General features: G+C 40.4%; 2 protein-coding genes across 2 annotated transcripts; one reads left to right on the forward strand and one right to left on the reverse strand.

The window, feature by feature from the left end:
- The first annotated feature begins 42962 nt into the window (after positions 1 to 42962).
- Positions 42963 to 110545, forward strand: PTER (phosphotriesterase related). Its single transcript, XM_068561988.1, has 5 exons — positions 42963 to 43104; positions 80550 to 81021; positions 82509 to 82774; positions 102157 to 102297; positions 109266 to 110545. The coding sequence occupies exons 2-5, from the start codon at positions 80590 to 80592 to the stop codon at positions 109474 to 109476; spliced, it is 1050 nt and encodes a 349-aa protein (XP_068418089.1). The 5' UTR covers positions 42963 to 43104; positions 80550 to 80589; the 3' UTR covers positions 109477 to 110545.
- Positions 110546 to 111628: 1083 nt separating this feature from the next.
- On the reverse strand, positions 111629 to 119310 carry C1QL3 (complement C1q like 3). Its single transcript, XM_068538920.1, has 2 exons — positions 118723 to 119310; positions 111629 to 112900 (listed from the first exon to the last, which is right to left on the reverse strand). Exons 1-2 carry the CDS (start codon positions 119308 to 119310, stop codon positions 112721 to 112723), a joined length of 768 nt encoding a protein of 255 aa, XP_068395021.1. The 3' UTR covers positions 111629 to 112720.
- Positions 119311 to 136326: the final 17016 nt, after the last annotated feature.

A 136326-nucleotide genomic window follows, 5' to 3' on the forward strand; every position in this document is an offset into this window, starting at 1 on the left:
CATCAATGGAAATTAACAAGGAATTTAAACAGAGGTATAAACAGAGAAGAACTCATAACAATAGTTCATATCCTAAGAGGGCCAAGGAATGACTTGAAAGATTAATGGATTTAACTTTAAAAGCGATGAAATTTTCATAAAGTGGAGATTCTCATTAGGTATAAAACAAACTTAAATATGATTTAATGAATTATTAGAAGTGAAACTCCAGGGCTATCTAAAACTGCCCTTAGTCCAAAGAATCCTTTGCAAATAAATAGAAAAGTACATTGAAAGAAAAAAATCTTACTGAGGAGTAGAAGGGTCCAAGACCACAGTAAACTAATTTTACTAAATTGTTGATCCATTTTTTGATGTGTATATTACTTTCTGCAGTGTGACACAACCAGTGGTTTAACCCAGACCAAATGGTTGACCTTTACTTGAAAAGTAAATAATCATCTACAAAAGTTCTTGATTCAGAGATGACTCACTGGTGTCCACTGTCCACGAGCACTTCCTATATGGACGGACACCTGCTTCATGATTAATAACCTCTGCTATGGGCTCAGTTGACTTGGAGACTGAGCAAATGATTAATGAGTGAAGAATGTTTTTTCCTCTGCTACTTATAGTGTCTGCACCAAGAGAGAATGCTATGGCAACCAGAATGTAGAGAAGTGATGGAAGGATGTTGCCGAGTGATGACACAAGCATTTTGCAGGAAGTACTGAAGCTATGGTAAAATGAATGTGAAACAGAAATGAAGTCTTGGGAAGGAAAAAATAAATAGAGAATAAAGGAGAGGGAAAACTCAAGAAAGCTGGACCTTTAGGAGGAAGACTAAAACTTTACAGACATGAGACAAAATGAGAAAAATTTCTGGGTAACATGGAGTAAGTAATAGCAATAGAATCTACAACTCAAAGAGTTTTTAGGCCATCAACTAAAATTAGGTGATTTTTCAATCACATTCGAGCAGGTGTGATTCGTTAATCACAAATGTCTTAAACCATCACCATCACCTTCCAGAAGCATCTAGTAAATGTCAATCATGCATGACCAGGGAGGTCCTGTTTGGGTTTTTTTGCAAGAAAATTTCACATTCTTAGTTTTTACCTAGTATGTCACTTTGGTGCACATTAAGTGCACAATAGTTTGCTAGTTGTTGGGTTAGGCTGGCAAACAGGATCATGTATAAGAATACAGAATAGGAAAAATATTAGAAATGGTCCAAAATATGTCACTGAGTAGTTATTCAAATGAATGCATCTTGGCCACATGAATTTAGGCCATATATAATCAAGATGGCATCAAGCAGCCACTGAGTTTAAGGTGAAAGGGTGAGCTCAGTTCTCATCTCTGGGAGGCCTGAAGAGAGAAGGAGGATATTCAAGAACATTTCTAGCGACAAATGAAAGACACAGCTCAGTGTCTGGGGGAGGGGGACCAAGGAGGGAGGAGGGGCTCTAGGCAGAGCCTCAGCCAGCTTAAGTAGGTGTGTGAATGACTGACCCCCTATGTATGCCTGTGCCTGAGATAAGTGAAAGCCATGCATGGGCCGAGGTATAGAAAGATATCAGGGAAGATGGAGGTAAGACTGAGACGACTGCAAAAATGCACATTGAGGAGAAAGAATGCTTTGGCATGGTAGGTTAGAATAGTCTGGAATGTGGTGCTCTTCTTCCTTGCTGACAATCTTATTTTCTTTTGCATCAAAATCCCAGTGCGGGGGCAGGTCGGGGGTGGGGGGAAACATTTGAACATAAAAGTCAGCATGGTTAGAACTACGTAAGACTAGCCCAATCCACATGGCATTTGGAAAATCCGAACAGAAAAGAACAGCAACCAATGTTAACCAATGAGGGCATTTGGTTGAAGCCAAAAGAATTTAATATTAGTTTCACCCCCTCCTCTTATATGACCACTCAGGGCAAGTCACTGACAACTTTTCCTTCAGGGCCCCTATGTACAGCATAGGACAGCATGCACCTAACAGCAGAGAAATTAATCAACCAATCAAGCCTCTGAATCCACCTAAACTCTCATCAACAGCTTAAGTATCCTCCCTGATATCACTGTTTGAAGATTGTTGTAAGGGCTCACAGAGGGCCATGGCGCTCAAACCCACAGTGGTCTTTCTGGTATCAGAACACGGTTGATTAGGTAATGTCTGCAAAGATAAGGGCCAGATTCCTAAGGTCCAGACTGATCCTATGTATGGTTCATTCCCTACAGCAGAATCTCAGCCAGAACTGAAGGAGGGAGGGAATAGGCTCTCCAGCTGGGCTGATGTCCAGTAATTGGTCTCTAAGAAGCAACAATTACTTTTCAGGTGTCCTCTCAATGAAGCCTAAATACATGCTGCACTCTCAAAATTTCCCAACTATTCGTTATCTGCAAATCCATTACTTGCAAAGAGCTTCTAGCTTTTGGCCTAAAACACTGAGATTCACCTCCTTCCTGCTGAATATCTCAAAAGGCAGGAAAAGGACAATGGAGCAGAATGTGACTGACCCATCCGTCAGGCCACTTCTGTGACTATTTCTGCGGACCCTTTGTCCCCTCTCAGTCAGTATTAACTATACAGTCCAATTAAACCTAGCGCTGGTTGTCCACAGGGATTCCTTTCATACAGAAATGCAATTCGCTCCCAGATTCTCAGCATTACCTAATGGCCTGCATAGAAGCAGTTGGATGGTCTCTGGCCGGTTCCCGGGGGACAAATTGATCACCATGGCAATAATCAGAAGCTCTCACCCTAAAGAGGGGCAAGGTAATATCCACAGCGCCATGGAGGAAGCATATCTGATTATCTCAGAAGGGCTGCCTCCTTGGAGTAGGCTGCTACCGCCGATTAAACTGCACACACACACACACACACACACACGGCTAGTGCCAGAATGTGGAAGCAGGCATATGGTTGGAAACTGAGTGGGGGAAACACGCCAACTTCTGATGCAGCCCAGCTGCCTCTGCTCAGGTGGTCTGGGTCAGCTCTCTGTGAATAGGACCCTCTCAGCCCCAGTAAACAGCACTGACGGATACTTGCAGAAATACAACTGGACTGAATCCGGAAACCACTTCACCAGCAATACAGTACGAGGAGAAAAATTCAGGAAACGTGATCCCATGACAACGTTTGAGAAAGTAACGTGAGCCTGCACCAAAACCCTATGATAATTATAAACTGTTTGATTTTACAATTCTTTTGGAGCGCCTAAAACTATTAAAGGAGGAACTAGATCTAATTTCGATATTTTTTTCTGCTATATTGCTTTCAGCTAGATTTGCATCTTTTGTTGGAGACATCCTCTGAAAAGAATGTCATTAAAATACAGATAAGAGATGTGTAAAAGAAAATACATACTTGTATTGGGTAACCTCTATAGTTACAAATGCCCAGTGGGCCAAACAAGACCAAAAATCTAGTTTCCTACACTTGGGTGAAGTTGGCATGTTCGCACTGCACAAAGCTAGGGTGAAACTGATCCAGGGAGAAGTTAACGTATGCATTCTCATTACTACCTATTGTAAAGGCACATACATACTTTTCCTTATTACTCTGTGCATTCGAAGGCCTTCGAAGCATGCATTCACAACCCTTACTTTCCTTTAGTGTTGAGAACAATCTAGGGACAGTTCACTGTATATGATCAAGGGAGGGAAATATCTTCTAAGCCCTCGTGCAAAGTTCCCACCCTTGTAAGGTCACAGGCTGACATCTAGCCCCATATGACAGGAAAGATGTGGGCCAGTAGTCAGACTGCTTCTCAGGGGCGCTGCCTGCAGTCACTTCTGGGTAGAAAGATGGGCCCTTACAGGACTTTAATGAGCTTGCTGAAAATCGCACTGAACCCAAACACAGAATGACTTCACAATTAGAAGTTGGGATTGTCTAGTCTCTTACTTTTCTGTCACATTTTTGTACTGGGTGTTAATAGGTCCTTCAAACTCTTTCTAACTAACCCCTTAAATAGACTGCAATTAAAGAATTTCAATGATGCTATACCACATAGGATAAATCATATTTCAGATCTGTGAAAACTCATCTTTTCTTTTTCGAGAAACCACTATCTTGTGTTAAACTAATTTGTGTTAAAATAAATGTGGATTTGACATGGCATTTTGTACAAAGTTTCTTTAAACTGCTGCCATTTAAAGTAAATAGCAGTCTCTTCTTTGCTGTGATAGTAGTAAAGATTTAACTTATTAATCTCTGAGTCTCTTTCCTCAATCAGTGAAGAAGTTGAGATTTGTGTGTCTTATCCCATGGATTCGTGGTGACGATTATATACTTGGCATGTAATATTTTCTCAAAAAATAAGTTACCCATCTCTCCCATTTATGAACCATCTTTTTGTCATGACTTTATGTTATGGGACTTCCCTGGTGGTCCAGTGGTTAAGTCTCCGCACTTCCACTGCAGGGGGCATGGGTTCGATCCCTGGTCGGGGAACTAAGATCCCACATGCCATGCAGTGTGGCCAAAAAAAAAAAAAAAAAAAAAAGACCTTATGTTAAATATCCTTAAATAATAAAGTTCCACTTTCATTCTACTTGCTATTTCATGAAAACAAAATGCAAAAAAGAGTAGATTTTAAATCCTCAGACCCATAATTTAGTGAATCTTTGGGAAATTGATTAGAGGGAGTGAGGCAGAACATTCCCATCTGTAAACCTCATCACAGATATCTCTCTCTTCCACACCAACTAAATGTCCTTTCTCACTTCAAATGTCTTCATTCTTCTATTGTCCTCAAACCAGGGTGTGCAAAGACATCCTAAAACAAGATGTCACCAAAACCGAGAGAAGCTGAGAGCCACGGGTGCATTTCATTTGAAGAGGTCTGCCGTTACTTAGGGGAGTATAAACTTTGGAGTGAGGCAGAGCTGGGTTCAAATCCCAGTTCTACCATATTTGGCTGTTTGATCGCCGGCAAGGTGTCCAAACTTGCTAAGTCTCAGTTTTCTCAGTTGTGCTATGGGTGATATCCATCACCTCTAAGTGTTATCAAAGACCCAGGTGGATTTGCAGTGGAGCTAGTGAAGCTTAACTTCCAGGACTGCTCACTTGCATGAGTGTCTTCAAGGCCCTCTACCTAATACTGTATTTCTACTTTTTATTCCTTTTCTTAAACAGAGCTTCTCAATGTGTGTAAACATCAGGCGTCGCAAATCCTGGACCTACCCTTGCATGATGATTAAACAGGATAATAAACTTAAGGTATTGGTCCATAGTAACTGTCCAACAAATGGCATTATTTTCATCAGACTCACAGGCCAAATGATTAGACCTGGTATTAAGCTGATGCAGAGAAGGCTACCACCTAATGGTATTGCTTACGGATTACACAAAGTTTAACTCTAATAACCTAAAAGGGAAAAGAATTTGAAAAAGAACAGATATACGTATATGTATAACTGAATCACTTTGCTGTACATCTGAAACTAACACAGCACTGTTAATCAACTGGACTCCAATATAAAATAAAAATTAAAAAAAAAAGAATCAATAAATTTTAAGGAACATTCACTGATTCAAGAGTCATTTACCACACATTTACTGTGTACCAGGCTTTGGTACAATAAAAGCAAATAAAAAATAAAACTAAAAAAAAAAAGTTTAACTCATCCTAAAATATGCCACACCAAGCTTGGGGAGATGCTGGAACCAAGCTCTAGCGACACATTTGGATTCAACATTAATATTAAATGTGTAACCGTACTTGGGTACATTAGGAAGTAAGGCTTCAAGTTAATTCATCACAGGATAGGTCAACTTAAATGTTGAAGAAGCAAATGTAGAAGCCTCGAGCAAATGATGCCCAGGGTTCTAGGGGGAGGGCTCGTAATGCAGACTGTGGGGACCTGATGTTTTGGAGGCTCACTCATTTTGCAGCAAGCATGACTTCTTCATCAGGCTTCTGCCTTTTTGACAAGCTACCCCACCCAGGCGATTCTGAAGTCCAGTTAGTTTGACAACACTTGCTTACTGATTAAACATGAAATAAACAACTGATTAGAAATTTTTCAGGATTCCGTATATGTTCCTGCCTGGCTCAGAAGAAAACCAATTTTCTACCGACAGTATGGCCCTTCTCTTCCACAGCAAGAGGCGAGTGGTTTGTACATTTTCTCTCTTGATGGGTTTACCACAATTGCCGATAAAGAGCGTGCCATTCAGACACATATCACGATTGCAGCAGGATCAGGGATCTCTTTATATACTTGGGGATAAGACGGTTTAATGTTAGCTGAAATACAGATCTACTGCCCAGAGGAATAGAATCCTCCTGAAGATGGTGGATTAACAGCCACAGAAGCCTGAAACAAAGTTTCTAGTGGAAGGACAGAATGTTTGCTCTCTGGCTTTGTCCTGTTTCAACAACAGATGGAAACCTAAGAAGCATGCTTACAAATATGCAGGTAGTGCAAAATAAGGAAGGAATAAATGCCTGGAAAAGGATAATGATCAAGCTACAAAGCAATCCAAACAGGCTGGAATTAGAACCAAAAACAAATACGACCATGGAATTGATGCAAGCATGAGTGAAAAGAAAAGAAAACCAGGACTGTCTCAGGAGGGTATTATTGATACAAGTTTTGTTTGAGTCCACAGTAAAATGCTGTGAGTTTAATGCTGTTGCTGCTGCTCTTATATGTGCATATATTTCCACTTTTTGGAAGAAAATAGTTCTACTCTATTCTGTGCTGGTCAAACTATGTTTTTTGGAACAGATTCATAACACTTTAAGAGGAGAAATCCTCAAATTACCAGGCAGCCAAAAGGGGATTGCTCGGATGTGAGGAGTCTAGAAACTAATGTATACTCCATATGACAGCTTGAGGGGTAAAAAAGGCTTGTCTTTCTTCAAATAATGGATCGTCTGTAGACTTACTCTGTTACTGCTGGGCAAAATCACGGCTATGTGATGGCTGTACGAAGGCATGTTAAGTTAACTACAGGCATATACAATGAAACAGTTAAATATCTCCCCAAAATGCAATGGAGAATCCAGTATGGAAGTGAGCTCCCCGTTGTGAAGGTAATCAAGCACAGAGTAAACAGTGACCCAGCCAGAATTACTACAAAATGCTTTCTCTCACTTGATATTGTTCAGAGAGGAGAGTGGATAAATCCGAGATGCTTTCGGCTCCATAGAGAAGTTTCTATTATTTGCTTTATCTTAGCTAGCTCAGAGTTTGGGCTGCAAGTTGAAGCTGGAGAAGGAGCAGAAAAAAACAAAACCCAAAAAGGGCACATAGACATTCAGTAAATATGTCTGCAGCACATACCAAGTGCCATACCCTGTTCCCGGCAATGGGGATACAGAAGGAAAAAAAAATCCCAACCCCAATCCCTGCCCTCATAGAGCTTATATTCTATTACAAGACATTTATGAGAGGTGGTTTGGTGATTTCCCCCTGCTGTGAGAACACAGAATAAAGTAAAAAGGACGGTGGGGAGTGAAAGGGAAGCATGACTGTGCCAGAGGGCATTACTTGAATGAATACTTCTCAGTCTAAATAAATCCCAAGATTCCTTATCAATGAAATCTATCCCATATTAAGATTTCATTGGCTTCTCTGAAGCACCGCAGTCTATTCATTTAAAAGGGCACATTTGCTGCCCCTACTCCCCTTTTAAAGATCCCCAAATGACCATCTGACTCTATCAATATTGACTTCTTTAGAGGAGGTCACCACCTACCAGACGTTACATCCATTATGTCAAATGAGTTCCCCCTGACATATTGATTATTTCATTTTGCTTGTCTTTCGGCCAGAACCTCCTTTCTAATTAATGTATTCTTGGTTCCATCAGTGTGTACGTCTTTGATGTTCCCAAGACTATACTGTCTACCTGAATCACCAGCTGCCTAACTCCTGTAGCTGCTGTTTATCTCTGGCTTAGTGATCTTCTTGAACCTTGACTCTGTTTGCCTTGCTTTAGGAGAACTTTGAACACATTTGCAAATCCCAATTCCAAGACTGCTTCAGTTTACACGTGTATCTTCTAAGGTAGAGTCTCTCTTCATGACCCACAGGCATCGTTGGCAGTGAATGAATTTAGCTCTCAGAGTCTCACGTAACCAGGGTAAGCCTCTACTTTCTCTCTGCTTTTATCGCTGGTTTCTGCTCAATTCTGCTCACCTTCAGGAATACAGATGTTGGGCTCTGGAGGTCAACTGTGAGGATGTTTGAGTTAACCTCAGCGAACCACGATGCATTGATCTCCAGTCTCCTAGTGCACTCATATTTCTCTCCCTGGAATTAGATGCTCGGCTATCTGCCAGGGGACCTCTTCCCAGACAGTCTCTGATTTGAACTATCTGAGGGCTCCTCATCAAGCTGCTATGGGAGAGTAACAACCCACATAGCTCATGCTATGGGCTCCACTCCTGGGGAACAATGCTGCATCCTTGCCAACCAATCAAACCAATACCTCAATCATAGAAGATTAATGTCTCTTTGCTTATATCCTTGAAGGGGGAAAAATAGCTAATGTGATTCTCTCCTTCCTAAAGGCTTCTGTGCAGTAAGTGGCTGGGATTAAATTATATAATCACATCATCTATCTGTTCAAAAGCCTGTCACTCTTTTGCTGCATTTGCCAACTTGTCCCTTTAGCAGAGGGGCTCGATACTGAGAGCAGTGGAAAAGGGAGCATTATGATGCCGAGTAATATAATTCTAAATACCATCAAGGCCATAAAACGGGAAGTAAGTGATAAATAATTTACATTTATCAGAATGACTGAATCTTATTACAAGTTCAGCAATATGATATCCTCCCAGACAGCACAGACTGGATGGAGAAAGAGATCAGAATTTCAATAGTTGGCCAGGGTCGCACTGAATTCTAGTTTAAAGCCCTACGAACCTGGTGTGAACCTGATTGATCTTTTTTTCACTAGTCCCTAGAAAAGAGGGTGCTAGTCTTTTTTTTTTTTTTTTTTTTTAAATAAATTTATTTATTTTTGGCTGCTTTGGGTCTTCGTTGCTGCGTGCGGGCTTTCTCTAGTTGCGGCGAGTGGGGGCTACTCTTCGTTGTGGTGCGCAGGCTTCTCATTGCGGTGGCTTCTCTTGTTGCGGAGCACGGGCTCTAGGTGCACGGGCTACAGTAGTTGTGGCTCAAGGGCTTAGTTGCTCCGTGGTATGTGCGATCTTCCTGGACCAGGGTTCGAACCCGTGTTCCCTGCCTTGGCAGGCAGATTCGGGTGCTAGTCTTATAACAAGGAAGTAAGCAAGTCGAAAAAAGAAATCCAATTCAACAAGATGATTTGGGGGCTTCCCTGGTGGCACAGTGGTTAAGAATCCGCCTGCCAATGCAGGAGACACGGGTTCGAGCCCTGGTCTGGGAAGATCCCACATGCCGCGGAGCAACTAAGCCCGTGCGCCACAACTACTGAGCCCACGTGCCACAACTACTGAACCCCAATCGCCTAGAGCCCGTGCTCCGCAACAAGAGAAGCCACCACAACGAGAAGCCCGTGCACCGCAACGAAGAGGAGCCCCCGCTCGCCACAACTAGAGAAAAGCCCATGTGCAGCCAAAAATAAATAAAATTAAATTAAAAAAACAAAAACAAAAACAAGATGATTTGGAAAGATAAGAAACTATGGCAGTAAGTAAAAAGGCTAAGATGCCATAGTTGTTTCCATTCTTTTCTTCATTCCACGTTTACCTTTATTCTTAATTCATTTCTTCATTCATTCATTCACTTTCTTAAATGCCTAGAGTGTGTAAGATACTGTATTAAGAACTGTGGAAAAGGCAACAATGAAGAATAGATATGCTTCTCACCTTCAAGTAGTTTACACTCAAATACAACACACTGGAATAAACCTTGGGAAGCAGAACTCCACCTGTATAAAGCAGAAGTGAGCATATGTCTGAGCTAAACACTAATACATTATCTTTTTCTTCATCCTTCTATCTTGATGGTAACTGCCTAATACAGAGCTGCTCCCCCTTGAAAAGTTTTCTCCTGGGACCAGGTCCCTGGTTTGAAAAGCAAAAGTTCAAATCCACTTTCATTTCCTAAACAGGATACTCAGAGCAAAGTCATTTCTCAAATGATCAATTAAACTTTGTTTAACACATTTTTTCTGACAGAAAAAAACACTGATCAGGGAGGCCTATCTCTCTGAAAACACACTAATCTCTACACACACGACCGCAACTCAAGACTACCTTTTTTTTTGGTGGGATATATCTCATGTATGAGCACAGTTATTTTTAGTAAATACCTGATGGTGCGCTTGATTAAAAATACCAATCCCTGGAAGTATAAATTGGTGCAGCCACTATGGAGAACAGTATAGAGGTTCCTCAAAAAACTAAAAATAGAACTACCATGCGACCCAGCAATCCCACTACTGGGCATATACCCTGAGAAAACCAGAATTCAGAAAGAGTTGTGTACCACAATGTTCACTACAGTTCTATTTACAATAACCAGGACATGGAAGCAACCCAAGTGTCCATCGACAGACGAATGCATAAAGAAGATGTGGCACATATATACAATGGAATATTACTCAGCCATAAAAGGAAATGAAATTGAGTTATTGGTAGCGAGGTGGATAGACCTAGAGACTGTCATACAGAGTGAAGTAAGTCAGAAAGAGAAAAACAAATACCGTATGCTAACACATATATATGGAATCTAAAAAAAAGGTTCTGAAGAACCTAGGGGCAGGACAGGAATAAAGACGCAGAAATAGAGAACGGACTTGAGGACACCGGGAGGGGGAAGGGTAAGCTGGGATGAAGTGAGAGAGTGGCACGGACATATATACACTACCAAATGTAAAATAGATAGCTAGTGGGAAGCAGCCGCATAGCACAGGGAGATCAGCTTGGTGCTTTATGACCACCTAGGGGGCGGGATAGGGAGGGTGGGAGGGAGATGCAAGAGAGAAGACATATGGGGATATATGTATATGCATAGCTGATTCACTTTGTTATACAGCAGAAACTAACACACCAGTTTAAAGCAATTATACTCCAATAAACATGTTCAAAAAAAAAACCAAAACACCAATCCCTTTCCGCCTTTTCTGCTTGGAGTAACAGTAGCCATTCAGCTGTATGAATCTCCTCCTCACCTGGCATCTGGCTATCTTTTCTTTTAGGGAAGGCTCCCAGACTTTATTTTCTGGTCCAAAAGAGTTTATTAAATAAACTAACACTAACATCAGAATACATTTTTTTGCAACCCTTTTCCAAATCCCTGCTGCTGCAAGCTACACTTGAGAGACGACCAAGGTGGGAAAACCAAGGGACACAGCAGCAGCCTCTAGCTACCAAATTTCAGTGACAGTGAGCAGAGGTCCTGGGTTAGTCCCCTCTTCCAGTCACCACAGTGGCTTACGAATGTATTGTCTTCTCCTCCATACACATCCCAACCCGTTCTCTCCGTAGCCCTGCTTCAGCAGAACCTCCATGTTGAATTAGCGAGTGGATTAGCAAATTCTCAAAACTGCGCGAAATGCATCAAGCTCTTTTGTGCCTCTGAATCTGTTCCTGCGCTGCTCTCTCTGCCTGGCATGGCCTTTCCTTCCCCAGCCCTCTTGTGCCTCCAGAATACGAACCTATCCTTTAAATCCAGCTCCCCAGGATCCACTCTACAGCCTCTCCAACCGCAGAGGAATTAACTCTTCCCTCCTGTTGATTTTCGATTGTTGCTAAAGCAAATTACCATAAATGGAGTGACTTATGACAACCCAAACTTATTATCTTACCGTTCTGGAGGTCAGAAGTCCTAAAAATCAAGGTGTCAGCAGGACTGTATTCCTTCTGGAGGCCGTCGGGGAGAATTCGTTTCCTTGCTTTTTCCATCTTCTAGAGGCTGCCTGCACTTCCCGGCTCGTGGCCCCTCCCCCAAACGCTCTGATCTCTGCTTCCCTCACAGCTCCCTCCCTTCGCCAACTCTCAACACTCCTGATTCTTATTAGGACCTTTCTGATTACATGCGGCCCACCTGGATAATCCAGGTTGCTCTCCCCAGCTCAAGATCCTTAATTTTTTTTTTTTTTAATTGAAGTATAGTTGATTTATAATGTTGTGCCTGGGAGTGTGGCATTAGCAGATGCAAACTATTATGTATAGGATGGATAAACAACAAGGTCCTACTGTATAGCACAGGGAACTATATTCCATATTCTGTGATAAACCATAATGGAAAAGATCCTTAATTTAATCATATCTACAAAGACTCTTTTGCATGTAAGTAACGTATTCACATGTTCTGGGGATTAAGGACATAGATATTTTGGGGGGGCAGTTATTCTGCCTACAGCCCCTCCTTTTGAAGCCCCACTCTGCTCTTCCAAATGTCCACATTAGCTGCATTATATTCCAGTGCATTTTGTTTATAAAAGTCACCCTAACAGTCTTCCAGAAGGTACTTTGGGTCTTTAAGTTGTTTCTCCAGTGCCTAGAATTTTGCTTATTACTTAGCAGTCAATAAATCGAATTGAATGTTTGTGGAAAAGAAACTCAGGGGGGAAGAAAAAGTAAGGATAATTTAACTGTAAGGCTATTATTTGACAAAAAAATATAATAAACGAATTTTTGCATCAGCAAGGATGACAAAGCAAATGGTTGGAAAAACACAATCAATTCAGCATTCTGGCATAAGGTCTCATAGGTAATCACAGAACAACAAAACCGAACAGGTGTAGATCAGGGGCTGGCAAACTACAGCTCATGGCCACCCGTTTTGTAAATAAAGTTTTATTGGAACGCAGCTGTGTCCATTTGACACACTGGCTGGCATTGCTTTTGTGAGTCAATGGCAGCTGTTGAGCAGTTGCTACAGAGACTATATGCCCTACAAGCCTAAAATATTTAGTGTTTGGCCCTTTAAATAAAATGTTTGCTGACTTCTGATCTAGACAATGAGAGAGATTGAATTAGAATTTTGTTCCAGGCAGGTTGGAGTAAGCGTTTTGAAAGCCAGATTCACCTATTCAACTACCATGGCAGTTGAATGCCCAACTATTTAGCTAGGCTCTCTTACCGATTAGATTAGAAGGCTGACATACTAATCCAGTCATGAAATTATAAAGCTGGTCAGTTGATATATTTTGAATATGTTAATGATAGCCGAGATAAGACAGTAGTGTCTCCAATTTCTTACCCAGTGATCAAACTTCAAATTTCCTAACTCCATCCTTATAAATGTGGATCAAATTGTCTTACCAATGCTTCACAATGGCACCCTTAGAAAATTATTTCAACATTTAAGATGCATCGTTTCTACCTCCTACTTGCCTCTTTTGAATGCACGTATAGGCAATAGGCAGAAATAGCCATCCAATTCTCTTTGATAAAAATCAACCTGTTTGTAAGTGAAAACAGAATGAGGATGAGAAGAAAAGTCAGGAAGTTAAAAAAATTTTCTTTTTCTAAAATATTACCTTTTAACAAAGATGGCTTTGTAGTTTTAAACAAACAAGCAAACAAATAAGCAAGTCACTGTGGTATTTGCATGAAGTTAGAACTTTTCATATATTTGGTCTGAGAGAAAATATTTATTGGTCATTTTTGCCATATCACTTTGAATAATACACCTTTAATTAAAAAAAAATTAAGATTGAACATCAGTAACCACTATTATAAAACTACTAACATTTAACCTAGTTTCTCATTCTCAGGAATTGAAATTAAGAGCCTTGAGTCATAATTCCAGTTCTGCCATTAACTTTCCCTGTGAACTACAAGGCACATACATTTCCATGGCCTCAATTTCCCCATATGTAAAATCATTACAACAGTATATTCCTCACCTAATTCATGGCACTGCTGTTATGATAAAATGAGGTAATGTTGGTGAATTTGTACAAACTCTATACAAATGAAAGATATTATTATTATCTGATTATTGCCTTAACATCTTCCCAAATTGTCTCTGGTATTAAAAATGTTATGGTCATAAACATCTATAACAGTGCTCTGTAGTTGACAATGAAATATTTCTCCTTGTGAATTTCATAGTTTAGATTTTATTTTGATGTAATAAAACGAGCATAATTAACTTTTATTGTGTGCATTGTTTGTGGGAACGTTTTAACACGTTAAGTATAGCCATTTATCTCAGCATCACACAAGGATTACCATATTGAGAAGTGCTTTCTTTAAAAATGGGGTGATTTCATTTGGAGATTTGAGTTTGGTTTTATTGCGAGATTAATAAAATGTTGTTTAAAATGAAACTGTTTTCTTTCCAGTACTTCATATTTTTGCTTGGTTAAAGAAACAGCAGTAATATGATTATATGTCAGTAATTAAATATCTTTGCAGAACAGTATCTTAATAGCATATATTTAGAACACAGCTATACCAAAAACATTCAATTACATAGATACAGCTTTAATATTTAACAGCTTGTTTCTTAACTACCATCCTTCTGGTAAGCTGATGTTGACCATGTATAAAGGAAAGCAAGCAGCTTAGTGTCAAATTAAGGGAAGTGGAATATATTATAATGGTAGCTTTTATGTTTTGCTATTCTCACATTCAGCCAAGTATAATGTTTTTATTTAATACGTTTAACTATCGATTCATCTCTCTTATTTGTAGCAACAGGGGCCTTCAATTTTCTCTAAACACAATGAAGGTTTATCCAGGGACCAAAGTAGGAAAAAAAAAGTCATTTAACTTAAGCATCATGGGGAAACAAACATGTGTAAGAGAAAGAATAGGCATTTCCAATAAAATTCCCAGAAAACAACATGCTGAAACCACTGGAAAGGCATCTCAGGAAGTAGAGAAGAAAGCTACCTGATACTCTTCCTTAAAGATGGGAATAGCAAAGAAGCCAGGCTCCTGTTAGGAACCTCTGTGTTTCCCTTTTACCTAATGTTAAATGTGAATCTGTAAATAAATGGAACTGTCCCTAATTTATTAATGGTGTACTTTGTTTTAGAAAAGAACCTAGCGTTCTCCCTAACTTTTGACTTTGATTCCGGTTTCACGACTCCTTACTGTAAGTCAGGGCTCAGTTCTTTCTACTAAAAACTAAGGAACTAGGCATGGACTCTAATAGATAGAGTGATCTTCAACAATCCCAGAGGGTAGGGACGTGGCTCAGACTATTTCCAGGTCCCCATAGCGATAATGACCAGGATGGTTCGGGGGGCAAGATGTCCATCAAACACTGACTCACGTCTCTGGTTGGGTAGAAGAAGCCAGTCTGCCAGTAGACACAACTGAGTCTGAAGTTAAACCACAGGGGTTAAAGTTTGGTGCCACCACTTACTCCCTGTGTGACCCGGGGCAAGTCGCTAACTGTCCAAATCGCAGTCTCTTAGCTGTGCAATGAGAGCTACTAATGGTACCTACTTCCTGGAAATGTCAGAATGTTTAAGCCAGGTATGCAATTAGTGCTCAGTAAATATTAGAAGAACAAAGGTGAAACAGTGCTAGAGAAAAATCAAGCAAAGGGCAAACAGTACGTGGAAAGAGAGTAGCTGTCTGGATTAGAGCAAGTCTTCGGTGGGGAAGGCAGGGAGAGGGGGATGTAGAGACAGGTGACTTTTACAGTAGTTGTAAGGAAGAGCAAATGAGGCACCTCACCAGCAGGCTCTGGCTCCTTCATGTCGACTACAGTTCCTGGGGTCACCCGGAAATCAGAAGGTTTTGACTTAAGTGCCTTGTACTTCCTCTTGACCTTTGAGCCTTAAACTATTGTGCACTGCTGCTGGCCTTTTGAACTTAATTACGATGGCAGTAACAATGGGCGTAAATCTGGAGCAGACCACACATCCTTTGCATGTGAACCACTGGACGCAGTCCTCATTACTCTGGTTATTAGTGAGCACTTGATAACTATCTGTTGAAGAGCCGATCTTCCTGATAGTTTTGATGCCCAAAGCTCAGCTTCTCTGTACACAGGTGCTGAACTGAATCTCAGGGACAGAGTTTTGGGTGAAGTAGAAAAGGATAGCTTTACTACTTTGCCAGGCAAAAGGGGGACACAGCGGCTCCTGCCTCGAAAAACTATATGCGTCCCAACTTGGGGAGGGTAGTGAGGAGTTTTATAGAAATGATTCAAAGAGGGCGTGATCAGCTCGTGGACATTTTTCTGACTGGTTGGCGGTGAGGTAAGTAGGAGTCGGCTTCATCAACCTTCAGGTTCCAACTGGTCTGGGGTCTACATGCTTGTGGGCAGCATATCATCGTTAACTTCTCCCACCTGGAGGGGGTTTCAGTCTCTGCAAAACAGCTCAAAGATGTTGTTGTGTGTATCCCTTGCTGGGGAACCAGGACCCTGCCCCAAGGCTGCACTATTTTTTCTCTTGACTGTTTCTCCCTGGTCTCGCATCCCCCCCCCTTCCTTAATTAACAACCGCGCTTCAATCTGCCCCTTTGGAACCCAGGGAAGGTCATGGAGGCTGAATGAAGGTTATTTCCTATAATCAAAGAAATGGGGGACACAGAAAGGCTTTGTGCCCAGGAGCCCCACAGGGGCCTGCTCGCTATCAGTCCTGTCGCTGTTCCGCACTGTTATCTGTAGAGCCTCAAGTACCTTGTACGGAGGTGGCGGTGGCCGGAGGGTTGGCTGGCATTCTTTCTAGCAAAAGTGAGGGCGCTGAGCTCCCCCCGACTCCGTGCGAGGTCTGCTTTGTGAAGGCAGCAGCTCGTCAGAGGGAAAACGGGCAGCGCCAACGAGAACTGCTTCTCTCTGTCCTGCTCTATTCTCCATGCAAGATCATAATCAATATCCTTTAGTGGTGAATGGCCTATCGATGGCTGAAACGGGGAGACAAAAATACTTTCTTTCTGATTCATCTCTCAAGTACTCCAGCGGAGGGGATTCTGATAAAGAACAGCAGTAAACATTGTCACTGCTCTCCTCCAGTCTGTCAGGAAGGGAATGAAAATGCTGCCATAGAAGCAATATTTCTATGAAATCCTCCCTGATTATTTCCACCAGGGTCTGCCCAGCTCCAAAGCCACACTATTTAAAAAGAAAGAAGAGAGGGCATTGCTATGAATAATGGGAACACGTAGAGGGAAAAGCACGGGAGGATAAGGCAGAGAGATAGCATTAAAATGCCTTTTCATATTCGACACAGAAGAAACCTTATCTTCCAACAATGACAAAAAGTCGGATGAATATGTAAGCTGCTAATACTTCGCTACATCTGAGATTCCATCTTGGAGTGAAAAGGAATGATTTCATTGTGGCGTTCTGAAAAGAAACGTACAGAGAATGAAGAGGAAGTGTCTCCACTTAAAGACTGGACAGTGTTGATGATATCACATTCTGAGAAGTTGTCTCCTGCCACTAGCTATAATAGCGTCTCAGATTTCTACAGGGTTTCACACAAATAGAAAAGGTGGGAGCGGATTGTAGCGGAAGCCCCCCCCCCCACTTTTTTTTTTTTTGGTGTTTTTTTTACCTCTGGTTTAAAAACAATGGAAAGAGTGAGGACGTTCTCTCTATCACAGACAAAGCCGAGGGCTGTTTTTAAGTTAGAAGTTACTTCAAAGTCATTAGAGTCAAAGGACTTTGAGGGAAGAGAGAGATCACTGAAGACTTTGCAACTATTGCATAACAGCGAATCAGCTATCAACCCAGCAGAAATGAACAAGCTGAAGAGCGCTTCATTCATTTTGAAATAACTGAAATCAAACTCACTGGAAATAATTAAGTGAAAACAGTTGGCTCCACAAAGAAAAACCAGGGTACTGAAATAGGACGGTGAAGCAATATCTTGCACACATACCTTCAAATCACCCCAGCCCAGGTTTCTCACTACTGACATTTGGGGCCTGACAATTCTTTGTTGTGGAGTCTGCCCTGTGCCCTGTGGGAGGTTTAGCTGCATCCCTGGCCTCTGCCCAGTAAATGCCAGTAGGAACGCCCTTCCCAGTGTCTCCGGACATTCGCCAGGGCAGGGGAGGGAGGCAAGGCAAGTCACTCCAGTAGAGAACCACAGCCTTAAACCCAGTCTTTTTTTTCATTGATCCGTAGTCTGCTGTCCACTCAGATACCCCGGAAGACTCATCTGACATCATCACCAACTTCTCACACATCACAGGCCTCACTTAAAAATGTGCTAACCTATCCTATCCTTAGCACACCACCCTTTATTTCCCTTTAGAGGGTCCTTGAGCAGACCACTTTGCTTTCTTAGGCACTGGGCTGACAACTCCACCAAACCGTTTTAAGGCCTCTAAAGGCACTTGTTGCAAAGTTGGTGAGTCCTGGGTTCAAATCCTGCCTCTGCCACTTGGAAGCTGTGAGAACTTCAGGCAAGTCATTTTCTTTTCTGAGGCTTGGCACTCTCCCCCTCTCTCTCTCCATATATATATGCATATATACTCAGAATAAAGTTATATTTACCCTATAGCAATGTTGCTGATTAAATGACATTGTATGCAAAGCCCCCATCGGTATCTGGATGTACTTATTTTATGATAGCTTACAAAGTTGGAAATACATTGCTTAAACATAAAGAAACAATTTGAGGGACTTCCCTGGTGGTCCAGTGGTTAAGACTCCGTGCTCCCAATGCAGGGGGCCGGGGTTCAATCCCTGGTCAGGGAACTAAGATCCCACATGCCGCAACTAAGAGCCCGCATGCCACAACTAAGAGCCCACATGCCGCAACTAAGACCCGGCGCAGCCAAACAAAAAAAAATAAAAGAAACAATGTGAGGGTAACAACAGGAGGCCAGTTGGAGCTGAAATAGTATTTGATCAATTAGCACAAGAATGAACATCAGCAGTCTTGGAAATGAATGAGTGGTCAGAATGATAGGCAGGAACTCAGGTGGGTAGAGGTCACGTGGGCATTTGCAAGCAGCTTAATGATTATGATGGTCAGGGCCAGGAAATATCAAATTATGGTGTACAAAGATGGAAATGAAAAGAGCTGGTGTTGAGAGAAAACACTACGTGTGCCTAAAATAGACACAAATGAACCAAGGGATAGATTGGTGATCAATACTTTCTTTTTTTTTTTGCTTCCTTGTGTTTCACTAGCCAACTATTTTCATCTCATTGATTTTCTAGCTAATTTGGAAGCTGTCACCTATTTGTAAAAGAATTCCCTATTTCCTTTAGATTTTTACCTGCTCAATGTTTCTCTGATTGATTCATCACGTCAAAATCAAAACATATTGTTAATGAAATATGACATTTCTATAGCACCTACTTTTCAAATACATGCAAAAAAAAAGTGCCTGAAAATGTCTTACTTGCCTATAAAGTCATTCTAGACTATATTTTTAAAGGGAAGGTAAGTTTTAAAAACCCAACTAGTTTAAAGAATTAGATTTCAAAAAATTAAAACAAAATGCATTACACTGTAAAACTCATTCGTAGAGTGGATTTATTTATGTCCTGAATAGTACACTAACAATAATTAGGTAAGTTTGAAGATAAATGCATTCACAATCTTCCCTTTAAATCCAATATTAGTATAAAATTTCATTGTTGCTTAATTAGAAGCTGAGCTGGTAGCCAATATATCATTTTATGTAACAATAGTCATGAGATAAATTATTGTATAGGATCAAAATAATAAAGCAGTAGCTGACAACTGCATTTTTCTATCAGATGCATTCCTAATAGCTCTATACAATCACTATTAGACCAAGCCCCAGCTAGAAGTGTCAGGAAAATTAAAGCAGACAGGCACCTCTTTAAGGCACTCGGTACAATTTAGTTTGACTTAATAGGGTCTGTTTCAGGGAGTCTGAATAGAAATATAAGCAGTTCCACCAAAATTTTCAGATCTTATTTGTGTTAGAATCGTCAGTTGCTTTTGACCATGTTGATCATGGGGTCCTTTAATTTGACTTGCACATAAGATTGGGTTCCTACCAGGTATGATCTTGTTTCTCTACACACTTTAATGTTTCTCCACTTTCATTTCAGTTTAAACAAATGCACATCTGGCAATAACCCACCAAATAACAAGGTTCCTCAAGTCATTATTCTGTGGACATCTTTTCAGGCATGTTTTTTCAGTTACTATGTATGTCTCTCTCTGTATCCATTTTTAGGTGTCATGTATGTTATCTCTGTTATATCCAGTTTTATCACTGTATTTTCAAACAACTGCAAAAGAAATCTTGTCTCTATAAAAATTACAAATGGAGACAACTTATTTTCCATCTTAATAGAAAAGAAATCCTATAAATTTTACTATCAAATGCTGCCTCTGTTTTATATGTTTAGAACAAAGATGAATTTCACTTTTATTGCATTGTCTATTCCATTTTTGAAAACAGTTTAGGGTGCATATCCCGACTGTGAAACTTTCCATAGCAACAAGATATAAGAAAGGATACGGCTTTCTTTTGCATTTTCTAGGCTAAATGCCTGTGAGCTACTTTGATTTTGGTCTTTGAAACGCATTCCTGCAAACATTCACAGATAGGACAAACCCCAAAATTTATTGTGTGTGCCTCTAAATCAACTGAGTCAATTATTTTTATTTTCAAACTATATTTTAATTATGACTAGTGTTAGGGACTGAATTTCAAGGAATTAAAATTATTTTACTAGGTACTCACATGAGATAAGAGACTATTTTCTTTGTATATAATCTGGGAGATAGAGAAATGAAACATGATTAAGGAAGCTCATCTCTCTCTCCCTCTCTCTCAATCTCTCTCTCAATCTCCCTCTCCATCCCCATGCGCGCACACGCGTGCGCACACGCGCGTGTGCGCGCGCACACACACACACACACACCCCTACATGACCCCCAGGATCTGAATCATGCTGGGATTTGGTGGGTGAAGGAGGGAGTGCGATAGAGTGTGTGTATGTCAGGGAACATAATGGCCATTGTTGATGGTGTTTAAATTTGGGGGAAAGTTCACAGTTCTAAAATCTCAGACCTCAGGACTTCCCTGGCAATCTAGTGGTTAAGACTTTGCCTTCCAATGCAGGGAGTGCAGGTTCGATCCCTGGTCAGGGAGCTAAGATCCCACATGCCTCGTGGCCAAAAAACCAAAACATAAAACAGAAGCAATATTGTAACAAATTCAATAAAGACTTTAAAAATGGTCCACATCAAAAAAAAGAAATCTTAAGAAAAAATAAATAAAATCTTAGACCTCACTGTTGTTTTGTTGTTTTCCCTCCCTCACTAGACATTTTATCGTCTATGAGCTGAGAAGCCTCGTCAACTGCAGTAAGGGTCTAATGACTTATTAAGCATTTTCTAAAGCCTGAAAAGTCACCCATCTACTAGCAGTAGACTCCTGGGTCCAACACTGCGGCCAAGAAATCCAGATTCAACATTCACACAACCTGGTGTTCTTTTGCAGAATAGTTCTCGCAAAGCAGTGCCTGGAAAATGATATTTTAAAAACGAGTAATTGCTTGATCAAGGAAATGGGGAAGAGTGAGCCCTAATTCTCAATATTTGTGAATAAAGGGAATTTGTGTTATTCAAATGTAAGGAGCTAATAATATCTCTAGAGGGTGATGCTTGAGAAATCTGGCACCAAAGTGCTCTGTTTGCAGAAATGCATAACTCACACAATCCACGTTTATACAGTTCTTGTTTAGCAAAGGTACCTGTTACATATTTGTTGATGTTTTCTTACCTTGTGTTGTTGATGCTGTTTTGTTTTTATATGAAGAACTCCCAAAGCACAAGGTTCTGTTTCATGTTTCTCGTGAAATATCTATTTACTTAAACATGAAAGTCTGTTAAGAAATAAAGAACATGGAAACACACACAATAGAGAAGAAAAATTTACTCTGAATCAAAATATGCATGTTCTCAACTTAGTTTTAATTGTTCGTATTAAAAACTGAATGGATAAACAAAAATTTAATTAACAATATGTGCATAAGGTACAGTGAATTACAATAACATTGACCACCACGTGCCCACCACCCAAGATAAGGAATAGAATGTTTTCGGCACCTTTGAGGGCCTCTATGCATCACTCCATGATGTCATACTGCTCCTCCCTAGAGGAAACCACTACCCTGAATTTTGGTTTATCCTTACCTTCCTTTGGCACATATGTTGATATTCTCAAACAGCGGGTGGTTTAGTCGCAAATGTTCTGAGTTGATATAAATGGAATCGCTGTCTGAATTCCTCTGCAACTTGATTTTTTCACTCAATATTATTTTCTGAAATGCATCCAACTTGATGTGTGCAGTGATATTTTATTCTTTTTCACTGATATATAGTACAGTTACATTATTTTAAAAACCACATGAGATGGAAAATTGGCCATAAAAAGAAAAATGCATCTTCAGTATTTGTTGTTTGAGAGAACTTCTAGCTTTCTTTCCATTTCAGCCTTTGACTCAACTTTATACTTCCCCTGGAGAAAAAGAATGATATATTATTTATTAGTGCACACAGAGAAGTTAGAGATTATTTTGCTCAATTCTCTCACTTTATGTATGAAGTACCTGAACCCTAAGTAGATGAAGGGACCCTTGCAAGATTACAGAACACTTAGGTCTTTGGGCATCTAACCTCAGCCTGTATTTCATACGTCCTCAAAAGAAAAAAGAACTTACCCTCTGCCATTCTCTTGTACCTTCTCTTTTCTTCAGGAATAATTCATCAAGATACTAAAAGAGAGGTTGTGTCTAGACTCATTTCAAAGTGACTATAGGTCCTGATTTTCAGAAAAAATACGATGATTTTTCTACACTTGGCTAATATTCACTGTGTGGGAACCGGTAGGAGGCAAAGCCTACTTGATACCATAGGAGCCCCAAATACCAAATATTCACTTTCACCACTTCCCTTGCAGCCTGGCATTGCTACATAGGTGTCCTTGATCTGTCAATACCTAAACTCTTGACTTTGAATTGGGAGCAAATGACTTAAATCCTTTGTTTTCAGTGGCAACAACATCTAATTTTCAGAAGTAATAATGGCAGACTAGAGCTACATATACACAAAGGTAAGAGAAACATGAGTTAATACTGCAAAAATTTCCTCAGCTGCCATGTACAACTACAGCAAGTTCCACATTAATTCATGGGTATCTTTAGGGCCACAAATTAGAACAAGAAGAGAAGCCGGAAAAAGGATGTTCAGCATTGCTAAGAAATGTTATTTCCCGATGCAACACTATATTGCCCTGATAGTATGTGAGAAGGCTTGGACATGTTAATTTCTCTCTTCTTGTACCTAAGGTCTTTGGTTGCCGGAATTGTCCCTGTGCTCTGAAGCAGTGTCTGTCTCTCATGTTGGCAGGGACGCCACCCACAAACATTCATCAGGAATAGCTGCCTTTTGTTTCAAGGATGTAGAGCAAGAGATGTGAAGTGCTTGCCCGGGGCCTGAACAGTGTTAGTGTCAAGAATGGATGCCAAGAAAAGACACTAACAGCGTTAGCATCAAGAATGGATAGAACGGATGTTAAGAAAAGATGCTCAACATCACTAATTATTAGAGAAATGAAAACCAAAACTACAATGAGGGGCTTCCCTGGCGTGCAGTGGTTAAGAATCTGCCTGCCAATGCAGGGGACATGGGTTTGAGCCCTGGTCCGGGAAGATCCCACATGCCGTGGAGTAACTAAGCCTGTGCGCCACAACTACTGAGCCTGCGCTCTAGAGCCTGTGAGCCACAACTACTGAGCCCATGTGCCACAACTACTGAAGCCTGCGTGCCTAGAGCCCATGCTCTGCAACAAGAGAAGCCACTGCTGTGAGAAGCCCGCGCACCACAACGATGTGTAGCCCCCACTCACAGCAACTAGAGAAAGCCCAAGCGCAGCAACGAAGACCCAACACAGCCAAAATTAAATAAATAAAATAAATAAATTTATTTTTTAAAAAACTACAATGAGGTACTACCTCACACCGATTAGAATGGCCTTCATCAAAAAATCTACAGACAATAAATGCTGGAGAGGGTGTGGAGAAAAGGGAACCCTCCTACACTGTTGGTGGGAATGTAAATTGGTGTAGCCACTATGGAAACCAGTATGGAGTTTCCTTAAAAAACTAAAAATAGAGCTACCATATGATCCATCAATCCCATTCCTGGGCATATACCTGGAAAAAATCATAATTCGAAAAGATACATGCACCCCAATGTTCATTGCAGCACTATTTACAACAGCCAGGACATGGAAGCAACCTAAATGCCCATTGACAGAGGAATGGATAAAGAAGATGTGGTACATGTATACAATGGAATATTACTCAGCCGTAAAAAAGAACAAAATAATGCCATTTGCAGCAACATGGCTGGACCTAGAGATTGTCATACTGAGTGAAGTCAGACAGATAAAGACAAATATCATACGATATCAGTTATATGTGGAATCTAAAAAAATGGTACAAATGAACTTATTTAAAAAGCAGAAATAGAGTCACAGATGTAGAAGAAAAAAACTTATGGTTACCAGGGTCGGGGGAAGGGAGGAGCGATAAATTGGGAGATTGGGATTGACATATACACACTACTATATATAAAATGGATAACTAATAAGGACCTACTGTATAGCACAGGGAACTCTACTCAGTACTATGTAATGACCTATATGGGAAAAGAATCTAAAAAAGAGTGGATATATGTGTATGTATAAATGATTCACTTTGCTGTACAGCAGAAACTAACACAACATTGTAAATCAACTATACTCCAATAAAAATTATTTTGAAAAAAGAAAAAAAAAGAACGATGTTTACAGTTATGGGTCCTCCACTGCCAGCCCTGAGCACCAGACCCCACATGTCAGGGATGCCTGGATGATCTTTAACGTGTGTGTGTGTGTGCACATGCGCACGTGTGTGTGTGTGTGTGTGTGTGTGTGTGTGTGTGTGCAGGAAGTGGGACCCTCTAAAGGGCAGGACCTGGTGCAGGGGTTGCTCTGGCTTGGATCATAGGCGGCACTATTCATGACAGTGTTGAGAGGATGGCAGCTGCTATATAAAAGGCTATTTGCCTAAGAAGCAGAGTGACCATGACATTCTTCCCAGACTGGTTCTGTGGTCCTGCTCATTGCTTAGTCTCCCTTTACTCCTTATTTATGGGCTTGTCTCCCACCTTCCTGACAATCCTTGTTGTTGGATATCCATTCATACACGTGGACACTTTACTACCTAAATCCACCAGGGTTTTGCACAGGTTCTGTAACATCTCAATATTCCATTGATACGACAGGCACTTTTGAATTTGCTAGATCACAAAATCCAAGTGACTGCAGGTTAGATCAGCTAGATCAGCTAGAAAGTTTCTCTTTCCTTTTCCTTCCAGGTAAATAGGTGTGGAGAAAGAAAATCTCCCTGGAATTTTTCTGTGTTTCCATAGCCTTTTAAGACTCTTCAGAGGATTTTGATATGTAGCCATTTGTCTAGTTAATTGCCCTGATTTGAAAGAGTACTATATTTTCTTATCTTCCCAGGTGGGCCAAATATAATAGTTACATCTCTTGAGTAGGTCCCTAGGCTAAGTCGAAGGTGTCTTGAAGACAGGAGTGCTAGCTCCCTAGATATTTGCATTTCAAAGAGGAATGGCCCCCAAGAGGCACATGAAAAGATGCTCAACATCATTAATTATTAGAGAAATGCAAATCAAAACTACAACGAGATATCATCTCACACTGGTCAGAATCGCCGTATTAAAAAGTCTGCAAATAAGTGCTGGAGAGGGAGTGGAGAAAGGGGAACCTTCCTACACTGTTGAAGGGAATTAAGGTTGGTGCAGCCACTGTGGAAAACAGTATGGAGGTTCCTCAAAAAACTAAAAATAGAATTACCATATGATCCAGCAATCCCACTCCTGGGCATATATCCAGACAAAGCTATAATTCAAAAAGATACACACACCCCTATGTTCATAGCAGCATTATTCACAATAGCCACAACATGAAAACAACCTAAATGTCCATCGACAGATGAATGGATAAAGAAGATGTGGTACATATATACAATGGATTACTACTCAGCCATAAAAAAGAACGAAATAATGCCATTTGTAGCAACATGATGCAACTACTAATTATCATACTAAGTAAGTCAGAAAGAGAAAGACAAATACCATATGACATCACTTATATGTGGAATCTAAAATATGACACAAATGAACCTATCTATGAAACAGAAACAGAATCATGGATATAGAGCACAGACTGGTGGTTGCCAAAGGGGAGGGGAGTGGAGGAGGGGTGGAGTGGGAGTTTGGGGTCAGCAGATGTAAGCATTTATATAGAGAATGGATAAACAACAAGGTCCTACTGTATAGCACAGAGAACTATATTCAATATCCTATGATAAACCATAATGGGAAAGAATATACAAAAAAATAATGTATACATGTGTATAACTGAGTCACTTTGCTGTACAGCAGTAATTAACACAACATTGTAAATCAACTATACTTCAATAAAAAAAAAAAAAAAGGAATGGCCCCTGGAACCTAGAGACTTCTCAAGGTCACAAAAGCAGGGACACCCAGGCTATCAGCCTTTGGAGAGATTTATTTCCATAGTGGGACGAGGGACCTGACACACATCACATCACCTCAGAGGTAAGACTGTTCCAAGAGGGATGGATGAACTTACTATTTACTATGAGGTATTTAATATGAAATCTCTCCCTGATCCAGAATACCAGCGTGCATATTCAGGATAAATTTAATAACAATGAATATTAACAACCATGAGATATAGGCAGGGTCGGTCAAGTGCGTTTTCAGACCCCTACATGAAAATAATAAGGAGTGGGGTTGGTGGTGAAGGGCAAGAGGAGTGGGAGTCGTGATTTATTTATTTTGGCCATGCCCTGCAGCTTGTGGGATCTTAGTTCCCCGACCAGGGATTGAACCCAGGTCCTCGGCAGTGAAAGTGCTGAGTCCTAAGCACTGGACTGCCAGGGAATTCCGCACATCATGATTTTTAATCAGGAACATTCTTGAACCTTATCCCAAATCAACTGAATCAGAATCTCTCGGTATGGGACCCTAAAATCTGCATTTCAGTCAATACCCACCCTCCTGCCCAGTGATTCCTTTGCCTCCAAAATGCAAAAGAGACTAGATTAAGAAAACGTTTATATGAAGACAATGGCTCTCAACCTGGGATCTAGGACACATGGAATTCCCTGGGTCCCTTTCTGCAAGTCCATGAGGTCAACACTTTTCTGATAAAAATACTCTGATGCTATTTGACTTTTTCTCTCTTATTCTCTTACAGGCCTACAGGGGAGCTTTTCAGAGACCACATGCTGTGTGATGACTTCGCTGCTCTGGCAGCTCACGGAAAGTGTATTAGGCACTCTTGTGTCCTAAAAAAATTCCCAGTTTTAATTTCTAATATGATAAATGTTGAGAGAGATAACCAACATAAATAAAGGCACTTTGGAATCCTCAGTAAGGTTTAAGAGTGTAAAGGAATCCAAGACAAATAGAGGTTTAACAACCAGACTTCTAAGCTGTGTAGGACCTAGAGGTTTATCCTATACAGAAGGCATTTGCACTCTGAGATTAGTTTAACCCACTGAGCCTTTAATTCGTAAATATACTGGGGAAACACTTTGTAGATTAGAACTGTTTAATGCCAGTGGGGTACAGGCATACTGCATTTTATTGCACTTCACAGATATTACATTTTTTACAAATTGAAAGTTTGTGGGAACCCTGAAAGTCTATCAGTGTCATTTTTCCAATAGCATTATTATTTTTTTAACATCTTTATTAGAGTATAATTGCTTTACAATGGTGTGTTAGTTTCTGCTTTATTACAAAGTGAATCAGCTATACATATACATATATCCCCATATCCCCTCCCTCTTGCGTCTCCCTCCCACCCTCCCTATCCCACCCCTCTAGGTGGTCACAAAGCACCGAGCTGATCTCCCTGTGCCATGCGGCTGCTTCCCACTAGCTATCTATTTTACATTTGCTAGTGTATATATGTCCATGCCACTCTTTCACTTTGTCCCAGCTTACCCTTCCCCCTCCCCGTGTCCTCAAGTCCATTCTCTATGTCTGTGTCTTTATTGCTGTCATGCCCCTAGGTTCATCAGAACCTTTTTTTTTTTAGATTCCATATATATGAGTTAGCATACAGTATTTGTTTTTCTCTTTCTGACTTACTTCATTCTGTATAACAGACTCTAGGTCCATCCACCTCACTACAAATAACTCAATTTCGTTTCTTTTTATGGCTGAGTAATATTCCATTGGGATTAATCTCCAAAATATACAAGCAGCTCATGCAGCTCAATATCAAAAAAACAAACAACCCAATCCAAAAATGGGCAGAAGACCTAAATAGACATTTCTCCAAAGAAGATATACAGATTGCCAACAAGCACATGAAAAGATGCTCAACATCATTAATCATTAGAGAAATGTAAATCAAAACTACAATGAGGTATCACCTCACACTGGTCAGAACAGTATTATTTTTTAACTGAGGTAAGTACATTGTTTTTTTTAGACATAATGCTATTGCATACTTAATAGACAACAGTATAGTGTAAACGTAACTTTTATATGCACTAGGAAACCAAGAAATTTGTGTGACCTGCTTATTGCAATATTGACTTTATTGTGACAGTCTGGAACCAAACCCACAATATCCCCAATGTCTGCCTGTGCTCTGTCACCCCTTCACTTTCTATCGTCGAACAAAAGGATGAAAAACTCCGTACTCCTTTTCTGAAAGGTCACTATTTGCCTGGATTAGACTGAATGTTCACCAAAACTCATTGTGGTCAGTTTCAATGTGTTTGGTAATTTTTAACAACAATCAACCACTAATAACTTCTGTTTAACTCCACGTTAAGCAGAAAACCTTTATAGTTCAATCCTTATTAGACCACCTTTCCAAAATGCAGCAATTTCTTTCCTTAGAAGGTAAACAAAATATTCTTTAGTTTGTTCTTATTAATCCAGGATCTCTCAGTGTTTTAGGACACGCGTCTAAGAACTCCAGTTCTTTTTTTTTTTTGGTCACACCGCAAGGCTTGTGGGATCTTAGTTCCCTGACCAGGGATTGAACCCACGCCCTGGCAGTGAAAGCATCTAACCACTGGACCTAACTGGACCATCAGGGAGTTCCCAGAGCTCCAATTCTTATGCTGGAACATGACTGTAGAAGGCATAGATGAGTTGGTGGTGTACCGGAATGGAGCCATGGTTTTGGTCGGCTACGTTTTTCTAAATAGAATAGCTTGCTCTCTTATAATTTTCCCCTAAAAGCAACTTGAATTAGAATAATACCAACTTGATCTACTTTGTATTTTTCTATTATAAAATACTTTCACATCATTATAATCCATAAAACTTACTATATGCTCAAAATATATTCCCGTCTACAGAGGGGTAAATCGAGAATCAGTGGAGTTCATTAAAGCTTTTAGTTAGCTGAGTCCGGTATATTTTTAAATTTAAATTTAGTTTTTAAAAACTACGTTTTAAAAATTAAGCTCTTTCTCTAATCTACTTTTATTTGTAACATTTGAAATTTCTGAGCAATATTTTAAAAAAATATCATGCTAAACGCTAAGGAAATACAAACAAATACACTCTTCCATTGATTTAGGACAGATACTAAGATTCTAATGTGTATCTTTTTCTCTAATTCTGTTTGTTTTTAACTCGTTTTGCTTTTGGTTTGCTTTTGAAGGACAATACCTTTCTCCCCAAATTCTCAAGTAATGTTCAAGAAAAGTACTATCTGACGGTGAATGTACCTTTCTTCAGTAAATTATTACAGGATTATTCTCTTTATAAGACAGTGCATGCTGCTTACTTTTCAAAAGATATTATACATCCTACAGTAGTTTAAACTGAAAAGCATTTATGCTTCTATTAATGTTTCTCTTTCCAACTCCTCTCCAAGTTAACTTACAGAAGAAAAAAATTACTGACACCATCTCAAGTGAGGTTCCGATTCACGAGGTAACACTAATCCCTTAGGTAAAGAGTTTGAGTGTTCTCCAAACAGATGGGGGAATAAACATGGATCCTAAGTGAACAATGCCTCTGTTACTACAGGAGAGATATGTGACTTCCTTCACACAGCCTCTCCATCTTAACACCAAATAATGAGAGAAACCGTTCCAAACAAAAGCAAGCCATTTCACCTACATGTAGACTTGGACAGTTAAGCTTTGAAATGGCAACTTGATTCCTAGACACTACCACATTCGCCCTATACACTACCATACTCACCGTATACACTACTACAGTCCCCTTACACTTGCCAATGTGTTGCAAGGAAAATATATTACATACCTCAGTTTTCTAGATTACAGCAATGATTGCTGCTCCTACAGAGTCTGAGCTGGTGAGAGTTCTATGCTCAAAGGAAGGATCCTTGATATCACAGATTCCTTTATCCACATGAACAGAAATGGTCAACGTTTGGCACGGGGAAACCAGATGAAGCCTTTCTTTGTGGCTATACATTCCACCCACTCCCATGTCTTGGATGTGCTGCTGCAGAGGGCTTTGAAAATCTGTGATGATGTAAAGGACATGTAAATGATTTGTCTGAATAGACTTAACACCAGAACTGGCCATCTATTAAAGTAAACTGGATAAGAAAACCCACTACTTATAGGCAGAGAAGACAGCAATTCACACAGTGAGATTTTAGAAGTACTGAAAGACTCTAATTCCAAAACACTTACCCAAGGTGCCACCATGGTATCTGAAATTTACACCATCAGAAAAATCACTACTGGGGCTTCCCTGGTGGTGCAGTGGTTGGTAATCTGCCTGCCAATGCAGGGGACACGGGTTCGAGCCCTGGTCTGGGAAGATCCCACATGCCGCGGAGCAACTAGGCCCGTGAGCCACAACTACTGAGCCTGCGCATCTGGAGCCTGTGCTCCACAACAAGAGAGGCCGCGACAATGAGAGCCCTGCGCACTGCGATGAAGAGTGGCCCCCACTTGCCGCAGCTAGAGAAAGCCCTCGCACAGAAACGAAGACCCAACACAGCCATAAAGAAAGAAAGAAAGAAAGAAAGAAAGAAAGAAAGAAAGAAAGAAAGAAAGAAAGAAAGAAAGAAAGAAAGAAAGAAAGAAAGAAAGAAAGAAAGAAAGAACGAACGAAAGAAAGAACGAACGAACGAAAGAAAGAAAGAAAGATCACTACTTTGGGTTAAGGAAGTGTATCTCTAAGTGTGCTCTCTACGGAGCATTAATAGGTGTTACAGTAAGAAAAAAATATACACACAGACTTATATGTTCATTAATATTCATAAATGTGGGTAAATCTCAGGTTTAAATAAATAGCTGTCTTTACTGTCTAACTTACCCATGCTTGGAGAAACCACAGAGTGTTCTGAATCTCCAATAATGGGACATAAATAAGTAGTATTTTCCAAACTTGATTGACCATGGGACACTTTTTTTTTTTACAGTGTATCCTATTAGACTGCTTTTTTGTCTCCGATTAGAAAATGCAACTTTCCCAGATGACCCCTAATAGCATGCAAATGTCCTAACTAGATGGACAACTTATGAAGCCATATCGTTCATGAATATTTGAGCCTGGATTTTTTTCTTCTATCAAAATAATTAGCTGCATAGAACAGAAACTTGCAGTGACAAGAGATTTACATCTTGGTGTGACTGAAAAAGAATGGGTGATACCTAGAGGGTGCTGGAAGCAGGGGAGGAGTACTGGTGGGCAGGTAAACTCAGGTGCAGAGCTACCCAGTAAGAATTACTCCAAATCCCAGAGACAGCAAAGAACGCATAATGTGGAGTTCAGAGAGCATGAGAGAGAATCACCAAACAGACTAAAATAGAAGTGAACAGGGAAAACAGTGGGCGGCATTAAAGGCAATTTCAGTTCATGGGAATCTTTTGCCTAAGACTACCCTTACCAGGAAAGAAACATTTCACGATTTCTTATTTCCAGAGGCAGCCAGCTATTAGAGCTCTCCCTGCCTGTAAGCCCTCCGAATGTAATCCTTTCTGCCTTCATCTATAAATGAGTATAATTACAGTGTGCAAAAGAGTGGAGACCTTCAGGAATACAAAGTTAATGCCTAACATTCAATACACTTTGACTTCTCCAAGGCTATGAAGTTTAACACCACCCATATTTGAACTCCCCCCTTCTACGGAAAATGGGTTAACTTACTATTTTAAAACCATTCCTCAAAACCACACAATTTTAGATTCTGTATTTAGAATTTTCTCTTATAACAAGAGTCGAAGATTCACCTCCTAGGGGAAGCACCTAACTTCATTCCCCGTGGGATATTAGTTTCTACTGTAAAGTGAAGTTCTGGTCAAGACTCTGAATTTATATGTGAGCACCATTCTAATTTTAAATTTCTCAAATATTTGAAAGGATGAGGGATTCGCTTGAGCCTAAAAGCAACTTTTCTACATTGCCTCTCATTATAACTGAACATAGTTCAAAAGGCAGTGGTGATGGAGGTTTCATTTAGGAAATGAGCATATCACGTTAGCATCATATTCAACAAACACATGATATCTGTTGGGACTGTTACTTTGAACTGGACCCTTTTCCTGCTGAAGGAAAACTGTGTTTTGCCATAGCAAGAGTTTATTATTTCTTCCACCTACCTAATGTCATGTTTTCCACCTTAACACTCACAGTCAATGAAATATTTTTATGTGAGCTTTCTACTGCCTGTCAAAAGGTGCCATCTGCCTGTTATATGATGTGCTAAGATATTTGTACCTTATCAACTGTTAATTATCATAACAGCCTGCAACTTTTTTTTTTTTTTTAATTCAGTGCAGTTCTGGGTGTCTCGGCTTAGGTTAAAAGTGCCAGCTGACAGAACTACTCTCCTTTTACACTTACTACAGGTTCTCTGGATGCTGACAGAAACATTTTTTTTATGCTGATAAGTCAGGCTGTCCTGTTATCTAAAAGAGGAAAGAAGGCAGGCAAAAAAGTTAGGGAAATGAACATTTCCATGACTTCACCCAGGCCAGAAGGAAAGTAATAGTCCCATCTCTGAGGGGTCTAAGTGATATCTTATTCCCACACGATTTATTTTAAAATATGGAATTTGCTTGATGTTAAAAAAAAAAGTATGTTGTTTTCTATTACTATAATAAATGATGTGACAAAACGTAGCTTGTCCTTTTATATAAGTCCCTGATTAATCTCAAATCCTGTCTTTTCCACTTTTATTCCTCTTTGCCTATCTCCCACTGATTAGAATAATCCAATAAGGTTGGTTTAGGACCACAAATCTCTGCAAAACCACAGGCACTGCTAGGGCTGGTGCACCTACAAGGTCACGTGTGATCAGTGAAGAGCCAGACTAGGGTTTCATGCAATTTGTGGGCAAGAAACAACTCCAGAACAAGGCAAAGGAGTTCTATGCAACCTTTGAGGAATTTTACGGCACAGAGGGATTTTTTGGTTCTCAAAAGCACTTGGCTGCTTTTACACAAAGCATGACATAAACAACTGTCTTAGGGCAGGCACACAGAAACCACCAACATCTCCATTCTGAAAGCTTTGCCAGTGGCATCACTGGAACATGGTTTCCAGAGCACACAATCGAAGGCACATAGAAATGTACCAACATGTTACAAAATAAGACAACCAACATTACTTTCAGGCCATTGATACCAAAATACTGCTCCAATCAAAATAAAGAAACAAGTTCATTAACATCATTGCCTTTTTTTTTTTTTTTTTTAACAAAAAGCAAAGCCAGAACTTGCCTCCAGGGTCTTCTCTTCCCCATTCCCACTCCATCCCTGACAAAGTCACAAACTTTCTCATATCTCATATCACCATTGGGTCCGAAACCCTGGTTACCAGGTTTCTTTCTGTTGAACGACCTAGGTTAGGATGGTCCGTTGGGAGAGCCCAAGCCGTATGAAGATGGAGCAACGACCCTCTGTGCTCTTCCCCGGGTGCCGTGGTATCAACTAGGTTCCAGTGTGACCTGCGGTGAATCAGAAGTCTCTCCTGGCGCCCCTCCAGCCTCAGGCTCTCCAGAGCTCCCCCTGCCCTAATTCTGGCAGGCGAGCCGATGAAGCCAGAATTGCTCTTATCGACTTCTTATTCTCCCTGCACAACTTCCTCACCCCACACCACACCTATACAAAGGGAGTCTTTGTGAGAAGGACCATGTACGCATTCACCAGGAAAAGCTTGGGGTCTCTGATTTAAACAGCAGTGGAGTAAGCCAGTACCCATCACCCTCATCTCAAATCCCCCAAGTACAAAGCAGTCCTTCTTGCAAATACCTGTTTTGTGACTCCGCTGGGCCTCTGTATGCTCAGGCTCTGAACGTTATAGAATGTTGAGTGTTAATGTTAAAATAGTCTTCTCAATATGTAACTACTGTGGACATTATTCCTCGGGGAATTATAATTCTTCGTAAGACTAAGTCAAGCTCATTAATTGGTTATGGAATTTAGCAGACTAAAGTGTTTAAATCTGCTGTTGAGGGCACTTTTAAAGTCACATCTGCATTATTTTCCTTGCCTGTGAGAAGTAAGTACCATCATTAGCTAACTCTAAAAACAAGGAAAATTTGGGCAAAACTGTGTTAAGAAATATGGCATTTGCTGTCACTTTGCGACTCTGATTTTTAACAGTAATATTTTTCCTACTCTTTGGAATCCTACATCCAGGAGATGGTGACGGTGGGTGTGCCTGAAATACTGGGTGTCTCTAAGGACAGACAGGGAATAATGAACATAAAGTTCAGGAGAGTGGCTGTCCTGCGATGGGGGTGAGAGGTAAAGAGACCAAAGAAGAGGGTGCAAGGGGCATCTATGGTATCGGTAATGCTGGGTGGTGGGTTCACAGATGTTTATTTTATTACTAGGCTTTTTACCTTCCATAATGTTTATTGAATATATTCTTCTGTGTCAATTAAAACTACCATGTGCCTGATATTCAAATAAGACTGCCTGTTAATGCTTCCACACAACTATGCACCTTATGTTAAAAAAGATAGTTCTTTATTAAAATGACCATACCATCCTCACATCCTATTACCACCTAAACACCAGAATAATGAAATGCTTTATTTTAGGGAACGTTAAGAAAAAAGAATGCCAGCTTCTAAAATAGAAGTTTTCCGATTACATCTGTTACTATTAACACATATTCTAACCTTAATCTCGCACACATGCCGTGATTATGGAGTGCTTTCTGACTCACTCTGCTTCTCTCAAGTTAAAACCTTCCTCGGGGACTTCAAACTCTTGGAGTTAAAAGCCCTTTTGAGTTTGCATCTTTCTCAGCAGTCGGTGATTTTTTTTAAAATCCCAGTGAATGTCCTTTGCCTCCCTCCAAAAGGAGAGGGGTGGATACCAGGTTGTTTTTAAGATCTTCTTCTGGCTCTAAACATCTCTGATTCTGTGACAGTCAAGGAGTGTTCGCTTTCTTTTCCAGCTTCTCTGCTCTCAAAGTATTGCTTCCTTCCCCATACAATCGAAGAAAAAGAAGACTGCTTGGAATTAGGAATTACTTTACTCCCTGACTTCTCACTTCTTTACTCTCCAGTGTGTCTAACCAGCAGAAGACCCCCTACGCCCTCCCGCCCCGTACACTCTCCCCTACAAACACGCACACACACGCACACATGCACACACAGTATACACAGAGCCTGGACCCACAGACTCTCCAGCTCACATTTAATACTGCTTCTACTGATCTGCGCCCCATACTCATTCCCCTGTCTGAATAATAACAACTAACATACCTTGATCCATTTGCTATGTCTTGTGCTAAGAAGCTGACTTGGATTACCGGGTAATGAGTTCTTAGCCTTTGGGTTTTGGAGTCAGAGAGCCCTAGATTTGAATCTCAGCTTAGCCCTTTATTAGCTATGACACCTTGAGCAAAAAGACGTCACATCTCTGAGCCTCAGTTTCCACATCTGCAAAATGGGGATTATGCAAACAAAAATCTTACAGATGTTTACAAAGCGCTGCTAGAATAGAGACTGGCACACAGATTGTGGATAAATGACAGTTATTTCTATAACTATTATTCGCCTTTACTGCCAGTGCTGCTACACTGGCCATTATTTCTAGGTTCTTCCTCCTCGGCGTCTCGCCCAAGGCTCTGATACTTGATTTTCCTGCCTCCCGCCTGGGTTTTGAATCCCTTCTCCTGACCCTTTGGTTCCTGGGCTTCTGTCTGTTGCTCCTCACATGGGTGGTCTCTTAGAGTATTGCACCCTGAGGCCCACCTACCCTCTTATCTGAAAACACACTATTTACTTCATTCTATTTACTGTTTCTTCTTTCCCCCCCTTTTCCCAGTTCCACTGAGGTATAACTGACATACAGCACGGGGGATGTTTAAGGTGTACAGCGTAATGATTTGACTTACATACATCATGAAATGATGATCACAGAAAGTTTAGTGATCACGCATCATCTCACATAGATACAAAATTTAAAGAAATTTAAAAAATAGTTTTTCCTTGTAAATAACTCTTAGGATTTACTCTCTGGACGATGTTCACATATAACATACAGCAGTGTTAATTACGTTAATCATGTTGTACATTGCACCCCTAGTACTTATTTATTTTATAGCTGGAAGTCTGTGCCTCTCGACCCCCTCCACCTAATTCCTCCCCACGCTCCCACCTCTGGTAACCCCAAGTCTGATCTCTTTTTCTGAGTTTGTTTGTTCTTGAAGTCTAACTGACCTACACCTACACCACTACTTCTCTACACTTCAACCATAAGTACCTCTCCTGTCTAGCAAACCTCCCAGTCTTATTCTGAAGACTCCAGGTAAGACACCTTCATATAGGGTACCACTTAATCCACATACAAACCCTAGGAAGACACAAGGTCTCTGCCACCTTCAACACATAAACTCTATCTCTGATCCTAAAACAGCCTCTTCAACTCCCATCTTCTCCCAGTGGGATGGGGCACAAATCAAATCTGCTAATTCACATGGCCTTTCTTAGCTGCAAGAGAGGCAGTGAAGTCTAATCTTTTAAAAAAATTTTTATTTATTTATTTGTTTGTTTATTTATTTATTTTTGGCTGCATTGGCTCTTTGTTGCTGCAGGCGGGCTTTCTCTAGTTGCAGCGAGCGGGGGCTACTCTTTGTTATGGTACATGGGCTTCTCATTGCGGTGGCTTCTCTTGTTGCAGAGCACAGGCTCTAGGCACGTGGGCTTCAGTAGTTGTGACGCGCGGGCTCAGTAGTTGTGGTGCATGGGCTTAGTTGCTCCGCGACACGAGGGATCTTCCCGGACCAGGGCTCGAACCCGTGTCCCCTGCATTGGCAGGCGGATTCTTAACCACTGCGCCACCAGGGAAGCCCAGTGAAGTGTAATCTTTAATTGGGTGGCCATAAACCCTGCTAAATTATTAGCATGAAAGAAAAGGAGAATGGATCTTAAGAACAACCAGCAATCTGCCCAAGGAAGGTAATCGTGTTTTCATTTTATATGAGGACGCCGTGGCTCAGGGAAATGAAGAGGTCCCAGGAATTGAAATCAGGTTTATCAGACTCTAGAGCTACCGCTGAAGGTACTGTTTGGTTCTACCTGGTTCCCAGTGTTCACAGAGAATTGAGCTGCCTCCAGCACATTCTGTCTGGAGATTCGTTCCAACAGAAGGCCCTGATTTCCCCCCCTTATTCTAGCTAGAAGATGGAAGCAAACTCTTCTCTTCAGTTATTTTAGCCACAACATGATTTTTATATACCCTAGTATATTGTTACTTCTCTTAACAATATTTACTAAGCAAGACACAATTTTGCCAAGTACTCACAGGAAAGAGTTCTTTAGCGCAAGGTTGCACAGGCTGTGTTCCTTACATAGCACAAAATATTTAAAATCAGTATTTAAACAAGGTTTCTGGAAAGCAATTTTAACTATCTCTGTGGCAAAAAACTACACACACAGACACACAAAATTTTAAAAGATCCTGAAATAAAAACACAGAAATTATTCATATTACTTAAAGGGAAAAAAAAATGTCGAGTTATTTGAATTATACATTCAAGTCATCCTTTTAATGTTTGCTTCAAACCCACATTGTTCTGTTTTTCAACACTGAGAAAACTACCATTTGGTGTTCTTCACAGACACACATGCCTGGACTTAGAGTTAATGAAGAGCTTCCGTGCTGAGTTTTTTTTTTTTTTTGGTGGGGGGGAGTGGGGTTTAATATCATTCTGTTTCTCTCAAGGCTGTATTTAATATTAGAGATCAATAATCACATTATCATGTGCTGATAGATGCCTCTAACACAAATAATTCTCTCAAGGATTTGGAAACCCTCATGGAAGGCATTTCACATTAGTTATTAATGGCTGGCTAAAGGAGGGTGGTTTTCAATTTGCATATGGCATCATCTCATCCTCTTACCAGGATAAATACTACATTAATCAGGGTGGGCTCTCTGCTTAACAAATAATCCCATCTCAGTGGGTTAAGACATCAAAAGGACACTTTTCACTCACATTTCCTCATAGTTAAGGGTGGTAGGAGGGCTCCGCTTTACATGGCCATTCAGATACAGCCCCCTTCTCGCCTGGGGCTCCACTCTCCAGGTTCCAGAAATTCTCTCCATCCTGCCCATGAGTGGAGAAAGAGCGGAGGATGTTGGGTAGGTGGGAGTTTTTTGAGAGGCCAGTTCTAGAAGGCATACCACATCCTATTGGCTGGCACTCAGTGGCAGGACCACATCTAACTGCAAGGGAGCTTGGGAAATGTAGTGATGTGTCCAGCAGGCAGAAGATTAGAAGGAAATGGGTTTAGTGAGCACCTAACCACCAAACATCACTGAGTCTCTGTCACAAATACCAAAAGAAATTGCTAGGCCAGGAAAAAGAAAAAAAAAAAAAAACAACCTCCCTCCCACCAAAAAAAAAAAAAAAAAACCTAAAGAAACCCCCAGGCTGTTCACTTTAAAAGTTTTTTTTTTTAAATTAATGATGATACAATTAAAAATTATGACCTTTTCTTTATACTAGCAAATCTAGTGAGAGGAACAGGTGTTCTAAATTCAAGTCAACTTTTATAAGTTATTTACAAACAGCTGTCTGAAATCAAGTCTTTTTTTATTGTGGTAAAATATTCACAACATAAAATTTACCATTTGAACCATTTTTAAGTGTACAGTTCAGCGGCATTAAGTAGTTGCTCGCATTGTTGAGCAACTACTACCACTATCCATCTCCACAGTTTTTACATCTTCCCAAGTTGAAACTCCGTACCCATTGAACACTAACTCCCCATTCCCCTTCCCTCACCCCTGGTAACCACTATTCTACTTCCTGTCTCTATGAATTACACTAGTCTAGGCGCCTCATATAAGTGAAATCATACAGTATTTGTCCTTTTCTGTCCAGCTTACTTCACTTAGCATAATGTCTTCAGGTTCATCCAAGTTGTAGCACTGTCAGAATTTCATTCCTTTTCAAGGTTGAATGATATTCTATTGTACGTATAGACCATATTTTGTTTATCCACTCATCAGTGAATATGTGGATTGTTTCCACCTTTTGGCTGCTATGAACATAGGTGTACAAATATCTGTTCGTTTTTTTTGCTTTCACTTCTTCTGGATCTATACCCAGAAGTGGAGTTGCTGCATCATTTGCTAACACTATTTTTTGAGGAACTGCTCTACTGTTTTCCACAGGGGCTGTAAAGTCATAATAGTTTTTGAAGACAAATTTGTGACTGGCTTCTACAAATGGTTGTAATGACTCCTTTGTAAAGGAATAGTCCCTATTAAAAAGTTCCCTGGATTTGGGGGGGGTTTATGTGTTTTCAATTTAGCTCTTTAAGAACTAGAATATTTTAATTTCACTTTTCCTTTTGCCACTAAGTAATAAAATACATTGAATAGTTAGTTGTATTCTCTGGGAGGTATAAAGAATAGGAATTTGATACCAAAATGTGTGTTGAAAGCTCTGTCCTATCTCTAATGTGACACTGGTATCTAATAGATTTCCCAGAAATGATGGGACTAGTCTATCACACCATGACTAAAAATTAATCTGAGAAAAATCTCTGTAGCACTGTAAATTTTAACTTCCAATTAACAGTTAAAACCTGACAGCAACACCATTTAAGACTTGATATCATCAGCTGAGCTCTTCCCCTGCTGCCCCCTCTGACAATCACCTGGATAACTTTATATTTTGTCTTCTCCAGATTTTTTTCTATAGTTCATTTCGGCATAAGTATTTAAAAAATTAACTAGGGTGATGAAAACCTGAGTGCCTTCCAGGAGTTTAACCTGAACAGCAAGGGGTACTGGATGTTTGGATTTGATTTTATTCTCTCTGCCAATTTAGTGTTTCTGAGTACAGGTACTGTCAAAATTCAAAGATACTATGAAAATGAAAAGCAGGTACTGTGGAAATGAGAGTGCATTTGAACTAAACCCTTAACAGGGAGATTGATTTGGAAATCTTTGGTTCCTTAATAATATGATTTTTAACTCAACTATTTCATCACAGACAGATGATGGTACGGTAATATTCTAGGTTTCAAAAAATGTCTGCAAGTTAAGCTTTTCCAGGAAGAAAGGCTGGAAAATGACACTGGGTACAAGGTTTGTTGGCAGATTATGATATTTGACGGCAGGACATCATAAAAGACGTCTCTTACCCCTTCTTGTCTGCCTATTATCAGGGCTAGTAGATTTCGGGGCCAGTTCTGAAGCATGTTTATTTTAATTTTTTTTTTTTTTTTTTTTTTTTTTAAGATTTTGGCCTCACTGCCCAGCATGTGGGAATCTCAGTTCCCCGACCAGGGATCAAACCTGTGCCCCCTGCATTGGAAGTGCGGAGTCTTAACCACTGGACCGCCAGGGAAGTCCCTATTTTAATTATTTTTAAATAGGATAGCATTTGGTGCTTAACCAACAGGAGTGCTTACATCACGTATGATGTGAAATGGAATTATAGGCTATACTCAAATGCCATACACTATCAAGGTTTTTCAATGTTGTACCTTGAATTTGCATGGATTTCTCTCCCTGTGTTTGAACACACATATTCACAACAGTTTGATAAAGTTCCTGAAATAAAACTCCTACCTATTAATTTGACGTTTCCTTGAAGCTACTTCTTTCAAAGAGAAATAAAATCTAGAGTAGCTTCTCTTTGACACTATCTTTTTAAGGTGTAAAGCCCTAGAGAGAAGAGCCTGCATGTGAAATCCATCACAAATCTTGCACAATGGGTGTAATGTGGACAGTGGAGAATTTAGTAACTTCCATAAAGGAAAACTGAAGTCATTTTTTAACATGAATCTTGTGTATAATTTCATGTCTGGCACCATGGACTAGTAAAATACATAACATTGTAACTAATGGACTTTTAGGCCTCACCTTAACAACCATTGTCAGGTACACATTTATACGGCTTCAGGGTTGCCGTACAGGCAATCAAAGTGGCAGGCAGCACTGAAATCACTTTAGAAGCTTCCCCTGACCCATCTATTCATTATACAATCTCAGTATGAGCCCCAGTCATTCTTAGGAATATTCAACTGTCCCAATACTCATGCCCCTGGAGTTCTTAACCTGTACATTTATTCTTGTCTCTCCCACTCCTGGGCGCTATTTTTATCCCCTTCCCTGTTCTTAGGATTAAAGCAGCCATCATCTTTAAGGACCACTACTTTCCCAGTATTTTCTCCCTGCCTATCCCTTACCAACCAACTTCTCATACTTTTACCCTCCTTGTAAAACAAAAACAACCCCCCCACCCCTTATTTCCTTTTCTCCTCTTTTTCTCACTTAAATATATTAATGTATTTCCTGGCATCCTATGGAAGTTCCCTGCTCTCTGCTAGGAGGGCAGGTGCTATGACATCACCAAACTGGGTTCTAACCCCGGCCTTGCACAAGGCACTTCTCTGTTTTCTTATCTGTAATCAGAGGAGAAATTGATCCTAACACACATAGATAGTTCTAAAAATTAAGATAACAGAGGCAGGCATCTAGAGCAGCAGAGGAGGCCTCAGGAAACATCTTCTATTATTTTTATTACTCTTCTTAAATGACTTCCTTTCAAATGACACCTGGAGGTTCTTCCCATTTGAGTACTCAACTTCTTTTTCTCAGAATTCAGGATAAAATTAATTAAATACACTTAAACACTTAAATTCTGTCCTGCGGCAACGGCTCCTAGCACTGTTTCCTAGGCTGACTCACAGGTATTCAAATAGGCTATTTGTCACATGAAGTGCTGGGGCCAGTGCTTATAGTAGAGACTCTAATTTTAAAGATGAGAAGCCTCAGGCCCAAGAATATGAAACAATGAAGCAATAAACTGACGCCAAACATTGTGAATTTACTAAAGACCACCTAATTGTACACTTTAATGTGTATAAAATGGTAAATGTTATGTGTATTTTACCACAATTAAAAAAAAATCATCTGGGAGGAAAAAAAAAAAAAAAGGCATAAACCGAGAGTTGCCTGTATTCAGGATGGTTATGTAAATCCTGTTCGTGCCACCCAATTACCAGTGCACACCCTCTGACTTGTTATCCCTGAAGGAAACTAAAATAGCTACTAAAGCCTCCACGCTGCAGGCTTTTCCGTGGAGAACTGAGATCTGGGGAAAATGCAGCGGCTTCCTTTCTGCCTGGGGGCATCCAGCCCCTAGTCCTTTTGACTCAGCCGCACTAGAAAGAGAAGAGAAACCTCTCCTTCCAGGATATTTGGCGGCTGCCTACAACAGACCTGCGCCCAGGAAGTGGGTTCTCAGCCCAGCCGCTGAGCGGATCCTGAGGCTACACGCCTTCTGCCCGCTCAAGGGTAGGGCCAGGCCGCCGGAGCCTGGAGCTCAGACAGCCCGGTGACGGGCGGGGCAGGGGCAGTGGCAGGGGCTGGGGCCCGCTGGGCGTGGCCTAGGGCCGAAGGCGTGGCCTGGCAGGAACCTGCTGGGCGTGGCCGAGTCTAGAGGGATCCGACTGGCGCCTGGCGGGCGCGGCCTAAGGAAGGGGTGGGGCGTGGCCTAAGGAAGGGGTGGGGCGTGGCCGGGGCCCTTGGGATGCGGCCCTGGGACCCGAGGGCGGGGAGAACACTAGACCGAAAGGTGAAGTGGGCGGAGACTGGGGGGACGTCAAAGGCCCAGTTCCTGCGGAGGGTCCCCGGGGAGAAGGCGGCACGCAACGAGTGGAGGGAAGGCGGCCAGGAGCCGGAGCGGGCGCGGGAGCTGTGGGCCCGGTAGGAAGAATGGGGTCGCTGCCGAGCTGGGCGCGTTAACTCCTGCAGGGACCCCGGCGGAGGTCCGCCCTGGGAAGGAGTCTTAAAGCAGTCCCTAAGGCTTTGGCTTGTTGCTGCCTTTCTCCTGGCGCTCGGGGGGAGCTGCAAAGACGGGGATCGTGAGGCTGCGAGGCCTGGGAGGCTGGCCTGGGCTTGCAGCTGGCTGGTTGCCCCGAAGTCTAAAGTCCTGCAAAGGCTGGCTTGAAGCCCGAGGCTCGGAGTCCGGCGCGGAGCGTGGCCCGAGGGCCCCGCGTGGCTCGAGCTCAGGGTTGCTCGACAGAAATGCTCCGGGGTCGTCGTTGGGCCGCTGTGCTGGGATGACGCGGGGCGGGGGGGGGGGGCATCTACTCCACGCTTGTTCTCCTCTAATAAGCTTTGAAATCATACCTCTAAGCCTTGGGCCTCAGCTTTCCCCTTGATTTTACCGTCATGGTCCTTCTATCGTAAAGGTATTCCAAATACACTTGGGTGCGGATATGATCATGGTATTTACAGCCACGATGTGACATTTGTGAAGACACCTCAGGTGCAGTGACACCTGGGGCGGGGGGTGCGTTTAGAGAACTAACTCCTTGGGGGGACACACGAGTCTATTCGTCCTTAAATCACCTCTCCAGTGGAGGAAACTGACAAGCATTGACTCCTTTCCTAAAGGACTGTCACATTCACTGTCATATAGAATGAACGTCAGTAAGAAAAGAGCCCTAAGACTTAGGACTTGGCCGGTTACATTTTATTTTACATGGGCAGGAGGGGTGTACAGCAGTTATCCTGAAGGTCTGATGTAATTCCAGAATTAAGCAACCCCCCCCAAAAAGAAACAGTGCACAGGGCAAAGAGAAAGCGATCAGACAACTTGCTGACTGTTGATAACAAGATAGCAACTTAATTTTAAAGAGGATAATTTGAACAAAGAACTCAGAGTGCTACTTTGTGAAATTCTGTATTCATTCGTGGAGACTAGATGTTGCTTTATTGTTATAAAAGTGACTAAAATGTATGCAATGTAGATTTTTGGAATAGAATAGCAAAATACGTTTTATTTCCATTCCTTGATCTTAGAATCATAATAGAAAGGCCCAAGCCTATATTTTTTGACAGTTAGTAAAAGCTAATCACCAGGGGTCTTCTCTGAGCTCTGTACATGCTAATACTAACTTAAGACAATTTGCAGTGTGCATAGTTAAATTTTGACCCAGACAGGAGCAAAGAACAACAGATCATTTAGAGTCTTGAATATTCTATGCCAGTGTACTTGCTGCCTTCTCAGTTGGGGCTTGGCCCTGAGATCCCTGGGATTATAGTAGGTAGAGGGCCCCTATGTAAGGCTTGCAGAGGTTGCTCTCAGAATTAAGCCTGAAGACAAAATAATGAACTACAGAGAATGGGAGGAGCTACTGAAAATAGAATGGAAAATATCCATTCTTGCTTCCATATGCTTTAAAGTGTTACTATCTGAGGAATCTTTCATCATTCTCAAACGTCTTAAATACCCCAGTGAACCATACAGTAACATTGCAGAGAAGACCTTAAGCTGTGTTCTGCTCTATGAACTTCACTGTTAATAGGAGAACCTGAGATGGTTGTTGAATATGCTTTTCATATGCCAAACATGACCTCGTTCTTCTATACTCAGTGGTTCATGTTTTTCTAAAAAAAAGTTTCATTTAAAAAAGCCTTCTGATTCATAGATGTCCCCCCCTCACTTAAATAAAAAAAGGAAGAAGAAAAATAAAATATCTGCTCCCACCTAGTCACCTGGCTCCCACCTCTGTCCCCTTCCAATGAGGCATGGCCATGTGACTTTCTCTGGTCAATGAAATTTAAGTGGAGTGACCTGTGTCACTTCCAGGTGGAAGCTTTAAAAGCCAATGAGAGGTGCGCCCCACTCTCTTTCCCTCTGCCAGGGTGACCACCAATTTTCTAGATAGTGGTGTTCTGTTGGCCTGGGTCATGGAATGAAGACAATCAGAAGAGCCCCCATCACTCTGTGTTAGACATATAGTGTAAGCCAGAAATCAGCCTCTGTTGTGTTTAGACCCCAGGATTTGGGGACTTGTTTGTTAAAGCAGCATAACCTAGCCTATCCTGACTAAGACACTCAGGTAGGGTCTGAGCCACACGTCTCCAAGAATTACTGGTCTCCTTGGGAGCCTAAAAGAGGGAGGATGATATAAGAAGTGTGCTGTTGTGACCACTGTCCCTCTTACTGTGTGGACTTGTTTCCAGAATGCTCCGGAACGTCGTGGTTTTAATCAAAGGTGGAAAAAATGGCATTTAGATGTTTAATTATATTCTGTAAGGGCAGCCAGTATTCAAGTGTAAAGTACATAAAGTTTCAATGTCCATAAAGGACAGGAATTAAGGCTCTCATTTTCATTTCAAAAAACACTATCTGTCTGTCTGTCTGTCTACCTATCTATCTACCTATATTTAAAATTTTCCAACTTCCCTGGTGGTGCAGTGGTTAAGAATCTGCCTGCCAATGCAGGGGACACGGGCTTGAGCCCTGGTCCTGGGAGATCCCACATGCTGTGGAGCAACTAAGCTTGTGCACCACAACTACTGAGCCTGCGCTCTAGAGCCCGCGAGCCACAACTACTGAGCCCATGTGCCACAACTACTGAAGCCCGCATACCTAGAGCCTGTGCTCTGCAACAAGAGAAGCCACCGCAATGAGGAGCCTGTGCACCACAACGAAGAGTAGCCCTTGCTCGTCGCAACTAGAGAAAGCCTGCGCGCAGCAATGAAGACCCAATGCAGCCAAAAATAAATAAAATTTAAAAAATAAAACAAAATTTTCAGCATCCTTCCAAGTTTTCCAATATAAAGGAAAGTTTATGGATTCATTGTTAAGACACACAATTCTTTCCAAATGTAGTTGTATCAGTGGATGCATTTCAGAAATTATTTTGTCATCAAGGGACACTTGAAATGAATCATCCAAACCTACCATTGACTAATATCTAATTTTTTTTTGAAAGCAGCTTCAAAGAGTACTTTAAATATGATTTCTTGGCTTTCTTATTTTGGATCTAAGAGGATCAGACCTAGGTTTTGCTCTCCACATCCTGGAAGCAATGTGTTCCCTCTTTTCCTCTGACTTAAACAGAAGTGAAGCAGGAGCATTTTGCTTAGGGCAGAGCCATGCTGCATTCTTAGGGCTGTTGGCTATAAATCCACTCTCCCTAGAGGTTAACAATCAAAGTTCTCCCCCTCTCTTACTCAGACGAGTGATATGATGATGATAAATTGCTTGGACATGACTGCCCCGAGCTCTGGTGTGATGAATTATGTTGTTCAGGGCACAACCAAAGATTCTCCATTGTCTGTCGACAACATTGAATGTTGGCAGTTTTCATAAGTAGCTTTCTGCCAATTTTGGTCTCTGCTTTGCATATTAAATTCTCTGTTTTCACAGGTCATGGTTCTTAGTCCTTAATCATCTCCGTCTTCCCCTGAATTCACTTAGCTAAACAACCTTTTGTTTTTCCCTGTTCCTACTCACTAAAAGGCTGAGCTATTCTCACAGTTGTGTTCAGTAAACATTGAGTCTTTCTTCACGGAAACTGTTAAAATAATAATTATTAGTCCTTTCCACTAAATCCAGAGTAATAACAGCTTATCTTGCAATGGCTTAATTGGGTAATGATTTAGTGTTTGAAAAGCACTTTGAAGAGACTATTGGTAAATATTATGAATTTAATGCTCTGTTGTATAATTGAAAGTCCACTGCAACCACAAAATCCTTAGTATTATTGTGTACCAACAAAGGTGTGTTTCTTAATATTGCTTGCTATTTTCAAAACTGTATATGTATTGATTTTTGAAATATTTAAAGTATTTTCATACACTCAAAGTTATCATGTTTATACTGTCACATTTCTAGGTCTTATGTACCACATTCCTTATGTCTCTGAAAAGTTAGATGCCATTAGTCTTGGACTCTAATAAAAGTTTGGAGGAAATATGAAGTGGATTCCCCAGTTCAGGGGTATTTCACATCATACAGCTGCCACATCTGTTGTGTGTGGTATCTGCTTACCTTTTCAGCAAGCTTTCCTATTAAACCCTGACAAATCACTGCAATAATGATTTATTTACTCCAAGTCCATACACTAAGCTGTCACCTCATTGGCATCAACATTTGTCAAAAAGGATTAGATTATATTGCATATGCCCAGCCGACCCTTCGACAGATTTTCTACTCACTTTATAGACCCAGAGCCCCCTGGTTTAATTAAAGGCCACTTCCGTGGCTTGGACTACACAACCTCTATTACTGACTGTATTAGTTTGCTAGGGCTGCATAACGAAATATCACAGGCTGGGTGACTTAAACAACAGAAATTGATTTTTTTCATCATTCTGGAGGCTAGAAGTCCAAGATCAAGGTGTTGGTCGATTTGGTTTCTTTTGAAGCCTCTCTTTTTGGCTTGCTGATGACCTCCTTCTCCCTGTATCCTCATGTGGTCTCTCTGTGTCCTAACCTTTTCTTATAACTACACAAAATAGTCATGTTAGATTAGGACCTACCCTAACAAACCCATTTTAATATAATTACCTCTTTAAAGACCCTATCTCCAAATACTATCACATTCTGAGATACTGAGGGTTAGGACATCAACATAAGAATGTTTGGAGGGGGTACAATTCAGCCCGTCATACTAACCTACAATAATAATGGCCTCTAGAAACTATCATTTTGGGAGGTTTTTTTTTTTTTATCAAATTTGAGCAATCAAGTGATAACTACAAATCTTTTGGAAGGTCTACTCAGTTCAGAAACTTCTTAACATTACTTGGAGGAGAGCTTTATGCTTATGACTTATAAAATTGAACTAATTAGATTAAAATCAAAGCAACATTATTAAATGAATTCAATTGGGTTGGCCAAAAAGTTCATTCGGGTTTTGCTGTTAGTGACAAACCCGAACGAACTTTTTGGCCAACCCAAATATATGCTTTATTAAGCTGTTAACCATAAAATGCACATAAGCAAGTATATCTTGCTGTCTGAACTATATCATCTAAATATTTGTGATGACAACTCACAAATGTTTCTTACCTAAAATATCCTCTCTGAATCAAAAAAGTGCCATGACTAGTCTGCAATACTTATGCCATCAAAAAGGGCAACAGGATATAAAATACACTCTGGTCCTATCGCACATCTTCTCCTGAGAGGGTGATATCTTGTGCTCCCGCTGTTCGACGTGTTCTGAATTCCTGCCTCCATATTATCAACTGAAAATGTCTATGAAAGCCAAAGAGTCTCTGAAGAAAGATGATGAGCCCAAGAGGAAGACAGATAAGCTCTTAAACCTGAAGAAATATTGGGAACGTGAAAGCCTCAAAGACCTCAGTGGGACCTGCCCGTATCTACCATGCAGACTAGAATTGATTCTGGAAAACTTTACAATATTCAGAATATTTGGAATAGAATCGTAGTCTTTTTTTTTTTTTTCAACATCTTTATTGGAATATAGTTGCTTTACAATGATGTGTTAGTTTCTGCTGTATAACAAAGTGAATCAGCTATATGCATACATATATCCCCATATCCCTTCCCTCTTGAGTCTCCCTCCCCCCCTCCCTATCCCACCTCTCTAGGCGGTCACAAAGCACTGAGCTGATCTCCCTGTGCTATGCAGCTGCTTCCCATATCCACCTCAATACAAATAACTCAATTTTGTTTCTTTTCATGGCTGAATAATATTCCATTGTATAAATGTGCCACATCTTCTTTATCCATTCATCTGTCGATGGACACTTGGGTTGCTTCCATGTCCTGGCTATTGTAAATAGAGCTGCAATGAACATTGTGGTACATGACTCCTTTTGAATTATGGTTTTCTCAGGGTATATGCCCAGTAGTGGGATTGCTGGGTCGTATGGTAGTTCTATTTTTAGTTTTTTAAGGAACCTCCATACTGTTCTCCATAGTGGCTGTATCAATTTCCATTCCCACCAACAGTGCAAGAGGGTTCCCTTTTCTCCACACCCTCTCCAGCATTTGTTGTTTGTAGATTTTTTGATGATGGCCATTCTGACTGGTGTGAGGTGATACCTCATTATAGTTTTGATTTGCATTTCTCTAATGATTAGTGATGTTGAGTATCCTTTCATGTGTTTGTTGGCAATCTGTATTTCTTTGGAGAAATGTCTATTTATGTCTTCCGCCCAGTTTTGGATTGGGTTGTTTGTTTGTTTGTTTTTTTAACATCTTTATTGGAGTATAATTGCTTTACAATGGTGTGTTAGTTTCTGCTTTATAACAAAGTGAACCAGTTATACATATACATATGTTCCCGTATCTCTTCCCTCTTGCGTCTCCCTCCCTCCCACCCTCCCTATCCCACCCCTCTAGGTGGTCACAAACCACCGAGCTGATCTCCGTGTGCTATGCGGCTGCTTCCCACTAGCTATCTATTTTACGTTTGGTAGTGTATATATGTCCATGACACTCTCTCACTTTGTCACAGCTTACCCTTCTGCATGAGCTGCTTGTATATTTTGGAGATTAATCCTTTGTCAGTTGCTTCATTTGCAAATATTTTCTCCCATTCTGAGGGTTGTCTTTTCATCTTGTTTATGGTTTCCTTTGCTGTGCAAAAGCTTTTAAGTTTCATTAGGTCCCATTTGTTTATTTTTGTTTTTATTTCCATTTCTCTAGAAGGTGGGTCAAAAAGGATCTTGCTGTGATTTATATCATAGAGTGTTCTGCCTATGTTTTCCTCTAAGAGTTTTATAGTGTCTGGCCTTACATTTAGGTCTCTAATCCATTTTGAGTTTATTTTTGTATATGGCATTAGGGAGTATTCTAATTTCATTCTTTTACATGTAGCTGTCCAGTTTTCCTAGCACCACTTATTGAAGAGGCTGTCTTTTCTCCATTGTATACTCTTGCCTCCTTTATCAAAGATAAGGTGACCATGTGTGCACGGGTTTATCTCTGGGCTTTCTATCCTGTTCCATTGATCTATATTTCTGTTTTTGTGCCAGTACATACTGTCTTGCTTACTGTAGCTTTGAAGTACAGTCTGAAGTAGCCTTTTTTTAAAATTATTTTTTAAAATGTCTTTTGCAGTAAACTGAGAGCCAGAAATCCTTAGAGGATTGTTACATGGGTTTATAAGAGTATGTTCATAATATATGGGATAATTGGCTGATGGCTTGGAATGAGCTGCGAAACATTTTTCCCTTCAAAAACTGTTTTTAGTTGGAATTATTGTGGAAACTGGGTGATGGATACATAGGGGTTCACTATACTACTCTCGACATTTGTGAACATTTTTTAAATGTCCATATTAAAAAATTTAAATAAAAGAATTGATTTTTACAAAAAGAACTGAATTATATATATAGACAAATATAATTATGTAATATAATCATATAAATATATATAAAATTCATTTCTTCTTTATATATAAAATTATATATATACTTCTGTGATGCAAAATTTGATACCATCAAATTTTCAGGGACAGATTAAATTTGAATAATAAGCAAATAAATTTGCATGCATATGTAAGAGAATTCACATGTAAGTAGGATGCGGTTTTTCACTCCCAGTCACTCCACAGAAAAGTATTGTTGAAACCTTTCTCCGGGAAAGGCTACAAGGGTGTCTTTGCTAGTTTTAACCTAGGTTATTTGACACGATTTTATTTATTGCTCTCTGGTCTGTGGCACGTCTATCATTTCATGAGTCAGTGCTTTTCTGCGAGTTATAGAGTTTCCCAGGCTGCGGTTTCTCCAAGTTCAGTCTTTATTTATTTATTTATTTTATTTATTTATTTTTGGCTGTGTTGGGTCTTCATTGCTGGGTGTGGGCTTTCTCTAGTTGTGCCGAGCAGGGGCTACTCTTCATTGCAGTGCATGGGCTTCTCATTGCGGTGGCTTCTCTTGTTGTGGAGCACGGGCTCTAGGTGAGTGGGCTTCAGTAGCTGTGGCTTGCAGGCTCTAGAGCACAGGCTCAGTAGTTGTGGTGTATGGGCTTAGTTGCTCCGTGGCACGTAGGATCTTCCTGGACCGGGGCTCGAACCCGTGTCCCTTGCATCGGCAGGCAGATTCTTAACAACTGTGCCACCAAGGAAGTCCCCAGTCTTTAACTTTAGAGACTTTCCATTTGCCACTGCACAAATCCATTTAACACAGGAATTCCAGAAGAGGCCACTGGCTTCCAACGCAAATCTAAGGCCTTACATTGATTCTCCTTTGCTTCTGTGTTGCTTTGAACTTGCCCCCTTATCATCCAGAAAAGAACAAATTCCAAGGGTTCCTCTTTCTCCTGTGGAACTAAATATTTGGGAGCAGCTGAGTGCATAAGTAGCAAAGATTCTGCTGTTTTAAATAAGACTGAGACTTTGACCTTACAGCTATATTTGACCTGTTAGGTGTCCAGGGAGAGAGAAGGTTCTAGCAAATCCAGTTGCAGTGCTCCTTTTTGACTTTCTTCATTCCTCCCAGGCATTGCCTTTTCACTTTTTGTCTATCAGGGTATTTTGGTAGATAAATTAAAATATTTCAGGCTAAGAGATGCAAGTTTAAAATGGTCTCTGTGAAGATTCTACATAGTTCTATACATTCTTGTCTATTGAATGTCATTTGGTTGTTAGATTTAAGATATGTAAAAGAATATATATAGTTTCTAGCATTAGGGATACTTCATGGGCCTTTGCTATTACTTATTCTTGCTACAGTGAGGTCAAAAACCATTAGTTTCTAAATTCCTTTGCTTTCTGATAGACCAAATCAGAACTGCAAAAGATTTTTTTTTTAATGTGGAGTTTTCATAATGCATTATGTAGGGATACTGTGTTTTTTTGTGAACCTGTTTCCACTTATTTATTTTTATTTTTGTGTTAGTAATACCTTGGCTAAAATAAGTTTTCATTAGTTATTCCTATATAATGTGATGATTTTACAACATTGGCACTAAAGGAGAGTTTATTTATATTTTGTTTCTCTAAAAAGAATGATGTATTAAACTTTAGAGTTTTATTCTATAAAAATTTGAAAGCTTACTAAGTAGTTGTACTATGTCTGACCACACTGTCTCAATCCATATTCTTTTACACCATATAATATCATATTTATATTTTTAAATCAACATCCTTTAAAATAATGTCAACAATTACAAGGTCAGTAAAAAGGTCTGAGAGTTAAAATTGGATAATAGCTTTCTTTGCCTAATTAGAAGTCAAGATTATATTTCTGATGAGTTGGGGGATGTTATCCCCAGAACAGGAGTTAGTTCCTTAATAGGCCAGAAAAAATAAATTGTTACAAGACATTGCAGAGATGTTAAATGCCTTTTAGTTTTCATAAACTCAGTGTAATAGTCATGAGAGTGAATGAATAAATTTATCATTCATTAGTATTCCTCAAATTTGTCAAATTTGATTCATTCTCGCATCATCTTTAAGAGTGTTTGCTATGCCTATGTACTACCTTCACTACTAATTACTTAACATTTTTTTTTAAACCAACCCACTGTTTTCCTTCAGCCTCATCCTAAGCAAAAATATCCATGAAATCACAGGCTTGCAATGTTTATTACTTTTTTCTAAGACACGTTCAAATAAATAAATACTTGTTTAAAACATTTTTAAATGCCCATATATCACCTAAAATCAGTGTGAACACCAGTGGACTATATATCACACCTTCTGAAAACACTGACAAAAAAAAGCAGATTGACTTTTTCTACTTATCTCACTGCCCACTAAAAAAATAAAATAGTTCTTGGTTGTAAAGCTGGCACAGAGTCATTTTCAGAATAGTTTCTGTACTTGTACTGTGATGATTAGAAACTGTGAAAACACTAGAAAATGTATATACATATGTATGTATATGTATCTAAGTACACATGTACATAGGTAATGGATCATTTCAGCTGTTATTTAGGAAAGAGCCAAGAGTTTTCAGTTGCTTAGACAATCAGCATGATGTATTTGAGGGCTAATCACCACCATTATTTTATACTAGTGCCTCTATTTTACTTTTAGTCATAAGCAGTATAAAGGGTGATCATAGAAAAGTAATAATCCGGGTAGTGAAATATTTTTCATTCATCTGCTAGTAATAATTTGAAGTTAATAGTAAATACTGTAAGGGACTTCCCTGCTGGTCCAGTGGTTAAGACTCCACGCTCCCAATGCAGGAGGCTGGGGTTCGATCCCTGGTCAGGGAACTAGATCCCACATGCACGCCGCAACTAGGAGTCTGCATGCTGCAACAAAAGATCCTGCGTGCCGCAACTAAGACCCGACCGCAGCCAAATAAATAAATAAATAAATATTTTTAAAAAATAGTAAATACTGTAATGTGGTTTGTTAAGGATGGTTTACCTTGATGGGAGATCAGAATAGAATTAGAAAGATATCAATAGTTTTTACATTCCTTGTATAGCAATGTTGTGCCTGATTTTCTACTATGCGTATATCCCCATTTGTTTAACGTCTAAACTCCTGGGGAGTGGCTGCAAAACCGGTTTAGAGGTCATTTGACGCCTCTTCCCACAGAATCAGAGAAGTTGTATCTGGAAAGAACGTTAGAAATCACCTTGCTTATTAATTCCTTTGTTTTATTAATGAGAAAACAGGCCCACAGACTAAGTGATTTACCGAAAGACACACTCTGAGCATATCAACTTTTTTTTTTGGTAAAGGTTAAGTAGTTGGTAAACTTGTAGCTTTTCCTCCTTTTGGGGAAATAGTGATATTTTCATAAAGTAGGATGTTGTCCCATCTGTGTGCATTCTTCCATTTTTAAAACACAGTAACTTAACATTAATTTTTGGTGGCACTTAAGGTATTTTATAGCTTCTAGCTTTTTTTTTTAATTGAAGTCTAGCTGATTTACAACGTCGTGTTAATTTCTGCTGTACAGCAAAGTGACTCAGTTATACAGATAGATACATTCTTTTTCATATTCTTTTCCATGATGGTGTACCCCAGGATATTGAATACAGTTCCCTGTGCTGTACCGTAGGACCTTGCTGTTTATCCATCCTATAGATACTAGTTTGCATCTGCTAATCCCAAACTCCCAATCCCTCCCCCCGCCGCACCACTTCCCCCTTGGCAACCACAAGTCCGTTCTCTATGTCTGTGAGTCTGTTTCTGCTTCGTAGAAATGTTCATTTTTGTCATATTTTAGATTCCACATATAAGTGATATATAGCTTCTAACTTTTGTTTGTATCAAATAAAAGATTAATCTATTGCATATTATCAGGAATGATATCTGTTGCCTTCAGTACTTTTGAACAAGAGAGGGAAACTGATATTTTTTTAAGCAGCGTCAAGGTACATTTTCCATAATAAATAAAACTTCTGTTCTTATGCTTAGTGCTCTTGGATTCAAACCTCCCTGAGTTCTTGATTTTTAATCTATGTCTAATAACAACAAAATAATAGAAAACTGATCATCAGATGTAATAAAAGTTTTGATATGACATCATAATGAAAAATGTGTGAAATGAGTTACTGTGAAGAATAGGGCCAAGAAGTGAGAGTTTAGTTTCATGTGATGTCCAAGTAAGAACTCGCGGAAGACTAGGGTAGCAAGGGCCATAGAATTTACTTATGAAATTAAAAATCACTTCTAAAGGAGGGACAGCTAATTTTGTTTATGTAATAATTTTCTATTGCTCCACAGCTTGTTGGTAAAAGCATCTTTGAGCACTTAGAAAGCACATCTGTATCCGCACTGTGTTCCAATTAAAAAAGTGTTATCAGTTCTTTTTGGAAACTGAGCCACGGCGTAGTTCTGAGATCTCCCAGGCACACATAATTCGAGAAAGGGAAAATTAGTGACCATTCCCCGCTGAATGCTGTGATTTGCCATCACCAAGAAGGCAGGCAAAGTCTTAATCATACAAGAGACCTTTGCCAGTTGGTAATTCCTCTGCTGTTAATGCTACCGGAGAGTCCATATTCCAAATCTGCTCCCTGTGGCTTCAGACCTACAGCAGCTCTGAAGCCTGTGCCTTCTCTCCAGTCACGTTAATTGACTCCTCATCCATAAACGTTTCTAGAACGCCCGCCACGGGCCAGTCACGGTGCTAAATGCTGGCTGTGACGCGGTTCTCACTTAACACCGAGCAGAGAGGAGGCTTCCTTGAGAGAGAGGATAATCCGTCTGCAATGCTCCTGCGGTGTCTCCAGAGAGTATCAGAGGATTAGAGGGCTCTCCAGTGGTCACACTGCCTGGCCAGGCTCTGCAGCACGTGCCATTTGTCACTGACACAACATACTCACTTTACACCACGGCTTCAAACCAAGGAGAGTGTCGGGGGCTGGGCGGTGCTCTTCTGAGCCTTGATCTGATGCTTGGAGAGAGCATCTCCGCTCATTCCTCTCTCAGCGATAAAGACCAAGGTGTAGCTTCCGTGCTCTGCTCAGATCCGAGCAGAGGAGAGGTTTCCTGCCCACAACCTCTTTTTGCTTCATCCCTGTGTGGGACTCTGGCTGTGTCCCCTACTAGTGTCTTTGGTGGCCTTCCTTCTTCCCAGAGTTAGTGACTACAAAGATGCCAGGCAGACTCTCATGAATGCTGATAACCTGGACTCCATTCCTGCCATACAGTCTTTGTTTGGCCCTTTATTAACTGGCAAACATTTTCTTTTCAGGAGCACCTTGTCTGCTTGCTGTCATAGCTGTGTAACGCCAGCTACTTCAAAATTTAGCATAAGAGTATTAATTGCGTTTTACCTACATGTTGCATATAATTTGTCGTAAACCTGACTAAATTATAAACTCCTTAAAGACAGGGACCACGTCTGCTTTTCCTTTCTACACCACAGAGAGGGAACTGACCTCCTTTATTACTGTTGTATGAGTCCTAAACAAACAAAAAGAAAAACAAACCACAAGAAAAACTTTACATCTTGTGAGAGGACGTCTCTTCAATGAAGAGTCACAAGGCAAGTGCTACTGCACGATGCGCTGACCTTTTGAGAAGTGAAATGTTTTATCGCTGAGCATCACTTTTTTTAAAAAATATTTTTGAAGCTTTCATATTACAACAACATGGCTCCATCACAATTAATCTTATATGCTAATGCAGTGACAATGAGATGATTTCTCTGGAGAATCTATGCTAATACTATTAGAATGCTCTTACAATGTCAAAATGATTGCGGTGGAAGCATGTGGGGACTGTGCGTATGTGATTATGATATTCTAGTGATGGGTGATTACCATAGGAAACTACTAATGCAACTCTGCAGGGACTTGCATTATGAAGCCATTATAACGTGAGATTATAATGACACAATAACTTGGATGCACATTAATGATGTGAAAACTAAAAGCTAATTTGAATGCAAGTAGTGTTTCCATTAATTTGTAATTAAACACTGAAAGCAATGCTTGTTTAAATTTAAGACAGAGACATACAATCCAGAAATGAAAATGGTGGGAAAGAAGGCATGCTTAGGAATGGTTAGAACCATTTACAACTCTGCCCTTTGGTACTTACTTGGGGTGAAAGCTCACCTCAAAGTGGCCTCCCCAGACTTTCTCCCCCTCTGCTGGTCCCCTAAAGTAACCAAAAACTGCATCAGGACACAAGAACCCTGGACCCAACTCCCATTTCTATCACTGCCATCACTTAGCATTTTAAGCGTTCTTGTTTCATTTTTGAAGTGGGCATGATAGTATATTACCTCCCTCAAAACAAGAGACTAAAGCAATTTTTCTTCCATTAAAAGTAATGTTTTAAAATATATGACAAAATTATCTATGTTCAAAATCCAACAAAACAGATAAGCACAGAGGAGAAAAAGAAAAAACAACTAAAAAAAAAATTCTACCCCTCGAAATGGCCTCTATTAGCATCCCTGGGTATTTTCTTTTTTTCAGACTATTTCCTATGCATAGGGTATACATTTTTTTCCATTAAAACTTTGTATTATACAGTAATAAGTACTATATTATACAGTAATAAGTAAAATCTACTTATTAATTCTCCCCCTCCCTCCAAGTTGCAAGATCTTTTTCTTTTTTTTTTTTTTTAACATCTTTTAGTTTTATTTTTAAACAGCTTTTAGTTTTACTGATCTTTGCTATTGTTTCCTTCATTCTTTTTCATTTATTTCTGATCTGATCTTTATGATTTCTTTCCTTCTGCTAACTTTGGGATTTTTTTTGTTCTTCTTTCTCTAATTGCTTCAGGTGTAAGGTTAGGTTGTTTATTTGAGATTTTTCTTGTTTCTTGAGGTAGGATTGTACTGCTGTAAACTTCCCTCTTAGAACTGCTTTTGCTGCATCCCATAGGTTTTGGGTCGTCGTGTTTTCATTGTCATTTGTTTCTAGGTATTTTTTGATTTCCTCTTTGATTTCTTCAGTGATCTCTTGGTTATTTACTAGTGTATTGTTTAGCCTCCACATGTTTGTATTTTTTACAGTTTTTTCCCTGTAATTGATATCTAGTCTCATAGTGTTGTGGTCGGAAAAGATACTTGATATGATTTCAATTTTCTTAAATTTACCAAGGCTTGATTTGTGAGCCAAGATATGATCTATCCTGGAGAATGTTCCATGAGCACTTGAGAAGAAAGTGTATTCTGTTGTTTTTGGATGGAATGTCCTATAAATATCAATTAAGTCCATCTTGTTTAATGTATCATTTAAAGCTTGTGTTTCCTTATTTATTTTCATTTTGGATGATCTGTCCATTGGTGAAAGTGGGGTGTTAAAGTCCCCTACTATGATTGTGTTACTGTCGATTTCCCCTTTTATGGCTGTTAGCATTTGCCTTATGTACCGAGGTGCTCCTATGTTGGGTGCATAGATATTTACAATTGTTATATCTTCTTCTTGGATTGATCCCTTGATCATTATGTAGTGTCCTTCTTTGTCTCTTGTGATAGTCTTTATTTTAAAGTCTAATTTTGTCTCATATGAGATTTGCTACTTCAGCTTTCTTTTGATTTCCATTTGCATGGAATATCTTTTTCCATCCCCTCACTTTCAGTCTGTATGTGTCCCTATGTCTGAAGTGGGTCTCTTGTAGACAGCATATATATGGGTCTTGTTTTTGTATCCATTCAGCCAGTCTGTGTCTTTTGGTTGGAGCATTTAATCCATTTACATTTAAGGTAATTATTGATATGTATGTTCCTATTACCATTTTCTTGTTTTGCATTTGTTATTGTAGGTCTTTTCCTTCTCTTGTGTTTCCTGCCTAGAGAAGTTCCTTTAGCATTTGTTGTAAAGCTGGTTTGGTGGTGCTGAATTCTCTTAGCTTTTGCTTGTCTGGAAAGGTTTTAATTTCTCTGTCAAATCTGAATGAGATCATTGCTGGGTAGAGTAATCTTGGTTGTAGGTTTTTCCCTTTCATCACTTTAAATATGTCCTGCCACTCCCTTCTGGCTTGCAGAATTTCTGCTGAAAGATCAGCTGTTAACCTTATGGGGATTCCCTTGCATGTTATTTGTTGTTTTTCCCTTGCTGCTTTTAATATTTTTTCTTTGTATGTAATTTTTTTAATAGTATTTTTAAATTTATTCATTTATTTTTGGCTGTGTTGGGTCTTCGTTGCTGCGCGCAGGCTTTCTCTAGTTACAGTGAGTGGGGGCTACTCTTCGTTGTGGTGCGCAGGCTTCTCATTGCGGTGGCTTCTCTTGTTGCGGGGCAGGAGCTCTAGGTGCGTGGGCTTCAGTAGTTGTGGCTCATGGGCTCCAGAGTGCAGGCTCAGTAGCTGTGGTGCACGGGCCTAGTTGCTCCACAGCATGTAGGATCTTCCCAGACCAGGGCTGGAACCCACATCCCCTGCATTGGCAGGTGGATTCTCAACCACTGCACCACCAGGGAAGCCCCTGTATTTAATTTTTGACAGTTTGATTAATATGTGTCGTGGCGTGTTTCTCCTTGGATTTAACCTGTATGGGACTCTCTGTGCTTCCTGGACTTGATTGACTATTTCCTTTCCCATATTAGGGAAGTTTTCAACTATAATCTCTTCAAATATTTTCTCAGACCCTTTCTTTTTCTCTTCTTCTTCTGGGACCCCTATAATTCGAATATTGGTGCATCTATTGTTGTCCCAGAGGTCTCTGAGACTGTCCTCAATTCTTTTCATTTTTTTTTCTTTATTCTGCTCTGTGGTAATAATTTCCACTATTTTATCTTCCAGGTCACTTATCCATTCTTCTGCCTCAGTTATTCTGCTATTGATTCCTTCTAGAGAATTTTTAATTTCATTCATTGTGTTGTTCATCATTGTTTGTTTGCTCTTTAGTTCTTCTAGGTCCTTGTTAAACGTTTCTTGTATTTTCTCCATTTTATTTCCAAGATTTTGGATCATCTTTACTATCATTACTCTGAATTCTTTTTCAGTTAGGCTGCCTACTTCCTCCTCATTTGTTTGGTCTGGTGGGTTTTTACTTTGCTCCTTCAACTGCTGCATATTTCTCTGTCTTCCCATTTTGCTTAACTTAATGTGTTTGGGGTCTCCTTTTCGCAGCCTGCAGGTTCATAGTTCCCTTTGCTGTTGGTGTCAGCTCCCAGTGGCTAAGGTTGGTTCAGTGGGTTGTGTAGGCTTCCTGATGGAGGGGACTAGTGCCTGTGTTCTGGTGAGTGGGGCTGGATCTTGTCTTTCTGGTGGGCAGAGCTGAGTCCAGTGGTGTGTTTTGGGCTGTCTGTGAACTTAGTATGATTTTAGGCAGCCTCTCTGCTAATGGGCGGGGTTGTGTCCCTGTCTTGCTAGTTGTTTGGCATGGGGCCTCCAGCACTCGAGCTTGCTGGCCACTGGGTGGAACTGGGTCTTAGTGTTGAGACGGGGAACTCTGGGAGAGCTCTCGCTGATTGATACTACAGGGGGCCAGGAGGTCTCTGGTGGTACAGTGTCCTGAACTTGGCTCTCCCACCTCAGAGGCTCAGGCTTGACACCAGGCCAGAACACCAAGACCCTGTCAACCACATGGCCAAATGGCTGAGAAGAAAAGGGAGAAAAAAAGAAAGAAAGAAAAAAAAAAAAAATAATAATAAAAATAAAATAGTTAAAATAAAAAATATTGAAATAAAAAAATTAAGAAGTAATTAAAAAAAAAAGGGAGCAACCAAACCAATAAACAAATCCACCAATGATAACAAGCGCTAAAAACGAAACTAAGATAACCATATAAATCAGAAACAAATCAGTCGCATACAGCAAACCCCAAGTCTACAGTTGCTCCCAAAGTCCACCTCCTCAATTTTGGGATGATTCGTTGTCTATTCAGGTATTCCAGAGATGCAGGTACCTCAAGTTGATTGTGGAGATTTAATCCGCTGCTCCTGAGGCTGCTGGGAGAGATTTCCCTTTCTCTTCTTTGTTCGTACAGCTCCCGGGGTTCAGCTTTGGATTTGGACCCGCCTCTGCGTGTAGGTCGCCTGAGGGCGTCTGTTCTTTGCTCAGAGAGGACGGGGTTAAAGGAGCAGCTGCTTCGGGGGCTCTGGCTCACTCAGGCCGGGGGGAGGGAGCGGTACGGAGGAGGCGGGGCGAGCCTGCGGCGTCAGAGGTGTCGTGACGTTACAGGAGCCCGAGGCGCGCCGTGCGTTCTCCTGGGGAAGTTGTCCCTGGATCACGGGAGCCTGGCCGTGGCGGGCTGCACCGGCTCCCGGGAGGGGCGGTGTGGAGAGTGACCTGTGCTCGCACACAGGCTTCTTGGTGGCGGCAGCAGCAGCCTTAGCGTCTCCTGCCCGTCTCTGTGGTCCGCGCTGATAACTGCGGCTCGCGCCCGTCTCTGCAGCTCCTTTAGGCGGCGCTCTGAATCCCCTCTCCTCGCGCACCCCGAAACAATGGTTTCTTGCCTCTTACGCAGCTCCAGACTTTTTCCCGGACTCCCTCCCGGGTAGCCGTGGCGCACTAGCCCCTTCAGGCTGTGTTCACGCCGCCAACCCCAGTCCTCTCCCTGCGATCCGACCGAAGCCCGACCCTCAGCTCCCAGCCCCGCCCGCCCCGGCGGGGGAGCAGACAAGCCTCTCGGGCTGGTGAGTGCTGGTCGGCGCCGAGCCTCTGTGCGGGAATCTCTCCGCTTTGCCCTCCGCACCCCTGTGGCTGCGCTCTCCTCCGTGGCTCCGAAGCTTCCCCCCTGCCACTCCCGTCTCCGCCCGCAAAGGGGCTCCTAGTGAGTGGAAACCTTTCCTCCTTCACGGCTCCCTCCCACTGGTGCGCGTCCCGTCCCTATTCTTTGTCTCTGGTTTTTCTTTTTTCTTTTTCCCTACCCAGGTACGTGGGGAGTTTCTTGCCTTTTGGGAAGTCTGAGGTCTTCTGCCAGCCTTCAGTCAGTGTTCTGTAGGAGTTGTTCACGTGTAGATGTATTTCTGATGTATTTGTGGGGAGGAAGGTGATCTCCACGTCTTACCCCTCCGCCATCTTGAAGGTCCCCTCCGCAAAATCTATTTCTTATCCAAGAGAATCCAGTTGATAAGTTTTTGTTTTTTAAAGGTCAGCTCAAGTTGGATGATTTTACATGTCACCCAGGAAACTATATTTTGTTATTAGGGAATAGTATTTGGCAGGGTTTGTGCTCTGCATATGTTACAGGATGGTTCTACAGCATTAGCAACACTACAAATGCTTCATTAACACTTATGTCTGTTTAGTAACAAGTAGTTCATTTGATAAGTCATAGAGTGCTAGTTTGTTCTTGATTGATAATTACTATATGGCTTAGGTCAACATAAAGACAGATTATGGAAAACTAGGAAAATTTAGGAGCTGCTGAACTTGTTAGATAAACCCCTGCATTAGCTTGTTCGGATGGCATAAGGACATGTAATAGCTAATATACACTCCCTCCTAATATTGACTCGAAGTGCTTATTACTCTTTGGTTTAAATATATAAAGATGAGTTTTTTGTTATTAAGTATTTAGTTCACACTTAGAGATTCTGTATGCTCTGTCATTATTTTTATGACCACTTCTTGTGACAACCAATTTAGGTAGATACATTTAAATTACCCCAGTGTTTGTTTTTTTTTTCCAGTCCTTTTTTAAATATTTAGGAACAGGGAAGCAGAGTGCACTTAAATGGCTTGCTTCATGCCATGCAGTCTACAGTGGAGTTGGGATTAGATTTTCTGGTCCTGGATAATTGTAGCTTCTTCCTTAGGCCAATGAGTAATGTTCCCTCTGAATAGTGTTCCCATATAAATGGACACCAGGATAACTTAATGTGGTGTTTATAGCAAATGTCTACATGGTTAAATAAAGTGAGCATTGGACTAACAAGTTGGGAGACTGCATTGTGTGTGGTCTAGGTTATCTGGCCTTCAAAAAATAAGGATTCAGTTTTTGCATCTAAAAATGAAGTCTTTGTATTAAGTGAGCTCTGTAGTCCCTTCCAGCTCAAAACGCATATATGTGGAACCTAGAAAAATGGTACAGATGAACCGGTTTGCAGGGCAGAAATTGAGACACAGACGTAGAGAACAAACGTATGGACACCAAGGGGGGAAAGCGGTGGGATGGTGGTGTGGTGGGTGTGATGAATTGGGAGATTGGGATTGAGATGTATACACTGATGTGTATAAAATTGATGACTAATAAGTACCTGCTGCATAAAAAAATAAATAAAATAAAATTCAAAAAAAAATTATACATATACATATATCCACTCTTTTTTAGATTCTTTTCCCATATAGGCCATTACAGAGTATTGAGTAGAGTTCCCTGTGCTATACAGTAGGTCTTTATTTTCTTAAAAAAAAAAAATCTGCAAACAAATAGTATTTAACATTAATTGAAACTTTCATATTTTAATTACAAATATTATGCATTTTAATATTTAATATTAATAAAAATATTTATTTTACCTGCTTCAAAACCATTAATCTAAATTCAAAACCATACCTTATTTAGATGTATCTAATAATTTGACATGTTCCAGCAGACTTGTAATTTGAGTTAAAATGTTTCTTTTACTTAGGAAATTGATGAAAATTATTAAAGTTGCAGATATAAATCTAATCCAAAGAAGAGATTAAAATTATAGTGCTTTGGTATACCCATACTTGTTAAAGTACAGTTAGAACTACAGTGAAACGAAACTTCTGCTTTCATAATTGTACAAGTACATAGATAAATAGTGTGTTGAATAGTATTTCAAATATACGACTTTCTGTGAATTCTTACGAAGCAAGTAATAGCAGTGACTGAAGTATCAAATTAAAATATAATGCTAGACAACCTTTCTAAATCTTTTAGGGTACCTTATTTTTATGAGGAAAATAAATAAGCATTACATTCCCTTTATATTTAAATACATATATGTGACTAGGGACTAGTTAATTAAAAATTTGTTAGTTGGCTGTAGGGAATTTTCCTAATTTTGTGAGGCTTGTTATCTTGAGAATTTAGAATTCCTTTAGAGCATTTTTTTCTGCCATCTCAAAGACTGGGAGAGAGTGATTATTGCTCTATGACATATGTATTTATTACAGACTTGCCCTTGGTCCCTCTGTAGGAAATCAGTTTTCAAGAGTAGAAATAAGCTGTTTGTTACTTTATTTTTAGTACATCAAATCCCCGTCTTTACCCAAAAGAGGTTTCTGTGTCAGGTGCCACAGTCTCTTAGGACGAGGCAAAATTTGTTACCTTGCCTTCTTTCCTAGACCCATCAGTAAAAATTATCTCTAAAGCAATTTTTCTCAAACTTGAGGAGGCACAAATTCTCAACAAAAATGTTTGATTTTGTGTTTTCATTTTTATGATAATCTAAACATTTATAAGCATAGTCTGGACCATTATAAGCATCTTACAACCAAATATTGCCATAAAATTTCATTATTTGTGTCCCCATTTGTTTTTCAGACTTCAATGATAAGAAATTATTACCTAAAACCAAGACAGCATCTATCTTTTTTTCTGATTTTTTTTCCCCCAAACTGGGATCTCTGTTTCCCTGGGAGCCACGCCTGTGTTTTGTAGGATGTCAGGAGGTGGCAAGATTTAGACAGTGGTGCCATAGTCTGGTTAAAGTGGTTTGGGCCCTTTAATTTCCTTCCTAAGAAGTGGATTTGGTTTATAAACTAGATCATGTATGATAACTGCATGTCTGTTTCTTTTTCAGAGTCTCACTTTAGAATCTATACCACTATCCTAAGTATAGAACCAAGAGTCAGGAGTTACTGTTTTCTAGTCTTCTTTTTTCCTAGCTCTTGCTGTTTGTACTGTGTCTTTAACATAATCAACCTCCTTAAGACTGGTACGCACTCATCTCTCTGTTGCTGAGAGAAGGACACAGATACAGGGAAGGCAGCTGTGAGACAACTCAGCCAAGCTTCTGGTAAACCAGCCAATGAAAGCTAAGAGATTACATATCATGATACATTGGGATTCTCATCCTGTGTTCTTTTGCAAGAAAAGGGTGATGTCTATTTTCTTTGGTGCGCATTTTAGGTGTTCATTAATAAGTGCAGGTTGACTATATGGGAAAAGCATCTAAAAATGAGTGGATACATGTATATGTATAACCAACTCACTTTGCTGTACAGCAGAAACTAACACAACATGGTAAATCTACTCCAATACAGAAAGAAAGAAAGAAAGAAAGAGAGAAAGAGAGAAAGAGAGAAAGAAAGAAAGAAAGAAAGAAAGGAAGGAAGGAAGGAAGGAAGGAAGGAAGGAAGGAAGGAAGGAAGGAAGAAAGAAAGAAAGAAAGAAAGAAAGAAAGAAAGAAAGAAAGAAAGAAATAAAGAGAAAGAAAGAAAGAAAGAAAAGAAAAAAAAAAGTACTGGTTGAATCTCAAAGGAGAAACCTCAGAGATCTTATACTATTTTTAAAGGCCTCCCAAGGGATGCTTACAGAGCCTAGGACAGTGTATTCTGCCTTCAGTGAAAAGGGAAGATAGCTCATCATCCTTGTCTGAATAAACCCCATTTCCTCATTGGTGAAATGGGAACAATAATAGTAATAGCAGATTTCATCTAAAAGTATGTCCTATGGTCCAGTCTTCTAGTTGGGTACTTTTCGGTGACTCACATTCACTGGTCCCTTGCTTATTTCACCAGGACATTAGGAGATTTAATTAAAGTGTAGAGAGCATCCTGAGTGAGCTCTTCAGAGAAACGTACGACATTATTATTGTAGACCACACTTTTGATATTCCATAATCTCTTGAAAGTAATGAAACCAGCAATATAGAAAGCTGGGGCTTCAATGCAGTTAAGAGTTTTATGAAGACACATTCATACCATGTGATTTTCATAGTGGTCATCATTGTGGGGTTTGAGAGTTCAATTACTGTGAACTTTCTAACTGTTCTAAGTATTTTGATTTAATTTTTCCCATCAATAAGTAACACGTTTGAGAGGTCAATGAGTATTCAAGTCATGCTCTGTTCAGTCAACATTTAAGACTTTCCAATTGTGTTTTCAAACTGTGATTGGGAAAAGTACTTTACACAGCTATCGTTTTAACACTTCTGTAAGTTAGAGGGGAAAAAAAGAGAATGCTCATCCCGGATTCCTTTCCCCTGAAACGTACGCCTGCTCTCAAAATCCCTGAGGAACAAGGAAAATTCGCTTTTCTTTCCTAACTCATCCTAGCCTCCAGTCCCCAGCATTCAGCCTATACACACACTGCCCAGTTAATTATCATCCTAATACAGGTCTCATCCTTTGGGGCCAGCCCATGCGTCAGTATTTCCTACTACAGACCTGCCATGCAATCCATGCAAGAGCCTCTAAAGAGTTCTTACAAACCCCAAAACATTGCTCATTGCTCACGCCACCCGAATGCCTCCTTGCTAAAATCCTCTTAATGTTCTGCAGCATTGCCTAAATGTCACCTCCTCCAGGAAGCCCTCCCAGCCCCTCCAGTACTGATGAATGTTGTCCAGACAATACTCCCCAGAGCACTTGCTTTGTACTTCTTTTCTAACATTTACTGCACTCTGCTTTATATCATAGCTGTCCCACCAATACACAGAAAATATCAGTTTGACATTGGAAGCTCACCCTATGTCAGGCACTTGTGTTGGAACGCTTCAGCTTCCTAAGGCAGGAGTGCTCCTTTTTCATCTTTGTTTACCATAGTATCCTCCTCCAAAGGAGATCAGCAGATCCTCAGCAAACGTTTGTAACATCAAATTGAAATGTACTCAGGTGAAATCTGTGGATGCCTGGAAAGCAGGCTCCCTTATGTTGCCTTCCTATGCTCTGAGAATTCAAGGACCAAGTTATCCCCTCAAACCTACAAATCAAAGTTACTTTTCTTAATATTTCGAAAAGAATAACAGTAGCTGGTCACAAGCCGAGAAAGAGGCCACAATGCCAATGAGAACATCAGATTGTTTCCGGCTGAAATTACGTTCCATCAGTGTGGAATTGAAGGGTGGATAGAACTCAAGCTGTTCATTGGTTGAACAGACACTTTTTGAGCATCTGCTTCTTGCCCATAACTAATATAGCTCAGAGGTGGTACCTACTTCTGCGTGTGTGGGAAGGAGTTATCAAAGCGAAAGTAGTTATATGTATAACTCCTCTTCCTCAAGCATGGGTGGCATTTCTCATATAGGCATCCGGGTAGAAAACAGATCATGTTTTGGAAGTCTCTAGAACAAGACAAGGAGGGCTACAATCAGGTGAAGAGTCCTCTGGCTCTCCTTGACCTTTTTCTGCAGGAAAAATGGCAGGTCTACCATTTTTTACACCAAACAGGCTAAATGTGACAATCTAAAAGCACGTACATGGTACTGATTCTTTTTAAGCTTAGCTAATTCAGCTAAGCAGGATAGTGAAAGTCAAGACTTTTCTAAGACAGTCTACTGTGTGGTCTTCAAAATAAATAACCTGAGATGATTTTGTGGGAAATGCCTTTTAGATAGATAGCTACTCGTGCAGTAGAAAGGCTTTCTGGGATTCCAGGAAAATTATTTTGAAATTAAACTCTCTTAAAAAGAAAGTAGGGGGGATGGTCTATACATTTAAAAAATTAGCTGTAAGAGTCATTATCCAGTTTTACTCCTTATAAAGGAATGGTTACTGCTATGAATCACCTGCAGTAATTTTACTGAGTATTTTTAGTTTCCGGATTTATATTTGGTGTCTACCAATTCAGGTAGGAACTTCCTTGAAGATGAAGTCACTTGACATTGTTTCTATGTGCTCAAGAGTCTTGCTCTTATTTCGTAGGGGAAAGTTTTTTTATTAAAAAAGAGCATATGTATTCCCACGTAGTACTGTGTTGGGTGCAGAAGGATAAGCTAGCTACAATGGCATGTTCACTATCTTCTGAGAGTTCAGAGTGCAAAGATACAGGAAAGTTGAAAAAACAAACATGGCCTCAAAATCCATAACCCCAAAACTTTTGGGAAAACAGTTTTCCATGCTTTTAAATAAGTTTTAGTGGTTTTGATTTAGGGAAATAATGTGATGTGCCATAAATGGGACATGCTATGATCTTAGAATTATTAACTGTTAGATGCATATTAATAAATATTCCAGGAAAAAATTTTTTAGCCCTTTTCTAACAACCATGAACCTGTTCTTCTTTTCTGGTCCTGATTCTACTTCCGTTTATAATTTCCTTGCTTCGGCTTTAATATTTGTTTTCTTTATGTGTCTTCTGTGTAAGTTACCTCAAATCCTTCGTGGAATAGGGCTGGATTAAAACAAGCAAGCATATAGCTCTTAATTAAGTACTGCTATGTGCCAGGCACTGCCAGGGGCTGAGGACTGAGAGCCAGGACACGGGCTCTGCCCTCAAGGAGCTCAAAGTCTGATGGACAGACATTAACACAAGATGTGAGTTTCAAGGGTAGACTCAGAACTATGAGAGCACCTAGAGTGGGCATCTTATCCAGAATGCTTGAGCAACAAGGAGGAACATCATGAAAACCTTCCAGTTAGAAATGATGCCAAGGAACTTCCCTGGTGGTCCAGTGGTAAAGAATCCTCCTTCCAGGGGCTTCCCTGGTGGCGCAGTGGTTGAGAATCTGCCTGCTAATGCGGGGGACATGGGTTCGAGCCCTGGTCTGGGAAGATCCCACATGCCGCGGAGCAACTGGGCCCGTGAGCCACAATTACTGAGCCTGCGCGTCTGGAGCCTGTGCTCCGCAACAAGAGAGGCCGCGATAGTGAGAGGCCCGCGCACCGTGATGAAGAGTGGCCCCCACTTGCCACAACTAGAGAAAGCCCTTGCACAGAAACGAAGACCCAACACAGCCAAAAATAAATAAAAATTAAAAAAAAAAAAAAAAAAAAAGAATCCTCCTTCCAATGCAGGGGACGCGGGTTCGACCCCTGGTCAGGAAACTAAGGTCCCACACGCTGCGGGGCAACTAAGCCCGCGCACCACAACTACTGAGCTCGCGCGCCTCAAGTAGAGCCCGTGTGCCGCAAACTACAGAGCCCACGTGCCGCAAACTACAGAGCCCACGTGCCCTGGAGCCTGCGTGCCACAACTAGAGAACACCTGCATGCCACAAGTAGAGAGAAGCCCGCGCGCCGCAACGAAAGATCCCGCATGCCTCAACAAAGGTCCCACATGCCGCAAATAAGACCCGAGGCAGCCAAAAATAAATATAAAAATTTAAAAAATACTTAAAAAAAAAAAGGTTGTCATTTTCAGCATTTCAAGGTCCTTTAAAAAAAAAAAAAAGAAAGAAAGAAATGATGCCAAAGCCCCATCCTGAAGGCCTAGTACAAGTTAGCCAGGATAGGAAAAGGGTTGAGGAGGTGGAGTGGGAGTAGGTGGGATTTGTTAGCTCAGAAAAAAAGAGGCAGAAACACATTCAGAGACCTTGAGACAGGTGCAAGCATGTTGAGTATCTCCCATAGGCTCTACCTGCCAAGCACAGGATCTTACACTTAAGGGATGCTCAAGAAATATTTATGGAATCTATGATAACTGGCTCTTTTTAAAAGGATGGAGAAGCTGGATGTGAAAGGGTTAATTTGTGGAGGTTTCTGCAGAGAGGCGGATGGGGCTATGGGAGAAGGTACCTGAAGTGCATGGTGACAAGGGGGGAGGGGCGGGCAAGGAGAATGTACTTAGGACCAAGTCAGGTGCCCTCAGGACCACACAAGCTTGAAAATAGAGAAAGCTTCTAAGGAAATGACACTGAGTTGAGAATTTAGCACAAAATCAGTGGGGGAGAAAACAACACAAACTTTAGAGTCTGTAGGAAGATCTTGAGTTGAAGAGGCTGGCGTTTCTGAGTAACTGAAAGGCCAGGGAGGAGAGGGGTCAGGGAGAAAGGGCAGAGTGGAGTGAAATGATTGGAGAAGGAACCAGATCATGCCATGCTTTATAGCTTATGCCAAGTATTTTGGACTGTATCCCAAGGGCAATGGGAAACTTCTAGGGGATTTTGAAGGAGGGACAGAAATGATCAAATCTGTGTTTTATCAGGATCCCTAGTGTATGGAGAACAAGTTGGAGGGGGACCCAGTGGATAGATAACTATGTTTATTTCATCTTTCTTATTATTTTTCTGCTAACCTGTCAAAGGCTGTCAACCTTCCTTAAAAAAAGATTGTTTTATGGTTTTGTCCTTATATGGTTTATCTTTTTTTTTTTTTTAATTTTTTTTAATTTATTATTTATTTATTATTTTTATTTTTGGCTGTGTTGGGTCTTCGTTTCTGTGCGAGGGCTTTCTCCAGTTGCGGCGAGCGGGGGCCACTCTTCATCGCGGTGCGCGGGCCTCTCGCTGTCGCGGCCTCTCTTGTTGCGGAGCACAGGCTCCAGACGCGCAGGCTCAGTAGTTGTGGCTCACGGGCCCAGCTGCTCCGCGGCATGTGGGATCTTCCCAGACCAGGGCTCGAACCCGCGTCCCCTGCATTGGCAGGCGGATTCTCAACCACTGCGCCACCAGGGAAGCCCTTATATGGTTTATCTTTACTTAACATTTATATCGTTTGATCCCTCTTTTTCACTTATAAGTAAATGATGACCCATTCTTCGTAATTTCTGACATTTCCTATGAAATGACTCATTGACTACCCCCCCCCCATCTGCATCCCTAACCACACATAGGAGTGTATCCCATAGTGGGACTGTGGTCCTTGAGTGGCTTGACTGTGATAACATTTACTCAGGCTGCTGAAGCTTTTCCAAAACTCTCGTTGGGCTCCAGGACTTCAACGAGAGTCAAGTTCAATCCATGAAGGGCTCGGTCAAAGAGCCTGAATGTAATCAAAGCGAACCATAGCCACTGCAACGGCATGTAATTTAATCAGAGGTATTTGCACATGAACAATATCAAATCTCAGGCTTGACTGGCAATTAGCAATTCTGTGATAATAAAGAAGAATCTGAAATAGCTCTTGAGTTAATAAATCTTTGTGTGTCTTAGCTGAGGATTCAAAATCGATATTCTATGAAATAATGCCATTTGCAGCAACATGGATGGACCTAGAGATTATCATACTGAGTGAAGTAAGTCAGAGAAAGACAAATACCATATGATATCACTTATACGTGGAATCTAAAATATGACACAAATGAACAAATGAACTTACCTACAAAACAAACAGACTCACAGACATAGAGACTTGTGGTTGCCAAGAGGGAGGGGGGAAGGGGGAGGGTTGGATTGGGAGTTTAGGATCAGCAAATGCAAACTATTATATATAGAATGGATAAACAACAAGGTCCTACTGTATAGCACTGGGAACTATATTCAATATCCTGTAATAAACCATAATGGAAAAAATATGAAAAAGAATATACATATATATGTATAACTGAATCACTTTGCTATACACCAGGAACTAATACAACATTGTAAATCAACTATACTTCAATAAAAATAAATAAATAAATAACCCAAAATCTATACTCTATTATTTTACAGGTGACAATAGTATAGGCATACAATAGGATAGGTTTACACTGGTAAGATTGACCTTTTCTCATTTTACTCCCTTTTAATGATATAAATGAAAGAGATATACAATAAGAAACAGGAACATAACATTAAATTGTAATGAAGAAAAAAATTATCTATCTTTACTGTCTATTGCCCAAGATACACAATACATTTTAAGTTCTACTCATATGTAGCCATATACATTCACCATAAATTTACAGTTTTGTATTTTCTTTCACATGTTATGAGCATTTTCTTCTATCCCTAAATATTTTTTGAAACTATAACTTGAATGTTTGCATAATGTTCCATCATAGAGGGAAACATTCCTATATTATTGGATATTTTGGTCAGTATTCTAAATAATGCCAAAAAGAAAACTTTGGGCATAAATATTTTTTACAGGTATCTAAATATTTCCTGAAGACAGATCCCCAGCAGCACTATAACATTTAAAAACTCTAGCTACATATTGCTAAACTGCTTTTCAGAAAAGTTGGGCAAGTTGGCACTTTGCTAGGGTTACGTATAGGAGAGCCATATGTCACCATGTTCACTATGCTATCACTCATCTCTCACAAGCCAGACAGTGAATGAGCCATCTGTGTTTTAACCATCTCCCAACTCATACTTTCTACTGGATCCCCAAAAATGTGCCCACTTCTGCTAACTTTTAGGACTCACTTGCCATTTAGAATGGAAAGCTTTTTTTTTTTTTAATGTGAAGCTAGATTTCTATCTATGACAAATTCCAAATGGTTAGTTGTGTTTCAAGTGTAAGTTAGGTTCCTTAAATGTGGTATACATTTTAAGTACTTTTATTATTAAGCATTGTTCACACAAAATTGAAATCAAGCTCCCCTCTCTGCCACCATGTTTTGGAGCTTATCTGGCAGCAGCAATTCCAAATAAGTATTTTATTTGATATTTGGACAGCTATTTGAAATTTGGACAGTTTTCCATTATGTTGTATCCACTGGCAATTAGTTTTAAAAAATACATCATGCTTGAGGTTTAGTTTGTAGGCTTGAGAATTTTATGTATGTAGCCACTTCTGTCTTCATTTCTCACTAAGAAGGCATAATTTAAACCAGACTGTCACATTTGTTTGTATATAAAGGAAAAAGTAATTATGTGTGGGATAATCCATTGGGATTTGGAGTATAGTTGTACATATTATATGCCCTTTCCACTTGCAAACTTCAACAAAAAGCGGGGGGGGGGGATTTTAATCTTATTGGAATGATAGAGTTATAGTAAATTTTCCTTTATTCATTTTAGGATAAAACTTTTTGCTCTTTCACTCATTAGGGCATAAACAAATGACTCTATTTAGTTCAGTCCAGTTTCACAGGTGCAAACCAAATGCTAGATACTATGTAAGTATAGGGGATAAAAGAGAGATTTCCCCCTTTCCCCTCTTATACACACACACACACACACACACACACACACACACACACACACACACACACACACATACACACAGAGCACCTAGTCAAATGGAGACAAATCCCTTAATAGATCAATTCAGTACAATGTGACATTTGCTGGGATACACTTTTAAATTTCACTCTATGATATACTCACTATGAGTGCCCATCCCCACCATTAAGAGGTTTAGATAAACCAAATCTACGCACTAATGAACTGACCATTCAAAAACTAGTTCCCATTTAAGCATTCCTGTTTCCTGTTTTCCTGAGTATCTCTTTCTTCAACTCTGCTGACTGCTGTAAATAGTCATCAATATCAAGGGATATGATGCAAATAGACTGCAAAGTAAAATTGAAAATTAAAAAAAAAAAGATGCAGTTTGTTATGATTGAGGAAAGTGATATTGGAGAAATGCTATAATATATACAAACCCAAAATAAGGATGTGACAGAATTAGACTTTTAACAACCCAAGAGGAGAAATTAACATGGATAGTATCAGGATTAGTGCTTCAAAAGAGAATACGCAGCATAAAACTGGTTAATAGAGGACCTTGGTAAAAAAAAAAAAAATGATAAAGTCTTCAGAAATATTTTGGCAAAAATAACCTTTTTCATCACTGGGGTGCAAAAGTCAAGTAAAGGATGTCATATCACCTAATTTCATCCGAAAAATTATACATTCAATTAATTTTTAAAAATCCAACCTTCAATTTATTTTTTGTTCCAACAATTACGGCATACTGATAATTCTGACTTATTTTATAACATTTTATTTTTCTAATTTGAAATTTTAATCAAGTCCTTTAAATATGACTTATTATTCAGCTTTGGTCTCTGTACATTGTGATTACCCATTGCTGTGCAACAAACCATCCCCCCAAACCACAGGTTTCAGATTACAGCCATTTTATTATCTCCCATAATCATAATCCTGTGGGTTGGCCAGACTCTGCCAGGTTAGCTGTAGCTGGGCCTGCAGTCATGTGGGATCTTGGCTGGGTTCAAATGTTCAAGATGACTTACTTGTCTGGTACCTTCCCAGGCACGGCCACAAGGCTGAGCTCAGTGGGGTGACTCGGGAGCCTCTCCCACTATCCATGTAGTCTTAGGGTCTCTCCTTCTCCACATGAGAGGGTAGCCAGACTTCTTACATTGCAGCTCAAGGTTCCCCAAAGCACAAAAGCAGAAGCTACTTCCAAAAACTTGGGTCCCCAACTGACATAAGCATCACTACTGCCACATTCTATTGGTTAAAGCCAGTCACAGGCTAGCTCAGTCTGGAAAGAGGCTGCCCCAGGACAGGCATATTGGAAAGCACAGTTCACCGAAAGCCAGCTATGGAGACCAGCTAATGCACTGTTTGAAGTCCCTTCATTTAAAAAGGCATTTCCAGTACCAGTTCTCCGTAGATAATGAGGACCTCCTGTAGCTGTAATCACTTCAGTGGGTCATTTCCAAAAGCCCAATGAGTTGTGATGTCAATTGAAACAGTCAGTCTGCTTCTAAAAATCACGGGCCTCAAGTGAAGGAATTCCTTTCTAAGCAAATTAAAGCCTCAGTTTGATTCATCAACTCCAACCCCTTTTTGTTAGTTTTTTTTTTAGAGAACAAGTTTAGGTTCATTTGCCTAAGGATACTCAGCAAATACTTGGAAAAGAATTCAAAGTTTGGCAAATAATAATAATTCAGGACATTTGTCTGGGGCTTTATAATTTAGGTAATGCTTTTAGGTACCATCTTATCTGCTTTTCGTTTCAGATCTAAAGCAGTAGATCAGGCAGATCTACTGCAGTTTTCAAGTGAGGAAATCAGCTCAACTCACTGTAAGCTTTAAAATTTTCCACAATTACACAGGTAGGAAACATTGGAGCCAGAACTTCAAGTTCAGGGTTCTTTCAAACCATCCGTCCCTCCTAGCCTCTTGGAGAGTTCTCTTTTAAGCTTAGAAGTAGCTAAAATTCATCCATCCATTCATTCATTCATTCATTCTCTCTCTCTCTGTCTCCCTCTCCATGTATGTAAGTATTCACATGTATATAAAATGTACATTTTTTTTTTTTTTTTTTGGCTGCGTGGTTTGCAGGATCTTACTTCCCTGACCAGGGACTGAACCTGGGCCCACAGCAGTGAAAGTGCCAAGTCCTAACCTCTGGACCACCAGGGAACTCCCTAAAATACACATTTTAAAAACCATTCTTAAAGTACAGCCTTTATTCATAGTTAATAATGAAATTGATATTTAATGAATGAAATTCATTCTGTCTCTCTTATTATATGTATGTGTATGTATATATGCATATCTGTATAAAATACACATTTTAAAAACTGTTCTTAAAGTACAACCTTCATTGATAATGATTTCTAGAAAGTCAATAATATCCATTTCAAGTTAAAGGCTATCACAGAAGCATGGATGTCATCCAGAAGTCATCTGGTCAACCCCTTCATTTCACAGATGGGAAAACAGCCTCAGAGTGTTAAGTTATTTGCCCAAAGTCACACAGCTGTTTAGAGGAAGAGCCAAGAGCTTTGACTCTGACCGGACCATTCTTCCAACTAAACCAAGCCACCTCAAGAATAGCCTCCCAAATGAAACTGTGTGAGGAATATAGATATTTTGTGGATAGGACATTAATTTGATTTGCCAAGAATTAAAATTAGCACAAAATTGAAGATTCTTAATGACTAAATACAGTTAAGGACCAGCTGTGCAATTTGCTCAAAATATTGTTGTTTCCAGGAGACAACCTATTGCTAGGAATCCATGGAAGAAAAAAAAAAAAAAGAAAGAAAGAAAGAAAAAAAACGCCCTCTATAATAAGCTGAGAACTAACTTCACCTCAGAGAGTTCTTCACGAAGAAAAAGAAGTTTTAATTATTGCATCCAGTAACTTGGTGTATGTTTCTCTTCCAGGACTGTATGTTAGCAAAACCAAAAAGTTTCTTCAAACATTCTCAAAGCACTGAGTATGGAACCTTCTTCTGAGAATAAGAAGGGCTAAGATGAGCTAAGATCTTAGCTTTTCAAACGAAGAAAAACACGAAGGTCCGTTCAGTTCTGCAGACAGCAGCATTTTGCCAACATTGCACAACTATTACTTATGTTACTACGATAAGTAGTAAGCAATATTGTATTCTGACCTCCATAGAAAGAAATGTTGTTTTTTCCCTCTCTTTCTCCCCTATACCCACATCCTTCCTCTCTCCCTTTCTTTTATTGAGAAAATATTTACCGTTTGTTGACTAAACAGGTAACGGATTCAAGAAGCCAGCAGCAGTACGATTTACCAAAGTTACAGTGTGTGTGAGACTTGAAGGGTTGACTAGTTAGCACACGCTTGACTGAATTAAAGAGTCAACGAAGCCACAAGCTCCGTCCCTTCGGTCAAGAGCCTGACGTAATTTCTGAGTTTAATAATCACTTGAATGACTTGACCTAGCGGTTTAGATGAACCGTTCTCATCAAGGAGCACAGGATGGGGAAGAGCAGAGCTGAGCCAGAGGAGGGGGGCATCTTTCCCAAGCACACCTGCCTGTGACCGCATTTTTCTAGGAATGTCACTTCCTGTGTACATCTCTGCCACCATCTTCATATTTGTTGTTTGAGATTTGGAAATATCCCGAGTTTGTCTCTCTTACTTCCTTAGTCAAATAGAAAACAAAAAACAAAAAACAAAAAACTTGGGGATGAAACCCACCATTTTCCTCTGAATTCCAGATACAAGTTGCTCATTTGTATCTCTGAGGAGTTTTGTTTTATTTATGTCACAGTTTGAAGAGCTTGCTGGGTCCCCTTATTGTTCTGTGTACTGAGGTGGTCGGATTTCTTTCTCCTTACTCAGACATGGTTATTGATCTTTGGACAGTGTTTAATATGAAAAGTTATAAATCTCCACGCAGTAGGACCACTTAGCCATAAATATTTGGGCAAGTGGACACGTGGGGACGTGTGTGAGGAGAAATTCCTTGTGTCACTGTTTTTTAGCCACCGGACCGATGCTGTTGGAGAGAAGGCATGTCAAAGGCTTGAACCTGCACATGACGGAAGTATTCAAACAAGCTTTCAAAAGTATTATGCGGTGTTTAAAATATTTTAGTCACAAATCAAATGTCAGCTTTAAGTGCAGCGTTTATGGAGTACTGCTGTTCCGTATGATGTAACCCATAAAAAAATAGAAGTGCCCACACATTTCCATGAGATGGCACTTTTTTCTAAGGAGCCCATTTATTTGGGGGATACTGCTTTTATAGCACCAGCAAGGCCAGTGAGAAACTTCCATCTGTTGTACTTCTTTCTGCTTCTGCTGTCTCACCATCTCCACTGGCATCAAGCTCAGACTAAGCCACCACTGGATTTTGTCCAGATTCCAGCAACACCCCGCTGGTCTCTGTAGGCACACTGGCCCCGCTTCTGTCCATTCTCCACACAGTTGCCAGGTTATTCAGGTCATATCTTCTCCTGCATAAAACTCTGAAATGCTTTCCCATTTTTTAATCCGTTAGGGTTTGATTAGGGAAAGGAAACAACTATAAGTGAAATGGACCGAGGGATTTATTACAGAGCTTAGAACTTACACAGTTGTTGAACAAGTGAACTGAAAATCAATTCATCAAACATCAACTTGCCAATTTCACCATTGCTTCTAAAATTATAAATCGTGTATCTCCAATCTGGTCTAGGACCTGGTGCAGCAGATGTAGGGGCAGGAAGAGGGCTTATGTCTGAAATTGGGCAGTATATTGCTGTTAAAGAAATTGCATACATTCATATGTAAAATATTCAGAGGTCCAGAAGTCCTACTCTCTGAAATATGAAATATAATTGAAATGGCTCTTCACCCTAGGTAGACAGAAAAAATCTTAAGAGTAATGGCGAGGGTGAAACAGCTGTGGCACAATTTCAGTGAAATGAAACTAAAATTGCTCCCAAACTACCTACTCACCACCCAACTCCAGTAATTTAGCCAATTTGCTATACATTTTATAAAAGTTCATTTATGCATATGTTTTCAAAGAAGACCAATCCTACATATTGTCTCTGCTTTCCAGCTCAGTGGTACAGTACTGCTGTTCTCTGATTCTGTTCCTCTTCTTTTTTTTTTTTCTTTAAATTTCTATGTCCTATTTTTTTTTTAAATTCTATACCCATTGGAATTGGAAGAGTTGTTTCCTCTGATCAGGCTGTCATAGTAATTGTAGATTGTCCTCAGTCTCTCTGACTGCTCAGATTTCATACCAGAAGTACAACAAAGTTTGTGGCCAATGTGTTTATAGCTCTGCCTAACCCTTTTCCCACTACCTTCTGTGCAGGTGTATGCAGTGTGGAAGCTTGCCACGGATGCTCTGTAAAATGCCTGAAGCCTCCTTTTTGCATGGGCTGGGGGGGGGGGAGTCATCCTGTTTGCACAGTTGTGCACTGCAGCTTTTACTGCCCACTTACTGTCCTCTGTATTCTGTGTACTCTCGCTATGGAGGAGGGCCATTAATAGCCCCTTGCCTGCCGACTGAGACGAGAACAAGTTCCAGGGTGAATATAGACCCAAAAGGGCTCCCTCACTGCAGAGGAACTAGGAAATCTACCTGCATATTTTAATCTGCTAAAAGATACATTCTAGCATAGAGTGGTGTTCGCTATAGTTTGTTCTTCTTTTATCTTTTAAGTGTGGGTTACATTGTATGTGATCACAGGAAGCACCGACTAGTTCCGCCTGAGAGTGTTAGAGGAATTTCCCAGAGGAGATGACATTTCCTAGGTGATGTTTTTTTTCACGAAGACTTGCAGCTTGTGAGCTTGAAACTTACCAACATTGCTCTTTCAAATCTATATCAATTAACTATGCAGTGTGGCGCTTTTCTAGTCAAAGTGATAGTGTTTTGTCAGTTTATCCAAGTTTCTGGCCCCTGGTGATTCTCCAGGAACACATGGGTGAGACCATCAACCATAAGGAGGGAAAGAACAAATGAACCCATATGGGATATTGAGTCTATTATTAATGGTACTTTGATTTCATCAACTGAAGGAACTAGCTACAGTAACAAGGAATAAGGCATCGAACAGTGAGTTCCTAGACGTCATCAATGGAAAATATTGCCCTCTGTAGTGACTGGCAGCTACAGAGTGATTCTCTAAATAGATAACGATCTTCTTCCGCTATGGCCGCCACGTGAAATACTTAGCTTTTGGAAGCCTGGCTTGCAGACAAGCACCCTCAAACAACAATTAATGGCCATGCTAGCCACAAGTCCTAAATTCTCTGTCAAACAGTCTAAGTCAATCATTTATGCATTGCACGCTAGTATATATCAAACACCTGCATTCCAGATCATTGTAGTGGCTTGATGTAAAGTGGCCCCATAACTCAGTATTCCTCTTTCTCCACCCTTGATTTATTTTCACCTTGTCTTTTGTATGCGCTACACCCATTACAAACTTGTCCTATACCCATTGCTTCTCTAATCAACCACTTCCTCTAAAAAGAAATAACCCAGGACATATATAATAGTTTCCAGAACGAGCATAACAAAGCTACTATTTTCTTGAAGGTGTGTGCTGGGTGCCAGGCACTTTTACAAGTCTTTTTACCTGTGCTATGTAATTTAATTCTTACGGCAGCCTATGAAATGTGCATTGTTGTTCTAATTTACAGATGGGAAAACTGATTCTCAGAAGACCATCAAAGGGATGTGCCTCCCCCATCAAAGGGGGAAAATGGTTTCAGAATGTCTTTTAGAGGAACAATGTGAAAGAACACATATTTAATGAAATATCTAAAAGAAGTAAATTCATAGGGACAGAAAGTAAATTGGTAGTTACCAGAGCCTTGGGGAAAGAGAGAATGGAGAATCATTGCTTAATGTTTACAGAGTTTCTGTCTGGAGTGATGAAAAAAGTTTTGGAAACAGATACTGGTGATGGTTGCATAACATTGTGAATGTAATTAATGCCACTGAATTGTACATTTAAAAATTGTTAAAATGGCAAATTGTATGCTATATATATCTTACCACAATTAAAAAGAGGGGAGAGGAGGGGAAAAAAAAAAAAAGGAACAATGTGAGAGCTTCGAAAGACACTGTTTTACTCAGTTCCCAGCAGATTGTTTTCCACCGTCCGTCTGGGTGTGTCCAGTTGGTGATTCAATGGAACATTGTCTCTGGCCGTGGTTTTGCCCTTGACTATGTACCTTCACCACTTTCAGGATTGTCTTTTTTCTTTTCAAGCGAAATCCCTTCATTTAGGAAATGAAAAGCCTTGGAATCGGGTCCTTGCTGTCACTGATAGAAACTTGGTGCACACTTAACTTGTGTCACAAATGAAAGTAAACAGAGGATAAACAGAGAGGTATTTGCTCTTTTGAGAGACAACAGACTTCAGTTTCAGTAACTCACAGTCGCTCATTACGCCTAAGCATTTTTGCTTTTCAGTATTTTTGAAGTGTATTTCTGAGGTGTGCCCTAGGCGAAATAAAACATCTAGAATGGAGAGGTTTGTTTGTTTTTGTTTTTTCATTATTAAACCTAGATGTACTCCCTCCAGCTGTTTTTTGGGGAATAATCTGTGAAATCGTCATAGTCAGAGATTTTGTCGTATTTCTCTTTATATATCCAATTTCTACATGGTGGACCTTCAACAGAAATTTGTTCACGTGGATAGTCAATGAGTCATGGAATGATTAGTAGCTTCAGTATATTTAATTTAGCTGAAAAATGGCAAATGAAACAGTTCTGATACATGGCTGCTTTTGAGACGTTATTGATTATGAAGAGTTTTTTTTTTTTAATGGAGATTATTTTTGAATTATCCAAGGCAGCATAGCTATGACTAATGAGGTAAAATTAAGCAAAAGAAAGATGTGAACTGAATATCAAGAAATACTTCCAGTAGATGAGTTTGGGATTAAATCAGGCAGAGGAGTCCCAATGGAAGTGGTTGGGGGACATTTAACGCCATGCATGTCACTTAGAGCTGCAGTGAACTTAAGCAATTTACAAGCAGCAGACTCTGACTTTGGCAGGATGATAAGTGAGGTCGTATCTCTAGTCTCATTGATTCTCTCTCTTATACTGGTATACGTTCACAGCCTCACATCCCCTATGGACAGAATTTATGTGTGTGTTAAATTTTCTGATTCCACTTTTCTTTTTTCCAGAAAACACTCTTTTTTAGAGCATCTCCTGGTCCCATCAGAAATGTCTTCCTTAAGTGGGAAAGTCCAAACTGTTCTGGGCCTTGTGGAGCCAAGCAAACTGGGCCGCACCCTGACCCACGAGCATCTGACAATGACTTTTGACTGCTCGTACTACCCACCGCCTCCGTGCCATGAAGTGATCTCCAATGAACCTATTACAATGAAAAATTTATTTTGGATCCAGAAAAACCCTTATTCCCATAGAGAGAATCTGCAGTTGAATCAGGAGACGGAAGCCGTCAAGGAAGAGTTGTTGGATTTTAAAGCCAAAGGTGGAGGAGCTTTGGTGGAAAATACAACCACGGGGATCAGCCGAGATGTGCAGACCTTGAAGCGGCTTGCAGAGGAGACTGGTGTCCACATCATATCCGGAGCTGGGTTTTATGTGGATGCAACTCACTCTTCAGAGACCAGAGCCATGTCAGTGGAGCAGGTAAAAAGCCCTAATTTCTTGGACAATATTTGCGTGTAAAATCAGAATCATCAGAACTTCAGAACGTGGATTATCCCTACGTGTCATCTACATTTGGAAATGTCACTGGCTCAGAGGCATGCTGTAGAAATTTGCTAGCTAGCAAAGGCATCTGTCAATGGGACCTAAATTAGGAACATTTCATTTCATAAAGAAAAAGCATCCAGGAAGGAGATCTTAATGCACTGGTCACCGGAAAACCCAATGGGTTAATACTTAGATTCATGTATATCATGGTGCGCGGTAGCGGTGGCACAGTCTGTGTGTAAACCTCAGTTTTCCATTAGAAGCTTCAGTTATGCAACCTCAGTTTTCTTTCTGGATTTTATGATAACCAGCAATAAAAATTCACTGTCGGGTGAAACCTGGCAGGCAGAGACTTGGCACAGTTGCGAGTATGTTTCCTTCTCCTTTTACAAACCAGGAGGGGTAGAAGAAAATCCATTTTCCTGTTTTTGTCATAATATGATCTTAAGCAAGAATGGGCAGGAGGAAAAGTAAATCTTTCAGGGACAAAAAGAAAGGATAAGCCACAAAGCTGTTTTGTATGTGTGTGTGCTCTCCTTCTATACATACATATAATATACATTTAGATGTGTGTTTACACATATATGTATATATGTATCTTCCATTGCCTGTTTCATAGGCATAGAATGTCAGCTGCAGTCTTTGCAAAGAGTCAGTTAATCTTTAAAATACTTACTATTTCAAAATTTTATCCACATTTTTTTTTTCCAGTCAGGCCTTTCCCTTTTTGTACATTTATATTATTTGAAGACTATCCTGATATCAGGGATTACACATTCTTCTAACCACTCAATATAAATATGAGCCCCCAAATGCCATCTTAGTATTGTGTGCTGTGAATCTGCTTTGCTGTATAGGATAAAGGACAGAAGAATAAGAGAAAATTAAAGAATTACTTGCTACAGTTGACACAGATTCAGAGGCAGTCTTTTCACATTCTGGATGCCCCTTAGGTTAAAATACAGATTTTTATCTCAATGAACGAATGTACAATGAATGTACTCTCATTAAGTCACTTTTTCCCCTGCAGCCTCCTAAAGCCATGAATTTCTTGGTAAATAATCACAGCAAGTTACTATGGACTCTTTGATTTAGAGTAACTTGTTTTTTTGATTTTTAAAAAAAATTTTATTTTATATTGGAGTAGAGTTGATTAACAATATTGTGTTAGTTTCAGGTGTACAGCAAAGTGATTCAGTTATACATATACATTTATCGATTCTTTTTCTAATTCTTTTACAGTAACTTGTTGAATTTGAGATTTGGTCAGTAAAATGCCTTTCTCATTGACCAATACTAACTGAATGAATGTTGGATACATTTTTAAAAGAATGAGTGACTGAATGACGAAATTCATTCACATACTGTGGTGACTCTATGTTGATAAAATTCAGTCTATCAATTTTCATTCTCTTCCTCAGCTTACTGATGTCCTTGTTAATGAAATTCTTCATGGAGCTGATGGAACCAGTATCAAGTGTGGCGTTATTGGGGAAATTGGTTGCTCCTGGCCTCTGACTGAGAGTGAAAGAAAGGTTCTACAGGCAACAGCTCATGCTCAGGCTAAGCTTGGCTGTCCTGTTATTATTCACCCTGGAAGGAATCGAAGTGCACCATTTCAGATTATCCGAGTGCTGCAAGAAGCTGGAGCAGACATCTCCAAAACAGTTATGTCACACCTTGATAGGTAAGCAGACCATCTACCAATTAGTGCGAACCATCACAAGATTCATGAATGATCAAATAAATAAAATCATCAGATCAGTAAAGCACTAGAAAAAAACTACTAACTACTTGGAAGATAGTATATATAAAGTTTTACCATAGACGTTAATAAAAATCACCAATGCCATTTTTGTGTCCCTACCCTGTGTCAGTATCCTAGGTATTTTGCATAAGGCATTTCTTTTAATTTACTTAATCCTTCATAATGCTTCACAGTTGGTGTCACCACTTTGTCTCAGGGTATGATGTCACAGTTGGTGCCAATTCCACATGCTCAGTATTTGCCAGTAGTTAAGAGTGATAAATTTATCTGCAGATATGAAGGGAAGGGGAATTGAATGGCTTTCACCCTGAGAATAAACACACACATAGAAATGTTGAGGTGTGTTGTTGTGACTGGTGGTTTGAATCACCTTAATTTTGGAAAATGCACGCTAAAAAAGTAATAGTAATACGTATATTATTTGTTTGGCGGTATTATGTCTCAGTTTCCTATGGCTTCTGTAACAAATTATAAGAAACTGGGAGGCCTCAAACAATAGAAATGTATTCTCTGACAGCTCTGGAGGCCAGAAGTCTGAAATCAAGGTGTCGGCAGGGCTGCGCTTCCTCCAAGGATCTACAGGAGGAGCGTTCCTTGCCTCTTCCAGTGGCTGGTTGTTCCAGGCTTTCCTTGGCTTGTAGCCTAACTTCAATTTCTGCTGTCTTCTCATGGCCTCCTCCTGCCTGTCTGTGTCTCCTCTTTTGCTTCTTATGAGGACACTTGTCACTAGATTTAGTGCCCACCCAGATCATCCAGAATGATCTCATCTCAAGATCCTTAACGTGATTATGTCTGCAAAGACCCTTTTTCCAAATAGGGTCACTTTCAGAGATTCAGAGGGCTGAAACATGGACATGTCTTTCTGAGGTCCACCACTCAACCCCCTCATATTGTATTAGACCTGTAGGGCTCAGCAAAATAACTGACTATATAAACAGACGTTGGCTGCAGTTATTTGTATGAAGAAGCCTAACAATGCTGCAAAGGCTAGACATCGGCCTTTACATTGAATTGATGAAAGAATTAACACACTACCGATGAGACTAATAATACGTTACAATTACTTCTATCTTGCAAAGTGGAATACAGCCATATTAGCAGACTGATAAATCCTGACCATCAGACCTGACAGTCTGCTATTTAATAAACTAATGCTCCTACAGAACGTATTGGTAAAATGCTTCATCTTAATAAAAATACTGTAAAATCCTGTGCAGAGAAAAAATAAAACATATTATAATTGTGGCAGAACAGAAAAGCCAGTGTTAACGGGGAACCTGAGGGACGTCAAGGTAAAGGCAGTTGTCCTGGCAGCTGGGTTGCTATTGAGATCAATACTTGGCTATCTTCAGGAATCTTCTGGTTGTACTGATAAAACAGAGGGATGTTTCTGGATACTGGTCACAGAGGTAGTGCGTCGCAGTGTGAAGAATAGAATCTTTGGACCCAGAGACATGTGCTTTTAAATCTTGCCTCTACCATTTGCTATGCAATCTTGAGTAGCTTCATTTGAATGTAAAATTATGTATTTGATAATATACTTTTGTATGATATGGAATATATGTAGCACCTTTAATCAGTAAGGATGATTTTTGATTCTTTTTAAACAGTGTGAAGTATATCAGGCATACAAAAGAGTATAGATAATATATATTTTAAAAATTAAAAAATATTTATTAAGTTCTTGAAAACATTGCATTCTGCTGTTATTATATAAATCCTCTCTATATACCCCTTAGACTACAGTTGTTAATCATGGTGTTCAAATATTCTATATTTCTACTGATTTTTTGACTGCTTGATCTATTGGTTACTATGAGAAGTATATTAACATCTCTCATGGTGGATCTTTAGTTTCTGATTGTGCATATTTCAGTTTTCGCTTCATATATTTTGAAGCTATGTTATCACATGCATACAAATTATTATATCTTCCTGATGAATTGAAACTTATATCAACATATATGGAGCTGCTTTATCTCGCAATGTAAGTACTAGTGTTTTATTTTTTTTTATTTTTATTTTTTTAATAAATTTATTTATTCTATTTATTTTTGGCTGCGTTGGGTCTTCATTGCTGCATGTGAGCTTTCTCTAGTTGAGGTGAGTGGGGGCAACTCTTCGTTGAGGTGCGCGGGCTTCTCATTGCGGTGGCTTCTCTTGTTGTGGAGCACGGGCTCTAGGCACATGGGCTTCAGTAGTTGTGGCTCACGGGCTCTAGAGCACAGGCTCAGTAGTTGTGGTGCACGGGCTCAGTTGCTCCGTGGCATGTGGGATCTTCCCGGACCAGGGCTCGAACCTGTGTCCCCTGCATTGGCAGGAGCATTCTTAAGCACTGCGCCAGCAGGGAAGCCCAGTACTAGTGTTTTAAAAGCTGTTTTATCTGATGTTAATGTGACTGTACCAATCTTTTTGTGTTTGTCTTTATAATTTACATGTGTCTTGTATAAAAAGCATATGGCTGGGTTTGGAGTTTTACCCATTCTCTTTTTTTATATGCTAAATTCAGTTGATTTACATTGACTATGTTTACTGATATGCTTATTTCATTTTTTTTGTCATAGTTATTGTTAAAATTTCTTGATTTCTTTTTATTGGTTTTTTTTCCACCTCCATATTCTATTTTTCCTCTTTACTTCTTTGGAAGGTATGTGTACAATTTATATCCTGTTAGTAGTTATAGTAGAAAATTTAACATGTATATTTAACACATCAAATTTAAACATTTTGAAATATAGTAAACATTTTTACCTTCCTCCCTTCCTAGTAATACAAGAACTTTAGAAACCTCAATTACTCACCATCTAAGTCATAGGCTATATTTTCCAGGATGTGGGGTCTACCTGATTTTTTTTTTTTTTGGCCAGACTGCACGGCTTGTGGGATCCTAGTTCCCCAACCGGGGACTGAACCCAGGCCCTTGGCAGTGAAAGCATGGAGTCCTAACCACTGGACCGCCAGGGAATTCCCTACTTGATTTTTTTTAATCCCAGTGATTAGACATTATTTTATTATTAAAAAACATGGTTAATGTATATTTAGATTAACTTTTTTGCTTTTTTGCTTTGCTTATCATTTCCTTTCACATATCAGATCTTTATCCTTAAATCATTACTTATTTCCTGAGGTACATCATTTGAAGTTCCTTTACTGAGGGTCTGTTTTGGTAATAAATACTTAGATTTCATGTGTCTGAAAATGCATTTATTCATTCATAAGAGATCATTTAATATAATAGATAATTTATAATAGTGAATTAGAATAGATAATTCTATTTAAAAGTTATTCTTTCCAAGCCCTTTCCATTTTTATCTGACATGTATTATTGCTGCTTTATCAACTCAAAGTAATTGTGCTTCCTTTGAAGTAACCTGTTGTTTTTTTTTTTTCTGATGACTTTTAGCATCTTTGTCTCTGGTATTCTGTATTTTCCCTATGCTCTATCTCAGTGTGAATTTCTTTTTTATTTTGTATGCTTGGAATTCCTCAGTAGAAGGGTATTTTTCATTGTTTCTGGAAAACCTCAGCCATTGTCTCTTCAAATATTGCTTCATCCATATTTCCAGATTATTCACATTGTAAACTATAAGTTGATATAGGTAGGATCTTAATACCTGCACTTCATACTTCCATCCATTTGCATCTTTGAGCTGTAATTTCTTCAGTTCCATCTTCCTATTTACTCCTTCTCTCTCCAGTGGAATCAATCTGCTGCTTAGTCTATCAATTTGGTTTATAATATTAAGAACTATAGTTTTTATTTTTTCTTCTGTAAGTTCTATTTGGTTACTTTTCAAATCTCCTTGGTTAATTTTGATAATTTCTTTTTCCTTCAACATGCTTTCAGCTTCATCTTTTAAGAAAAAATTAAGCATACAATGTTAACCTTGTACTTAATAAATCTAATTCCCACTGTCTTTTCATTCTGAGCGTATAGTTTGTTGGTTCTTCTGGCCCTCATTCATTATTTCCTTGTAAAATATTACTGTGATCTTAGATTCCTTGGAAATTATTACAAATCCTGGGTTGGAGGGTTTTTTCCTGGCCTTTTGTTTGTTTGCTATGTTTGTTTCTTATAGGCAGTCAGGGGGCATTACCAACCTGAGACTACTTTAAATTTTTAAAAATTAAAAGACAATTTTTACTATGGTAAAATACACATAACATAAAATTTACCATCTTAACAATTTTGAAGTGTCAAGTTTGGTTGTGTTCAGTACATTCACATTGTTGGGCAATGATATCTAGAACTCTCTTCATTTGCACAACTGAAACTCTATAGCCATTGAATATCAACTTCCCATCCCCCCACCCCTGGCCCACGGCAACCGCCATTCGATTGTCTGTCTCTACGAATGTGACTACAGGTACCTCATACAAGTGGAATCATACCGTATTTATCTTTTTGTGACTGTTTAAGCATTTGAGGGTTTTAGAACCACACAGGTGCTATGAATTCTGGCCCCTAAACTCAGTAAGTGCAGGTTTGTGGTTATAGATTCTCATGGAAGACTTTTTTCCCAACTGCCTCCCCTCCACCAGAAGACAAGACTGAGGAAGACATATAATCTCCAAAGACTCCTTCTGTGGGCCAGATTTGCACTGAGTCCAGCCACATGGGTGTTGTTTTTGGGTGAGAGGAGTACTCCCTTCATGTGCTGGCAGAGGCTATGTCTCTGATTTATTTCTGTTCAGCCCCAGTTCTTTCTCACTTCGTCCTTTAAAACCCCCCAGGCATCAAAAAAACAAACAACCCAATTACAAAATGGGCAGAAGACCTGAATAGACATTTTTCCAAAGAAGACATACAGATGGTCATGAAAAGATGCTCAGTATCATTAATCATCAGGAAAATGCAAGTTAAAACCACAATGAGATATCACCTCACACCTGTCAGAATGGCCACCATCAAAAAGAACACAAATAACAAATGCTGGTGAGGATGTGGAGAAAAGGGAACCCTTGTGCACTGTTGGTGGGAGTGTAAGTTGGTTCAGTCATGTGGAAAACAGTATGGAGGTTTCTCAAAAAACTAAAAATAGAACTAGTATATGACCCAGCAATTTCATTCCTAGATATATATCCAAAAAAGCCAAAAACACTGATTCAAAAAGATACATGCACCACAATGTCCACAGCAGCAGCATTTACAATTGCCAAGATACGGAAGCAACCTAAGTGCCCATCAACAGATAAATGGATAAAGAAGATGTGGTGTCTATAAACAATGGAATACTACTCAACCGTAAAAAAGAATGAAATTTTGCCATTTGCAACAACATGGATAGATTTGGAGGGTATTATGCTAATGAAATAGACAGAGAAAGACAAATACTGTATGATATCACTTATATGTGGAACCTAAAAAATACAACAAACTAGTGACTATAACAAAAGAGGAAACAGACTCACAGATATAGAGAACAAACTAGTGGTTACCAGTGAGGAGAGGGAGGGGGGAGGGGCAAGATAGCAGAAGGGGCTTAAGGGGTACAAACTACTATGTATAAAATAAATAAGCCACAAGGATATATTGTACAACACAGGGAATATAGTCAATATTCTATAATAACTACAAATGGAATATAAGCTTTAAAAATTGTGAATCACTATGTTGTATACCAGAAACTTACATAATATTGTACATCAATTATACCTCACTAAAAAAAAAAACAGGCAAACGCCAGCTCTAGGTCACCCCTTACTCCTTATTTTCTCTGCTCTCTCTTTTGTTTCTGCCCCCTGAACAAGTCCTTTACTTTCCTACCAGCTTAGCCAGGCATTTAAAAATATGATATTTTGTCCCCTTTCATTTTTTTTTCTTTTTTTAACAATTGTTTTTTTTTCATATTTTATTTATTTATTTATTTATTTATTTATTTATTTATGGCTGTGTTGTTTCTTCATTTCTGTGCGAGGACTTTCTCTAGTTGCGGCAAGCGGGGGTCATTCTTCATCGCGGTGCGCGGGCCTCTCACTGTCACGGCCTCTCTTGTTGCGGAGCACGGGCTCCAGACGCGCAGGCTCAGTAATTGTGGCTCACGGGCCCAGTTGCTCCACGGCATGTGGGATCTTCCCGGACCAGGGCTCGAACCTGTGTCCCCTGCACTGGCAGGCAGATTCTTAACCACTGTGCCACCAGGGAAGCCCCCCTTTCATTTTATTCATTATTTTACATGTACTATGTTGGCAAGGTATCCTGTGAACGTTTAGCCTGCCCTATTGCTTGAACTGGCTCATGCTAATTCTTAAAGAAGAATCTTTCTAACTCTATTTGTTTACACTTAGACATGTAGGTAAGTGAGAAAATGAGGCCTGGCATTAATAGAACATAACCTTTCATTGAAAATTGTGAAATAAACATTAACTTCTACAACAGTAGGACTTCCTTGTTCATAAAATCAAACTCTACGTGTGTGTGTGTGTATGTATATATATATACATATATATATGTTTACTCCTTCCTCATAAAATCAAACAACATGTATAGGTACATAAAATGTATATACACATAAGTATATGTATTTTCTTTTAAACAGTAAAGCTACAGTATCTGAGATTCATTGGCTGCCATTTCAATGCCTCCTTTTAAAATGGCCCAGGATGGAATGGAGAGCTTGACCTGACATCAGACAAACTCAGAGCATCCTAGAAAATCCTAAGACCAATTCTAGAACAGCCACCCATTCTGTCCCTATGTTATGGATTATTCAGGGTTCCAGGCCTGAGATACTATACCTAGAAGTATGAACATTTCAGAGGACAGGCAACTAGGGAAAATGGCCTTAGAAAAAGGAGTGCATTTAGAAAAACAAACCAAATAAAGTAACAGAAAAAAAAATTCAGGGAGGCAGAGGCAGGCAACTTTAGCTTTTTAGTGTGAGTGTTCACAGCAAGACAGTTGCCAGGCTGGCGTTTGACTAGGTCAGCCTTTCACAGACTCTCTGAGGTCTGCTGGGCTGCACACACAATCTGACCTGTGCTGAAAGGGCAAGGACTTCAGCTTCTATAATGGGGACAAATCACAAAAGAACAAGTATTTCATGCAACAGAATGCACATACAACACACAAAAAGAAGAGTATCCTGAAAACAAGGCCTCCAGGAAAACAACAACAGGAATTTTTAGGCTTGAAAGAGAAGGTTCTGAACCCACAGGCTGCTGTGACTGTGGGTAGCAAGGTAAGATGCTGGCTCTGTCCTGCAGCTCTTTAGGACACTGGGCTTTCTAGCCAGACTGCCGCTCAGCCTTGACTACCTGTAGAACTGTTCATTCATCCCCCTAAAGGTAGGATTTCTATCATTTGAGAATACGAAATAAAATATCTCCAGGTGTCCACAAGCCATTGATGCAATTAAATTTTTTTAAAGTTTTTCTAATCTTTTTTTTTTTAAATTTAATTATTTGGTTGCACCGGGTCTTAGTTGTGGCAGGTGGGTTCCTTAGTTGCGCCTCCAGGGCTCCTTAGTTGCGGCACGCGGGCTCCTTAGTTGTGGCATGTGGACTCTCAGTTGCGGCGTGCACGTGGGGTCTGGTTTCCTGACCAGGGATTGAACCCAGGCCCCCTGCATTGGGAGCATGGAGTCTTATCCACGGCGCCACCAGGGAAGTACCAACAACTAAATATTTTTAAAGATATACAAAGCTTCACTAGCATTCATAATAAGGCATTTTACCTTAAAATACATGCACACAGACATAAAACAACAACAACGAAACTGCTATATGCCTATCCAAAAGAAGCAGTTGAGACCCTGAGAGGGAAGAGTTAACGAATGGCCAGCACCTTAGGACACCTCTGCACCACACCGTTGTCATGTGACCACTTGTGACCTGCTTCAGGTCATTTGCCTGGAGAGAACAGCCTGACAAGATAAATCTGCTTCTGTGTCTGGGCCCCTCCCCTAACCATCTGTTCTCTTTAAGAAATACAGGCCTGTGGAAGTGCCTGTGGACCGCGGTGGATGTAACCCTAGGGAACATTGTAGGGGGCTGCCCTTGACAGTTATAGCCGCCCAGAGTCAACATTTGTCGAAAAAGAACACCAGCACTTATGTGTTCCTGTTTGGGCTTTTAATCCACAAAGGCTTTATGCCTTTTAATCACGTATTAAAACTTGACTACCTGCTAAAACCCTAGCCACATTTCCAGGTGGCAGATAACCACAGCACTGCCTCTGCCCCTGGTTTGATACAGGGTATATGGGATTGAAGAAGATGAACCATGGAGAGTCTTTTTGCCATCCGCCTCCAAGGAATTTTCTCTGCAATGTACTATAGAGTAGCTGTAGGTATTTTTATGACAGCAAAATTCTGTCATCACCAAGGAAAGTTGGGTAGAGCAACATGGCTGGAAGGTATTTGGGTACTATTTACTGATCAAACTCGGAGTCACTGGGAGGGCCAAAGACAGGTGCTATGCCTCAATCTTTCTTCTACTTATCGATTTAACAAACCAAAGGGCTTTAATGGAAATCCAGGGCCTAGAGTTTGATTAGAGGCACAATGATAATTAAGTGCAGGAACATAGCACATCTCTCTCTTTGAAAACTTCTCCCTGTGGAAGGTAGAGGAATTTGACCCAAGGGTTTCTGAAAGAGGAGAAGGCAGATTGCAGTGGATGGGCTCTTTACCCCTGATTATTCAGGCCAAATTCGCCCACCTCCTTAAAGGACACAATTTAGATACACTTTTTTTCATGCTCTTAATTAGATAAAGTAAGTGAGTGGAAAATCACTTCATTTATTCATTCATTCAACAAATATTTGTTAAGTGCCTAATTACCATATACCTGACACTAGGATGTAGCAGGGAACAAGACCCATTTTCTGCCTTCAACATGATTACTTCATTATAATTATGGTGACTTAACCTTAAGGGTGTCTTTGTAAAGGCATCAAAAAATAATCATCTGGTATCCTTTGAACTGTACAGTTTTAATTCCTATGAATACTAGTGAATTAATGTGAAACCAACCAAAAACAATTCCAAGCAGAAGTTTGGCAAACTTAAAACTGACCAAAATATTTTTATATATTTAAATAGCATGGAAGTACTTTAAAAAAAGAAAAGAACAATTGGAATGTTTTGCACATGAAATGGTTTATAACACTTAGAATCCTCTGCATACAATGCTGTATTTCTTAACAGTTTATTGTTAGGATTGTGTGTATGCATGCATTATGTGCAAAATGCACAGTATGTGGTGAGAGGAATGAGTATGCCTTGTAGAGTATGTACTTTGTACATGTTATATATAGTAAAGACAACTTACTTAGTCATATCAGCTCAGATCCAACTATGGAGTGAGAAATTAAAGACATTAATTCAGGCAACAAAGTAGGGGCCTGATAAGCACACGAGAATTTTTCAGAGAAAATGTTTACTAATAACACTGCCCTTTTCTCATTTCCTAATATCCACTGATATTTCTTCTGTTACCCGTATGGCATGAGACAGGAAAATATAAGAAAAACTAGATGTTTTTAAACATACAATCATGGCTACTGGTGTAGAATTAGGTATGACTGTAGCTAAATTTTACATAAAAATCTACACTGCACCCCACAGAATGGGAGAAAATATTTGCAAATGAATCGACAGACAAGGGATTAATTTACAAAATATACAAACAGCTCATGATCAATATCATAAAACAAACCAATCAAATATCAAAAAAACCCAATCAAAAAATGGGCAAAAGATCTAAACAGACATTTCTTCAAAGAAGACATACAGATGGCCAAGAGGCACATGAAAAGATGCTCAACATCACTAATTATTAGAGAAATGCAAATCAAAACTACAATGAGGTATCACCTCACAATGGTCAGAATGGCCATCATCAAAAAAGCTACAAACAATAAATGCTGGAGAGGGTGTGGAGAAATTGGAACCCTCTTGCACTGTTGGTGGGAATGGAAATTGGTACAACCGTTATGCAGAACAGTATGGAGGTTCCTTAAAAAACTAAAAATAGAGCTACCATATGATCCAGCAATCCCACTTTTGGGCATATATCCAGAGGAAATCATAATTCGAAAAGATACATGCACCCCAATGTTCAATGCAGCACTATTCACAATAGCCAGGACGTGGAAGCAACCTAAATGCCCATCGACAGAAGAATGGATAAAGAAGATGTGGTACATATATACAATGGACTATTACTCAGCCATAAAAAGAATGACATAATGCCATTTGTAGCAACATGGATGGACCTAGAGACTGTCATACTGAGTGAAGTAAGTCAGACAGAGAAAGACAAATACCATATGATATCACTTATACGTGGAATCTAAAAAAATGGTACAAATGAACTTATTTACAAAACAGAAATAGAGTCACAAATGTGAAAAACAAACTTGTGGTTATGGGGGAATGGGGAGAGGGATAAATTGGGAGATTAGGATTGACATATACACACTACTATATATAAAATAGATAACTAATAAGGACCTACTGTATAGCACAGGGAACTCTACTCAATGCTGTATAATGACCTATATGGGAAAAGAATCTAAAAAAGAGTGGATATATGTATATGTATAACTGATTCACTTTGCTGTACTGCAGAAACTAACACAACACTGTAAATCAATTATACTCCAATAAAAAAAAATTTTTTAAGTCTACATCGGTTTGTAGAGAGCACTCAGTGACACAGAAACACAAACCTTGAACACATTTCAGTGTGATGTCATGTGGTGACATTGGCCACAGCTATTCTTTCATGAATGCAGTGCCTATTCTATGTCTGCCTGGGACAATGGAGAAAGAGGGAGTGCTGGGGTCACAGCGTCTGATTCTATTTCTGACACCAGCACTTACTTGCTAAGTGACCGTCAGCAAGTCATTTAAGCCTCCAGTCTTTTGCTCATCTGTCAAAAGGCATTAAGAAAAATTATTTTTTAACCCTTAATGTGTTAGGCAAATTTCCCCGATTATCGTTTATCATGGTTTTTTCTTTCATCGCAAAACTTATTTAAAAAGAAATAGAAAATCCAGGCAAATATTGGACAAACTGAAATGGAGCAAAACTACTTAATATACCTAAAAGTGCCGAATAAAATGCAATTAAGTTATGCTGGTAATTGGTATGTGTTGTGTATCCTAAATCACACTCTTTAACAAAGACACTTGGGCGAATCAGCCCAATGTCAAGAGCAAACGAAGGCACTGGTCCTGGATTCTCTCTGATACATTATACCCACCAAAAGCTTCCACAAGTAATTTTTTTCTTCTAAAGACATTTTTCATGACTCTGACACCATTCCCATGAAATGTGACATTATAACAAATAGGATTGCCATGTCTATGAGATTTATCTTCACTCTCCTCAATACCATCATTCCTTGAACTGTGCATCGCTTGCATGAAAAACGCAACCTCTTTTGTGCTCTGTGGTAGCTGGAAAGTTCATATGGTAAAAAGCTCTTCCTAGGGTGGATAAACTGTGAAATCCATTTTAAAATGAGGTTTTAATTACATTTCGCAATTCAGAGCCAACTTCTGGTTTTGGTGTAATTTAAACAAGGGTTTTTTTCTCTTGCAGCCATCTGTTCCTTTTCCTCAAGCCTACACTTATGTCATAATATTGAAAATGTGACGTCATTCCCTCCTATGACATCATTAAACATCTCTGTACGATAAAGACCCAAGAAGAGAGCTGAATCACGTGGGAGGAAGATGCCCGTTCAGATATAGATAATGAGAATATGTAAAATAAATACATTGCAATCTGAATTATTTTTCTATTGCTTTTCATTCCCAGTTACTCTCTACAGTTGAAAAGACTGTGCCATAAGAGTAATGCTTTATCACAAAAAAATCCTCTAAAAAAGACAAAAGAATCTTTAAAATACCTACATATATGGGAATAAACTAGTATATTAATGTGAATGCACCATCTGAATTGATGGTTTTGAGTTTGTGTGAAACCAGAGTTCCTGGTAAATATTTAATTGAAGTAATAAATTATACTTACTAGCCACAGACGATGTTTAGGCCGTACATTAAAAACTTACTTCATTCTATTCAGTTTCTATTTTTGACATTAAAAAATAAATTAATTGAAATTCATCAATTAAGAATTTTTCAGATTTTGTAAGTTGCAACTGCCAGTTAATAGTATAGAAATATACGTGAATAGTGTCTTAAAATTATATTAACATTGGATTTATTAGGTTATAGTAATTTATATATTAACTTCTTTTAAACATTGTATTAGAAATATTTAAAAAATTATTTTAGGTTGTTACATCAACAATTCTAGGTGCGTTTAAAAATTCTTTTAAGTAGTTGCTGAAGAACTCTCATAAAATTATAAAGAATCCCACATGACACTATCTATACAAATACTCACTGGTTTTAAATTAAGAAATGCAGTGAAGAGGGAGACAGGATTTTTTTGGAGCTCTTTTGTGGTAAACAATTTTTATAATAATCAGTCATTGAAATTAAACATTGTTTTAAATAAATCAGTTATATATAAGCATCTCCTTATTATCGTATTTTTAAGTTAAAAAAATTTTTTTTAATTACTCGGTCAAGTTCATAAGTTTTGGCACTGAAGATAATTCTGTGCTTCTGTATGTGTCAGGCCCTGAGCTAGTCCAGTCTCAAAATACAGCAACACTCACAGTGCTTACCCTTCAGGCCCTGGAATTCACAGACTGGAGTAGCTGATGAATTCCAACAAAGTCACTGCACAGTATAATGGGAAGTGCACTAGCCTAGGAGTTCCTGGAATTCCTGGGTTCTTGATCACTGAAAAGACCCAAGCTTTAGTTTCCTCATTTCTGCAATCATGTTAATATGCAGCATCAGTATTTCACCAGTTCATTATGAGTTTCAGAACCTGCCCTTTCCATGCTCGTGGTAGCATTTAATGATGCCAACATCTAATGAACTGCCCGTGGCGGGCCCTTGATTCTCCTTCTACACTTCTGTCACTATGGGGACCGTGTCCCATCGCTTACTCTTCCTTCTTGCCCTATTCTGGTCAATGACAGTATTATTCGCCCAGATGTTAGTCTAAAGTCCCCTCCCCTCTGCACCCCCATGTTAAAACCTGTCTACCACACTAAGACCTCCAAATACAGCCCCTCTGATCCATTCCTCTGTTGTTCACTTAATTCAGGTCCTCATTGTCACCTGAACTACTGTAACTGTCTCCGAAGAGGAACCACGCCCTTAGCTTTGCTCCCTAATCTAGCCTCCAAATTGCCATCATTTGGGTCTTTGCAAACACAAATCTGATTACATTCCCCCACCCTGATTTACGATCCTTCAGTGGTTCTGTGTCACCTTCAGCACAAAATCCAAATATCTTGGTCATCTGGTCCCCACCCACTCTCCATCTCATCTCCCACCCTCTCTAGTGCATAGGCAGAATCTGGGCTAAAGCCACACTGCCCGTGACTTTGAGTAACCTGTGCTGAGTGTTCTTACATGCTTCTCACACAACCTAGTCTGTCTGGTGGAAATACGCTATTCTCTGATCTACTAGGCAGAGTCTTTCTTCAATATACCACTCATCAGAGATTTTGTTCTCTATGAAGCGTTTCCTGGATGAGCCAAGCAGTGTCTGATATCTCCTTCTTTGTGTCAACCCAGTTCCTAGTAGTACTTTCTTAGACTTGGTAAGGTCTGAAAAGCCATTATTTGTTTCCATGTCTCTTTTCCCTAATAGACACTGATCTTCTTGAAGGATGAGACCCTGTATTATTTGTCTTTTTTTCCCCAGCTCATACTTCATAGTAAGTAGATGATCAACAATTTCTTATTAGATGGATGGGTGGGTGGGTGGATGGATGGATGGATAGATACGTCTCCCCTCATGCACTTTAGCTCTGATAAATTACAGTCTTATCTTCTAGAAATGACAAGCTCTTTTACCTCTCAATAGGTGTTCTTCTGGATTATCCATCCCTCACCGGACACTTAAACCCCACCAACCTACATCTGAATAGTTTTCTTCAAGACTCAACTCAAAGGAGTCACCTCTTTCATTATTCTTTCATAATACTTTGTATGTATTTGTACTATAAAAAGCTTTCAACACATTTAATTGTAATTATTAATTTAAATATCTATCTCCTTCCCTAGACTTTCAGTTCTTTGAGACACCAGCTTAAATTTCTTATTCATAGGAGTATTCCCAGCACAAAGGCTAGCACGGGGTAGGTGATAGCACAAGACAGTAAATGTTTGCTGAATTAATTCATGAAGGTGTGCTTGAATGTATGAGATGAAATCATGTATTTGCGAGTATTCTGAAACTGTAAAAACCCAAGACAAATGTTAGGTAACGTCATCATCTTGATTACACCGCGTGTTATATCCTTTCCTCTGCTTCTTAGTTCTTGCTTCCCAGAGAGAGCACAGATCCTCGTCTAAATTATCTCTTCACACAGACTTCCTTGTTCCCACTCAGAGTTCATTTTGACATTAAACTACACCCCTCAGCTCTTGGATCAGATCTAGAATATAAAGAGGTTTGAAAAACAGAATCAACTGTCTTGCGTTTTACTACTGGCCTTAAAACATGTATGTACGTGATAACCATATTCTGAAAATGAAGAGAGCCAAATGGCATCAGAGAACCATTTTCTTAGTTAATAGCAATATATTTGTCATAAATATAAGCCTGTTCCTTACATAGAGAGAATCTGTTTACTGGTTGAAGAGCAAAAGTGTCAAATATGCAACAGAAGAAATGATATAATATGAATAACAAGAACAAATACTTGATTCAAACATCTCATCTTCCTCTTGGGAAATCTCCGGATATTTTACAAATGACATTGCAATCAACTTCATTCACCTGGAAGAAGGGACTTTCTCCAGTGTGAAATGCAGCAGCTCTTCTGCATCTCACAGTCACCTCACGGACTATTTAGGGCAAGAGGTGAAAGATATATACCTTAAAGGCTGGGGAAGACTGGAATAAGAAAGAATATAATTATTCATAGATATAGAATATGGAATGAGGAAAACTGGCTGCGGTTGACACCTTCGCTCTTATAAGAAGTGCTGTGAGATCACTGAGGGGCAGGACTTCCGTTTAATCCTCTTCTGACAGACGTCAAGCAGAGTACATTTTCCCCTGGTGCCATTTTGACATCTGGGGTCAATCCTTTCTCCAAGTGAAAAAAAGTCACATGCATAAATGCAACTTCAGTAGCACCTTGACAGTCCCTGGAAGTCATCCAGCTGAATGTCAGTTTAATGTAGTTAAGTCACCTTGTTAGACATTCACGGTGCAAGGTGAGATGCTTTTGTGATGTGGTGTATTTCTCCATAGGTAAGTGCTGACGTAAGGAATGGAGCAGCTGAGGCGGGTGAATGCTGTCATCACAAAAGGGGCAGCAGGGTCTAAGAACATGGCTTCTGAAGATAAACGCAATTTGCATTTATTCACCACCTCCTCATTTGGGAAGTTGAGACTTACAAGCTTTTCTGAGACTTAGTTTCCTCATCTATAAAATGGGGATGATCGTACTTTTCTCATGTAGTTTTTGTAAGGATTAAATGAGATAGGGCCGTCTTTATTGCCTGAGGATTATTAAGTGTTTTATTTTCTTGCTTCACCTACTTCTCCATCCTACCGCCTCATTAATATCTAATACCAAACTCATTTTATTTTCGGGGCTGTCTTCTGAAAAGTATGTCTGACCATTGACCTACTTTTTCCCATGGATTTTACACTATGTTTCCTCCTTCAATAGGGAGAATTTAAGTGCACTCATTTCTTAGTTGCCTTCACACTAATGTTCAGTTATCTAGGGTGTGTCACATCATCAAATGTCACTAATAATAATAATATGTATGTATGTACCTACATATATGTATGTGTATATATGTATATATATGTGTGTGTGTGTGTATGTATATATGTATATTTATCCTGGCTTTTTAATGACAGCAAATTTGTCTGCCTCCTTTCTAAACTGCATTCTCCTGATGGTCAAAATATCAGCTTAATTGCTTCTTTTCTGAAATCTTCTCGCCTACATATGACTGTGAAATTTTTAAGAGTGTTTTACAGAGGGACCATTTCCCTCAAAGACACACTCCTTTCTACGTGCTGTTCTACAGCGTAAGAATTCCCAGGGATTACATTTGAAACTTACACGTGTAGATGAATCCTATTGAACACGTTCGTCTTCCTCTAGAAGGTGATCTCTGCCTACGGTGCCCTTCTTCAGATAACATTTCCAGTACAGGCAGGATTTATATATAATTGACATCTGGAGATCTGGATGCCTACGTTCCCCATCCCTCTCTGACATGAGGTTTCTGGAAGACCACATCCAGGAAGATCACTCAGGGCCTCGTGGGCCACTGTAAGGCCCTGGCTTTTTCTCAGAGGGAAATGGGGAGCTATTGGCAGGTTGTGAGCAGAGGAGAGACCTGATCTGACTTAGGTGTGTAGATAGATTTTGGTTGCTGTATTGGAATAGACTGTAACAGAGCAAAGGTAGAGAAGTAGGGAGAGTACTTGGGAATCTATTGCAGGGATCCTGCAAGAGAAGATGGTGTTTTGGACCAGGAGGGTAGCAGGGGAGGTGGTGACATATTTGGATTCTGGTCCTATTTTGAAAGTCAAACCAAAAGTCTATCTTGATGGGCTAGATGTAGAGTGATTCAGAGGAAGAAAGAGGAGAAAGTTCCAAGATTTTTGGCCTGAGCACTGGATGGATGGAGTTGCCATCAACTTAGTTGCAGCAGCTGGTTTGGGGCAGGACATGAGGGGTTTAGTTCAAGGCATGTTAAGCTTGAGTTGCCTATTAGACATCCAAGTAGAGATGGCAAGCAGACAATTAGGCATGCAAGTCTGAACTTCAGGAGAGAGGACCTCATTATAGAAGACCCTTAACATATGCCATATGCTTCGTATTTGTAAGAGGCTTAGAGCAACATCAGGCTGCTAGTAAGAAAGTAAGCAATGGTCACAATTAATATAGTTCCTTCTCCTCCTCTGACCATATCATTAGAAATATCCAGAATAACTGTAATGGTCAAATCCTGTCTATTATATGTCGTTATGCTTTGAGCTACTGATTGAAGACCTCCACAAAGTAATCCTTTCTTACTTTTTTGGATAACTTCCATTTTTCAAGTGCAATTTTTGAGGGTACTGCGGGGAGGGAACTACATTTCAGAATAAAAATTTAAAAACACGATGTGTGCACAAAGTCAATGTAATTCTGGAAGATGTCCTTTGAGGATAAAATATGTAGCAGTGGGACTTCCCTAGTAGTGCAGTGGTTAAGAATCACCTGCCAACGCAGGGGACACAGGTTCGATCCCTGGTCTGGGAAGATCCCACATGCCATGAAGCAACTAAGCCCATGCACCACAACTACTGAGCCTGCGCTCTAGAGCCCATGAGCCACAACTACTGAGCCCACGTGCTGCAACTACTGAAGCCTGCGCGCCCTAGAGCCCGTGCTCCGCAACAAGAGAAGCCACCGCAATGAGAAGCCCGCGCACCTCAATGAAGAGTAGCCCCCGCTCGCCACAACTAGAGAAAGCCCGTGCGCAGCAACGAAGACCCAACACAGACAAAAATAATAAAAAATTTTAGAAAAGGAAAAAAATACTAAACTTATCTCTTCCCCCTTATGTTATTTTAATTGTGTATATTTCATTTTTAAGCATGGTTCTTTGGGGAAAACAGAATATGTTTACTATAGTAAAACACATATTCTTTTAGCCTAGTAATTTTGGAAGCAAAAATGGTCTCCATGGTAAGAAGATAGAAAAGGAGTGGTATTAATAGAAGGTAGCACAGAGCTAATGTGCATTTTATAGCATAAAGGAAAGATTTTTTTTAGCCTCCCTGCCTAAAACAACATCGTGAACTCTAAGTTACGCTAAATTGGTGAAGAGAATAAAAAGGAGCCAGCTACGATATGATGGCTCAGAGTGAAAGTCAAGAGCCAACTTCCCGGCAGCAGCCCAGGACAGCAGAATCCTCTCACACTCGGACACAGAGGCTTAATTGGTCCTCCTAGGGTTTGGAAGAGAGGCTTTGAAAATACTTCTGACCTCTCAGAAGCAGATTTATAGACATACAGTAGTGCTTTAATCCTTGCATCCTGGCATTGCCAAAGTAATAGGATATCAGAATGGATAAAACCCTAATAAGACAAGGATTATCTGACGTTGCAACTTTTCTCCAAGCCCGTTTTGGATCCCAAACAATCACTTCCTTCCTCTAGGTCCTTAACTCCCTTCACACAATGTTTAATGAGGTGTATTTTTTCCTTCACATTTTTTCCATATTGCCTCCTGGTAGGATTTTTTCTTTCTTTCTTTCCTATTTCTCTCTGTGCTTGAATCTCTATGATGGCATTTTGGGGGTTAATTTTAGGCATCCTTTTTACTTGTTAGAGTCTCAACTTCTTGAGATAATCTACTCTTGTTTCAGACTCGACTCTTCTGTCTGGAGCCTGCACTCATCCTATACTTTTCTCCTTTTCCCATTCATTTACATAGTCTTACAAAGAGTGATATTTTTACTATGATCTCTAGTGAGAAGATAGCCATAAAATTATCATAAAATAATAAATTCTGTTTAAAAAATAAACACACCAGAACATAAATATCTGTAGGCGTATTGCCCCTCCTTTTTAAAAAAAAATTGCAATGATATTCACATATGCTTTGGAATTAATTTTAGAACAACTTTATGATCTTCACAAGAAAATCGCCCTGTTACCTTACCTTGGCTTCCTGTTTTATCCAGATCAGTATTACTCACCTAATTCTCCAGTCCTGATGCCAAATTTCCTCTGATAGTTTCCACAGTTCACAGCAGTCCCACTAAGGATTTTCAAAGGAATACGGAGCATATCCTGAAGACAATTCTGAAAAAGAATTACAAAATTGGTTTGGAGATGGCAGCATAATTAAAATGTCTATAGTTCCCAAGTCCTTGAGATGGGAACACTCCCTTTTGGATGGGAATTTTCCCTAATTTCTGGTAACAAATTGAACTATTTTATAATCACATCATAAAAGCCAACTCAAAAGTTCTTTTACTTGATTTCAACTACATTCCAGTACATAGTGTGCTTAAAACTTTGAATCTGTATACGTGAAAAATATGCTCTTGTTTTTTTGTTTGTTTTTGGCCACACCACGTGGCATGTGGGATCTTAGTTCCCCGACCAGGGATCAAATCGGTGTCCCTGCATTTAGAAGCTTGGAGTCTTAACCCCTGGGCCACCAGGGAAGTACCTGGAAAATATGCTCTTAAGAGTAACAATATGTCTGTCTTATTGTCTCTAGGACTCTCCTTGACAAGAGGGAACTATTGGAGTTTGCTCAACTTGGCTGTTACTTGGAATATGATCTCTTTGGAAGTGAACTTTTTCATTATCAATTCAACCCAGATATTGACATGCCCAATGATAATAAAAGAATTAAAAGGTAAACATGATGAAATCTCTCATGGTATTTCCTTTTACCATCTCTTTTGGATTTTCTTATCTGGGTGGGTATTAGCAAAGATTCAGAAAACAGTAAGCAGGCGGAACCAGGGGCTTGCAGAGAAAAATATATCGATGCTGTTTCAGGAAGACAAATCTCTATATATTATTTTGAGGAGAAAATGAATCAGCCTAAGTAGGCAAAAGCTTCGCAAAGCCTTAGAAGTTCAGTGCAGATGGGCAGCTGATAAGAAATACAGACAATACTCAATCTCTGCTCTGACAGTAAAAGAACAAAAGACATTTCCCTCTTTTTATTCTTAACAAAGTAAGCTGTTTCTTTCTCAGGTTGACCACACCTGAGGTCCTAACCTCCTATAATGAATTTTTGAAATGCTTTACTAAAAATATTCACTAAAGAGGTGACTGCAACTTACAGGCTATAAGTATAATGTCTAAAGGTCAAACATTATGTAAAATCCAACCTCTCAAAATTGTCCAATATTTTGGGGGTGAAAGCAAATAACTGTACAAGTCATTCTCAGCAACCAAGTGGAAAACTTCGGGAGTCAAGGCTGGATGCTACCTGGTTTGTCTTGGTTACATTGTGATATGAAGACTGAATGCACCAAGTTAGGGAATCTGGGAGGAGAAATAGATTTGGGATTGACAGGATTACTTTATCTTGGGAATATAGTGTTTCTATCTGGTGGGGCCCTGGGATAAGGGCTCAGGATGCTCAGGACAGAGACTTGGACATAAATCTAGACATTGTTGGCTTGCATGTGACAGTTGGAAGCACAGGAATGAATGAGATCACTCAGAGAAGAGAATGAGGACAGAGCCCTGGTGACCACCAACATTTAAGGGATGAACTCAGGAACAGACCCTCAGAGACAGGTTGAGAAATTTTCAAAGCGTTAAGAATATCAGGGAAAAGCATTGTTATTAAAGTTGTTGGAGAAGAATACTTAAAGCAGAAGGGCTTGAACACTTGTAATAGGTGGCAGATATCAAGTGAGATAAAGACAGAAAAGTATCCATTGGATTTCACAATCAGGAAGTTGTTTTTTGTTTTTTTTTTTTTAATTTTATTTTTGGCTGCGTTGGGTCTTCATTGCTGCACACGGGCTTTCTCTAGTTGCGGCGAGCGGGGGCCACTCTTCATTGCGGTGCGCGGGCTTCTCATTGCGGTGGCTTCTCTTGTTGCGGAGCTCGGGCTCTAGGCACGCGGGCTCAGTAGTTGTGGCTCGTGGGCTCTAGAGCGCAGGCTCAGTAGTTGTGGCGCATGGGCTTAGTTGCTTGGTGGCATGTGGGATCTTCCCGGACCAGGGCTTGAACCCGTGTCCCCTGCATTGGCAGATGGATTCTTAACCACCGCGCCACCAGGGAAGCCCAGGAAGTTTTTATTTCAGTCGATAAGTGCAGTCTTGGCAGAAAAGGCTTGAGGAACAAGGAGAAGGTGACGAAGAGGACAGAGGCTACTGTTTCAAGAAGCTTGATAGTAAAGGGAAGCAGGGCTGGAGGGCTGGAGCTAGAAGTGCAGACAGGACCAAAGGAAGGTTTTGTTAGGAGACAGAGAGAATGAATCCAGGGAAGTGGTGCCTGATCTACAGGGTTATTATAGAATTTATATGAAATAAATATGCAGTTTTTAGCTGAGTGTCTGGGGTAGACTATGGAAGTGGTCAGTCAATGTTAACCTAAAAAAAATCTGGACAGGTAAGAGATACAGACGAAGGCTCCTAAGGAGACAAAGAGATGGAATCTGGGCAGCAAATAGGAAGTTGGTTGAAAGGAAGTATACTTTCTCCATGGAAATGAGTGCAGGTGAGGCAGGTAATGGAGTGAGTGCGGAACAGTGTTTTGGTGAGAGGAACAGAAACTGAGGACAGATGGTCCCGTGTGATCTCTAGGGCACCTGTGAAGGAGACATGGTCATCTCCTGAGAAGGAAGGAATGGATTCAGGGCAGGACCTTGTAGAGGAGGATGAAGGCTGGGAGTGGATGGTGCATGAATGAGAGACACTGTTGTGTGGAAGACCCAGTGGAGGCCACACATCATGACTGCATGACTGTCTATCGGCATCAATGTGCATGATTTGGTGATTATTTTCCTAAAAAATGTTTTGTGTTTTGGTAGTAGGACCAAAGAAGTTTTGTGAGTAGAAGTAGAAGATGGAGACAGAGAGCTTGAGGGTTGGGATTCTGTCTGAAAAACGTGGTTGATATTGGGGGGACCACGGAGGGGTTGAGATGAGGGTCACGAGGTCCAAGCTGGAGGGAAGAAAGTGTAGAGAGAGCTGGAGAGATGTCCAGGAATAACATAGCAGGGGCAAATCCCTGGATGCTTGAAGCAAGTGGGTGAATACAGATAGTGGAAGAAGGTGAGTGAAAAAGTAGAAGGATGGAACTCTTGGTCAGAGTGGGAAAAGGAAGGTTGAGTGGAACTGGTTCTCCATGATGACAAGGAGCAGAACAGGGTCCTGACTGTAGAAAACTGGTTGGAATGGGAGTAAGCCAAACTGGAGCGGAGAAGTGATGTCCAGAAACTGTGAGGCTCAAGGAGCAGGAGTTGAACACGTGTACATTGGGTTTGAGGGGGAGGTCTTGAGCCAGTGGCCACAGCTGAGACAGCCTTAGGGTCTTTCCCCCGGGAAGTCGATCTTTACATGTTCGCCTTCTACTGTCCCTGTGTCCTGGCACACCTCCTTGATGAGCTTATTAACAGTAAAATAGGCTTCAAGTTTAATATCATTAGAGAGAGTTGATTGATGTTACAGTAGTTTTGTATATAAATATGGAGACACTCAGCTCTACATGAGCAAACTGCTTTGACTGTTCTGACCAGAATCGCTAGGGCATTTTTTTTTTTTTTTCCTACTACTCAAACCAGTTCTTTGATAAACAGATTTATTGGTTTGTTTGTTTGTTTTGTTTTATGATTTTAATTTCCTTGCCCAGCAGTACCATTCAATACAGGCAAACAGGTTTCCTAAGAGCCCTACTAGCTTGGACCATACTCAGACGTGAATATTCTCTGGAATTTAAAATGGAGTGCTGTATAGACCTTTTTCATCTTTCATGACCTCAAAACCATGATTTCCTGATGAATGCCCTCAACACACGTTTTACAATTCATCTTGGAAATAGGAAGTTTGCTCCCAGGACCTGCTTTGTTTCTCTAAGCCCGTTTATGGTAGTGAGCTGTATTTTCTCCACCCCTATGCTTTCCATGACACTCCTAGACCTGGAATAAAAGAGGGAATCTGCAGAGGGAGGTCTATGGAGATATGAGCTTTCATTGAGCTAAATGTAAACATTCTAGATGTATGGAAATACATCAAAAAGTATATATATATGTGCATGTGTGTTTGTGTATATCTATGTATCTGTGTATGTATGCATCCTTAATCTCTGTAAATTAAAGCCATGCATTAAGTCCCTGGACTCAAGTACAGCTCATGGTAATTACTAAATGAATTTTGGGTTGTGTGTGTATCCCCTTGTCCCTACCTCCTGGGCACCTGATTTTCGTCATTCATCAGCAGTCCTTCTCTGAGTGAGCCTCAGTAAAGCTTTGAAGTGCAAGAACAGAGAAGCACGTTTCTGCCTACCTCTGGTTTTCAGCACCAGAAATTCTGTGTCTAACACCTGTTTTCAATCTTCTGCTCCATTTCTCAATCTTATTATATCTCTGCCTTTTCACACTTTGTAGTCTCTCTCTAATATTTGTTTGCAAAACACTAACTCATTTGTATTTCTATAATTACTGTGATTTTTTGTCTTCTCATCTGTAGTGGTTCCTTCCTTCTGGCGGTCTCTCTCTAAATACTGTTCTTCTACACAATGGCGCAGCATGTGAGACGATCTCTTATTTTAGGAGTGACCAGGCAGTTTTCTTGATAGTCAGGATATAATTATGTTTCTAGAGCCAGAACATTCTTTCTCATGAGATAACTAGTCTCCAGATTCTTGACTTAATGAGTTCTAAGGGTTCCCATTTTGAAATGAATATCTTTCCTCACTACTGCACCATTCAGTGACCTTGTGCTTCAGGATATGACACAGGCCTCTTACAGGAATTTGTTTACACAAATGTGCCTCTGCAGTAATAAGATATCTCTTTTTCTCAGACAAGGAAAAGAGACAAAAATGTTGAGAAAGGCTCAGAAAATATACAGGGGAAAGTGTACCCTAAAATTTCCTGTAAGGTGATACTCCTTTTCAGTTGCGGATCAAGGTTTGTCACACTAAGTTTCAGCACTGTGCATGCATCTGTCAAATCTTTCTCTTTTTTCATAAACGATCATATAACTGCCTTAAATAATTCCCTTAAAGAGAGTTCATTCCAAAAGTAACTTCCTATCAGGACTTTTGGACATTATACAAATTGTAAAGAGGCAGATAATGCCCTACCCCTATATAAGGGTAGGTAGGGATATAGGGAATTCAGAGGTAGGGGATTAAGAGGTATAAACTATTATGTATGAAATAAGCTACAAGGATATATTGTACGACATAGGGAATATAGCCAATATTTTATAATAACTATAAATGGAGTATAACCTTTAAAACTTGTGAATCACTATACTGTACATCTGTAACATATACTATTGTACATCAACTATACTTCAATAAAAATAAAGAAAGGGGCTTCCCTGGTGGCGCAGTGGTTGAGAATCTGCCTGCCAACGCAGGGGACACGGGTTCGAGCCCTGGTCTGGGACGATCCCACATGCCGCGGAGCAACTGGGCCCGTGAGCCACAATTACTGAGCCTGCGCGTCTGGAGCCTGTGCTCCGCAACAAGAGAGGCCGCGACAGTGAGAGGCCCGCGCACCGCGATGATGAGCGGCCCCCGCTTGCCGCAACTAGAGAAAGCCCTCGCACAGAAACGAAGACCCAACACAGCCATAAATAAATAAATAAACAAAAACAAACAAACAAACAAAAAACACCAAAAAAAATATAAAGAAAGAAAGAAGCAAATAATGATGGTGGCACAGCTAGCATTCTAAGTACTCTTAAGACACACGTGAGGTACGTGTGAGGTGAATGCAGATTTCTAGACAAAACACCCAGGATGGCTCTTTTCTGGCATTCCTTTGGCCTGCAAACACCAGATCTAATCTTTAAGCATAATTTCTTTTAAAATGTATGTTCTCAGAGGGCAAGGCTTTGTGCTCGAGTTTTTTGATGTGGTGGCCCACAGTTTGCTTGCCGTGGTAGTTATTAAGTATGACTCATGCACTAGAATGCCGAGAAATGCTATTGAAACAAAAAAGATACCTTTCAGATAATTAGCCCTTGGCGGAAGGCGCTGCTCATCCATCTAGATCCATTTGGAAATCTAGGGATCGACAAGACAAGACAGAAAATGCCAGAGGACGGCCACGGTCTCCAAGCTGCACCTCCTGCCATCAGAGACCCATGGAAGTCACGGCAGACACTGCCCAGGGTCCAGACCTGTGCAGATGCTGGCTGTCAGGAGGTGACCGGCTCACATTACAGATGACAGCACTTAACAAAGCCAAGAGGATGAGATGTTGAGACAATAGGCGGGAAGCCATTCTGCAGTCAACTGACTACAAATTTAAAGGAACAGCTCATTATTTAGAGCAATCTTAATGAAATGGAAGGAAGAAAGAGTAAATTTTTATTGGCCAATTTAATCCAATGCTCCCAGACTACTACTAAGTCAGAATTCCCATCGGCTTCAAAAGGACTAGTGCCGAGGGACCGTAACTGACCTTTTAAAAATGACTAGCATCTAAAATATGACACAAATGAACCTATCTACGAAACGGAAACAGACTCACAAACATAGAGGACAGACTTGTGGTTGCCAAGGGGGTGCAGGGTGGGGGAGGGAAGGATTGGGAGTTTAGGATTAGCAGATGCAAACGAGTATATATAGGATGAATAAACAACAAGGTCCTACCGGATAGCACAGGGAACTATATTCAATACCCTGTGATAAACCATAATGGAAAAGAATATGAAAAAGAATATATATATGTATAATGGGGTCACTTTGCTGTACAGCAGAAATTAACACAACACTGTAAACCAACTAGACTTCAATAAAATTAATTTTAAAAAATAACTATCGGGCTTCCCTGGTGGCGCAGTGGTTGAGAATCTGCCTGCCAATGCAGGGGACACGTGTTCGAGCCCTGGTCTGGGAAGATCCCACATGCAGCGGAGCAACTGGGCCCGTGAGCCACAATTACTGAGCCTGCGCGTCTGGAGCCTGCGCTCTGCAACAAGAGAGGCCGCGATAGTGAGAGGCCCGCGCACCGCGATGAAGCGTGGCCCCCGCTTGCCACAACTAGAGAAAACCCTCGCACGGAAACGAAGACCCAACACAGCCATAAATAAATATATAAATAAATTAAAAAAAAAAAAAAAAACTATCAAGCTCATCATACGCCCTTCATTTTCAAACCAACTGATTTTACTCTCAGAATGTTTTACTTGTACAAAGATTCCTTTTGTTTCCCTATTTTAATCATGAACAGTCATTGATTTTATTTGCTAGGAGAAAAAGGAGAGACAGAGAGAATGAAATCTGAAAAATGGGTCGACTAAGCGAGGCATTTTAGAATGGAGAGCTGGGTACAAATCCAGAATAAAGTTATTTAATAAAATGCTAAAGTGGCCATTTATTCAAACTGGCACATCCTATTAGAAGCTGTCTTTAATGCAGGATTGCCAGGCATCGTCATAAATATCACAAGCTACGGATTTCTGTGTGCAGGGAATAAGGATCATGTTCCTACTAGGACGCGGTAATATCTTTATCATCACCACACAATATTTATTAAGGGTCTCCCAGGACACGTGCCGCAAGGGAAGATGGTATCTTTATGACAACATAATAGGTTTATGAGTAAAAAGTTTAAAGCACCCTGAAAATTGTAAACGTGAGACTGATGCCATATAATGAGTTAACATTTTTTCACAGGGTACGTCTTCTGGTGGATGAGGGCTATGAAGATAGAATTCTGATGGCACATGACATACATACGAAGCATCGGCTGACGAAATACGGAGGTCACGGCTATTCTCATATACTTACCAACATTGTTCCTAAAATGTTGTTTAGAGGTATAACTGAGGCTGCACTTGATAAGATACTGATAGAGAACCCCAAGCAATGGCTAACTTTCAAATAGGATGGTTGTTCTGAATTCATACCTTGAGTATAAAGCTGGCAGGGAACAGACAGTGATTTCAAACCCACTGTGCGATATTAATCAGAGCTACATTGGACTAATGACAGAGCATTTCTTTTTATGAGAATTAGAAGACTTTTGCCTTCTCAGAAACTGGCTATTACATCTGTACCTTTAGAGAGTTACTGAGCCTAATTAAGCCCTATTGTTTTTCCTTAACAAAATAAAGACAAAAGTACCCATATCCAAACAATGATTTACAGTCTACATCCCCTTAGTGGAGTTTTGCTTCCTTTTGTTTTGTTTTCTTAATCTATCACCAGCACTCCATGAAAAAATTTAAAGTGTTTCTAGTTAAATTACCCCTTTCTGGAGCAATCTAATGTTTCTTGTAATATTGATGATTCTACTAATTATCCTGCTGTTCTTTAATTAATGCTTAATGAATAATATGACACTTCAAAATAGCTTCTGCGGCAAGGGAAGTTAAATTTTGAGACTTGTTTTTCAAAGGATACTGTAATATAATTACCAATTCACAATGGTAAAAATATTGTGGAAGGTTAATTATATGCGGTTCACCTATCTATATATACTGATAATAAATCAGTTTTGTTGCCTGTGGCTTTCTGGTATCCAGGTTTCCTATAAATTTTGTTGTGTTTTGAAAAATTGGTACAAGGGGACATGAACACATAACATAGTAGTCAAGTATAAAAATTCAGTCATAAAAGTCAAAATATATTACATAATATAGTTTAATGAATCATTACATTTATAATAACAAAGGCCACAATTTAATTAATTAATAATATAGAATGCAAAAAAAAAAAAAAAGAGAAGTGTTTGCCTTATAAATATTCCCTTTATTTCCTTTATCTTTTATTTGTCTTTCCTTGGGCCTGAACAGAGAAAATAATGCTTACTTATCCGAAGAAAATGTCAGATCTATTAGAAATGACAGTCTGATTCTAGAGCCAACCCTTTAAAAGATACCCAGCCCTGATGTTTTGTGTAAATAAAGCCTTTTAAAAACTCTTAGTTGATGTGTTCTGCTGTTTATAAACTAATCTTTTGGTTGAATCCTTTACTATGACTTGTTACCTAAAAAGAAAAAATCTCCAAACCCTTAACGGCTAATTCCTCTTTGATTAATACATATTGTTAAATGGAAATAAAATCCACTGCAATTCCTTTATGAGTTATCTTACATATCAGAAAGGCCAAATAGAATTAGTCATTGTTCTTGATCAATGGGCTTACATGTTTTTAATCATATAAATCATGAGAGTTACTCAGACCAAGGCATTTAAACCAAGCAAACAGCACATTCAGATGGGAACACCAGGCATAACTCGTTTGGAAAGTTGAGGTTGGCTAAATAAAAGATATTTCTGTGGATCAATGATGATCAAGCTTTCTGTGTATTAGAACAGAAAGTATCCAAGAGGAATGAGCTAAACAGAACAAACTAATTCCTTTAAATGAAAAAATGCAAATGTCCTTCGCCAGTAAAACAGGCAGATTTTTCAATCTCTGTTTTTGAAATCTACTTCTCAAAGAGTCTTCAAAGGCACCTGAGAGTGGAACAGATTTTTCATTGTAATAGTGGAAGTTGTCTGATAGTTAGGATGTATCAACATGCATTTTAAATCTTTTTCTTAGACTAAAGAGATGGCTTTTGGCAGTGTACTTTAACCAGAGAGGAAGGATTTGCACTACTCTCAAAATCTACTTTACTGCCAACTTCAGTCCACCTGAGAAAAAAGAAAAAAATTGCTCATTCAAATGCATGTAATTCATAAACACTGCAAAGGACAGCTACTTCGTCTCTGCAGTCCTAACAGTTAACAGTTGGCCACAGAATGCAGTGAAAGTATTGATTGGCATATGGTAACAAAGAAGCCACAGACCTAATTTACAGACACATGATTTCTGGGGCATTTTAACCTAATAAAATTTAATTTTCTGGATAACTCTTAGAAGTCGTCTAAATTATTTTGCTACTCCATATATTTCTGTCTTCCAAAATATATTTCAATCCAAAATAAGTCAAATAACTTATGCACGATTGTGTGTGCCTACACGTACATTTCTTTAAATTAAATTTTTGGGGCTATACAGCCATTGTGCCTACGGCCTGAAGCCATATATATATTTCATCTAACATATATATATGTACACATACATATATATATGTAGCAGGTATTTGTATAAAATATATACACTTTCTTGTCGTATTGGTTATATGTGAAATCGTTCATTTTGAAATAACCTCAGGCCATGACTTGTAGTAACTATTTGAAGGCCTTACTTAGTGTCCCCTTGGTGACGCATGCACCAGTGCAAATTAAACCTATATGCATTGGCTTATGAATAATCTTTTGTTCCAAAGAAGGCAAAAGCCTCAGTCTGATTTAACACCAAAGAATAAATTTCTCTGACTTTCCAAGTAAACCTAAATGCATTCAATTGACAAACTGGACACAGGGGGATTCTCTAAATACCATACGTAATTACACATTTACACACTTAGAGAGTAATCCTATGATACAAGTTCAATCTCTACTTTTAAAGACTTATCACCCGAAAAGAGAGGAAAGAAGATTCCTAAGAAAAAGAATGTGAAACATGATCATAGGCTTGGGAATTCCCTCAAATCCAGAAAATTCCAGGTTAAGGCTTAAAGTTGAATCATTCCCAGGTCTAGCTCTAAAGTTAACAGGAGTACAAGGCAAACAATTTCTTTGGGGACGAGCAGGATTATGTCAATGAGACCTCCTCCTGCAGGGTAAAAATCATTCTTCCCCACACTATGAATGGACCCCGAGTAGCCTAATAAGCAGGTAAACTCACAAGAACCAAAGCTGACATATGGATAAAAGCAGCGAGATCACAGTACACCAAAGGATCATATATATTGAAGAAATAATTCAGTGTCTTAGATTTTTCTATAAAAATTTGTGATCTATATAGGACTTCATTCACACAGACACTAAACAATTAAGGAGTATTTGCTTTGGCGGTAGTGGATCAACATCTGCTTATCTTGCTTTTAATATATTTTTTTTTTTACATAATGTTTCTGAGTATACAGATGTGAGTCAGGTAGCATTTGAATTCCCCCACATACACACAGCTGAGGTGCCCCGCATCTGGCATCCCCTGGGGTCCTCGATTCACTGACGTTAGCCATACGAATCCAGTGTCCAAACTCAGAGTAATAAGCTTAGTTTTTGCATGATCAGTCAGCATAGATAATAAATCCAGAAAATGTGCTGTATTTGTTGTTGTTTCCTCCGTGGGCTTTCCCACCATCTAATTTGATGTAGACTTCGTCTCCTGGCTCCAAATGAAGAACCACACTATTGCTGGCATAGTCGTAATTCTGATCAGCGTCTTGGGCGATCGCGCTAGCACGCACCTGCGTGAAACAGACAAGAATTAGAATTTGTAAGAGAGAATTCTCAGGCTTTCTTTTCTTTCTTTCTTTTTTTTGTCATTCACACAGCATCATAAGCTGACTGGCTTGCCATGGCACTGAATTTAGCACAACCAAGTCCACCTTGGCCTTGGGGCTTTATGAGGATATCTTTGTAACAGTTTCGACTATGTTATTGGAAAGGAGAAAATAGTGCTTTTGTGAAGGTGATTCTAAGTCTTTGTTTTTCTTTTTACTATACGTTGTAAACAATGCATACCACTCTATTCTCTTCCTAAATCATGCCTTTTTCTAATTCCTTGTAACTCTGTGCCCAATCACTTCTTGAAATGGTCATTTTTTGCATTTTAATTTAAGCCAAGCAGCAATGTCCTAACCAGCTGTTTGAGTACAGAAGTTCAATCCGAACTTCTGTTGGTCCCCATGATTATTAGAAAATTGAGATCCACGGTACGTACAGGCTCAGAGAAATCCCACTCCTGTAACTCTACTATACAGGAAGAAAAGAAGAAAAAAACCTTTTGATTTTGGGCTTTCAAAATCTAATTCAAGGAAAAGCCCCTGTACCTGAAGCTTAACTCATTGAAACATCTTTGGTTTAAAAGTCTTCAGAGTTCTTTTTTCTATTTGTGCCTTTTTATCACTTAATTGTGATGTGTGTACGTAAATAAGCTATTTAATTTCAACACATCTAAAAGTTATAGAAGGAACTACATTTCTATAAATTTGAAGTCTCTAAAATTTCTAAATTTTTTTGAATGATCTCATTGAATACCCTTTTATATTGAGGTGATTCTAAATGTGTGGTTTGCTTTGAGGATGGAGATTTGCTTCTAATCCTATCAGGTTGAGCCTGTGATCTCATTAGTGAGCTGACAGACATTTGCAAACAGTCCAGTTGCCCATCATATCAAGTAATATGGACATTCTGTCACATCCTCAACTCCAATTAGGCTTCATATCCGTTTAGCTGTATTTTGATTCTGACTTGGAAAAAAATTTTTCAATAGGCAGACTTGTACTTGATTTATTTCAGTAAAACATCTACTTTGTGGCTTGTTTCTGTTCCACTGTAATGATATTTCTCCGAATAACACAGCAAGTGATTTAGTGGTTTTGTAAACCTGCACTATGTAATAATGCATGACTTGGGGTGCAATATGTGGGATTTTATCACTTGGCAAAATGAGAGAAATGAGACGTAAGTCAAGAATTTCCATGCCTTTCTTTCAAAATTTAAATGATTGGTTTTCAAATTAAATTTTCATGTGGTATGTTCTCACATTAATGCTGAAATGTTAAAAAAGGAGAAGACTCTTTGACACTGCTGAACTTGTAAAGTAATTTGAGTAGTATTTTAAAAATTTATTTCTGGATATCATATAGCAAAAGGAGAAAAGGGCTTAAAAGATTCAGAATTGCTTAACATTGTGCTGACACTAATAAAATGAAAGCAAAATATAATTATGCTCACAAGCACTGACTTAAATGTATATACCAATTTAGTGAGGTGATCTGTTTTGACCATTAAGTAATAATACAATTTAATGTCATAATATTTCCTAGGAATTAATCACTAGTTTATAGGAGTTGGATGCTTTGATTCATTAATTTCATCTAGTCATTAGTTCCCAGGGAAAAAAAATCTACAAGGAGAATAGTACTCTTAGGATCTGATTTTTTTTTAATGTGTGGATTTTTAATGGGTGAGAAAAATTAAAATATAAAATACTAATTAGCTATGTTAGTAATATATTAATTAATTATCAACCTATGATATACTTCTCACCTATGATTAATAACCAGGCACACATTTTTATTTAGTGCTTTAGGTATTTAGTATTAAGTTCTATGGGTATTATGCTTTAACATTGTTTTCTACATGAGGGCATTTGGGAACTGGGATTCATTAAAATCACTTGATATATATATATATATATATATATATATAAAATGAAATTTTTATTCCATGGGATATAACCACAAGCCCACAAAATTGTTACCATTTTTATTCAGTAGGTGTTACCACAAAAACCTGCAAATGCATTATTATGATCCCACAGACTGGAAGGTTACCCTTATGGTTTTCACTTCCTTTGTTGGATAAAGCCAGTGTGATTGCTTTTTAATGAAAGTGATTCTCTAAGATTTTAACCATAAGACTCTCCCAATTAAATACCTGCCATACTCCAGTGTACTTTGCGTGATTTTAGTATGTCTGCTCACCTGATCATACTCTAAAGGTATAATGGGACTTGAAATTTCAAGCTGTAGTATCCAGCCCAGTAACTTCCAACAATTCTTCCTTTAAGCCATCAGACTATTGAGGAAAGTAATGCATCCACCCTGGAGGCTATTTTCAGGTTCCTAAATGTACACAGATTTCAGCATTTTCTCTGACGATATGATGCATCCTTTCTTTAGCCCGATATACCCATTTCCACCTAAATGTACTTTAATATCTTTCCATCTTATAAGTTAACTATTCAGATTCTGCTGATCTTTAGTGCACGTTTCACAGCCCCTAAAAAGATAATTCATTTGACATTTTATTAATCTTGCTACTAAATGAATAACAGCCCACAAACTGTCTTGTTTCCAATATATCTCATGTTCACTGGTGCCATAACTAATAATTTCTTAGAGTAAAAACTAGTCTTTAATTATTTTATAGTTCTAACCTTAAGCCAGTTTTAGTTTTTATTAGAGTGGCTTATTAGAGTGGTATTATAGTGACTGGATTCAAATAGCAATATTTTTTATTCAGGTTTCCTGCTAAATGTATACAAACATTTAAAAATATATTTCCAGTCTCTATGGAAAGTTATTTGAGTCCAACTTTTGCCTTTAATATGCACTGTCATGGGCTTTTTAGACATGGTAAGATTAAACTTAGGTTGATGGTTTTATGGGGAATATGAGAACCGTGGTCCTTTTAGTGCTGTGTTTGTGAGGATGTAATAGGTTATGCTGCCTTAGCATTATCTTATTAGGGAGGGTTTATCATTAGAGACAATATTTATGGTAACATTTGCTAATTTAATTAATCGCTACTGATGCTCTCATAATTTCATTTTCATTGTACTTCTGTGGAATCATAAACAAAAGGTTAAGTGGCGCAGCAGGTTAATTTACTGGCCTTTGATGTTTCCATCTGTGATCCTGCATTCAAACACAAAGCATAAATAAAATGGTTCTCATATGGTTATGGTCCAGAGGCATTCCTCTATCCTAGAGTGAACTGCATTTTTAGTTTAATTTTTTTGTGCTTCTCAAATCCACTTAATCCATAGAACATTACGCTGACATGGATCTCTGAGTTTCTGTTTTATGAAAACAAATTAGGTCAGCTCAGAGGGGGGAACTGCCTGCCATCTAAGAAGTGATCAGACAAGAGCAAAACTGAAAATCAAGGATAAACTCTTTCTTTAATATTAATTTAAAAAGGATTTTTAAAGATTTCTCATTTGCAACACCTGCAGGCCAGACTTTACAAAACAGTTCTATTCTAGATATAGAATTCCTTAACAGTAATGTTGTAAAAACCATTTTGCAAAACAGTCCGTGCTGAACTCGAAAATATATTGTTTGCTACTATATTTGTTTTTCTGAATAACTTGTTGCTCCCCTTTTGTAGAAGTAGCAGCTTAATAATGCCAATGAAAAGCATTATACATTTTAAGGTCAGCTGTCGTGCCTTTTTTTTTTTTTCCTCCTCCCCCCCACCCCCATCCTCATAGAATGTGCATGCTAGGATGGTACAAAGAAGCATGCTACACTCCAAACAATGAAATAATTTAAAAAACAAAATGCACGTAGAACACATATATGGAATGGTTTTCTTGGAATCCTTACCTGGGCCTCAGCATCAACATTTAAACGAATTTAAATGTACTGTTCCCTAGCTTTTCATGCAGTTGCAATTTCCAGATACTTAAAGAAGTGTGTTTTGATACATTGATAAAACTTGAATCTTATTCTATTTGAATTAATCCCTCTAAAAACAATCTCTCCAGCCTGATAGTATTTGCCAGACCTAACCTTTGAGTCAGAAGACAGCCAATCTGTAAATAAATGGGTGTCTCATCACTGCCTGCTGAGAGGCTGTTCACAAGTCATTTTGTTAGGGTGACACAATAGCTCTATTTTGGTACAATGTGTCATGGCCTTTTTAGCCATTTGCCTATAACTATCCCACTGCTCTGTGAATAATTTTTATTCATCTTAATAGTAGTTTCGTGCATAATAACTAGTAATAAACAACCCTGTCAGTGCCTCCTGGTGGCCATTTTTCCTCTTTTTGTTCTATGTGACCTTAGGGTCCCTTAAGCTATTTACTTCTGAATTCCTTTAGAAGTGAGGGGTGGTAGGAAGGGGGAGGGACAGGATATTTTGTCCTTCGTCTTATACATTTAGGGTATTTGTCTTTCACTTTGGAAGAATTCTGACACTGTGAATTAGGACTTTGGAATAAATTCTGCTTTAATGTTGCTTAATAGAAACCTGGGTTACAGCTAGAAAGGTCTGAATTCAAGGGAGAAGTGACCTGAAGCCGGAGAGCCCTTGTAAAATCACAACTAGCCACGGCAGGGTAGGGGGGCCACTCCCTGGACCACCCAATAAGCAAAGTTGAAGCCCAAGCATTCAACCCAGACTGCAGGCTGCAAGGTCTCCCCCAGCGGCTGCTGATTCAGCGCTTGCAGAGGGTCTGATTACACTTTGAGGTAATTACAAAAATTATTCTCCTCCCCCGATGAAGAGATGGGACACGCTTTGGTTTTGCAATGACCGCGAATTTCTCAAGCAAACGGGGAAGTGGCCCCAAGCATAACACTGCAGACCAGTGGCCCTTGTGGCAGCTCCGATCGTCTCGGCTCAGGAGAGCAGGTCGACCTCTCTGGCCAAGGGCTGATCTGAGGCTATTCCACAGTCAAGGCCAAGGCCACTGCCTCCTGTGAGCAAAAGGCTGGGTTGGAAAGACCCTCACGCAGGCGCCCTGGGGCTCGCTGGCAGTGAGGCCCAGAGCCCCGGGGCTGGGCTCCTCCGCCCGGCCTCCCGACCACCTGCCCGTGCGCCCTCCTCCTCCAACCAGTGGAGTTTGGGTTCTGTGTCTGCGAGCGTGCTTTATGGCACAAACCCAGAGTCTCAACTTTTCCTTTTGTTAGCAGCACTCATTACCTCTCCCCCTTCTTCAGCTGAAATCTAAAGCAGAGTTTTTGCATCTCGAATCTGACTATCTGTGAGTTCCCCGGGTCTGGGACGCCGCAGGGACCTTGCGACCGCCGGCCCCGTGGTTCTGCCTCGGCCTTGGACGCGCCCGGCTCGGACTCACTCCTTCGCGCCCCTTCTTTCTCCCTTGGGCCCCGGTCTTTCTCCCCCGGGTTTGTCACCCTGGCACGCCCACTCCTGGCTCCCCCAGCCCTCCCGTCCCCGCCAGGACCTGACAGTGACCCCGCACGGCTGAGGACCCCGCAGCCGGGGGGTCGCTCGCTGCTCCGGGACTCCCCGCGGTGCACAAACTGTCCCGGGGACCGAATCCCGGCTTCCACCCCTCGAGGGTCGCGCGCACCAAGTGCAGGTCCTGGGCTCGGGAACCACCCTCTCCAGGCCGCCGGGCGCTCTTTGGCGTGCGACCCCAGCCTTCCCGGAGTGGAACGGCGTTGCCCCTGGCTCTCGGCTCCCGGGAGCGGGGCTGCCGCGCCCTTCCTCCGCGGGCTCCCACCCCCATGCCCGGGGTCTCCTCCCTCTCGCCGGCACCTTCCCGCGCTCCCTCCCCGCCCTCCCCGCCGCCCGCCCGCGCTCACCTGGTTGTTTTTGCAGAGATCGGCCCACATGCTGGTGCCATCCCCTCCGCGCATCAGGACGTGGTAGGTGAAGAAGTAGATGCCCGGGATGGAGCAGGTGAACTTGCCCGTGGTGGGATCGTAGTGGTTACCGAGGTTGGTGACCACGTCGTCGAACTTGAGCACCTCGTAGCCTTCGTGCTGCCGCTTGAGGCCGGCGTAGAAGGCGATCTTGGGCACCGTGCTGTAGGTGGCGGCGCTGATGGCCCCGGCCGCGTTCAGGCCGGGCGCCCCGGGAGGGCCCGGCAGGCCTTGGCGGCCGGGCTCGCCCTTCTCGCCCGGGGGGCCCGCGGGGCCCGGCGGCCCGGGCTCACCGGGGGGCCCCCGCGGGCCCGCCTTCCCGGGCCGGCCTGCCTCGCCTTTGGGGCCCTGGATGAAGGTGGGCAGGGACTGCATGAGGCCGCGGTCGGGCGTGGCGGCCGTGCTGGGCGCCTTGGTGCCCCCGTACGGGTCGCAGACCATGCGGCAGGTGCCCAGCATCTCGTAGTGCGCCGACGTGCCGGCCGAGCTCACCAGCACCGGGATGAGGATGACCAGCAGAAGTACCATCACCACCCCCAGCGCCCCGGCGGCGATCAGGCGCCTCCTGCTGCCCACCAGCCGGCTCAGCGCGGGGCGATCCTCTTGTCTGCTTTTGGACAAAATTTTGAAGGTTGGGCGGGGACCTCGTCAGAGCCGAAAACAACCCCCTGCGAACCCCAAGTCCCCTGGGCGGGCGCGCCGCCGGCCGCTCCTCGCCCGCTCTCGCTGCCCCCAGCCGAGGCTGCGGCTGGGGAGGGAGCTCGGATGCCCGGCGACTTGAGCGCAAGTCCCCGAGCAGGGGGCGGGCTGCTCGGGGCGCCCCCTCGCCGCCCGCGAGCCCCTTCGCACCTGTGGCTGCCGCCGGCGCCGGCGCGGCCCCCGGGAGGGCAGGGAGCCGCCGCCGCCTCTCGCGCTCGCCGGGGCCGCTCACACTTTTCTGCCGCCGCCGCTGCCGCCGCCGCCGCCGCCGGCGATTGACTTTGCCGGTTTCGCCGACTGCGCCAGTTCGCACCAACTTTCCGTCTGAAGTTGCCTTTTTCTGCCTCCTCTTCTTTCGCTCGCTGGGATCGCCCTCCTCCTGCCTTGTTTTTTGTTTTTGTTTTTGTTTTTTCTTCTTCTTCTTCTCCTCCTCCTTGGCAACCACCAGAACTCTAATAGACGCGCATCCCCAAAACCCCGCGCCGGGCGCGCGAGCTCAGGCCAGGCGCCCCCCGGGGGCGTGGAAAGGCGGCGCTGGGCACCGGCGGCTCGGGGAGGCCCCGGGCTGGAGCGCAGGGGCTGGCGAGCAGCGGCGAGCGCCTCACCGCCGGGAGCAGAGCGCGAGAGAGGCTGAACGCAGAATTCTGCCTGGGTACCACCTGCCAGGAGAAGAGGAGGCTGACAAACGCGCGCCGGAGCAATTTATAGGCACCCAAGGCGCAGAGGAAGGGGAGCCGCTTTGGCATCTCACTGCGGCATCTGCTCTGCTCATCCCACTCAAAGGGAGTTTGGCATGACTCTGACAATGTGGGATTTTTCCCCCCCTCGGCCTCTCTTTTCTTCCCCCCCTCTCTGCACATGGATGAACAGTGAGATTCTGAATACTCCCTTGCTGAGCCCAGCCGATGGCGGCGCTCTCGCTGGACAGATGGGGGTGGGGAGTGAGACAGACGTGCTGTAGCCTTCAGCACTCCAGAGTCACACATAAGTCCCCCGTTTCCCCACTGCCTGCAGCCCCAGTTGGAGGGTGCAGTTGAAGGTTGAAAGGAGGGTGGCTGGGTCGACAGTGTTTCTCTAATGGCTCACCCACAATCAGCGTTTCAGGTGTTTTTTCAAAATGCCACTTTTAACATAAGGAGAGCCCTCTAGAATTTTCCAGATGGTAGATGTGATTTTTTTTTTTTTTAACCTTATGGTTTTCCTCACCAGCCTTCCAAAATGAAATAAGATGTTTCCCAGAGAACAGTAAGGTGTGTTGAAGAGACAAAGACCGTTTCTCTATGATTTTAAATGAACGTGCCCACCGCATAAGAGGGGGGGAGGGGTGGTTCTTTTTACTAACGCTGCAAATGGTGAGTGTATACGTACGAACTCTTATTTACAGGCTTACAGTTCTAGCAACCTTTCAGGAGATTCAGCCATTGACCTAAGTTGCATTTACTTAAAGGTACTACTTGCACGAGAAATAAGCACTTGTCAAGATGCCTTCAAAAGTCTTCAGGTAAAGCAAGCAGCTTTCACAAAAGTACTGAGCAAGATCTTTTCGTAAGATATAGAAAGAGTCCTGTAAGTTGCAGAGCACATCTCCTGCATGTGTCTTGGGGGAGGGGGGACATAAGAAGAGAAAGAAGGGCTCCCGTTTGCCGTGGCGAACAGGAGAAGGAACAGCCTGGATTTACAACATTAATGGAAAGCCCCCGGAGTAGCTATTAGGCAAGTTATCCCACCAACAAATATATAAGACACACAAGAACGGCTTTAAATAAACAAATAGAATTGATTCGTAAATCATACTTTTGCATTCAGGAGCAACGGATGTCAATCAAATGTGGGTGACATTTGCTTGTCAATACGGGGATGATGGCTGGGAAGACGGCGACTTATTACACCAGGGCGAGAATTGAAATGAGAAGTAGAAACAAATAAGACTACACAGCAAGCAAACAATAACATCCCCGGCGCCGATCAGGGGCCTGCGGTCTGGTCTGTGGGCTCCACAGCACGGACGGACATCTCCTCCTCTCTGCCTTCTGCCTACCCCTTATCCCATCCCACCAGTTCAGTTCTTTCTTTCCTCCTTCTCTGTTTCAGAACAAAATAAGGTCAAATGAGGAGGCAGAAGGAAACAAAGATTCATTGATTCTTCTAAGAGAAATGTCAGCAGCTCGTCAGGTCTTTCCTGGGAGAATCACCACTGAGGCGTCGGGCTGTGAGGCACAGCCCAGCCCTGGGCTCCCCGCTCTCCATTCTGCCTCTCTCTGGATGCTGGCACAGGCCCTGCTCCTGCTCCTGGGACACAGTCCTTCTCACTTCTCACACCTTTAACTTTTCTTCGAGGGGGGGTGCTTTTATAAACATGTGTCTTTACCTTGGGCATAACTACACGTATATTTCACACTATTTTTGTTCATATGAGCTGCATCATTTTCATATGTTTAAGCAGCAAACACATAATAAGTTCTCTCCTGGCTACAACACCTATTTTCCTAAAATCTCTTCTGGGTTGCTTCTCAAAGTCACCTTTCTTTAGGGGGGTACAAAACGGTAACACACGGTGTCAGCAGTGGAGGGTAATATATTAATGAAACCGGCTCTTCCCTGATACAACAAATAATCAAACGTTGTAAGACTTCTCTATTGCTAAGGAGAGTTGAGTGGGGATAAAAGGAAAGGTTTTTTAAAGGTAGAATTGTATAAATAAATTCTCATCAAAAACCTCAAGATACATGGACGAAGCCTCAGCTCATAGAGGAACCCATCAAGGCTGAAATAGTAGAGTTAGAATGGACCCTGGAAAGCAAGTCTCTACCTGCTCGCTTGGCAGATGGTGAGACTGAGACCCATAAGCCTCGAGTAGAATCAGGGTCATCCCATGCGCTTGCTGGTATACCTTCCTCTACACCACAGTATCAGTACACCGCAGACCAGCCCAGCCCAAGACCTGCGGTACTGTTCCTAGTAATTCAGGCTTTCCTCCTTCTACTTTCTCTAATGCCAAAGCAGAGCTTGATTTTTCCAAGTGAGGGCTCTAACATTTCAAAGTTCTGCTGAGATTTGGACTGGTGCTCAATCGTCATCCTTCATAATGAGGACACCATCCCCCATGTCACATGGCTGACACTAGTCTTTCCATTGAGTGTACACACCTTGACAGTGCATGGACATTTGGCTTTTTAGTGAAGGAAGTTTAAATGATCTGTCTCCTTCCTTTCCTCTAGAAATGTCCCGCCAAGTGTTGTACTTTGGGAGAAACTTCTTCTGTTCCCCCAAGATTTTCAGGGATGCCTGGGTTGTAGATGAACTCATGGCTGGTTCCTGCCACTTTTCACTGCTTGAATTTCCCAGAAGGTTCTTTGGAAAGTTACTCACGCTTCAGCCCTTATTCTGACAGTTTGAATAAACCATCTGATATGGCATATTACTCATCATCTTTATATGTATATAATAATAGAAAATGTGTCAATTAAAAAAAAATATTTGGTTCTTTTCAGTCCTCATCAGAGGACCACGTTTTCTCTCACAGTCGATATTAGCTTTGGAAGCAGGCCCTGGAATCTAATTTTCACAGGACTTTCCAATCATTTCTCAAGAAAACACTAGGCTCCATCTTCCCATTCCTTCTGCCCCTGGGCCTTTGGGACCATTAAATAATAAAGTCAAATACAGAAACCCAGGGGCTTCCCTGGTGGCGCAGTGGTTAAGAATCCGCCTGCCAATGCAGGGGACACAGGTTGGAGCCCTGGTCCGGGAAGATCCCACATGCCGCGGAGCAACTAAGCCCGTGCGCCACAACTACTGAGCCTGCGCTCTAGAGCCCGCGAGCCACAACTACTGAAGCCCACACGCCACAACTACTGAGCCCGCGCGCCTAGAGCCCGTGCTCCACCAGAGAAGCCACCGCAGTGAGAAGCCCCGCGCACCGCAACGAAGAGTAGCTCCCGCTCGCTGCAACTAGAGAAAGCCCGCGCGCAGCAACAAAGACCCAACGCAGCCAAAAATAAATAAATAAAAATAAATAAATTTAATTAAAAAAAAATACAGAAACCCATGATCGGAGTTGGGTGACGCTCCTGTGATTTTCACCTTTTTCCCACATCATTTCTGTCTCTTTCGCAGAACTGAGCAGATCCTAAACACACGATTTCCACACAGACGTGCGTGGCCACCCATTAATCTTTATTGAGCACCCACTGGTAGCATAGCCCCACACCGGGCTCTTCCAAGGCAAACAGATATTTAGTCATGAGAATGATCTCCAAATCCAGCAGCACTTCAACAGAAATAGCATTTCTTATAACAGGAAAATAAAAAGAATGAATTCACAGACCCAAGGGCTATCTAAAGAAATAGATATTAAAAATGTAAAAAAAAAAAAAATTGGGGCCGGATCAGCTATTGATCTTTAATTTCTGGGTCTCAAAATTGGATTTCAGGATACACACTCCTTTGACTGAAGAACTGGAGGTTTCCAGCCAGATAGGGTCTGCTTGGAGTTATGTAGGGAAGCTTTGGCATCAGAGGAGTCTTAACTTGAATCTTAGCTTCCTCATTTAGTAGCTAGGGAAGTTACTTGTAAACTTCCTGAGGCTTAATTTCCTTTCCTGTGAAATATCTAAATCAGGATTGTTGCAAAGATTGAGTTAATGCATATAATTACAATGATACTCAATGCCGAAGAAAAGCCCAGTAAATGTCAGCTTTCATCTTAGTATATTGTAGGTCTACTGAGTAGTGTGTGTATGTCTATGAACTTGATGGTAGAACACCAGGCTCTCAAGGAAGTTAAAGCTGAAGAGTCAGACTTCAGACAAATGACGTCCAATGGGCAATAAGTATTACAGACTTAGACAAAACGAGAAAGAACACAGAAGTTCCCCAGGAGAGCAGCCTTCTGTGTTATAAAACAAAGCAAGACAAAACTCAAAATAAAGATCACTCTACCCTTCTCTAAAGGAAGAAAAAGTTTCATAGCCAGGTCACTTGAATTCACTGCGGTCCGCTAGACCAAGGTTTTAGACTTAGAACCTAGTAGGGAAGCATTAGAACATGCTTTTTGTCCTCTGGAAAGTTTTCCAAATCCCAAGTGGCAAATGTATTTAAAAATCACTGAGGTAGTTATTCAGGACCTGAGCCTCTAGAGGATGACTCTCAACAAAGCAAACATACCAGAGAGAGCGGCTTTGTACAGGCAGCCAGAAGAGCGATCACACTGCCGGAGACCTAAGTCATAACCACATTCAGGAGAGAATTCTCAACACAAAACTCTCCATTGAAGATAGTGAGTTGAACAGCTAGCTTGGCAGATCTACTGACAGAAAATGATCGAATAGCCAGATGGAGAAGGTAACTAGCACATTACGTAAGACTCCGTTACAATATATGGCTTCAACTTGGTCTCCAATTCTTGCTATATCATTCCATAGAAGGATGAAATCTCTAGTATGGATATGATATTTTTGACTTGCCATGGGTCAAATATTATGGTCCCTATGACTCTACTTAATGTAGAATTGAAATGTTACAAAGAATGAGATCTAAGAGATCAACAAGTCCTCCTAAGCTATGCTCAGGACAACTCAGTCATACAAGGGAGATGAATGAATTCAAGAAACTAATAGCACTTATTTACAAAACAGAAACAGACTTACAGATACTGAAAACAAACTTATGGTTACCAAAGGGGAAACGTGGAGGGGGGAGGGATAAATTAGGAGCTTGGGATGAACATTCACACACTATTATATATAAGATAGATAACCAACAAGGACCTACTGTATAGCACAGGGAACTCTACTCAGTATTCTGTGATAGCCTATATGAGAAAAGAATCTGAAACAGAATGAATATATGTATACATATAACTGAATCACTTTGCTGTACACCTGAAACTAACACAACATTGTAAATCAACTAGACTCCAGTAAAATTTTTAAGGAAAGAAACTAAAAGTGGCTGCCGTTAGACTACGGGGAACTTTCCAGCAGAAGATACATCCTAGGGACACAGCTCAGAAGCTGTGCACCAGACAGGTGAACTGGTCAGGCAGCGATAAGAATTGAGGCAGTCTTGCTGTTTTGTTTTAAAAAATCTAAAGCATCATGCATTCTGAGAGGAGAGGTTACAGAGAGCTTCCGATGGAACCAGACCCTGCCGAGAGCAGCCAGTATTCTAGAAACTAGCTCTAAGAGTAATTAGGCTGCAGGGGGCATGACCATCAAGTGAGGGTGCACTTGGGCCCACTCCCCACTCCTACTCCTCCCAGGGCAACTGACCTTCAAATATGAACAATATGTCCTATGAAGAAATACTGTGTCCCTTGGGTATCTGTATGTGAGTAGACATATCAGCTTTTCCCTAATGCAGACAATCTCCTGGGAATAGTTTTAAACGGTGTAAAAATAGAATTTCAAACCATAATCCTAAAAATAAATTGTGAAGGTAGTTTAGATTTATAATAAGCTGGAAGGAAGAAAAACCAAAATTAAACTATCGGAGGTAGCTGCATGCTCAATATAAGTAGATGAATACGCCAATATTTCCCATTGAAAGAACTTGTAATGATTCATAATGCAATTAATTACTTTATCTTTAGCTCTGGAAAGTGGAAAAAGTCAGCAAAAGTTGATCCTACTTAGACCAGGGTTTTGTGATTTTCTTTTTCCTGCTCAAGACACAAGTGATCAACCCTCTCCACTTGTCAGTATCCACAAAGGTTCTCTGGTTTCACTCGGGCCCTTCTGACACACACCAGCAGGCAGGAAGATTCTGAGTGTGACGGTCATCATTCTGGGTGTGTTAGCCGTTTACTGCCCGCTGCTGCCTTGTTGGGACCATTCCAGCAAGCCAGCAACTTCACAGAGGTGGGAACACAGACAAGACTGTTCATTTTATTACCAGTGGCTGCTTTTGTGAATTTCTGGTAAATTTTCGAGGCAGAAAATTTTAAATTATTGGCTGAATTAGAGGGATTAACTGAAAATGTCTATTTTCCAATAGCTGCCATTATGTACTTATATTTGTATATATATAAAATCGCAATTATATATATTAAATATGGCACATTTATTACATTATCATAATACAGGTACGTATATTGTATATATATATACATAATACATATATGTATATTATATATGATTTATATATCAATATATTTGTGTGTATGTAATATATATATATATATATATATATATATATATATATATATATATATATATATATATATATATGTGATTTTTTTTACATTTACTCTTAAGGAATTGTTTCCGTGGGTGGGCAGGTCTTAATGGTCAGATAATGAGAGCTAGCTATGGACCACCCATGGTGGATTCTCTTTGTCGAAAGCCCCAGAACGTGACCTTGGCACCCCAGGACACATGAGCATTTGTCCTTGCGTTACACAGACCAGTGGTTGGCCCTCTGTACCCATTTCCCTCGGGGTTGAAGGTGGCATCCACATGGTCCTTTTTTACAAAGGCCTTGGGCAGAAAAGAGAAGAAGAAAACAATAGGAGCTAATTAGAAGGAATTTTAGGAGAAGTGTGGTTTTTCAGAGAAAATCATGCATTGGGTCTAAACTACATAATTAACTTTTTCCTCAGAAATTCAGAGCAAGCTCAGAAGGGCCTAATCTAATGTTTTATCTGGCGTTTGATGGCACTGGTTAGAATGAAGTCTCTGGATAAGCCGCTTCTATTATCTTCTCATTAATGTGTTCCATTTAATTCAATTTAATCTAATTGAAAACAGGCCAGAAGAGAGCCGGACCTGGCTGTCCCCTTCCTATGCCTCCAGCCTCTCCCACCTGCAAACGGTTTCACGCGCAGCATCTGCAGGCACCTTCCTTCAGCACCTGCTGTGGACCCCACTGCAGAGCCATCTCTGTCCTCCCGATGGCTCCACCACCCACCTCCCCTCCTGCCACGGCATCATTCTCCCAAGCTCCGTGAGTTTCCTTCTTCTTACAGCACTGACCTCATTCCGCTTTGCCAAAGGCCCGTGTCCTTTCTCCTGTGACTGCGAGAAAGCCCAGGTCTTTCATCTTCGGCCTCCCACCCCTCCCCTCCCCCTACCCACATGCACCACAGACACGTTTACTAGGGGCTAAATACATGTTTGTTGATGTGAATTGCTGAATTGGGAATCAGCAGCAGGGTTTGCAAAAGAACTTTTTAAGACTGAGGAAATCTGGATGTACCGAACAAGCCTGGACTGGAAATGAGACATTTCCAAGGGCTGAAAATTCTTTAAACTGCCCAAAATGTTAGATTAAGAACCAGATTAGTATCCGTTATTAGAAACAAGAAACGACAGAACTGAGAAATAATCTGTACAAGAGTTGGGATTCGAAACTCATTAGGGCCTTAGATGTCAGACCTAATATGTGTTTTCTCTGCAGGAAGTGATAATGGTGGACTCACTGATATTTAGGACCAGTTCCAATAGTTTAAAAACACTACGAGGTTTGTTTAACCATCGTATTTTCAAAACACTTTATAACAGGTGTACAGTGGGAGCAAAAATTCTCCTGTGTTTACCGAAGGGGAACATGCATTCCCCAGGGATTTCTGTCTGAGAGGATGGCCACATGAACTACCTACGCTAAATCCTCCAGTGTATCTTTTATGGGGTTCATCCCCTCCTTTCTTTAAGATGTGTTGAAACATTTCCTGCCTATACCCTGTTTGCTGTCAACAAATAGAGGCATACAAAAGAACGAAATAATGCCATTCGCAGCAACCTGGATGGACCTGGAGATGGTCATACTGAGTGAAGGAAGTCAGACAAAGACAAATATCATATGATATCACTTATATGCGGCATCTAAAAAAATGGTACAAATGAACTTATTTACAAAACAGAAATAGACTCATGGATGTAGAAAACAAACTTACAGTTACTGGGGGGAAAAGGCAGGGGGAATAAATTGGGAGATTGGGATTGACATATACACACTACTATATATAAAATAGATAGGTAATAAGGACCCACTGTATAGCACAGTACTCAATACTCTGTAATGGCCTATACATAGGGAAAAGAATCTAAAAGAGTGGATATATGTATATGTATAACTGATTCATTTTGCTGTACAGCAGAAACTAACACAACAATGTAAGTCAACTACACTACAATAAAAATTTTTTATAAAGAGACAATATATTTCTTCTAAAATACAGATGATCATATCAATTCTTTTAAACTTCACCTGTTTCCAAAGAAGTATTTCAAGTCTCTGACAAGGAAAAAAAGACATAAAAAATAGCTCCTTTACAATAAAAATATAAGAACTAGAGCTATGTGATTGAAAGAAGGGCTAGACAAGGGAGAAAAAAATTGCAGCAGAAGTATTACCTCCAGGACAGTAGCTGCTCTATAGAAAATCAAATACTTCTGTGTTCCCCAAGAGCCAAGGCAAAAAGGGAAACACCATGAGTTACCTTTAGCTCATGATTTGTTAAAAGAAATATATCAGTCTTTCAGGAGAAAGAGAATTTTTCCTCTCACAGAATTCTAAGAAGAGTTTATCAAGCGGGGGGTACGAACTAATATTATAGACAACAATCAAGGTGGTTTACAGAAAATGAAGAACTATTCCCCAAAGAGGAACTAAAGTAGCCCAAATCTTATTCAGCTTACTAGAACATCTTGAAATTCATTCAAAGAAAGCTGACATATTGAATAAGAGGCAAATACTGCTCCCAGAAAACACATAATTAGCAAGAACAGAATGAATGGGAGAAAGAGCGGAAAGTGGAGTTTCAACCGAAAGAGGTGACGACCTATTTTCAATTAAAAATCAAAAGTGCAGTAAACGTTATCCCTGGAGAGACAAAACTCAGCAAAAACAAACACAAATAAATTCTACATTTCTGTTTCCTTTTAGTGCGTAATTTGAAAAGATCAGTCAAATGTGATTAGCTACAGAAAAAAAAAAAGAAACAAAGTTAAACCATTTGGCAGATTTGTTCCCAAGTCATGACTACAATATTTTGACCTGTGAATTATGACAGATATAAAAATGTTACTCGTATTATGAAAACAACTTTGAGCAGATAGGAGTTTAACTGAATCACACCTAAATCTCCAATTCTGTAAATAGAAAACGCCTGCATATACTATTTGATAATGATATTCATAAACACCAGGAACTACCCATATAAAAGACTAACAACTGTATGCACTTGTGAACTGCAAACACTGATCTACTTGCTGCAAATGAAAAAATCGCTTTTCTCCCTTCACATTCAACTGGTCACTTATAAGTAAGCATATTTATTTCAATCCCAACAACTCCTTAATTTAGCCTATAGTAAGTCACTGGATGTTTACTCACAATCTCTAAAATACGGACAAGTGTATGCAAGGTAAAAGCATCCCAGTACTCCTGAGACAGCCAATGAATTTTCTGAAGATTTTTGAGCATGCAGTATAGTGTGAATTTTAATGATTTTCAGCTCCTCTTAGATCCACACACAAATATAGAAATATGTATCGGGCAATGCAAATGAACTTGAAATGGGTTCAGTGGATGGTAAAGCCATCCCTGTGCTGAGTGCTTTAATTCCCGGGGTTCAGAAACCACTCAGAAGGCAACGTTCTCCCATCAGCAAAAGATAAAAGGCAAAAGGCAAACTGTTCTTACAAAGCAATAAATACTACGTAATACAAAGGGGGAAAGTAAATACTCTTTCACAACACAAAAGGGAATGGAGCCAGGGAGATAAAAATGCCAGAATAAATACAGGTGGTTTAAACTAGTAAAGGCGAATCTGAACAAGAGAGAAAAATGACTTGCTGGTTTTCTTTCTTGGAGGGCTTTACAAACCAAGCTTTCTTCAAATAACTCAAGTTTCAAATATGGCAGCACATTTAAGTTCCGCGTTTACCTTTCATCGTGGTCATGGAAAGCTTTGAAGCAATGTGAGCATTTCCAAAGAACTGGAAACCCTTGGGAAAAGACAATTACAGTATTTATCAGTGCAACTGGAAATAAGGAATAGAGAGGAATCAGGAACAGTGGAGATTCGCCATACAGGTGTCTGCTATTTCCCCCACCAAGTCAAAATCTGTTGATGTGCTTAGCACTCTGCCCTTGTGATAAACTGTGGTCCCTCATATTCATCAGGGACTTGACAGCTGGGAGTGGGCAACTCCAGATTAAAATCTCCCCTGTTTTGTTGGCCAGGAGATTCATTTTTGCTGTCATCCACTCCATATACTCCTCCCTTTGTTTGCTGATTATTAATTTTGGACTCATTAGTGATTTAATTTTTCAACTACAAATGCAATTATTTTAATGATTCATTCGTGTAACGTTTTTTAATTTAAAGTACGAGAGAATTCAATCTCAACTGAGTTCTTCAAAATGAAGGGGCCTCTTTATGGTAGAAAGCATATTTTAAAGGGGTCTGAAATCTTTGTGTGGAATTTAGCTGCAATGATAGAGCTCAGTGTTGCAGGATGGTTGGGGGATATATATACGATGACTTAAATAAAACATACAGGATTCAAGTTGGAAAACTCTTTTTGAGTAAACTATTCATGAAAATGGAAAATTACAGGATTTTTCTCACTCACATAAAATGTTGGGCTTTGGCAAGATGTCATTACAGCTGATCTTGGCAATGTGAGCTGGTGAAAGTAAATGAGATGGTTGCTTTGGAAGGGAGAGCCTTTGATTTGAAGGCTGTTTGTTTTGCATGATTTTTCATACTGGTGGAGCCAAAAAAGGATAAAAGTATTTCTTCAGGTTGGTGAAGTAAGAGACCAAGAATACAGTGAAACCTGCCTCCTTTCAGTTCTCAAATTACCCAGTTTTGTACAGAACGAGTTTGTATTAAGGGACTAGATGTATTTTTAACAAAATATATCCTATTCCCTTTTATATCTCCCATAGCATCCATACCAGCACCTGGGTACCAAGTGACTCTTTGATAATTGTTTGTCAAAACCGGTAAAGAGAACCATCTTATTTGCTGGTTGTGACTTACTGAAAGATCAAAGCATACACAATGCTTACTATGCAATGGAAGGTTCTGTATCAACAACTAAAGAGATACCTTTATCCAGAGCACTGGACCCTGATTGAGGTGGTGGTCCCACTCACACTGACTGCTTGTTCCCTGAGATCAAGGGGAAGAAACCAGGGTGGCCATCATGTGACCATTTTGTCCTTAAGGAGCCATCTCTTTACCACCCACGTTTGGCTGAGTAGAACCTTGTCTCAAAATTGGCCACTGAAATTCTTCTCTTTCCTGATTTTTGAGACGTGGACTAGAAAGACATGGAAATTGACAGCACCACTGAAGAAAGGCCCACAAAGGCCTCTTGCAAAACTTGGTAGAGCTGCCCTTGGTTCTTTTATCTGTCCTTCTAATCCTGTGGGATATTTTATATCTTCCAAGAAGGCCCACCGCCACCTTCCTATCCCTCTACTTTTTTTTTTTAACTTACTCTACCTCAAGTGGGATTATTTTGCTCACAATGGAGAGAACCATAACAAACACAAGCTGGTTGGGGCTTTAAGGGAGGGTTAAGCTCTCTTCTGTACCAGCACTGCTCCAATAGAGCTTACTGTGATGATAGGAATGTGTGATCTACGTGCTGTCACGTGTGGCCACTGAGCATCTGAAATGTGGCTAGTGCAACAGAAAAACTGAATTTTTAATTTCATTGAATTTTAATTAAGTTGAAACAACCATAGGTGACTAGTGCCTACGGATTAGATGGGTCAGTACGATGAGAATGAGAGGAATCCTTTTTCTCTATTTAAGGACAGAACAAGCGAAATGGATTTAATTGAAGCAATGAGGCTACACATGGGCTGTGAGCCAAACCTGAGAAAAAGATGATCCAAGAAGGTCCCTGGAACTCTCAGGCAGACTCAGAAGTGGCCACCAGAATAGAATGGTGAATCAGCTTGCTGGGCTACTGTAACCAAGTACCACAGACTGGGTGGCTTAAACAACAGACATTCATTGTCTCCCAGTTCTGGAGGCTGGAAGTCCAAGACCGAGGTATCAGCAGGGTTGGTTTTTTCTCAGGCCTCTCTCCTTGGCTTGTAGATGGCTGTCTTCTCCCTGTGTCTTCACATGGTCTTCCCTCTGTGTGTGTCTATGCCCTAATCTCCTCTATAGGATGCCAGTCACATTGGATTAGGGCCCACCCATATGGCCTTATTTTATGTTAATTAGCCCTTTAAAGGCTCTGTCTCCAAATATGGTCACATTCTGAGATACTAGGGATTAGGACTTGGACATATGGATTTTGGGGGGAACACAATTCAGTCCATAACTAATGGTCTAGTGCGGATATGCCTAAGAGACAAAGAGACACTGAGAATTCCAATTGTTAGCACAGCCGGGGAACTGCCGTCCCTTGAGACTGGAGACCTATTCAGCATTTCCAATCCAAGCGTGGCTGCATTTTCTTCATTTTAATTGCAGCAACAGATGAACTACAGACATGGGCATAGCTCGACTCTAGGTTACCATTTCCAGGGAGTTTAATGAGTACGACTTTCAAGTAACTATGAGATTTGAATGTCAATTCTGACTCAGTTGATTCTTCTTTAGAAACCATCTCTAATTTTGATTTTTTCTTCCTCCAATTGCTATCAAAAGCAGGTCTTGATGATCACATACCAGGACCCTCATAATAGCTTCCTGCACGATCTCCTGGCCTTCAGCTTGCCCGGTTCTTGTTCACTGTATATATTGAGCTTAGATTCTTCTTCCCAAGAGACACCGTTCATTGTTCCTCCCATTTCTTGGAACCTTCAAAGGACTCTCTCTCAGCTTAGTTGTCTCAAGATAAATCCTAAATTCCTAACTTCATGCTAAGTGCATGCTTATGACTTTAATTTCTATTGCTACCAAACAAAACAAAACAAAACAAAACAAAACAAAACACCTCTTGTGAATCCCCGCAGATCAATTTCCTCCACTTTCTGCTCACATATCTCACACACATTTCCAAGCCCAAGTCCTTGCTTACATTACTTCAACTGGAATATCTCCAAAGGCCCCAGGTCTCAAGAGACTTATCATTCATTAAAAGAAAACTTGTCAGACAGAGAAAGACAAACATCACATGACATCGCTTATATGTGGAATCTAAAAAAATGGTACAAATGAACTTATTTACAAAACAGAAATAGAGTCACAGATGTAGAAAACAAACTTATGGTTACAGGGGGTGGGGGGCGAAGGGGGAGGGATAAATTGGGAGATTAGGCTTCACATATACACACTTCTATATACAAGATAGATAACCAACAAGGACCTACTGCATAGCACAGGGAACTCTACTCAATACTCTGTAATGACCTATATGGGAAAAGAATCGAAAAAAGAGTGGATATATGTATATGTATAACTAATTCACTTTACTGTACACCTGAAACTAACACAACATTGTAAATCAACTATATTCCAATACAATTTTTTTAAAAAAAGAGAGAAAACTTGTATTCAAATTTTACTTCCTTAGAAATGTTTTCCATGACCATTCTGTCTACAATAACACTCCATCCACTGGCATCCTATCACCCTCCTTTGTTTTTCACTACTGGCTGAATTATGTCTCCCTCAAAAATTCCTATGCTGAAGTCTTAACAGTACCTCCAGATGTGGCTCTATTTGGACACTGGGTCTTTACAGATGTGCTAAAGTTAAAATGAGGTCATTAATGTGGGCCCTAATCCAATGTGACAGGTGTCCTTATAAGAGGAAATCAGGACACAGACACACACAGAGGAAAGACTAAGTGAAGACACAGGGAGAAGACGGCCATTAACAAGCCAAGGGGAGAAGGCCTGGAACAAATTCTCCCCTCATGCCTCTCAGAAGAAACCACCCCTGCAGACACCTTGATCACAGACTTCCAGCCTCCAGAACTGTCAGAAATTTCGTTTCTGTTGTTGAAGCCACGCAGTCTGTAATACTTTGTAATGGTGGCACTAACAATACAGGTGTATACATTACTACCTACTGTTTTGGATCTGTTTCCCTCTACTAGAAAGTCAAGTTCATAAGGGCAGGAACTTAATTTTGTTCACTGCTGTATCTTCATTATCTAGAGCGTAGGGTCTGGCACATAGTAGGTGTTCACGTACATGAAGTTTGGAACTCCATTCTATATGCCCAGCTACACCATCTCTGCCTAATTCTGGGGAAGTCCATTGGCTGGCAGATAAAAACTATACCTCCCCAAAACCTAGCCTTTATTGGTAATAAAGGTAGTACTTCAGTCTCTGTTTGCTTTATATTATTTCTCAATTGGTCTTGAACTTGGGCAGGGAGGAGGGGGTTTAGTACCCTCACTGCCTAACATTCCGTAGCATCTTACAAGTGCAGGTACTCAATGAATATTTTACCCCTACACATGTTTAGTCCTCTTCACATGTTTCCTGACAACTTCCACACATGTATATTTTGATTCCCGGCTAGACTCCCAGCTTCTAGAGGGCAGGGATTGTTCTCAGTACCTGCAAGTCTGCCCTCTTATAGTAGCAGCTCAATAAATCTTCAATGACTGAATGACCAATATACATGTGCTGTGGAACCCTGGGGAAGTATTAGTCCGGCTCCCAACGACTCCCCTCCTTCTCTGAGGATTTTCTCACTTCCCTACCTACCTCTCATCTCTCCTCCACAATGTACAGAGCACGGAGGTGGAAGAAGGCGAGTTTGTACCGTGAGTCTCTGTCCTGTTCCCCTCGGCCACAGATACTGGACCAGAGATGGACACTGTGCCACTGAGGTGACTTCTCCCAGGAATCTGGATTGAGACCGAGAGACTCATGCTGGCCTCTTGCAGCTGCTAGACTTATTTTTGTCCATTTAGATAACAGAAAGAGGGCAACTGGTGCCCACTTTGTGACACAGAGAAGGAAAGGCAGTTCGCAGAGAAAGCTAAGGCGTAGGCAGCCAGGCAGAGAGGAAGGGAGACACGGAGCCTTCTGGAACCAGATTCCGTTTCTGCCCATCATTTCCAGGAGACTCCCCTGTGTCTCTGTTGCCAACTCCCCCCTCCCCTGCCCCATCTTTGCTTAAATTGGTTTGTTTCCGTTGTTTGCAAAGCAAAGCAAAACAAAACACACAAGGATAAAATGAAACAAACAAAAAACAAAACCATTGATGCATTCACCCTGTGATGGTTTTTTGAGATATAGGGGTAATTCCCTTCAGAGAATGAGGCATAAAAGTTCCTGAGCCCCTCCTGTGCCTCTCAAATCATCCATTAAAGCCCATTTACTTCCAGGTAACGGAGGAGCTGCAGCCATGCATCAGCTCATGTACAGTGTTGGACAGTTTGCTTTGCAATTCTTTCCAAATAGAAGAAAGTACACCTGTGCTCCGAAGTCTACCAGGAACACTCTATGGTTTTAAATCTACCTTTTTCTAAATTGCCTCATAAATTCTTGCTGTTCTCAGGATCACCTTTCTCAACTATACCAGCTGAGATCAACTCAGGTGGTTACCCTAACACTTCCAAGATGTTAAATCTGAAATGCTAAACAAAGATCTTTATGGGAAGAAGGGCATTTATTTATTTTCTTCACGTGTTTACAGCTACACTGTTCAAGAGAAAAAGGTCGGGGGCGGGAAAATATAAAGGCAAGGATAAATTCTGTGAAGAAAATAAAAGCAGGGAGGTGGGACAGTGCCCTGTGGACTACCTTAGACGTAGTCTCGGAGGACCTCTCTGATGAGATGATAGATAACTGAGACCAGGAAAATCTGGGGAGAAAAAAAATTAATCCAGGCTAAGGAGACAACTAGCAAAACACCCTCCCTTGTGAACAAGGCTGACAGGCTTGAGAACCACAAGGAAGGTCAGT

Source organism: Eschrichtius robustus, chromosome 1 (genome assembly GCF_028021215.1).
Source record: "Eschrichtius robustus isolate mEscRob2 chromosome 1, mEscRob2.pri, whole genome shotgun sequence".
NCBI classification, from domain to species: domain Eukaryota; kingdom Metazoa; phylum Chordata; class Mammalia; order Artiodactyla; family Eschrichtiidae; genus Eschrichtius; species Eschrichtius robustus.

Bases quoted from the DNA above. Each gene is read 5' to 3' on its own strand.
- C1QL3 (XM_068538920.1), bottom strand. From the start codon at position 119,310: ATGGTACTTCTGCTGGTCATCCTCATCCCGGTGCTGGTGAGCTCGGCC. The intron at 112,901-118,722 runs GTGAGCGCGGGC...TGTTTCACGCAG, and splicing joins ATCTCTGCAAAAACAACCAG to GTGCGTGCTAGCGCGATCGC.
- PTER (XM_068561988.1), top strand. From the start codon at position 80,590: ATGTCTTCCTTAAGTGGGAAAGTCCAAACTGTTCTGGGCCTTGTGGAG. The intron at 82,775-102,156 runs GTAAGCAGACCA...TATTGTCTCTAG, and splicing joins GTTATGTCACACCTTGATAG to GACTCTCCTTGACAAGAGGG. The intron at 102,298-109,265 runs GTAAACATGATG...ATTTTTTCACAG, and splicing joins GATAATAAAAGAATTAAAAG to GGTACGTCTTCTGGTGGATG.